Source organism: Giraffa tippelskirchi, chromosome 10 (genome assembly GCF_054371585.1).
Source record: "Giraffa tippelskirchi isolate mGirTip1 chromosome 10, T2T-mGirTip1v1.2.pri, whole genome shotgun sequence".
Classification (NCBI taxonomy): Eukaryota; Metazoa; Chordata; class Mammalia; order Artiodactyla; family Giraffidae; genus Giraffa; species Giraffa tippelskirchi.
The window spans coordinates 110,540,608-110,684,055 of record NC_137284.1 but is presented as its reverse complement, the minus strand read 5'-3'; the positions used below and the strand labels follow the sequence as shown (position 1 = coordinate 110,684,055).

General features: G+C 47.7%; 1 protein-coding gene across 6 annotated transcripts; it reads left to right on the top strand.

Moving 5' to 3' along the window:
- The first annotated feature begins 28,661 nt into the window (after positions 1 to 28,661).
- On the top strand, positions 28,662 to 90,893 carry ADCYAP1R1 (ADCYAP receptor type I). Of its 6 annotated transcripts, XM_081531747.1 has the most exons (17): positions 28,662 to 28,995; positions 39,980 to 40,118; positions 41,859 to 41,964; positions 57,900 to 58,007; positions 60,088 to 60,108; positions 61,323 to 61,364; positions 63,835 to 63,944; positions 64,584 to 64,681; positions 65,176 to 65,308; positions 66,189 to 66,342; positions 66,775 to 66,835; positions 67,406 to 67,475; positions 71,806 to 71,897; positions 79,263 to 79,346; positions 83,169 to 83,298; positions 84,709 to 84,750; positions 85,982 to 90,893. In XM_081531747.1, exons 2-17 carry the CDS (start codon positions 40,017 to 40,019, stop codon positions 86,168 to 86,170), a joined length of 1,542 nt encoding a protein of 513 aa, XP_081387873.1. In that variant the 5' UTR covers positions 28,662 to 28,995; positions 39,980 to 40,016; the 3' UTR covers positions 86,171 to 90,893. The 6 variants fall into 6 exon arrangements, with proteins under 6 accessions (XP_081387873.1, XP_081387875.1, XP_081387874.1 ...); XM_081531749.1 differs by lacking the exon at positions 79,263 to 79,346; XM_081531748.1 differs by lacking the exon at positions 60,088 to 60,108 and having other exon boundaries at positions 57,900 to 58,022.
- Positions 90,894 to 143,448: the final 52,555 nt, after the last annotated feature.

Below are 143,448 nucleotides of genomic sequence, written 5' to 3'. Positions count from 1 at the left end.
ATTTACAAGTACTGAGAATGCAGAGATGAGCTGGATTTTGGACTGGCTGACTGTCAAGTATCTGTGAGGCATCAACGTGGAGATGCCCAGTAGATAGCTGGATAGATAAGAGTGGGGCTCAAATGATGGATTTGTTCTCATTAGTAAATAGATGGGGATACAGGGTGGTGCTCAATGGAGTGGGCGTGGGTGTATGGTAGGAGTATCAGAGTCCATGGGGGACATCTCTACCCCCTCCCACAGAGACTGTGCTATGACTCCAGTTTAAGTGCTGCTGCAGAGTGAGAAGAGGGTGGGGACACAGCCCAGGGCCACCATCATTTAATGGGGGAGCAGAGGAGGAGTGGCAATGGGTGGGGTTAAGGAAGTTCAGGGTCATAGTCATAGGTGTCTGTGTTGCCAAAGGGAGTGCAGTGAGGTGTGGGTTACAGCATGGGTTCAGCTGACAGCAGAGCCCGTGTTCCAGAAGCCAAGTCACTCCTGCTGTGGCTGGCTCCCACTGGTTCTGCAAATTGTCCTGGAAGGAATGTGGGGTGCACCACTGTGGGCCCCCAAAGCCCCAGGGAGGCCCTCCATCTTGTGCTCATGGGAAGAAGCAGCTGACTAGCCAACATCTCTCCCTCTCCTAGCCCATTTGTCCCGGGTCTCGGCCACCTGTCTTCTCGGCCCTCCTAGTCCCTTTCCTCGCGGCCTCACACTTTCAGAGCCAGAAGAGTAGGCCACCCCGGGCCTGAGTGTGTTACCAGTTCCTGCGCCCCACTCTGGGGCCCCAGAGCTCCCCCTTTCCAGGGGGGCAGAATTACCACGCAGACTGAACCCAAATTTTATGCTGCAGTTCTGACCTCCTATGGCATGAACAAGCCATTCCTGATCTTGTGAGGGAGTGGATAGACTTTGGGGGGAGGCACAGGCTGGGACCAGTTCTGAGGTGACGAAGTGTGCTAGTAAGTTCGCCACCGGGACCCTGGCTGGGAGAGTGGATCGTCTCTGCCACCCACCGGATGGCTGAGGGAGGCAATCAGCACTGGGGGCGTTGGGCAGCTGAAGGCACAGTCCCTGAGGTCCACATAGGGGACGTTTGGCAGTCTGGGCAGCAGCTGAGTCCTCTCTGAAGCTGCTGTGGCTGGAACATCCAGTGCCCACTGGTGGACAGGAGCTTATCTGGGCCACCCGCTGCTGGCCTGTGTCTGACGTGATCTCCTGGAGGAGACTGTGTCCCTGGCACTTGGCTGCAGCACAGAGGCCTTGCAGAGATGGGCGGAGGGGGTGAGGAGGCCCCTGAAACCCGTGGTCCAGGACCAACACACAAGACTTGGGTCTTAGAGGCACAGGGTGAGTTCTTATCCAAAGAGATCCAAAGTCCCTTTGCTTCTATTTCAGCAACCCCTGCCAGATAGCTCCAAACTATAGCCCCTTCCCTAAGGGGCACTCATATCTCCGCCCTGGGCTCAACAAGATCAGAAATACCCAGCCATGCTCAGAATGGAGGCTTGCTGTGAGTAGGTGGTCTGGCAACATGGAGAGAGGTCAAGAGCTTTAAATATGGAAAGACTTGGAGAATGTCTTGCCTGGTGTGGGTTTTCAAACATTTTTTAGCAGCGGCTCAAGCACATGTAAGTAATCACAGTGACTGCACTGGGGGGTGAGGGGCTGGGGACCCTGTTGACCCTGCAGCAGCCCCTGGAGTGTCTGTGATTAACATCTGCAACTCCAGGTAGCACAGTCTGAAAAGCTGTACGTATCAACTTCAATCTCTGCATGATATATTCAGCCTCCCTGGTTTACAGATAGGCACACAGACTTGAGGAGGAGGAATGGTCTACACGAGGTTGTTTGTGGCAAAGCCGAGGACATGAACCCCGGTTCCTGCATCCCAGCCTGGGGCCTCCCAGCTGCCTGAGAGAACTCCATCTTCCTGACTGCTGATTGGATTCCAACAGCTCTGTTTTAAAGAATAATTTTATTGTCCTAATTATGCATCTCAATATTCTAACCCATCTTACATCTGCTTTGGAAGCAGGCAGAGTGAAGGCCGTCAATGCATATGTAAAATCATTATGCTCCTTTTTTTCCCCCGTGGGATGAAATAAAAGGATGAATCTGGTCTGCGCCCTTGATAAGCTCACAGTCGGGGTGGGGGGTTGGGGGAGAGAGGGTGGCAGACTCTGGGTCCACCCTCAGAAGCTGCAGACAGACTGGGGAGGGGGGCAGTACGGCAGACACCACAAGGGCATCATTCTGGCTAGCTGCAGAGCAGAGACATAGTCATAGTTCCTGTGTCTTTGGGCTGAATGCTATTAAGAATGTGGATTCTGCCACTCAATAGCTATGACCTCAGACAAGTTTGCTCATATCTTTGTGCCTCAGTTTCCTCATCTGAATGTAAAGATTATAAAAGCACAAACCTTAAAGAGCTATTATGAAATTTATCATGTATCGATTCATGCAAAACACGTAGCACTGCACTTGGCAGGTGGTAAATGCTGCCAACAGTCAGCCGATGATGGTGATATGACTGGGTTCCCGCAGGCTCAGGTGGGGCGTCTACCCTGAAGGAGGGGCTGTGGGGTAGGAGGGGCTGTGGGGTGAGCTGTCCCAGGAGCAGCACTTCTTGCCCGAGGTTTGGTCATTAGAACCTTGATTGAATATAGAGGAAAGTGTACTGGCCCCAGAAGCAAGAGGCTTGGAACTCACATCCTTACTCTGCCATTGGTGCAGGTCTGTTGCTTTCCTGAGCCTCAGTTTTTGCATCTGTAAGGTGGGGAGCATTATACCAAACACACCATGGTGCCATGAGTGTTAGATCAGATCAATGTGTGAAATGCTTATCACTTTACCTGGCATGCTGGAAGAGGCATTTGGAAAATATCAGTTCCCCTCCTAAAGAGAACAGATAGGAGAACACTGGGTAATGCATCACTCCTCTTTAGAGTTTGGGGAGAAGTTGGCAGTGGCAGCCCCAGGAGCTAATAGAGATGGGAGCAGGTGGAGAAATCTGGTGAGACATTGGAAACTTTCATTTTCATTCACTGAGCACTTGGACAAGAACTGTGTCTAGCCCCTGGGCTGGGTCCTGGGCAGATATAATCTCTGCCTCTGGGAGCTCCCGGGCTGGAGGAAGTTGGGTGAAGATGTCCCCTTAATTGAATACCATGTCAAGTGTAGCTATAATGGGGACTGAGGGCCCTTTAAGCCAGAGAGGGTGGGGGTTTTGTTTTGTTTTGGTTGGTTGGGGTTTGACAGACAGCTTTGATAGAAGACATTTTAGTAGGACAGGTAGGTTGAAGGGCATGCCAGGCGCAGGGAGCTCATGGGCAAGGGGAGGGGTGGGGAATCATGAAGGGTGTTTGGTAGACTGAATGAAGGTCTAAATTGCTAATTTTTCTTCTCCAAAAGGAGGCAAGCCTGAAATTCTGCTCCATTCCTACCAGTTGCTTAGATCGCCCTATTCAACCAGATCAGAATTCTTCCTAGAGGAATTTCTTAATATACAGACCAAAGCTGTAGGACTGCACAAGGGAATATAGACTGAAAGCTCATCACAGGGCTTGGGAGGGTCCAGAGAAGGCTGTGGTGAGCCTGAGTAGGGTCAGCTTAGGCCTGGAAGTCTCCTCGGAGGAGGTAATATATATGGAAACCTGCCCTTGTGTCAGGAGAAAGCCAAGCTAAATAGATGATCATTTACTTCGTACTGCATATCAGAGCTGAGAGTTTCCCTCAGATTACTTCTCACTAAGAAGACAGGCCTCTTTTCAGGCAAGGCAGTTCTGTTTTCCCCAGATGAGGATAATCAGCTTGTTTGGGAGTCAGGCTGACAGCTCAGGCAGCAGGCAGGGGCTGGGGGCGGGAGGCCCTGGGCTGCAGGCAGCTCTGAGGGAACCAAATGATGCTGCTGTCTGGGTGACAACCCAGGGCAGGAGGGGATTTCTGTTTGTGCCACGGAGGAGTAGGCTGCAGGGCAATGAGCTCAGTTATGAGAACCCCAGAGCCTGCCTGGCTGTTTTATGCCTGAGTCCTGCTACTCCTTCCTCCAAGAAAAGACACCCATCAAGATCTATGCTTGGAGCTACGCCAGGTCTTTTCAGACCTCCTGCAGAAAGGGACCTGATTGCCCCCTCTCCCTCCCCTTCTCTGAGAAGACATCCCTTGCCGACGGCCCCACCCATGTGCCCCTACAACCCTGAGAGGCCCAGCCTCAGACTCCAGCCCAGACAGGAATTTTCATGGACCCATGAACTGGGTGGTAAGGGGGGCACCTGCCAGCCTTGGGGTCTCCACGGGCAGGACACAGATGAGCCCCTCTTCTGCTCGAGGGTCGGCTCCAGGCCCTTGTCCTGCTTGGCACAGCTAAGCACTTGACTGGAGAGCTTGAGCACTGAACACAGCAGAGCCGAGGATGGCTATCTTAGAATCACCTTCAGCAAAACAACCATATGTACCCTGAGGATGGCGACCTCTCCCTGCAGGGTCTCTGCAGGTCTGTGGGAGGCCCCGTAGCTGCTTCACCAGCTTTAAGGAGGCAAACCTGGCCATACAGCCTTTCTCAGAGGCTTGCACTTTCCCCTCAACGCAACATATCCTTTGATTTCCTGCTGTGCGGAAGAAAGGGGGTGGACTTCACCAGCTCCAAGGTCCCGCTGCCCTCATCTCACCATCCCTTCTCTGGCTCCCCTTTTGGGGCCCAGCTTCCATCTCTCAGTGTTTGCTTATTCACTTCCAGGGCATCCAGAGCTGGGAGATGTCCTCAGAGTCTGTGGGTGCACATGCTGGTGGTCCCAGGGAGCAAGGTTTAGTGGGGACCTTTAACAAAGCCTGAGGTCTTTCCTGAGGATGCAGGTGGGAGACCTGGCTGTGGAGACCAGTACGCCCCCTGGCTGTGTGTTGCTGGGTTGTGGCCCCTGGAGGTCTGTAGAGTCCAAGGCTGAGGGGCGGGGCCCCTTGCTCTGTCCTGGTTCCCCCACCAGTGACCCTCAGTGTGTCAACCTGTCAGGTCCTCCACCATTGGTGCCTCAGTTTCCCCATCTGCCTCCTGCATGTGGAGGAGGGACTTGCACGGTGTCCCTGCGGCCGTGGCCCCCTGGAGAGGTACCTCTGGGACCAGCGGCCATTGGCCCTCGGTAGCCGTGTGAAGCAACTCTCCTTCTCCGTGGTCTCCAAGGCAACACCGAGCTGCCTGCCAAGCTCGCTGCCGAGGGCTGGCTCTCACACACATCTTTAGTGTCTCACTGAGATGGCTGATGGCAGGAGCCAGGGCGAGGCCCAGCCTCCCCAGCTGTCACAGGAGCAAAGCGGACAAAGGCTGAGCGGGGTCGAGAGGGGCGGCGCCGGGGCAGGGGGCCTGGGAAAGCGACTCAGAGGCTGGGCTGCCCTCCGCCTACCTCATCCTCCTAACATTGCCCTCTCTGTGACCCCTGCTTTCTAGAACACTCCGTTTGGAATCTCAGTTTCCCCATATATCAAAGAGGTGGGGGCCAATCTGTAGCCCTTCAGACACTAATGACCTGAGACAAGAGCCCAGTTGGGATGTCAGAGGCCTAGGGAATGGGCCCTTAACAGTCCCTGGACAGCTGCCCCAGCAGGACATCAGAAGGTGTATCTCTCCATGGCATTTATTAGACAAAGTCTCCAGGAGCATTTGCTTCAAGGTCCAGAAGCTACCCTCTGCTCCTCACTCAACACCCCTGGTGATGAGCCTTCTCCTAGCTGCCACTCCTAGGACTGGCAGGCTCTGGGGGCCAGATACTTGTTTCTTAGAGTCACTCCTGCATAAGGCCACAATCTCACTCCCATTCTGGGAGGTGTGGAAGTTTGAGCTGGCCCAGGGAGTTGGGACCAGAAGGGGATGGACAGGGAGGAGAGAGTCCTGCAGATGGTTGCCTTGGTACATGAATAGCTGGGGTGGCGGGAGTAGAGACCTCCCAGCATCTACAAGACAAGGACAGGGAAAGGAGGTGCCATCCCACCCCCAGCAGATTGCCAGGTTCAGAGCACAGAGGCAGGCATTCCCCACCCAGGCTGAGTTCCCTGGGTCCTGGGCCAGGCTTGGGGCACTAGAAGGGACCATTGCTGTTATGGAGAGTTCCACTGGGACTGGGCAGCTGACAGCATTAGGTCAAGATACTGCCAGCCCCTGTGGCCCTTTTGTGTGAATTAGAGAAAGACTCCTTCTCTCGGCAGACCTAGCCCTACAGTGCATGGATTTCTCCCTTTGCCATGTGCGCAGGTGGTCGTCGCTCAGGGCTGGACCTGAATTGCCATCCAGAGCAGCTGGCCAAGCAGCAATTGGAGAGGCAGTGACTCTTCGACCAGCCCCCTGAAGAGTCAAGGGTGGTTCCTAGCACAGCTGTGTAGGGAAGGGTTGGTGACTTGGAGCTGAGGCCTGGAGGCTGGGACAGAAAGGGCATTGGTTCCTTCAGTCCTAGCTGAGAGCACTTATTCTGCCTGGCTCCCCTCAGGATGCTGGGAGGACAGTGGTCATCAAGACAGACAAGGTCCCTGTGGTCCCGAAGCTTACATTTCAGAGTGAAGAAACAGACAACAGTAACCCAGGGAAACGTCAGGCAGCGTGCAAAGACTTACACTCCAGGGATGGGGAGTGAGTGAAGAGCAGTGGAGGCTTGGAGGTGGGTAGAGATATCTGACAGTCTCCATAGAGCCGTACACTGAGGCCTGAGTAACAAGAAGGAAGGTGGGAGTGGGGGGGGAGGGGTGTTTCTGGCCTCTAGGGAGTAGAGGTCAAGAAAGTAAGTGTAGTCTCTTAGTCATGTCCGACCCTGTGACCCCATGGACTGTAGCCTACCAGGCTCCTCTGTACGTGGGATTTCCCAGGCAAGAATACTGGAGTGGGTTGCCATTCCCTTCTCCAGGGGATCTTCCCCACCCAGGGATTGAACCCGTGTCTCCCGCATTCCAGGCAGATTCTTAATCAGTGGAGCCATTGGGGAAGCCCCAGTAGAGGTCAGGGATGCTTTTAAAAATCCCACAAGGCACAGGACAGTCCCCACAACCAAGAACTGTCTGCCCCAAAATTTCAATAGTGCTGAGGTTGTGCTCCCTAGGGCTGCTGTTCTTTTTGGATAATCCAGGGCCCCTGTACTCACATTTCCAGCACTTTCTATATATACTCTGGGTTCAAATTTTGTCTCCACCACTTGCCCAAAAAATATCAATGGTGCAGAGGCTGAAAAACTCTGCTGTAGAGGAATAGTGGAAGTCTTGAGAATACTTAGACCTGCACGGGCCTATGCAGCAGCCACTGGCCATATGGGGCTTTAGAGCATTGAAATGGGGTAGTCCCAGCTGAGATGTGCTGGGAGTGTAAAACACACATGGATTTAAGAAATAGTACCAAAAAATAATGTAAAATATTTATCTTTTAAAATTGATTATATGTTAAAATCATAATATTTTACATATAGTGGGTTGAATAAAACATTAAAACTAATTCCACTTCTTTTTATCTTTTATAATGTGGCTAGTAGAAAAGTTTAAATCATATGTACAACTTCTGTTTGTAGCTCAGGTTATTATGTTTCTATTGGGTGGTGCTGAGTTGGACAGCTTGTGTTTCTTCCAGCCTAGCGTTTCTCATGATGTACTCTGTATATAAGTTAAATAAACAGGGTGACAATATACAGCCTTGACATACTACTTTTCCTATTTGGAACCAGTCTGTTGTTCCATGTCCAGTTCTAACTGTTGCTTCCTGACCTGCATACAGGTTTCTCAAGAGACAGGTCAGATGGTCTGGTATTCCCATCTCTTTCAGAATTTTCCACAGTTTATTGTGATCCACACAGTCAAAGGCTTTGGCATAGTCAATAAAGCAGAAATAGATGTTTTCTGGAACTCTCTTGCTTTTTCGATGATCCAGTGGATGTTGGCAATTTGATCTCTGGTTCCTCTGCCTTTTCTAAAACCAACTTGAACATCTGGCTGGAAGAAACACAAGTTGGAATCAAGATTGCCGGGAGAAATACTAATCACCTCAGATATGCAGATGACACCACCCTTATGGCAGAAAGTGAAGAAGACCTAAACAGCCTCTTGATGAAAGTGAAAGAGAAGAGTGAAAAAGTTGGCTTAAAGCTCAACGTTCAGAAAACTAAGATCATGGCATCTGGTCCCATCACTTCATGGGAAATAGATGGGGAAGTGCAAACAGTGTCAGACTTTATTTTTTTGGGCTCTAAAATCACTGCTGATGGTGATTGCAGCCATGAAATTAAAAGACGCTTACTCCTTGGAAGGAAGGTTATGACCAACCTAGATAGCATATTTAAAAGCAAAGACATTACTTTGCCAACAGAGATCCATCTAGTCAAGGCTATGGTTTTTCCAGTGGTCATGTATGGATGTGAGAGTTGGGTGGTGAAGAAAGCTGAGTGCCAAAGAATTGATGCTTTTGAACTGTGGTGTTGGAGAAGACTCTTGAGAGTCCCTTGGACTGCAAGAAGATCCAACCAGTCCATCTTAAAGGAGATCAGTCCTAGGTGTTCATTGGAGGGACTGATGTTGAAGCTGAAACTCCAATACTTTGGCCACCTCATGCGAAGAGCTGACTCATTGGAAAAGACCCTGATGCTGGGAAGGATTGGGGGCAGGAGGAGAATGGGACAACAGAGGATGAGATGGTTGGATGGCATCACCGACTCAATGGACATGGGTTTGGGTAAACTCCGGGAGTTGGTGATGGACAGGGAGGCCTGGCGTGCTGCGATTCATGTGGTCACAAAGAGTCAGACATGACTGAGTGACTGAACCGAACTGAGTTGGACAGTGATGATATTAATTGCTTCCTATGTGCCAAGCACTATTCTTTTTTACATACACCATTTGACTTAATTTTCATAATGACTTCATCGGGGATATATTGCTATTATTTTCACTTTCCATGTGAGAAAGCTGTGGCTCAGATAGGTCAATTAACTTGCCCAAGGGCACACAGGGAGTAAGTGTAGGGCTGATTCACTGGGTTTGCTTTGAACATCAAGTAGTGGGTGATACTGGTCACTGAGTTGGGGAAGTTGAGGGAGGAAGCAGGCATGGAAGTGGACTCATGTGTTCTGAGTGGTCCTGCTAAGCTTGAGATGACTGTAGACATCCAACCAGAGGTATCAAGAAGGCAGGGGGTTACAGGGAGACATTTGGGGTAGAGAGACACAACTGGGGATCAGCAGTAGAAAAATGGAATTTAAAGCCATAGAGGGCAATGTGATCATGTAGAGAGGGTTTCTTAGGATGGAGCCTGAAGCACACCAACATTTGAGGGAGAGACATGGAAAAGGAGCCGCAACAGGAGGCTGAGAGAGAGAAGCAAGTGAGCAAGAGGAAAACTAGGCAGAAAAATAAGATGTCTCAAGAAAGAGTGTTATCAGGCTGACCTGGGAGCCTGGGAGCCTCTGGTCGGTTGGAGCAAGACAGGAGGAGAACTCACTGGACCAAGGTAGGACATCTGGGGAACTGGGCTCACCTGTGAGCTGGAGCTCTGCAGGCTGGCCAGACCCATGGTGAGTTCCAGAACTAGACATCCCTGGTTCCTGAAAAGATCAGGGAGGGGCCATGCCAAGTGCCCCCAGCTAAAGTGAGAGGCAGGCCCTGTGGTGCGGGAGTGGGACCTAGACAGCTCCTTTTGTTTGGCAACCAGGAAGTCCTCCCTTAATCTGACTGTAATTCTAGGGGCTTCAAAGTTAGCCTAAGAGTTCTTGGTAGTTAAGCTGAGCAGATGCCCTCATACACATCCTTTTTTTTTTTTTTTTAAATAAATTTATTCATTTTAGTTGGGGGCTAATTACTTTACAATATTGTAGTGGTTTTTGCCATACATTGACATGAATCAGCCATGGGTTTACATGTGTTCCCCTTCCTGGATCCCCCTCCCACCTCCCTCCCCATCCCATCCCTCTGGGTCATCCCATTGCCCCAGTCCTGAGCATTTGTCTATTGCATTGAACATGGAATGGTGTTCTGTTTCACATATGATAATATACATGTTTCAATGCTATTCTCCCAGAACGTCCCACCCTCACCTTCTCCCTCAGAGTCCATAAGACTGTTCTATGCATCTGTGTCTCTTATTCTGTCTGTCTCACATATAGGGTTATTGTTACCATCTTTCAAATTCCATATATATGCATTAGTATACTGTATTCGTGTTTTTCTTTCTGGCTTACTTCACTCTGTATAATGGGCTCCAGTTTCATCCATCTCAATAGAACCGATTCAAATGTATTTTTTTTAATGGCTGAGTAATATTCCATTGTGTATGTGTACCACAGCTTCCTTATCCATTCGTCTGCTGATGGACATCTAGGTTGCTTCCATGTCCTGGCTATTGTAAACAGTGCTGCGATGAACATTGGGGTACACGCGTCTCTTTCAATTCTGGTTTTCTCGGTGTGTATGCCTAGCAGTGGGATTGCTGGGTCATATGGCAGTTCTAGTCCCAGTATTTTAAGGAATCTCCACACTGTTCTCCATAGTGGCTGTATTAGTTTGCATTCCCACCAACAGTGTAAGAGGGTTCCCTTTTCTCCACACCCTCTCCAGCATTTATTGCTTGTAAACTTTTGGATAGCAGCCATTCTGACTGGTGTGAAATGGTACCTCATTGTGGTTTTGATTTGCATTTCTCTAATAGTGAGTGATGTTGAGCATCTTTTCATGTGTTTGTTAGCCATCTGTATGTCTTCTTTGGAGAAATGTCTGTTTAGTTCTTTGGCCCATTTTTTGATTGGGTCGTTTATTTTTCTGGAATTCAGCTGCAAGAGTTGCTTGTATATTTTTGAGATTAATTGTTTGTCTGTTGCTTCATTTGCTATTATTTTCTCCCATTCTGAAGGCTGTCTTTTCACTTTGCTTATAGCTTCCTTTGTTGTGCAAAAGCTTTTAATTTTAATTAGGTCCCATTTGTTTATTTTTGCTCTTATTTCCGATATTCTGGGAGGTGGGTCATGGAGGATCCTGCTGTGATTTATGTCGGAGAGTGTTTTGCCTATGTTTTCCTCTAGGAGTTTTATAGTTTCTGGTCTTACGTTTAGATCTTTAATCCATTTTGAGTTTATTTTTGTGTATGGTGTTAGGAAGTGTTCTATTTTCATTCTTTTACAAGTGGTTGACCAGTTTTCCCAGCACCCCTTGTTAAAGAGATTGTCTTTTCTCCATTGTATATTCTTGCCTCCTTTGTCGAAGATAAGGTGTCCATAGGTGCGTGGGTTTATCTCTGGACTCACACACATCCTTTTTATGGTTGGAGACAGAAGATGCTTCTTTCCCCCTCCACCTTCTCATAAATCCATCAGCCCTTCTCTCCCGGGCTACTCCTGCTTCTTTTGCTCCTCTTTGCAATAGCCCATTAATTCAGCTCAGAGCTCAGGGTTTGGAGTTCAGGACACATGGGGAGATATAGGTAGAAACTGATCTGAGCTTCCAATGTCCTGTCTCTTGTTCTAGAAGCTTCTGGCCCCCAGCCTTATTTCCCACTGTCTATTTCAGTTAATTTGAAAGTTCTCTGTGTCCAGGAATCCGTTCTCAAGAGCACTTGTTTCTGCTTTGGCAACCTCCTCGCTGGCATCTGGCTCCTGACCACAGCCCAATCTGGCTTCTGTTCTCAGTGCGCCTACCCTGGACATTTCGGGCAGCCCCCACCCGGAGCCCACGCCTAGTCTGGGCTCTTCTGTGGCTTCATCAGAGCCATCTCCCCAGTGCACTAGCTCCTGCATGTCCCCAGTCACTAATCTCTTCATCAGCAGCTTCTCTTCAACCGCATTGCCCACACAACGAAGTGCTTTGTCGATGAAAAACTCCTTTGGGGGCAAACACAGGAAATTAAAGACTCTGAGTGCAGTAAGAAAATCCATTCTTTTTCATAGATTTCTGCAGTCTGATTGCTTAGGCTTCTGCTGAGTGGCTAGGATCTCCTGGTTGGAGCTCACACCCATGGGGTCTGGCTAGAGGGGATGATATCGCCAGGAGAGCAGGGCTCTGTCTGAGATTCCACCATCCATGTCCGTGCCTCTGGGGCTGTAGGGCTGGCCACCTAGTCAGCAGGATGTCCTAGGCAGGAGGGAGCCTTCAGGGCACCATCATAGCTCACACCTAGAGTGGATCTACCCATGGCCAGCTGGGAAAGAACATGTCCTGCCAGAGGAGAGCTTTGTGACTCCGAGTGTAAAGTGTGAAGGGAACCGCCTTCTCCAGGGATGCAAGGGCACCACGGCCCTACCTCCTAGTCCCAGTGGGTTAGTGCTGCTCTGTGACTCCATGGCTCAGTCTGTAAAATGAGGGAGTTTGGATTGATGGTGTTTAAGGTCCTTCGGGTATATAATTGATGCAACAAATGCTAGTTGAGCTCTGTCCATGTGCCAGAACTTTCAGGAGCCTCAATCAACAGCTCCCAGGGCTTAAAGTCAACTAGGCAGTAGTGGCCTCCCCTCACCTCCTGAGTCTGGCCACCATCGAAACCAGACTAAACCTGCCACTCAGCTCACAAGCTCCCCGGTCCAGACCTTTGGAAGTGCCTGCAACACCAGGGGGCCTCAGGGACACTGGGCTCAGGTGGGTATTGGGTGTCTTCTCTGAGAACCCCCGAGATTCCACCAAGGCACTTCACTGTGGCTGGGCTCTGCACCCAGAGGAGGAGACTGGGTCACTGAGAAGGCAGGCTAGGTGTGGAGTGATGGAAGCAGGGGATGTCCTGCAGGGCAGAGGCAGAGGGCGAGGAGACACGACCTACATCTGGGACCCTAACTCACTGTCTCTGGGACAGAAAGAGAAGCAATGAATGGAGAGGGCGAGCAGGGCAGAATCTGGAGTAGGATGCAGGCAGCACTCCTTCAGGTCACTCAGGCCCTGCCACAGGCCTGAGTGTGGGGACTGGGGGCTGGGGTTGCAGCTGGCCCTGGGAGAGCCTCCCAACTCAGGGTTCCGGGGAGTGGCCCAGTCCAGGCACAGGGAGAGCAACTCCCACAGGGCAGGACAGGCCACCCCGGCCCCAGGGGTGCAGCAACGGTCAAAGATGGTGGCTGGACAACCTGTTAACATCAGGGTAGGGGCTCAGCATCAGCTCTCCAAGCCTGTCAGGTCTTCTAGTCCCAGCCAGACACGGGCTCCAGCATCCCATTCACTTGTCTACTGACTCATCCGGGGAACACTTCCTAGTTGCCCTGCTTTTGCCGCCACCACCCTCATCCCCACTGCCTCTTGCCCAAGGGGCTCCTCCCCGACTCACAGGCTGTGAATGCTATTCCCCGTGGACCTTCCCTTGTGTCAGGCAATATTCCCTGGTTGTGTGACTGACCTTTCACATTTTCTCTGGACACCCCAGGTAGAGTAACTGATTTCTCATCTTGGAGATTCATTTCAGGTGCTGGATCAATAAGTCCTCTTCTGCCAGCCCATAATATTGCCAGAAATCTCCTGGTTACAGGGAACTCATAGTCCTCAGACTTTACGTTTGTACCACACTGAATGGTTACTTGGTTAATATAAGGAAAAAGAGGAACAGATAGGCAGCTACTTTGGGTCAGGCCTTTTCCTGATTCACTCACAATTTCCTGACGTTTGTGTAATCCTATCAACAGCAAACATAGCTAATATTTACTATTGGCTACTGCAATGGTCTAAGCTTTATATGAGGTGATTTGTAGATGCAGAAGCATCTTCAGAAGGATAAGTGCTTTGTAACTTGCTCAGTGTCACATAATCAAAAGTTGGTAGCCCTGATATTCGAATGGGTCTGGTGACCCTTGCCACCTTCCACCTTGACCTCCCAGGACAGACATGGGTCACATGCTGTGAGGGACCCAGATGAGGGAAAAACATGTTTGATTTCAAGACAATGCTGCAGCTGGAACATCCTTCTGGGGGACTTCCTATCATGACCTCTGCCCTCCTTAACTGCAGGCTCCTCTTGACCAAACGCTATGGGCTTTTCCCCTTCATGGCTTTCACTGAAGTCAGGCGTGTTCTTTTGTAAGCATAGGGGTCCCCTTCCTCTCTTTGTCTCCCTCCCTCCCTCTGTCTTCCGCCAAACCTGGAGAGCAGCAGAGGTAGGGGGAGATAAAGGGTGTTCATAAATCCTTATAGTTTCATTACTGTCCACTTGGATACTCACCATAAAACTGACTGTCTTGGTAGGAGTGAGTAGAACTAGCCTATTTTGTAGAAGAGAAATCGGAGGCTCAGAAAAACAAAATGGCTGGAAAGAAAGGTCGCAGTAGATACCCTGACTGCTCCCTGTGTGTGAGCTCACAGCACGGGCAGTTGGGCCCTGCAGACAGGGAGCCCAGCTATGGGGACAGCCTTGGTGGAGTTCCCGGGGGCAGGGCCTCCACCCCAGCAGGGAAGGTAGAATTTCCTCCCTTGCAGCTTCTGGCCAGCTCAGCTGTGAGGACTGGAGCAGCTTCCTGAGTGGCGGCCAGGCAACCCCAAGAGAGGGCGGGAGGGAGGGAGAGAGGAGAATCCATTTTGTCACTCCAGAGCCTGGTGACATCTGAGAGGGCCACTGTGTCGCCTCTTTGCCTCTCCTTGCCTTGTGTCAGGTAAGAACTGTGATGGAGATGGCTGGGCAGTTGCTCTGTGCTGTCTCCTCTTTCGCCTCTTCCAGTGGGTCCAGGTGGTGAGAGAGGGCCAGAAATTGATGGGACTGGAAGATGGATTCTTTTGTCATTCTCTACTCCTTCCCTTGGCCATCTCATCCATTCCCACGGTTTCATTACCATCCACACTGCTGGTTCTCATCTCTGGCTGCACGTTAGGCCCAACTGAGGGGATTTTTAAAGATGCTGATGCCAAGCCCTGTCCCAGACTGGACAAATCAGAATCTCTGGGGTTGGGCCCGGGTATCTGAATTTGTTAAATGCCCTTGTGCGGTAAGGACTGAGAACCACAAATTCACTCTCTGATCATACTTTCTTCCAACTCCTATCTTCCTTCTAAGTTTCCCACCTGCTCCCTGGACATCTCCTTTGGTTTCCTTCCAGGAAACAACTTGCCCAAGTTACATTCACAATATGGACAAATCCCACCTCGTGCCACCTTGAAGCCTGTTTCTCCCCCAGGATCCCTGTCTTAGTGAGCTTGACCCGCACCATCCAGTGGTGTAAGCCAGTGACCGGACGGCAGCCCTGTCTCTCTTGTCCATATTCTTCATGTCCAACCTGTCGTTCTATGAAGATATGATTCAGCAGCTATAACAGAGAGACCCAAATAGCAGTGCCCAGACAAAGTAAAGCTTACATAAAAGGGTGGGTGGAAAATTCAGGGCTGGCATGTTCACTCCATAATCACCGGAGGCCCTGTCTCCCTCTCAATCGTGTCTCTGCTCTCCAGCATAAGCAGATTTCCTCTCTTTGTCCAAGATGGTTTCTTTAATTCCCACCGTCATGTCCCAATTCCAGCCATTGGGAAGGGGCAAGGGGGAAAGGGAGGTCACGGCCCTTTAGGGCACAAGTTGGATGTCATTCACATCACTTCTGCTCACATCCCATTGGCTTGAATCTAGACACAGGCCCACACCTGGCTGCAAGGAAAGGTGGGAAATGTATCTTATTGATTTCATTTGCTCAGATGGTCTCTGGCTCCTCCACTTCCTCTTCCTCCATCCCCTTAGTCCAACCCGTAATCTCCTACCTCATCTACTGCAAGGGCCTTCTAGTGGGTCTCCCCACATCCTCCAGCCTGGTTTTAAATGCAAATGAGTGATATGGTTTAAAAGCAAACAAGACCAGATCATCTGTTCAGCAGCTTCCCATTGCTCTCAGGATAAGTCCCAGAAGCCCTCATGATCTCACCTGGTCCTCTGGCCTCAGATCAAGCCTCTCTCCCTTGCTATCTGTCTTCCAGCCATACTGGTCTTAGTCCAGTGGGTTGAGAGCAGCTGGCTCCGTCTCTCTGTTCATGGTCCTGGTTCTTGTTGCTTTCTCTGCTGCAGTATTCTCTCCCCACCCTGACCCCCTACACCTCCCCCGACTCCCAGCCCTGTCAGACCTTGTCCTTTAGAACCAAGATAAGTGGACCGTTTCTCTGGAAAGCCTCTTGGATGGCGTGGATAAGATCAGGCCACCTGTTACTTAGGCTTACTGTACCCTTTTCTTTTATTTCAGTGTTACAGGTTGGATAATGTTACTTGTGTGATCATTGCTTAACTTTGGTGCCCCTCATCTGACCCAAAGCTCCAGGAGGGCAGGGACTGTTGTGACCTCTGTGCCTGGCATGCTACCTGGGCCACAGTGGTCCTCACTAAATGTTGGTTGCCTGGGTGAATTGTGAGGCATGGCAAAGTGTGAAGAATGACTCCCAGGTTTCTGGCTCACACTGAGATGCCAAATGTGCAGACAGGGCCTGGGGAGGTGGGTGCAGATTGGAGTAGGATCCTGTGTTCAGTGTTGGAAATGTTGGGCCAGGGATGTCAACTAGGCTGTTGGAAAGTGACCCTGGACTTCCAAGAAGATGTATAACTTGAATCAACTGACATTGCATTCTCCTTTTGGTTCAAGGTTATCATGGGTCAAGGCTGACACAAAGGCAGTCATTCGGGGGGGGGGGTGGTAAGAATAAGGGTTCTGGTCTTGTGTCCAACTTTAGATGAGAGAAATTGGGAAAGAGGTGCCAGAACTCCTTAATGCAATTTTCTCTACTGAATTCTATCCTCAAAATGGCTTGTTTGAGGCCTTAGATTGTCAGGGAAGCTGAGGGTCTAGGTAGCAAGCACAGTGAGCATGGAGGGGCTGGAATGGTGGTGACAGGGCACACTTCTCACCACGCTCTACACCCATGAGCAGGCTTGTTCAGCAAACACATACGGGATGTCTACTGAATGCCAGAGGCCTGGGGACCAATCATGATAGTGGCAGTGGCAGAATAGTATAGCTGTTATTTGTAGAGCCTCACTCACATCAGACATCACTCTATGCACTAGGCACAGAAACACATTTAATCCTTAAAACAACCCCACGTGCCATTATTCCCATTTTACAGCTGGGGAAACCATGCTCAGTCGCTCAGTCTCTTGGCGACCCCACGGATTGTAGCCCTCCAGGCTCCTCTGTCCATCAGATTTCCCAGGCCAGAATACAGGAGTGGGTTGCCATTTCCTTCTCCAGGGGATCTTCTTGACCCAAGGATCGAACCCACAGTCTCCTGGGTCTCCTGCATTGGCAGGAGGATTCTTTACCACTGAGCCACCTGGGAAGCCCAGGGGAAACCAAGGCAATAAAAAAAGTCAAAACAAGATCACAACTACTTGGTGGCAAAAAGAAGAACAACGATAGCCCCTTTGTTTAACAATGCTTAGAGACGTGGGGTTATCTTACATAGTGAGGCTAGCTAGTATCACTTCCCTTAGGTAGGTGGGGAAGGAGAGCTGGGGACTGACACTTTCTATCTGTACTAATTCCCTCCGCCTTTCTCTTGCCCTTGCCCTTTTGCACCCATTATGACTACTCAAGTTTTCTTTGGAACAGGAAAAAACTAGTTTTAAAAAGACAGCTGGTGGGCTGTCTGCATTTCAGTGAAAGGTGATGGGTGATCATGGCAAAGTTAACTTTCAGCAACCTGCTGGGATAACCTTTCACAGAGCTTGGCAGTTTAAAAGGTCCTTTATAGAACTCAATCCTGTGAGATAAATAGTATCGTCTACGAGGCATTTATGACTCCAAGAAGTTAGGTGACTTGCCAGGACCATGGGGCTGGTAAATTGTGGATCCATTAGAGATGTAAACTCTGTTCCTCAGACTTTCTGTCTAGAGCAGTCTGTTCTGTCTGCATCACTTTCTCCAGATGTCCAGCTTCATTCCCACTTGGGTCTTTCATTTTCCTAGTGGTACATTTTTCTTTTGCCTTTCCCTACCAGGTTTTCTTAAAACCTGCTTTTACTAAATGTCAACAGCTCCATGGATGAATTGGCTAATTCATACTAAAGTGTTAATGACTGATAATGACACTCAGCTATTCCCTCCCCAGAGTTTTATATTTTAAGACAATAATGATAACAAAAGCTCCTGTTATGGATCTTGCCTCTTGGAGTCTTCACAAACAATTCCTATTGATTTATCTTATTTTTTCTCTCAGCTCCACCCCTATCCTTTCACATCTATGTCCACTGTCGTAGTCCATTCAGCCCTTCATCATCTGTCCTCAGGATTACCTCAATAGGTTCTTAACTATTTCCCTGCCTCTCATGCATCCTCTATCCTGCTGTCCAAATGATTCTGTTTGGCATGCCTTGCTTTAAGCCCTTCCCTGGCTCTATATCCTTCATAAATAAAGTCAGTCTCTTGGTGTAATTCTTCCTACACATTGGGCTGGGACATGTCTCTGGGCAGTCAGCTGTCAGTCTCTGTGCCACCCAACTTCAGCAAAAACTGCCAAGCTCTCCAAGAGAGTCTGTTCAAGCTCCTTTCATGGGGCTGGGATGAGGGCAAGTGCTCTTTTCTGTGTGCCTTCCTTTGGGAGCTCCCATCACAAACACATCCTCAGTAGTTTTAACATGTCTTCCCCTTCTTCTCTCATATAGCTTGGAGGTGGTGGTGGGCTGATGTTGGTTAAATAGGTTTGAGGCGCTTCCCTTTGCAGTTACTGCATAGTAACTTTCTTTGAATAGTAGTAACTGCCTCTGAATAGTTCTCAAGGGGGAAGAGAGTGGGTAGTGGTGGGTATGCATGGGAGGGTTTTTAATGTCACAATGACTGGGCAATGCCGTTAGCATTTAGAACTGGGGACTTAACTAATGCTTAATGGTGTGCATTGCAAGGGAAAGTCTGGCAATAAAGAAGAAGTAGCCTAACCAGGATGCCCACCATGTGAGGTTATGTGGCAGAAGTTTGGGTTAGAAGCAGTACTGTGACCCAGATTAGAATACAAGGTCTCTCCTCATCAGACCAGAGCTCTTTGCACTGCATATTTCCTCTATCCTCCAGAAGAATATGAGTCTCAGTGGAGAGATTTTTGTGCAGCACTGAACAGGGAAGATTGCCCAGAAGATAGAGGGTTTTTCCTTGTGACCCTCATATCTTGTGGTCATCTGAGCCAAATGAGGCCAGACCTTAGTAGAGGAACTCTCACAGCCCCTGGAATATGGGTGACAGTGTCTCGCTTCTTCATCCAGGTGACTGCAGCTCCAAGAGTTTGGTGGGTCCATTTGTCCTTTCACTGCTTTATCTTCCTGGGAGTGAGCGGTGTGTGTGTGTCAGACATTTAAAGTGCCTAAGTAGGCGGGGTGGGGGGAGGTCTCCAGTTCTGCTGGGCATCATATTGATAGGAAGAAGGCAGCTGTCCCTCCATCTTGGAGATGCTAAAAGCAGAAGCAGGGAATACACAAAGACTCCAATTTGTTTGTTATTTGGGTTGTTACAGAGTTCCTCCTCCAAAAGCACCGGGCTCATTAAGGAAAAACAGTGACCTATTCCAAGACACTAAAACTAGGCCAATCAAAGCCAAGATGGTGAGTGGCAGAAGGGCAGAAAGGAGTGCAGTTGAGGGAAGAGCAGAGAGGTTGGGAGACCTGCATGAGGCATGTGTCTATCACCAGGCTTACAGATGTTCATTGATATCACCAACTCCATTTGTCAAGACCACACAGGCAAGCATCGCCACAGCTATCTCCACCTCCAATACCACCAGGGCCACCTCTGCCGACGCTCCTCTGGCTCTCATGCCGCAGTTTGCACCTCCATCCCCAGCAGTGTCTTGGCGGGGTCTGGTCCACCAACTTCCTTTCAGGTTCTCTTTCTCATGTTGGAAAGAGCTCAGGTTGGAGCAGGACTACATCTGGACTGAAGCCCTTCCCACAGCAGGGAAGGGAGAGTCCACTTGCTCTGGGCTTTGAGAGGGAGATTGGTCCGGGTCTTTGTAGCTGTTTCTAGAAGTCAGCATGCTTTAGAGGTGTGGGACTATTTTACAGTTTAAGGAATCCTCCTGGCCTTTGGATTCTTCAAGGTGAATTCTATTTTCAGAGATCTGTGGACTCATGAAACATTGTTTGGAGGAAAGCGTAGTTGGGATCGGGCTTCCCAGGTGGCACTAGTGGTGAAGAACCCGCCTGCCAATGCAGAAGACATAAGAGACGCAGGTTTGATCCCTGTGTTGGGAAGATCCCCTGGAAGAGGGCATGGCAACCCACTCCAGTATTCTTGCCTGGGGAAGAGGAGACTGGAGAACTACAGTCCATAGGGTTGCAAAGAATCGGACAAGACTGAAGCGATTTAGCATGCATGCACGTAGCTGGGATCAGGGCTCAACCTAGAGGTTAGTCTGTAGCTGGGATAGGGGCTTCCTATGGGAATGGGACTGGGGCCTAATTTGAGAGAAGTTTAGGGTTCAGTGCCTAGCCCAGGTCAAAGGGCTGGCTGGGGTTGAGTCAATATTCAGGGTAGAAGTAGTGTCAGGGGCCCATTAATTGAACCTCTGTTTAATATGCAGAATTTTTCATCAAGTACCACCATTCTACCCTAGGTCAATCCATTTTCTTGGGGGATTCCTCCATTCTCTGCCCCCTGGCCACCTCTCCCTTTTAGCCCCGAGTCTCCTCTCTCCTGGGACTCATAACCTAACCACACTCCTGCTCTAGGGTGTGGACTTCAGAACAGGATAGGGCACCTGTCTGAACCCCAAGCACTGTGCAGCCCGAGCCTGCCTTTGGAGGGGAGGGCAGAGCCAGACCTGGGGCCCAGCCGGCCCTGGCAGCTGGATGGCCAGCTGTAGTGGGATTAGGGCGGGCCATGCCCATGCCCGGCATGCTGCTCCAATCCCCTCCCTCCCTTTCTCCTCCTGCATCCTCATTAGGATGCAGTCTTAGGCTCCACCTACCCAGCCAGCCTCATTGTCTCAGCCAGTGCCAGCGCCTAGCAACCCTCACAGGGGAGCCCCTTCCTACTACTGTCCTGGCCCCTCTCCCTGCCCTTCAGCTCTGAACACCAGCACAACTTATGTTTGTTTTTACCACTGCAAAGAAGCCAACAACGCAGGGCCACTTGGTCTCACCACGTTCTCTCAGTGACCCGGTTCTGAGAGCCTCTTCTGAAATTCTGGGTGTCCTCTCCAAGATTCCTAGGTTCTATCAACAAATCTCAGATTACATTCTGAGCTTCCAGAGTTCCATTCTGGAGTTCTCCAAGGCCTGGAGTCCATTCCAGGAATCCATGAATTCTAGGCTTCCAGGATTTTATGACATAAGTTTCAGACCATTTCATCACAGGGTAGAATTTGGTTATTGTGGGACAGAGTCGCCTTGTGGTTCCAGAAGTGAAGTCTGTGGTCATGAATCAAGGTGACAGAGGTTAGAAGATGATGAGGGTATGGAAGTTGCATATTTATTCTCTTTGAGAATTTCTGAAGAGCATAGAGAGAAATGAAACCTCTGCCAGAGAAGAGAGAAGGTGGGATTCACTCACTGATTCAACAGGTGCTGGAATAAAGCAATGAGCAAAGAAAAGCCCTGCCCTCAAGCAGCTTCCGTCCTCTTGGGGGAGACAAATATTCAACAAATAGACAAATAACATGCAACATATTATTTGTTGCATAGCAGATAGTGATAAGTGCTATAAAGAAAAAGAACAAAGGAATTATTAACACTTTATTGTATTTATTCTGTGTTAGACTCTGTTCTAATGTTGTTCTTATTTATTTTTGGCCACATCGTGTGGCATGTGAGATCTTAGTTTCTTGACCAGTAGTCTAACCCAGGTCCCCTGAAATGGAAGCATGGAGTCTTAACCACTGGACCTCCAGGGAAGTCTAATGATTTACATATATTAACTTATTTACAGTCATAATAATGTGATGCTACTGTTTAGTCCCACTAGATAGACGAAGGAACTGAGGCACAGAAGGTTAATAATTTGTCCAAGTGGCAGAGCCAGGATGGGAACCCAGCAGTCTGGCTCCAAAATCTGGGCTTACCCACTGTGTTATAACTCGGGGTCAAGAGCTGGACAGTGATGAATACAGTGACATTTGACCGGAGCCTTACAGAAGGAGGGGCTTCTCCTGTGGCTCAGCTGATAAAGAATCCACCTGCAATGCGGGAGACCTGGGTTTGACACCTGGGTTGGGAAGATCCCCTGGAAAAGGGAAAGGCTACCCACTCCAGTATTCTGGCCTGGAGAATTCCAAGGACCATATAGTCCATGGGGTCACAAAGAGTCAGACACGACTGAGCAACTTTCACTTACAGAAGGAGAGGCAGTGTGATGTGTGAGGATCTCTGGGGAAGGACGCTCCCCTGTGGAGTAAGGCAGGTCCTGCCTCCCACGATGGACGACACGTGTTCTCTGTGCTCTGGATCTGGAAAAAAAAAGGCTCCCATGGGGATCTGGTGGGAGGGGTAGGCTTGGTGAGATACTTGTCTCTGTGGCCATGAATGACCTGATTGCCCAATCCCAGTCAGGTTCCCCTGCATCCTCTTCTCCCTGGTTATGCAGATGGGTCCCCTCCTTTCCAGAGAAGTGTCCCCAGAACACAAAGGAGAGAGCTAACAGAGACAGTCCCATGTGACAGGACTAATCAGCTTGCTAATTATGAGTAATTAGAAAGACCTTCCTGCCTTGTCAGGCTCTGGGTGGCCCAGTGTGAAACAGAGTGATGACTTAATCCCCATGGGAAGGAAGAGGGAGCAGTGGGCAGAGTCACGGGGGAAGGTGACCAAGCATCCCCAAGCATCTCCACACACATGGCCTCCTGATGCTGCTCTCAGTCTGACCCACCTACAGACACAGACAACTCAGCATGGGAAAGGGAGCCCCAGGGACATGGGGATCAAGCTGAGCGAGCTTGAGTCCTGATTTGTGATGGTGGCAGCAGCATCTTTGGAAAAATTACTTCGCCTCCCCGAGACTTGGTCTCTTCATCTGTAAACCCAGGGTATTCATCATCCCTAATCACACAGCTTTATGACAATTCAAGGAGCTGTTAAAATAACCAAACGTGATGTCTGGCACACAACAACTGCTCAATTAATGGCAGTACTTATTGTTGTTCTGTCTTTGCCATCGATTGCCTTGGATGACTTGAAAAAGTACTTCCCTTTCTCTAGTCTTGGCTTCCCCACCTGTACACTGGAGGTAGGATTTGGTGACTTACTTATTCAATTGAAAAATATTTCCTGAGCACTGATTTCATGCCAAACACTTGGATGGAACAAGACTGACACAGGTTGTGACCTCAGAGATCTTTGGTCAATAGGTTGTCCCCACCCCATCTCTCACATTCAGTCTCTAGATGACAGGGACCTCAGTAGACAGGATTGTAAGGTGCCCTGGGATACAAGCCCACACAAGGCCCTCCTCTCAGATGTGGACAGGATGGACGTAGAAACATAATGGATTTTACTTTCCTGGTTAGGCTGGTTACATGGCAACGGGGAAAGGATTTTGCAGAGGTTGTTGGGTTTCCCTGGTGGCTCAGATGGTAAAGAATCCACCTGCAATGCAGGAGACTTGGGCTTGATCCCTGGTTCAGGAAGATCCCCTGGAGAAGGGAATGGCTACCCACTGCAGTGTTCTTGCCTGGAGAATTTCCTGGACAGAGGAGCCTGGCAGGCTATAGTCCATGGGGTTGCAGAGAGTCAGACGCGATGGAGTGACTAAGCACACACACATTATGCTTTGACTTTAACTTTGTCAAAAGGGAGATTAGCCCAAGACAATTTGAGATAATCAGAAGAGCCCTTTAAGAGAGAGTCTAGACTTCAAAGATGGAGGCATCAGTCTCTCCTGTTGGCCTTTAAGAAGCAAACTGTCATGTTGTAGAGAGGACCAGATGGGGTCCCGGAAGCTGACTGCTCAGCCCCTCAACCATATGGAATAGATTCTATCGACAAGCTTAGAAGAAGACCCTGAGCCTCAGATGAGACCCCAGACCTGACTGACATTTTGATTGCAGTCTTATGACACCCTGAGCAGGGGACCCCACCTGTACTCCTGCCCTAGAGAAACCAGGACATAATCAATGTGCATTATTTTAAACTGCCAAGTTGGCGGGAACTTGTTACCCTGCAGTAGAAGCCTGATCTACATACCCCGCCCCTGAGTACCTGCAAGGTCTTGGATCAAGGTCATCCTGCCAGCTCTATCTTCCCAGCCCCAACTCAGGGCCCAGAGCTCTCAGCACCCCCAGTGAATTCCCAGCAGACAATGCTCCCATCAGCCATGGCAAGAATTGTTTCATCAGCTGCCAACCTGCTCCCAAAGTTGGTTGTCAAAGAACGTTCTATTTGCCCTACTTTTAATATAATTATTAGCATCGTTTGCACGACACCGAGTCAGGGCTCAGCCCGTCAGAGGCCCCCTATTATCCCGAGTTGCTTTTCTGGGAACGGCTGGATCCATGCCTCACGCTTGCTGCCTCCTCCCACATGAATTATCTGTAATTTCCACACCTCCGTGCTTGCTTGCTGGGGTCCCGCGTGAAAGCCAGGACTTGTGCTGGGCCGGGTGCACTGTTATTTTCCAGGCAGCCAAGTCAGGCTCTGAGGAACCTGGAACAAAAGCAAGCAGGACCAGGCTTTTTCTGTGGGACCTGCAAGGGGATGGGGAGGGCCAGCAAGGGGTGTGGGTGCCCACCCCAGCAGGAGCTGGAGTCAGACTGAGGGCAGTGAGCAAGCACCTAGCAGAGGGCAAGGCGTGAGCGACGTGGCTCTTGAACACCAGCAGTGAGGCCTGTTTGTAGAGTGCCCAGGAGGGGGTCTTTCTCGCAGTGGAAGACCTCACACCAACTCCAGAGTGTGCCAGTGAAGATGGGGAGGATGGAGGTGCAGGGAAGAAAAGTAAGTCCGGTGAATAGAGAATTGGAGATGGAGGGCAAATACGCATTCGCCTTCCACCAGAGTTCCCGCAGGGTATTCGGCTCTCATGGGTAAACAGCTGAGTCCCTGGGGAGGGGACTATGGAAGGTGAATGGGAAACTGCTTTACGAGGAGAACTGCCTGACAGTGATGAAGCTCTGCCTCTGCAGGATGGCCCACTGCCTGGCTCAATACTGCAAGAGAGAAAAGGCCTCTCTTGGTAGAGACGGTGTACTTTCGCCCGGCATTTAACAGAGGGCTTATGACAGTGGTTCTGAGCCTTGGCTGCACATTACAATCCACTGGGGAGCTTTTAAAAAAATCCTTTTGCCCAGGCCTAACCACAGACTGTCTACTGATCTTGGTGGTGAGGCCTAGGCATGGGTACATTTTCAAAGCTCCTCAAGGATTCTATAGCACCGGAGGATTGAGAAGCACTGGCTCAAGATAAGGTGAGCATTCCGCCAATGTCAGCTGTTTATTGTACAATAAAAACGCCTTGGTGTCCTTGAATGTGCTGTTGTCCCCGCCTGCGCAGCTGGACTGGTGGGGCTGGCGTGGGGTGGGAGAGGAGTTCAGGAGAGACGGTGCTCAGGAGAGACGAATGCTGGGTAGGGCAGCCTGGCATCCATCTCTCTCCGTCACATCTCAGAAAATTGAATTAAAATCCATCTTTTTCGGCTGCTGCCCGCCTGGCTGGCTGGCTTGTGGAAGGGAGCTGAGGCAATGAGCACCTCAGGGGAGGGAAAAACTGTTGAGACCCCAGCCTCCCACTCCAGGGGAGAGAAGGAAACTCCAGGGGTCCTCTGGGAGGAGCAGGTGGTCCCACGGGTGGTCCCTCAGCCTCCAGTCTCCCTGAATGAAGCCAGGCAGGCAGGGTGAGGAGGAAAAAGAAGGAAGTCTGGTCCTGTCCTTGGGGAGGCCCAGTCTGGGAGACCAGAATTGGCATAGCTCCTACTGAAGGAGAACCAGCCTTGTCTGGAGAGACCAGAGCTGTATGCCTGCACGGGCGAAGAAGAGTCTGGGGCATGAGAGGCCAGCCTGCTCCAGCATGATTGGGGCTGTTATCTAGGTCAAACAACACCAAACTGGGCACATGGATACACACTTTAGTCCCCAGTCTAAGTGCGTCCTCGGGCTAGTCATGTGGCCCCTCCAGGCTTGGGTGCTTCAATCATAGAGAAGGGGACTAGTCAGCCTTCCTGGATCCCAGCTCTGATGATGCTCATTCCTGTGGCTCATCTAAGCTGATGTTATTAGGTACAGCAGGGATTAGAGGCCATCTATAAGGACTGCAACACCTTGGAGAGAGTAGAGAGGTACCCTGTCCAGAACCAACTATAAGAAATGTCCCTTATGGTGGACTCTGTGTGCGTGGCTTAGTGGGCAGCAGGCAGAGCAGGAGCTGGATTTCTACCCCTACCTGTTCCATGCTGGGCATGGATGGCACAGTGGGACCCGGAGCCCTGGCTGACCCCTAGCTGTCGTCAGCTAGGAGCCTGCCCTCTGGCTAGGAGCCTGACAGCAAAGGGGGAAGAGGTGAAGGGAAGGGATGAGAGGAGGACTGCAGGTTAATTCCTGTCCACTGGCTGCCCAGGCAGAGGGGGGAAGGGATGCTCAACCTGCTAACTATCCACACCAAGCAAGACACACATCTGGGACACAAAACAGAGAGCAGGTGTTCCAGAGCCCAGAGGGGGACCTGGAGTATGGACAAGAGAGTAAACATGGAAATGAAGGCTGACTCTGAGCCAAGGGTCCTCATCTAGTGGCCTGACCATGGACATTTCCAGGGACAGCTGGCCTGCCGCAAGTGACCTTCCTCACACTTCTTGCCTCCAATGTCCTGAGTTCCATGCTTCCCTCCTGACTCTGAGACTGCTGTAGCCCCTCCTTTCTCCTCACAATGTTTCACAGTTTACAGAGCACTTTCACACACAGCATCTCCTTTGATCTTCAAACACCTGGGTTGGAGACCGATGAAAGGAAGCTGCCAGGGGTCAGGCAACAATCTAGAAAGGGGTCTACTCAGGTCTGGAGGGAAGTCCTGTCTATCTCGTCTGTCTGACTTGACCAAGGCACCGAACTCTCTTGTCTCCAGAGGGGTCTCACTCTTTATTGATACAGATAAGAACTAACATCCTCCTCTTCCAGGAAGCCTTCCTGGACTGAAAGAAATGTGATCCACGCAGACCAACAGTGTGGTGTACCAGAGAGGGCCAGGGTTCACTGTGTTGTAGAGAGAAACCATCAACTCATTGAGCAGACTTTCTGGACACTCAGATACTTCCTTTAAGTTTCCCTTATGGAGTTCTGCTCCACCCTCCAGTCCTCTCCTCCTCACTTGGGTAAGAATTCCCAAGGAAAGGCGCAAGTCTCTCTCTCCCTCCTCCTCCTTCTTGAAGCTTCCTCAACAAGGTGGAATACCCAAAACTCAAACCCACTTGGAAGGTGAACAATAACTTATTTGAATAAGGAAAGCCAGAGCCTGGTTGCAGAGCTTGGGTTGGGGTATGGAGGGAGCTCCTCAGATGCTGACACCTGGGGTAGGACCAAGAAACCATGAGCAGGAGGAGTGGGTTGGCTGGTGGGGGTGGGCAGAGGGTAAGTGCTTGGTATGGGAGTATGTAACTAACTGTTCTCAGTTGGGCTTTGGTTTTGCCACCAAGTGGCTACCTGACCTTGACCTGTTTGGGGCTTCCCAGGTTGCACTAGTGGTAAAGAACTCATCTCCAATGCAGGCGACACAAGAGACACAGGTTCTATCCCTGGGTTGGGAAGATTCCCTGGAGGAGGGCATGGCAACCTACTCCAGTATTCTTGCCTGGAGACTGCCATGGAGAGGAGCCTGGCAGGCTGTAGTCCTTAGGGTTGCAAAGAGTCGGTCAGTTCTTCTCACTAAGCATCAGCTTATCCATCTGTACCAGGAGGAGGTTGAGCAGTGCAGTAACAGTTGTTCAGGCTCTAAGTCATGTCCGACTCTTCGTGACCCCACAGACAGCAGCAAGCCAGGCTTTCCTGTCCCTCACTGTCTCCTGGATTTTGCTCAAACTCATGTCCATTGAGTTGGTGTAGCAATCGTAATTAATTCATTAGTGAGGAAATAAAATCAGTGAAAACCTACTTAGTCCCAGTCTTGTTTAATGCTGTTGACAAGAGGTGGGGGGTGGGGGGAGGTACTGTGATGCCCCTGTACAGGGAAGTAGCTGAGGCTCAGAGACACCCAGTCACCTGCCCCAGCTCACAGAGCTAACTCTGGCACAGCCGCGACTGGAGCCAGGCAATCTGACCCCAGAGCACTGTTGTTTTAACCTGCTGTAGGGCGCCCCTCTAAGGCACCCCACCTCCCTTTTCTGGCCATAGAGGGGGTCACATTTGAAGACATTCGGACAGGCTCCCGGAAGCTAGCTGACTTTCCCAGGCCAGGGCTGTGAGGGCAAAGAAAAATCCCAAGGGGAGTCTGGCACTTGCTCTGTAAGGAAGGCTTCCTGGAGGAGGAGGAACTGGTTCTGACAGGGAATCAGAAGGACGTGGGAGGGAGAAGACTGATAGTTTCTCGCTCTGGGTATTTCGGGAGGGTTGAAAGGAGGGAGGTGAGCCCCGGGGAGGCCCGGCACTTAGTCCCGGAAGCCGGGCGACAGAGGGGGATTGTCGCCTCCGCATCCTCGCCCCCAGATCTCCGCGCCAAAGCTCCTGCTCTGGTCTGCGGCGGGCGGGGTCCGGCTCCCCTAACCCCTCCCCCGGGCGCCCATTGGCCTGCACCCCCCCCCCCCGCCCCGCAGCCTGCGAAGCACTGGGGGAGGCGGTGGTCGGTCGCCTCCCTCCTGCCCCCGGCCTGACTTCGCGGTGGAGGCGGCGCCTCTCCGGCAGGGCAGACCGGGCTAGGCGGACGCGCGGCGCGGGGCGGGCTAGGGCAGGCCGGGGGCCCCGCGCTCGGGCCCCGGGCGGCGACTGACAGCGGCGGCGGCGGCGGCTCCAGGCGAGCGTGGTCCCCGCGTGCGCACAAGCTCACGTCGCCGCGCAGGGACCCACGGACACCGGCGCCCGGCGAACACACAGACGCGGAGATCCGGCTCTACGCGCGCTACTCAGCGCACGAGCTCCCCATCCCTGGGCGGAGCGGGGCGCGGACTCGCCGCGGTGCGCCCTCCCCCCGGAGTCTGCCCCGGGCAGACCCGCAGCCCCGCGGCCCCGCCGCGAGGCCCCTGGGTGAGCAGGTAAGCGCCGCCCCTGCCCCTCTACGCCCCGTCCGCCCTCCCCCGACTCCAGAACCTTCGCCTCTCCGGGGCCACGGAACCCCCTCCTCCAGCTCAGCTGTCTCCGCCAGCCGCGTCCTTCACCGACGGAGAGCTGGCCAGGGCCAGAGCGGGGCCAACCTCCCGAAACCGAGATGAAGCCCTCTCCCGCCGCTGCTTCCTTCCTGCGCGACACTCTGCCACCCTCCGTCCCGAACCGCCCCCGCCCCCCCCCCCCCCAAGTATCTGGGATCGCGTTCCGGAGAGACCGATCCCTGCAGCCCGCAGAGGGTGGGATCGGTTAGCTCCCGGGTGCCCCTCCTCATGCCAGAAGGGAGGACCCGGGGCAGGAAGGCACTGCGACCTGAGGGATCCAGAGGGACCTGTCTACCTACTCCCGAGGCAGACGGACGCGGCTACGCGGATCCGATTGGGAAGGCAACGCTGGAGGGTTCCCTGGGGGCTGGGTACCGCAGTCTTCATGGGGTTTGAGGGGTGGGCTTGGGACATGCTGTGTAGAGGGCGAAGTACAGGCCAGCGTATATAACGTTCCCGAGTAGTGACACCTTCGCAATGGTTCAAAAGAGCGTTGTCTCTGGGTTTCCCGCGGTGCAGAGGCAGGGGTCGGGATGCCTGGGTTTCTGCGGTTCCGCGAGGAAACGGCCCACGGGGGCCTGTGGGAGAAACGTGTCGGTCTCCCCTGGCTGAAGTGGGCCCGCCTGAGATGAGACCCCTGCCCGCTTCCTTAAAGGCACAGGCTCCCGCCGCAGCTATGGGAGGCAGGGGCTCGCAACCTGGGCAGGCAGGACCTTTGCAGGTTTGCAGGAGGGGGTTCGGGGGCCGGAAGCGGGGGTGGTGGGTCAGAAGCAGCCAGAGTGCCACTGGATGGAGCTAGACACTCAGGAGGGAGCCCAGCCAGAAACTGGTTGTATTTCATGTGGAGCTGGGAGTGGAAGCTCGCCCCTGGAAGGTGCTGAGACCCCTTTGAAAGCTGCTGGGGGAGGGAGGGTGGACCCCTGCCAATTCTCTAGAGGATTTCTATGCTTTTAGTACAGGGGCATCAGTCTCCTTTATCTCCTCCAGCACCCTCCTCCCCACTACCAAAAGAAAAGACATGGCATTTGGCTTTTCCAGTGAGCAGCCCTGTGGGGGGCAGGGGCAGCTGGGGAGTGAGAGGGGGCTACACAGTCAGAGGGGGGCAACTTTCCTTGGAGAGAGGCAGAAAAGCATTCTGAAGGTCAAGCTAGAGGCTTTTGAGTGGCTGTGGGCCTCTGAAGGGGTTAAAAAAACTATATGAGCCTTGGAGGGGTTGGGGGGAGTGGGGAGGAGCAGCACTCAGATTATCTCAGAAGGCCAGGTGCAGGTGGGGCTGGCAGAACTCCTAGTACCTACCCAGATGAATCTGGGGCTCCTGCTCCCTACTGACCTTGGGGAGGACAAGCAGAGGTGTCAGTCTGGACACCAGTCAAAATTTGAGTTTATACATTAGAAATAGAACACACTGGGGCAGGCCAGATCTTCCAAACAGTTCATCAACAAGTGTGTGTGGAGTGACCAGGGAGGCGAACCTGGTGCCTTCCCGCCCCTGCTGTGGGTCATTCGGCCATGATTCTGTGCCTGCGACAGGATGTATGACTCTGTTTGCCCCTGTTTGCAATGAGAGGGAATGTCTATGGGGAGATTCCTGAAGGACTCTTATCTACATTCTGGGAACTAATCAGGCTGAAAGGTCCATTAAGTCCTGTTTTATGTCAGGTTCAGGTGGGCAGGGAGTTGATTGGAGAAACACTGGAATCCACCCTTTTTATGCGGCTACCCTTCTCTGCCATGCCCCTACTTTGGGACACTCCCTTGATTCGTGTTGAATAATCCAAATAAAACAAAAAGAGGGTTTACAGATCGACATATACACCTAAAAGGCTAGGGAAGACAAGACCCAAGGCCGCAAAGTGGCTTTCTTCCTGAGGATGTGGCCTCAGATTATGTGTCCCAGGTATCCGGTCTCACAGATTTCCCTGACCAGGGCTGGCACTAAGTGGAGGACACCTTGCGCTGTCTGCTGGAGGGCAGAACTAAGGAGTGCCAAGCACAGAGCACAAGCTCAGCTCAGTGCCAGAGAGGCCTCACTTCCCCGAGAGCCACCCCAGCGTGGAGCCGGCACTTGGGGGTGACAGTGGGTTTCCTGTCTGGGGAGGTATCTGAGCAGAGATCCCATGCCCCAGACAGGTAGGCCTAGAGCCCCTGGAAGCCTCGATTACCCCTGAATAGAGGAATCTATGAGTCTGGGGTCTGAATGGGCTGGGACTAGTGGTCTGGCTGCCTGGCAACATGCAGTCTGGAAACTCATCAGCTGCAGCATGCTTGTACCGAGCCCTGGATGCCGTCAGAGGCACATGGTGACAGCCACCCCCACAGTGACACACAGAGAGGGAGTGACACACCGCCGGGGTGGCATCAAGGCTTCTCGTGACACCTGCCAGAAAGCCAGGGCAAACGTGCAAAGCAGAGAGCCACATACGTAGGGACATGGGGACATGCACACGGACATGGAGACACACTCTCTCACACAAATCTGGACACGCCTGGGGACTGAGGTGTCTGCTCCACAAAGATCACAAAGTCTTCCTTAATGAGTGTCCATGTGCACGACATTGACACTGAATGGAGAAAGTGTGTGTGTGTTGCGTGAGGCTGGAACGAGGGTTGGCAGGCTTTTTCTGCAAAGGGCCAGATAGTAAATATTTTAGGCTTTTGCTGGCTGTACACTCCGTTGCAACTGCTTCATTCTGCTGTCATAACGTAAAAGCAGCCATAGATGCTACTTATGCAAATGAGCGGAGCTGTGTTCTGATGAGTTTTATTTATGGCCACAAATTTGATTTTCACACAGTTTTCCTATGTCATGAAATATGAGCCTTTTGATTTTTTTTTCCTGACCATTTGAAAATGTAAAAACCATTTTTGGCTCCCTGACTATATAAAGATAGGTGACAGGCTGGATCCAACCTGCTGTAAGGGTTTGTGATCTCCTGGGTTATAGGTTTAAGAGGTGGAAGAAGGGAGGAGCTTTAGTCCTGGGGGCCCACATTGCTCTAGGGGGCCCTACATGCCTGCCTTCACCCTGCCTGGAGCTCAGGGTACCCGTCTATTTAATGCCTGACCTCAGCATCCTATCCTAGACAAGCTTTTGCTGGGTTCATGTTATACGTCTCCCATGCTAAGGACACCTGGAGACAGTGTTCATGCCTGAAAATGAAAGGATATCATGTCACTGGACTCACCAAACCGGTCCTGAGCCCCTCTCCCATTCACCCTGTTGGCCAAGGACATGCCCACCTCCACCAGGAGGAAAACCCGCAGGGAAACCTGGACATGCCCCTTGTCTTCAGACAAGACTTCAAACTCACAAAGACAAGAATGAGACCTGAAACAGCCCAGGCAGGGGTGAGGGGTTTCCTCATCTAAGGCTGGTAGTTGTCAGAGGAGGGTCAGGCCAATGGAGGTGGGTGCAGCCAGGCTGGGCTTCCCGGAGGTGGTGATAGGAGGTTGTATTGGCCTTGTGGATACCTGGACTCTCTCATCCCAGCTCCATGCATTGTCTTAGCTGTCACCTTTCCCCCATGACAAATGGGCACCACAGAGGGGTGGCTGGGGAATAAAACATAGAGTTCCTTGGCGGATACCTCTGAATGTTCCAGCTTCTGATTTAAGGCTGTGTGGTGGACTGGGTCCTGCTCAGTTTCTTCTTATCCCTCCTGTCCCCTTCTGACATTTCTTTCCTGCCATTTCCCCAGAGGAGAGGCCTGAGAGATCTTTCCCCACTTTCTCAAGTCTCTGGATTCTGTCCTCCACTTCCCATTCCAGCTGCCCTTCCCTGCCCAGACCCCCACGTCCTCTACCTGGATTCCAGGTTTTCTGCTTGTGTCTTCTCCTTCCACTCAGCTCACCAGCCTTCTGAGGAATATTGCCTAAATGAGAAGCTTAGCACTTCACTCCCCTGCCTGAAGCTCTTCAGTGCCCCAGCCCTCTCTCCTGTTACTAGGCTGATGCGTCCCTGGCATCCCAGACTGGCACCAACCTTCCACTGTCTCACCGCCCCCCCCACCTTGCTGGGTACCTCAACACTCTTCAGTCACCTTTCTAAACTCATCACCAGGCACCCCTCAGAGTTTTAGGGTCCCCACCAAGTGCCCTACTTGTGCCAGGTGCCAGTCAGAGCTGGCCCTCCCTTCCAGGGGTCAAAATCCCCTCCAGAGGGACGGTTGGTTAGCAAGAGGGTCAGTGCAGATGGCCATGCTCTCCATCCCACCTGCCCCAAGCCTCAGCCCCTGCCTGGGAGGTGCACAGTCACCCATCCGCAAACCAGGGCCTGCTTCCTGTTCCCCCTCCCCCACTGCTGCCCTCTCCTCCCCACCCCACACCTCCCACTGCCTTCCATCACTTCCCGCCCCTCCTCCTGCTTTCCCCTTTCTTTTATCTTCTCTTTCCTTATTTCCATTCTTCTCCCTTCTCCCTCTTCCAGGCCCTGGGGGGCTGTCCCTGACAGAGGATTCCTAGGACCCTTCAGGGATAGGAGATGCGCCTGGACTAGCTAGTGTGGAAGGGTTGGGCAGCATGACCTTGGGAAAGACTCTGGGTCACTTTGGGCCTCGAGCCCTCACCTATGAAATGGGACATTACTAACAATGGGTGAGCTTCCCTGGTGGCTCAGACAGTAGAGAATCCGCCTGCAGTGCAGGAAACCCAGGTTCAATCCCTGAGTTGGGAAGATCCCCTGGAGAAGGGAATGGCAACCTACTCCAGTATTCTTGCCTAGTGAATTCCATGGACAGAAGAGCCTGGCAGGCTACAATCCATGGGGTTGCAAAGAGTTGGATATGACTGAGTGATGAACACACACACACACACACACACACACACACACACGCTACCAGTGCCCGTGTGTGCCCAGCCTTTCCTGACACACACACACACACACACACTACCAGTGCCCGTGTGTGCCCAGCCTTTCCTGAGCCCTGGTTCCCTATGTGTAAGAATAGTAGGAGACCCTTTCAGGGACATGATTTCTATCTCCTGCTGTGCATAGGCCTCCGGGAACCAGACTTTGAAAGGGAAACATTTGAACATCAAAGAAGAACATTCGCATTAATGATTAATCTGTCCATTGCCAGAACACCCCTCACTGCAGCATTGGGCACTGACCTTTATCAGCTCTGACCTTATTGGTGAGAAAAGAGGTTCTTCTTTCCCAGAAACAAGTTAAGTTCCCTCTATTTGAGGAGTGAGGTGGAGGGGCAGTGTTTCATCTTTCAGCCTTCCCTCTCTGGTCCCCTGTACTAGGAGGGAGAGGAGGACGTGAGGGGTGGGTGCTGCTCAGGTTTCATGAGTAAGGGGAGCATGTGTAGAGTAAGGGAGGTGAATGGTCCACTTTCTCTGGGTCGTCTTTGATCTGGTGTCCAAGCTTGGCACTGCCCCGTGATGGGGACGGATGCTGAACGGCCAGAGGAGATGCCAATAGGAGATGCCCCAACTCCATGAGGACAGAAGAGGGACCCAGGGCTATGCGGCTCCACGGGGAGGAAGAGTGAGATGCTGCCCTCCTCCAGTGGGCACTCCCAGGAGACAGAGGAATCTGTGCTGCTCAGGGCTGGCCTGGAAGGGTGTGGTGGAAAGACATCAAAGCTTTCCCTGAGGGGCCTAGAGAGGGCCGAGCTCCCAGCCCAAGAACTGGACCGTCTCAGCAGGGAGGGCTACAGAGAGGGTCCCGCAGGGTGTGGGGCAGTGTGGGAGATGCTGCAGGGTCTCCAAGTCCCCTCCTACTCCATGTGGAGCCCAGTGAGTCACCGCTGGCTCCGGTGTGCTGACTGATGATGCCATCTTCCTGTGTGCCTGGCGCAGTGGCTCGCTGGAGGACACGGCTACTCTTTCTGTTCCTGCCCCAGTCCAGTCGCTGGGCTTGTGGGTCCTGAGGAGGGCAGGCCCTCCCAAGTCTGGAAGGGGGAGCCGACTCCCCTGTAGTCCGTGTATTTGTCACACATCCATTCCTGCCAGGCGAGGCTCCAGGACTCTTTTTTTGGGTGACCTTGGGAAGCGTCTCCCCCACTCTGGACTCAGTTTCCCCATTGAAGTCCATTTCAGGTCTGAAATGCTATGTCTTTCTGAAATGCTCTTCCTAAGGAGGGTGCTTCAGACATAGAAATGTGGGTAGAGGGGTAGCAGATGGCCTCACTAGTCCCAGGGGATGTGAGAGGGATTGCTATTAGGATACCAATGGCTTCTGAGCTGGTCTTCCTTTTAGCAGTAACGGAGAGTGGTGGGAGCATAGGGATGGAGCGCACAAGCTTTGAAGCCAGAATGTTTCGGTTCACTCCCCAGCTCTGCCACATGCTTGCTGTGTGACCTTGGGGAAGTCGTTTACCCTCTCTGTGCCTCAGTCTCCTCAGCTGTAGAATGAGGATAATGCTAGTAATGATGGCATAGGTTTGGGGCAGGTGAAATGAGTTAATGTATATTTATTGTTTGGAAGAGTGCCTGGCATATACTGAGTGTTTAATAAATGTTAGCCATTAGTGAATAAAAGTGCAGCAGACCTGATGTTCGCATTTTGAATATGACAGAGGGCTTCCCTGGTGGCTCAGATGGTAAAGAATCTGTCTGCAATGCAGGAGACCCAGGTTCAATCCCTGGGTCAGGAAGATCCCCTGGAGAAGGGAATGGCAACCCACTCCAGTATTCTTGCCTGGAGAATTCCATGGACAGAGGAACTTGGTGGGCTACAGTTCATGGGGTTGCAAAGAGTCGGACACAACTGAGAGAATAACACTTATAGGGGTAGAGATGACAGTAGGATGGTAAAAAAAAAAAAAACCTGAACACAAGGTGGTAAGATAATAATAGTTAACATACGGATAGCCCTTATTGGGAGCCAGGATATATGCTACTGTCTATGGTTTATTGTTGTTCAGCTTTTTCGGGACCCCATGGACTATAGCCCACCAGGCTCCTCTATGCATGGAATTTTCCAGGCAAGAATACTAGAGTGGGTTGCTGTTTCCTTCTCCATGGGATCTTCCCGACCCAGGGATTGAACCCGGGTCCCCAGTACAAGTAGATTCTTTGCCACTGAGCCACCAGGGAAGCCCTGTCTATAGTTAACTTACATGAATTGGTTGATGCCTCCCAGTAACGTCTATGAAGTAGGTACTATTATTCTCATTTCACATATGATTGAATTAAGGCACAGAAAAGTTAAGTGGCTTGCCTGAGGTCTTTAAGCTTAAAACTCTAGCAAAATCGTTCTCAAGTCCACCATACTAAATGCCAGTATGTAGTTTAATTGCCTTCAGATCAGTTGCAAAAGCCGGTTTATCTCAGCAGAGCCTGGACCCAAGAGACAGAGCCTGGGAATATTGGTGAGCTGGTCAACCTGAGCCACATGTGTGGTGGGGCTAAAAGAGCCCAGCATCCATCCTGAGGGAGGGGAGAGTCCAACCCCAGGCTGCAGTGGCCAGTGCTGACCGTGACCCTTATGAGGGTCATTGACAGCTTGGGGGAGTCCAGAAGAGGGAGGCAGCTGTGGCAGGGAGCAGAGGACAGGGCTAGGAGTGGCAGACCCAGGGGTTACATTTGGAAGGGCTTTCCTGGGACAGAGGAGCCCTGCATGTGGTCCAGATGTATATGAGGTTTGGGGCAGGTGGCCTCAGACTATAAGCTCTAAGCATTGTACAGTGGTCTTGGGGTGAGGGTCTGGAGAGAAGAGGCGGGCCTGGGATTACATCCTGAGACCAGGTTCCCAGCTGAGGTTGGGGAGGGGATGATCAAGGCCTGGGAGCCTGGAGGTTCCCTCTCTCCATGCCTTGGTAAGTGATGTCTGTGTCCTGTTGGGCAGAGGGTAGACTGTAGTTGGGGTAGGTGAACTAGAGAGGGCAAAAGTGGGAATCAGGAACCCAGCTCTAGTTCCAGAAGAGGCCCCGTATTGAGAGTATCCCCTCTACCATGCGGCACAGGGTAAGGGTGGGGTGGGGGTTACGCTGCTCTCTTGGTTCTCATCATCTGAGCAGCCTGGTGACAAAGCAGAGAGCTGGGGGATGGTTAGGCGGTTAGGCTGGGGCCTCTGCTCCAGCTTGTTTTTAATCCACTGCAGAGGTAAGCATCCTGCAATTCAGGGCATTGTGTGTGTGTGTGTGTGTGTGTGTGTGTGTGTGTGTGGATGTGTTTGTCTGTGTGTCTGTGTGTGCATGCTCGTATGCTCATATGTGTGTTTACCTGCAGCCCCATCTGAATCTAGATAAATCTGCTGCCTCTAAATATCTGAATGCTTTTGCAGAATGAGTGTGTGTATGGTTATATGCATTAATAATCCGGTAAACGTACCTGAAGATGTAAATCTCTGTGTGATGCATCTGCACATACCTTTGTTCTGTGCTCTGTGAGGGTGCCTTGGCATTTCTGTGAAGGTGTGTGGAGTTGTCTGTCAATCCCCGAAGGAGTCTCCACCTTCATTATTCCACACTTGGGTGTTTGTATTGATGCCTTCAGGTGGGTGCCCTGGGGTAAAGCCTCTCTGTGGAATTGATGTGTCCTTATGCTCTTCTCTGAAGACCTGTTTCTCTGTGTGTGTGTGTGTGTGTGTGTGTGTGTGTGTGTGTATGTGTGTGTGTGTGTCTGAGAGAGAGAGAAAGAGAGCACCAGTCCTCAAAAACAAACTCCTTCTGCTTGCCTGCTGCCACCCACTTGCCCCCTAGAACAACCACAACAGGGCCAGCCACTTGATCTTCCAGGATAACGCTCTTGGTTAAAGCGGAGGCTTTGTAATCCTGTCTCTACACGAGAATCTCCTGTAGAATTTAAACAACACTGGTACCTGGGCCCAGCCTGAGCGATTCTGACTCAGTTGGGCGGGGGTATTTTTAAATGCTCCTTAGCGATTCTGCTGGACAGCCCAAGTTGAGGACTGCCAGGGTGGTCGATGGAGGTGTGGGGGGCACCAGCCTTGTCCTGGGTGGAAGCCTCTCTGACCCCAGGCCCCATCAGCCTTTGTTCCAAATTGCAGCACGTGCAGGAGAATCAGCCCAGATATCGGAGGCTTCCTGCCTTAGTAGCTTTCCTGAGCCCTTAGTCTCCAGCATCTGCTGAGGCACTGTGGGCCCAGCATTCCTCTCTTCCAGCCAGGTGTGTAGGGAGCACCAGCTGTCTGAAGACACGGCCTTAGCCTCCCTAGGGTTAGTGGAGATGACGGATACCCCTGGGGACCACCAGTGCCAAGTTGTGCCAGAGGCAGCCTGTGGCCCCAGGAGTATGGAGGCTTCTGGGAGGGGGTACAGAGGCTGAAGCCTGTGCCTGGGGTGTCCAGGGGTGCTGGGGCCAGTGTTTCCCCAGCCTGCCCAATCCTTCTTGACCTGTAGGGGAGAGACTGGGCCAGCATCTCTGAGCCCCCCCTGGCCTTCTCAGAGCATCTCTTGGGGATACCCAGGCCCCCTTCAGTATTTCCAAGTGACCCCCAAAAGGCAGAACAGCAGGTAGGTAGAGAAGGTCCCCCCTTCCTTGAACCTTCTTAAAATTGGTTTCTTTCTCCTTTTTGGGTGCTTATTTGTCACCAGATTGAGCTTGAAGAAGTGAGGAGAGGAGGGAGGTATGAGGAGGCAGCAATTCCAGGGGCACAGAGGGCCCTGGAGTGATGGCTGCTCTGCCCATTGATGGGGGTGTGCAAGGACTCATGGTTGGGATGCAGCCCCTTGGGTGTCCCCATGGATGCAACCCCAGCACCTGTGGGTTAGTGGTGGCCCCGATATGGGCCTAGTCAATATTTTTAGTAATAGTTTAATAGTAATAATAACTTTTAATTACTGTTTTGTACTTCATTGTATGGCTATGCAGGGGTCTATTAACAGTGCCTGCCTGATGGATGATTGGCCGCCCCATTTTTTTTGCTGTTGGTGCTATTTTAAATGATGCTGCAGTGAACATTCTTGCATATGCTTCTTTTTGTACAAGTGCAGATATCTCCCTGGGATAGATACCCAGATGCCGAATTGCTGGCGTGTGAGGCATATCAATTACTGATTGATTTTAGAAGCAGAGCAAACTCTTCCTCTGGGCAGGTGCTGGGGCTCCCTCAGCCTCCTCACTTGACTCCCTTTGCCCTGTCTGGTCCCTGGGAGCTCCGAGGGGGAGATCCTTGAGGTCTGAGCACATCCTCCGCAGCATCACGTTTTGTCTGTTGCGTTGGTGATGGTTTTATCCTGGTGGCCGAGTGGGCTGAGGCAGGGTGAAAGGATGCTGTTTGCTGGGGACCAGGCTCAGCTGCTGGAACAAAGCAGCCCTGTATGAGCTAGTGAGTTGCAGCAGCCGGCAGCTAGGTGGGCCTTCAGGCTGGCAGGGAGACTCAGCGCCCTGGGGCCCACTCCATCATCCTGGCTGCCCCTGGTGAGTTGTTCCCCATCCCTCAGGTGTTAGTCTGATTGCTCCGTCCAAACTGGGTCTGGGGAGGGGAAAGAGCAGCAGGGGCAAGCACGTGCTGCCTTAGGGGTAGGTGGTATTTGAGGTGGCACGTGTCATGTCACCCACATTCCATAGGTGGGAAATTCATCACATGCTAGCACGTGAGAGCAGGAGGGACCCGGAAATGTCCTCTCCAGGTGGGCATGTATGTGCCAGCTAAAACTTTGCCTCTGTGAAGGGAGATGCAGGGACACAGTCATCTGCTGCGGAGGAGAAAGCCATCCAGACCACTCTCGTAGTCCGATGGGCACCCGGGCCAGCAGGTTTCCTGCTGTGGCCTCAGCGCCTGGTACCGAGCAGGTGCTGAACAGATGCTTGTGTGTTAGAAGAATAAAGAACCACACATACAAGGCCATGGACAGGGGTACCCTTGGAGGCTTTGTTGCACATAGGGGAGAGGGACTGTCCCTGCCCGTCCTGTGCCACCGAACCTGCGGGACTCATGCTTTTCCTTTCTTTCTAGCCTGTAGACACCTGGGGTTGAGCAGTGGCGGCTGTGAATGAGAGGCGGGTGGCACTGGCCTGAGCCGGCTTCCAGGCTGAGAAGCGTCATGGCCAGCATCGCGCAGGCCTCCCTGGCTGCTCTCCTCCTGCTGCCTATGGTAAGGATCCAGGACCCGCACCGCCCCCCGCGCCCGCCCTCCCTCCACCACCGCCATGACCAGCCAGAGCCCCAGGCTTACTCGAGCTCCCACCCCAGATAACCTGTGTGTTTTGTGTGCTCTCAGCCAAGCTCAATTCAAGTGGCTGGTATCTCTGCCTGTACCCCCACTGGACCATCCCGCACCACTGTGTGCATTAAAAGGGTGTTTCTTCCTCAAGACCTTGTACCGGTTTGACAAGAAATTGTTACATAATTTACAAATTGATTATGATAGTAATATATGTGGGCTTCCCTGGTGACTCAGACAGTAAAGAATCTGCCTGCAATGCAGAAGACCCAGGTTCAGGAAGATTCTCTGGAGAAGAGAATGGCTACCCACTCTAGTATTCTTGCCTGGAGAATTCCATGGACAGAGAAGCCTGGCAGGCTAATAGTCCATGGGGTCACAAAGAATCAGACATGACTGAGTGACTAACACACACACATATGTAGCAGCCTTTAGAGTTGTGCAGTATACAACCTGCTCAATTGTATTCAGGGACTCTCATTAGGGCTGCAGAAGGCAATTTTGATCCTGGTTCCCAGCCTACTAGTCTCAGGCAGGCTAGAGCTCAGAAGCCTCTCCCTGACCAAGAGGGATAGGGTGGAGGGTTCCCAGGCATTGGCCCCTGCTCCTCTACCTGGGAATTCTGACCAGTGTAGATGCAGCTCTCTTCAGAGCCCTGGATGCCAGCCCTGCCTCTGACCCGCCTTACTGTGTGACTACAGACAAACTCAGCCCTTTCCCTACACATCTGTGAACAGTCAGTGCTAGACTGGATCCCGGAGCCCTGCTCTTGGCAGCCTGTGATGCCTGGCACCTGCCTCCACACTTGCCAACATCCCCTTGGGAAACCATCCCTGCCCTGGAGTTTTAAGCAGAAGTGACAGCATAAGTACGTAGCTGTCGTGACAGCATTCATGGGCTTTGAAGTTATTTGACCCTACACTTAAATCCAGTATCTGCTACTAACCAGCAGGCAGTATGACCTTGAGCAGGAGTTGTTTTTAACTTCTTTGAGCCTCAGTTTCCTCTTTTGTAAAATGGGGCAGGAGTAAATGAGCATGGTTAGTAAGCGCCATGCAGTGCTATCACTGTCCTTCCCCTGCAGCTCCTGGGCCCCCAGAGGAGAGAAAGGATGAACTCTCTCAACCAACTCTCTCCTCTCTCTCACCCACTGCTTGCTCCCCTAAAATGCAGTCATAGCTTTGGGGTCTCTGGAGCTGGACTGCACGAGTTTGAATTCTGGCTGTTCAGTCTACTAAGCTATGTGACTCTGAGCAAGTTTTTTAACATCTCTGTGCTTAGGTTTAACATCTGTTGAATGGGAAATGGTAAAAATAGTGCCTACTTTGTAGTACTCTTGATATATATGTATGCATGGATAGGACAGCGTAATGCACGCACTTTAGTACGGTGCTATCTATGTATTTGCTAATGTTATGATAAAACGTGGAAACTGAGAGCCAGGGAGGGGGGTGGGATCTGCCCAGGTCCCACATTGAGCTGGTAAAGTGGAAGGGTCCTCATGGCATTTGTGACAAAGCAGAGGCACCGCTGCTTCTGAAATCTCTCAGTCACTGTCCTCTTCTTGCTTCTTTTGCTCCCCACCCCCACTGCCCCTGAGGCTTAAGTAGCCGGGCTTGCCAGTAAACCTCCCTGCTCCTCCCCACCATTTATCCGTTGTGTCCCCTGCAGGCCACCGCCATGCACTCCGACTGCATCTTCAAGAAGGAGCAAGCCGTGTGCCTGGAGAAGATCCAGAGGGTGAATGACCTGATGGGCTTGAATGACTCCTCCCCAGGTGAGGATGGTGGTGGGGAGGGCCACCACCCCCGGCACATCTAAGGTCAGCCTTAGAACTGATGTCCCCACCTCTGGCCACCTACAGAAAGTGGTGGAGGGTACAGGTCCCTGGGTCCTTCAGAAAGCCCTTTGGGGTGATGGAGCCCTGGATCTGCTCTGGGCAGTGGTGCTGGGGTTGCCCTCCTTGGGGATGGCCTGCCTAGATGCCTCCCTCTGAAAGGGGCTATTCCAGGTGACTGCACGTGGCTGCCTTCACTCCCATGGGGGCCGAGAATGAGTTGGTATCTGGGTTGAGCAGCCAATGGCTGTCAGAGAGCTCATTAGCAGGCAGCCTGGGTCTCGTAGCAGAAGGGACACAGCTGTTGCTGGTGGCCAAGCTAGAGAGCACCTGGTCAACTCAGAGCATGAGGTGTGGGATCTTGCCCATCTCCTCTGCTCACTCCATCAGAGGGCAGAGAACAGGGTGGCGGCAGGAAGCCCAGCCCTTTGTGTGTCTGGTGCTGCTGTTCTCCTGGGGCTGCTATGAGCATGGGGGGCAGGAGGCTGCTTCCTTAGGCTGGATGGTGCTACACATAGCAGGACATTTAGTGGCCCTAGCTCTCCCATTAGATGCCTGTAACACCCCCTAATCTCAGTGACAGCCCCCAAAGCCTCACATTACCAGATGTCCCAAGGGAGTGGCATGGCCCCTGGCTGCTAACCAGGCTGCTAACCCTGGTCCTGTGTACCGTTTCCTCCTATGAGATGCTTAGGCCCATAGAGCAAGGGCACCCTGACCCCAGCCGGGCCAGGAAGAGGGTCTACATGGGAAGCTGGGGACTTGAGGGTAGGGAGCATCACTGGAGAACTCGCCAGAATTTCCCATGCCTCAGTCACTGGAAGATGGGGCTCTCTGCCCCCTCTATAGGGATCCACTTTTCTCTTTGGTCCTCCCCATTCGAAAGGAGCTCTTCTGAGCACCATTTATTTAAATAGTTGATTAGCCTACAGACCAGTTAATTGTAATGGTCCCTCTGGACTGAACCTCCCTAGCCAGTCAGCTCAGCGAACATTAGCTAGTAATGGAGTCCCTCCCAGCCATGCTGGCCTTTCCCTCCAGCCAAGCTCTTGTTCAGCCCTACCTGAGGCCAAAAGTGGATCTGAGGCCCCACCAGCCAGGGAAACCAAGGCGGCAGCCCAGATGGGCACACAGTTGCAAGAGACTCAAAGAGTAGCCGATCCAGGCCTCTTGTCTAGAGGATGGGACCGTGGAGCCCAGAGGGCAGTGATTCTTTGGGACCATGGGAAGAGGGAGTGTCAGACTCAGGTGGGCCTGGAATCCAAGCACCCTGCCTCCCAGCATGAGGCCATTGTTCCTGAGAGAATCCATCCCGGGAGAGAGGCCATTGTCACCTGAATCACAGGTCTCAGATATACTTGGGACTGAGCGGTAGGAAGCATCAGGTAGGGACAGGTGGAGATGGGAGGTGGGGTGGGGATGGGGCCCACAGGTGTTCAAGTGAATTGCACCCATGGAGCCCTGGGCAGGAGGAGGACAAGAGGCCCCGCCTGCAAGTGTATCCTGGCAGAAGCGTGAATGTGGGCGAAGCAGGTGTAATGATGGGTGCCACCCAAGAGGGGCAGGTCAGAATGGCTGGGAGGGGCTCTCACCCCCAGGTGCACTCAGGAGAGGACAGATGAAAGGACTTCTCTGCGGGGAAAGATTTATGGAGAAGGTGGCCTTTAAACCAGATCCTTGGTCCTCACACCTGGCTGCGTGTGCCTCAGGCCAGGCAGCTTTTAGGAAAATGTAGCCAAGATCCAATCCAAACCAGTTCAACCAGAACCTCAGCCTGTCATAGTCGCCATGATTTTTAAAGGCTCCCCAGGTGATTCTGATGAGAATCTAGGCTGAGAACCCCTGAGTTAGGCCCTGGGGAGGGGTAGCTCTTGACGGTAGTTGAGAGCTGAGGGATGGATGATTGGGGAGAACATTCTAGGCTGAGGGAATCACAGCAGCAAGAGGCGGATGGGGAAGAGGAGTGAGTAGGTCCCTATATCTGGAACCCTGAACTGGAGTCGGTGGGGGTGGGCTAGAGGGAGGTATGGCTGAGGGCCAGGGAGCAGGTATCTGTGTGTTGTGTGTCCACTGCCACTGGAGCTGGAGGTAGGAGGGGGTGGCACTGGGGGCTTCTTCCCCCAAGCTGCTGTCTCTCCAGCTTTTCTCAGGACACCACCTGGACCTCCTTCCTCTAACCCTGCCTCAGGGACCCTGTGAGTCAGGTCACCCTCAAACCTGAACTTGAGCAAGGGATCTCAAGCCTATGGAATAATTCCACTGACCCACCCACCGGCTCATTCATTCACTCACTCACTCATCCCCTTACCCTCTCACTCATTCAACTCCCATGACAAGCTGGCATCTTGGGTCCTGCCTGGTGGAGTGCGGGCAAGGTCAGGGGAAGGATGGGGAGCCTGCCAAGAGAGAGGTTCACACACTGATAGCCCTACCTGTAGAGTTCTCCTGGGGAGTGTGGAGACATCTCTAGGGGATAGATCAGTGCAGTTCAGACCATCTGGGAAGGCTTTCTGGAAGAGCAGAGAGGGGTTAGGGGACCAGATTTGGGCTTTGAAGGGCAGATGGGGAAGTCAGGGAAGTTCCAGGTGGGGGCTGACCCCAGGAAAAGTAGGAAGGGGGCAGTGAGTATGGTCAGAGGGAATTGTGACAGCTGGCACTCAGATACCAGGGGCCAGTTTCTAAATCATTACACATTCACAATTGCATAGTGTAGCTCATTTAAACCTCGCCAACCTACAAGCCAGAGAAGGCAATGGCACCCCACTCCAGTACTCTTGCCTGGAAAATCCCACGGACAGAGGAGCCTGGTAGGCTACAGTCCATGGGGTTGCTAAGAGTCGGACACAACTGAGCGACTTCACTTTCACTTTTCACTTTTGTGCATTGGAGAAGGAAATGGCAACCCACTCCAATGTTCTTGCCTGGAGAATCCCAGGGATGGGGGAGCCTGATGGGCTTCCGTCTATGGGGTCGCACAGAGTCAGACACGACTGAAGCGACTTAGCAGCAGCAGCAGCAGCAACCTAAGAGCCAGGTAGCATTTTCCTCCCATTTTCTGGATGAGGCTGTATAGACTCACAGAGGTACTGCCTGTTACCTGGTAAGTTGCACAGCCTGGAAAGGTGGAGCCAGGACATGCCTTTGATCCTTCCAGAGTTCGTGCTCTCTGATCACTAGACTGCATTTCGGCTCAGAAAGGAGGAAGGAGACAGCCCCACCCCCGCACCCCCCTGGCTGCGGTGAAAGGTCACAGGGCAGAGGAAGTTGAAATGAGGCTGGAGAGAGGACTTGGGAGAGAGGAGAGCCTTACATCTGCACCCCCTGCGAAGGCCTGCAATTTTCTTGGCTACTAAAGGCCAGAGGGTGTTTGTGTTTCCAATGGCCGGGCTGGCTAGAGGCCTCAGCCTCTAGTGACCTGCTTGGCTAGGTCTCCCAGGCCCCAGCTTCAGCCTTGTGGAAGGAGAGGGGCAGGTAGAGGGGAGGCGTGAGTATCCAGCTCGGCTCACTTCAGGGGTCCTTCCTGCTGTCTGGGGTTGGAGGAGCCCCACCTTGAGGGTCCTTCAGAGCAGGGGGCCTCTGGACACTCCAGTGCAGATGTCCTGGGGCATATCAGCCATCCTGTCAGCTGCCAGGGCTTGGGCTTGACTCAAGACTCAGGCTGGGTCCTCGGGGCATCCTTGGCTTCAGGTTTCACATGCTTATGAACCATGGATAGCCATTCATCCCATGGTGCCTTGTAGAGCTTTTGGGAGCATTTAAAGATGCTGATGGTCAGGCCCTCCCCAAAGCAATGTGGGGAGCACTTGGGCAGGGTGCTTGTTGAGAGTGTGTGTTAAAAGCCTCTCAATGATTCCAGAGTGTATCCAAGTTTTAGAACCACTGGTTTGGTCAGAGAAGAGCATCCTCCAGGGTGCTCATGTCATCTCAGGCCAGAGAGCAGCACTCAGAGTCCAGGCAAACCCAGCTGGGAGCGAAGAGTCCAATCTGAGTAACCAAGAGTCAGCAGTTGTGCATTCTGGTATTGATACTGTGCTTGGGGTGAATGGAGAGAGACCAGCTCTCCTGCTACACCCCTTCTCAGCACCTCCCCTGACCCTTCTGTCCCAAGCGCATGCGCTGTGCGTGGAACATTGGTCAAGGGTCAGCCAATGTCACTGAAACACACCTGAACAGGGAAATCTGTCAGCCTTTTCCAGTGACTGTGAATGTGAATTCACGGCAACACTTATATATATTTTTCTGCTGATGGCTCAGCAGTAAAGAATCCGCCTGCAATGCAGGAGATGTGGGTTCAATCCTGGATCAGGAAGATCCGCTGGAGGAGGAAATGGCAACCCACTCCAGTATTCTTGCCTGGAGAATCCCATGTACAGAGCAGCCTGGTGGACTACAGTCCAAAGGGTCACAAAGTCGGACACGACTAAGCAACTGAGCATGAGCATGCATTAATTATACTACTTGTGGGCTTCCTTGGTAGCTCAGCTGGTAAAGAATCCACCTGCAGTGCAGGAGGCCCTGGTTCAATTCCTGGTTCAAAAAGATCTCCTGGAGAAGGGATTGGCTACCCTCTTCAGCATTCTTGGGCTTCCCTGGTGGCTCAGATGGTACAGAATCTGCCTGCAATTCAGGAGACCTAGGTTCGATCCCTAGGTTGGGAAGATCCCTTGGAGGAGGGCAAGGCAACCCACTTCAGTATTCCTGCCTGGAGAATCCCCATGGACAAAGGAGCCTGGTGGGCTGCAGTCCATGGGGTCTCAAAGAGTTGGACACGACTGAGCAACTAAGCACAGCATAGCGTATTACTTGTACGTCCCCGTGATCTTTTATATCCAGTAAAGTGAGTACATCGGAATGAGAACACTGATTTGTTAGAGACGAGATGTGTCTGTGACATGTGTGTGTAGCTGTGTAGCTGTAGGTGGGGGGCTCCCAGGAGGGCACCTGTGTCCACTTAAATCCTTATCCCTCACTAATCCTGAGATCCCCACCCCCCACCCCCAAAGAGAATATGGGATGGTAATGTATATAGTGGCTTTCAGGGTGGAAGCCGAAGGACAGTGATAGGCTGGGGAGGGACACTAGAGCTTGGCAGGGAGCTTATGTGAGTAGAAAATACAGGGAAGATCATGGAGAGTGAAAGCAAGTTTCTGACTGGGTGGTTTCATCTGCACCATCCTTGGCAGGTTTTAAGGATGTTCGTTGGGACTGTTGTTGAGGCAATATATTTAGTGGTTTTGTCCCTCATTCCAAACCTCTGCATGCGAACTAGATCTTGAGACAACACCAAGTCCAGCTTCATCGTTGTGACGCACAGAGAGGCCGAGGCCAGAAGTGGCCGTCACTGGCCAAGTCACACTGAGGGCTGGAGCCAGCTCTGGAACAGGCCCCAGGTCTGCTGTCCCAGCCAGGGAGCGCTAGGAAACAAGGAGACAAGAGACAAGGAGAAAGGACTCCTGTGCGTGGGAACTGGAGTCGCCTCTCTGAAGCGTCCCCAGGCCCACGCAGGGCACAGGCACCGCCCGCTGGGCTGACCGCTTTGTTCTCTCGGTTCAGCCCAGGCAGCCCTGCCAGCCCCGGTGAGTCCTGCCAGCACCTCTTCTTTGTGGGGCTGTGGGCTTGCGTCAGTCTGGAGGCCTTCCCTGCATCTAAGTGGGCTGGTCAGGTGTGGTCCTCCTTGGGGGTCCCCCTCCCCATACTCTGGAGGAGATGGAAGAGGGGGGCCAGCAGTGGCTTTGGCATGAGCAGGAGGAAAGCGGCTTGGAGGAGACGCAAGCAGCCTGCTCATTGCTATTCTGACCCAGCCTCTGAGGCCTGTCCAGGGTGCACAGTGCATATCCCAGCCCCCACCTCCACCCTCACCAGGAGAGCGGCCTGAAGGAGGGAGGGGGAACCTCTGCAAGGCTGGGCCCAGGCTCGCCATCCTTGGAGCAAGATCAGCTTCTTGTCTGCGCCTCCCAGCGTCTCTGAGAACGAACAGATCCCCAGCATGGGGGTCTGCAGGGACCCTGCCTCTGAGGAACTCACTTCCCAGATCTGACAAAGGGTTCAGATTCTGTCCAAACCTGTTTTCCTTTGGTCCTGTAGTTCTCAGACATAAGCCTACATCAGAACTTGCTGGAAGGCTTGTTAAAACCCAGATTGCTGGGCCCAGCCCCAGTTTCTGACCCAGTGGATCTGATGGGGCCCAAGTGTCCATACCTCTGGCAAGCTCCCAGTGGCTCTCCTGCTTGGGGGGTCCACATTTTGAGGACCCCTGACTCCCACAGAGAAAGGGCTGTGTCTTTAGTCCTCCCTCCACCCCCCTCTAGCACTGAATTCACAGCTGGTCCTCATTTTATGGATCAGAAGCATTGGCTATAAAGTAAATTTCAGTACGTTGAATCATTTTTCAGCCTTGAATTGCGTGCCAAGATGAGGAACTTGTTCTAACAATACCCAGGCACCCTCGGGCAGCTTCTCAAAAGAGGGGACTGCGCCTTTGTGTGAGTCCCCCTGGTCTCACGAGTGTTGAACACTGTGTGGAACTGGATGGAATCATTGCCATGACAACCCGAGATTAGCTCCTTATTTTGTTCCAGTTGGGGCTAATGGCTCTTGCATTCTCTCTCCATTCAACCTGCCCAAGTGGTCTTTCCCCCTCCTGCTGTCACAAGGCACTGCCTCTCCTTGGCTGCTGTGCATATCGGTGTCTCAGTGGGAGCAGCCCCAGAGAGTGTGCCCAGCATCACCTCCCGCCCCAGCAGAAATCCCCCTGGGCCTGAATTCCTCTCACCGAGTCCCCATCGAGGCTTTTAGTGGGATAGACTGAGCCAGGAAGGTATAGGCAGGCTTCATGGAGAATTGGGAGGCTTGGGGTGTCAGAGTGGAGAGTTCTCCCAGGGAACAACACTGGTTCTGACTTGCTCTGCACGGGGAAGAAGAGGAGAGGAACTCTCTTGACCCTGAAACCATGTCTGATGAACTTTACCATCTCCTCCTTGAAGCAGAGTCCCCTGCAGCTGTGTCAGTAGTATCTTCCAGTTTTCCTTGTGTATCTGGCCACCCCTCCAAGTCTCCCTTGCCAACTTCTCTTCTGAGTGGTGACCTTTCTTTGGTTGGGGCCAGGCCCTAGTCTCTTCTCTTTTTTTTTTTCCTCTCAAATCTACACCCTCTCACTGGACATATTATCTGGGCCCACGGCCCGACATAACTTCCTTGTACTGACTGTTTCTTGTTCTATTCCTCCAGTGGCAACTTCCCCTCTGAACACTAGAATTTTATCTAACTGCCTATTTGAAATCTAGTTCTGCTTGGCTCTTTACATCATCTCAAACTAAACACACCCCAAATGACACTCTTGAGTTCCAGCTTACTGATTCCCTCCACCACCTGCTTCTCATCCAGCCCTCCCCACTGTGGCCGGTGGCTCAGTCAGCTAGCCATCCAGACACTCAAACCCAGGTGCCATCCTCGATGCCTCTCTCCCCTTCACTGCATAAGTCAGGGTAGCCTAGACCATGGTGCAATAGCAAATGAACCTTAACATCTCAGAGACTTAGTACTGTAATGTTTGTTGCTTGCACATCACAGGCCAGTGTGGTGGGCAGAGTGGGAAGGTGGAGTTTGACTCCATTTGGTCCTTCAGAGATCCATCTCGGAACACTGCCACCCTGGATACGTGGCCTCCAGGGGTGCTGCAGAGAGAGGAGAGAGAGAAAGGCTGCGGAGTCTGCAAGGGGTGTTTTTGAGACCCATTTGTCATCCCCCGCCCCACTCACCATGAGTGAGCACTCAGTCACATGAGATGGATGAGCATGAATGGTCCCTGGCACACTCACCAGTTATGTCCAGCCAGTCTGTCACCAAGTCCTGCCTCCAGACCCTCCTACACAGCACTCCATTCTATCTCGGCCGCCATGGCTCTTCATCGAGCCCCACCACCCTCCTCCCAACTGCTGCCACATCCTGATAGACGTGTCTTCATGTTTGCTTTCCTGCTCTTGAAATGTATTACCTTCCCACACAGCCGAATCAGGCCACTTGCCTCCTTGTCTTAAAACCCCTCTGGGGGAGGCAGAATAATGCCCCCACCAAAGATGCCCACGTCCTCATCCCCCAAAGCCTGTGGACTGTGTTGCCTTAAAAGACAGAAAGGACTTGGCAGGTATAGTTACATTAAGATGGGTGAGTAGCCTGGATTATTCAGTATAATCACAAGCATCCTTATAAGTGACAGGAGGCGGAAGGAGGGTCAGAGGAGAGAGATTTGAAGATGCTATGCTACTGGCTTGAAAGATGGAGGAAGGGGCCACAGCGCAAGGAATGTGGGTGGGCTCCTGAATCTGGAAAGATAAGGAAACAGATTCTTCGCTAGGGCCTCCAGGAGAAATGCTGACATCTTGACTCTGGCCCCTTTCTGACTTCTGACCTCCAGGACTGTGAGATAAGAAATCGAGTCATTGTAAGCCACTAAGTTTTCTTTGTTACAGCAGCAATGGGAAAGTAATACACCATCCAAGGTCTTCTTCAGCATTTGGCATTAAATCCAAATTTATTCCCATGATCACAGACTATAAGCCCTGGGCAAGCCAAGACCAGGGGTGCTTATTCATCCCACTTTTGCTCTTCAGTGTCTGACTCTTAACAGACACTTAATATTTCTTGAATACATGAGTGAACAAGAGAAAGGGAAGGAGAAAATGAGAAGATGAAAAAAAGGCAAAAAGAGGAGAGGGAGGAGGAGAAAAGGCATCTTGAAATATTCCAGCCCCAACAGTACTAAGCTTTGTTGGGGCTGGAGTCTGCAACAGATGGGGAGAGAGAAGCTGGACGTATTGCGTGGGTGTGGAAGGAAGATGAGTCGCTGTCCTTAGTTAAAAAAAAAAACCCAAGGTGCTCTTGGGAGCCAAGACCCAGTTCTCATCTCCCTGGGAAGTGTTCTTGGGAGTACTCGGCTCTGAGGCTCCCGAGGCCAGACCCAACCCACCGAGAATGGGAGAGAAGACAGACCCCACCTCCCTTCTCATCCGGGTCCAGCTGAGAGGTGATAACTGTAGGAAAAATGTGCACGAGGCATCCTGGGAAGCTCCGAGGAGACCTGCATCTCCTTTGACCCCAGTGATGCCAGCCAGAGGGGTGGGTGGAGGGCTGAGAGCTCCCTATGGGATCGGGGACATTGTTCCATAAAGCAAAACTGTTTATCTATTCACAACATTTCCGACACCAAATGTGTGCGTTTTCCATACCAAGCAATTCTCCAGTTTTCTATGGACACCCACTGGATGTCCCTACAATTTAATTCAAATCTGACCCTAACTACCTAGAGTTAGCACAGACCCTACAGGTGAAGGGTCAGTTTCAGGAGACTGCTCCCCCATTTCAGATGCCAGTTGCACATCGTGAGTCCTCACACTTAAGGTAACCCACACTTCAGTCTGACTTGGCTACCAATCAGGGGTTCCCATGGCCTTCTTCTCACACTCAATAATTTGCTATAGTGACTTACAGAATACATTTACCAGTTTACTATAACGGATTTTATAAGTGAACAGCCAGATGAAGAGGTCCATAGGGTGAGGTCCAATAGAATCCCAAGTGCGGGAGCTTCAGTCTTTGTGGAATGTGCCACTCTCAGGCATGTGGATGTGTTCACCAACCCAGAAACTCTCCAGATCCCATTGTTTAGGGGTTTATGGATGTTCCATTATGTAGGCACAATGTGTTAAATCATTGGCCTTTGATGATTAACTCCATTTCTGGCCCCAAGGTGAGAGGTGGGGCTGGAAGTTCCAGTTCCTTAATCCCACAGTTGGTTGCCCTGTGGACCAGTCCCTATCCTCCAAGAGCCATGTCATGAGCATACACTCAGGTATGGCTGAAACAGGCTTACGAATAACAAAAGCATCTCCTCTGACACCATCATTCAGGTTGTTCCCAGGGTTTTAGGAGCTCTATGCCCGAGTGCCGAAGAATTGACGCTTTCGAACTGCAGTGCTGGAGAAGACTCTTGAGAGTCCCTTGGATGGCAAGGAGATCAAACTAGTCCATCCTAAAGGAAATCAACCCTGAATATTCATTGGAAGGACTAATGCTAAAGCTGAAACTCCAATACTTTGCCACTTGATGCAAATAACTGACTCATTGGAAAGGATCCTGATGCTGGGAAAGATTGAAGGTGAAAAGAGAAAGGGCCAGCAGAGAATGATATGATTAGATAGTGTCACTGACTCAATGGATATGAGTTTGAGCAAACTCCGGGAGATCGTGAAGGACAAAGGTGCCTGGTGTGCTACAGTACATGGCGTCGCAAAGAGTCAGACACAGCTTAGTGACTGAAGCACCAAACAGTCAGGAATCTGGAATGAAGACCAAGTCTGTAATCCTTATTATATCACAATATCGTAGTCTCACAATATCAGAATCATTGTGATTTATTATATCACGACATTGAATTTATTTTATCACACTATCATAGTCTCCTAAACCCAAACACTAGACTTGGGCCCTAAGATTTGGGTTCTACTTTTAGGCTTCCTACCTGCTCTGGTGCTACAGGAATTATCTCACTAGGATCTTTAGTCTATGGAGGGGAGGCAGGCCAGGAACCAGGAGGGCTTGTAGAGTGTGGTGGGCCATGGGACAGGTGAGGGGACCTTGGCAGATGCCCTGTTGAGGATGTCTGTCCTGGCAGTGGGGCCAGGGAAGGCAGCCCCAGCCTCCTGGCCATCCTTCCAGATCCCAGCAGGTCCTGAGTGACTCTCTTCCAGATCTGAGCTCTAATCACTCAAGGAGTTGGGAGACCACTCAAAGTCACCCAGCCCTTGATGTGCTCAATGTGAAACTGAGTCAGGATGGAGGGTGTGAAGACTTGCCAGAATCATGCTGTGAGCCCTTGGCAAAACTCAAGTCTGTGACACCCTGCTGATGTGGAGGGGGCACCCTGTCCTTTTCCCTTCCTCTGCCCTCAAATGTGAACTTCTCAAATTTGTTTTCTCCACCACTGTAGTCCTGGGCCTGATGGGCTCTGGCACATGCTAGCTGCTCAGTAAACAGTTGTTGGGAGGATGGATCCCTCCCTGCCTCCATGTCTCTGACCTTCAACCTGGGAACCCTCCCCCATTTTGCCACCTACACCCGAGCCCCTCGGCCCTTGTGACTATGTCCCCTCACTCATCTAACAAGTTCTGGGCCTCGGGAACATCAGCTGGCAGAAGCAGCTGGCTGTGCCAGGGCCTAATGTTCCACATTAAGGAACATCTGTTGGCAAGGGCTCCCAGGGCGTGGGCCAGACACAGCCACGCTCCATGGCCATTCTATGGTCAGCATGGGCCACATCGGCCAAAGAGGTACTGTTAGATCTCTTTCAAGGACATGTTGTCATGACTAGCCACGTGTAAGGGGGAGTCTTGCTGTAATGGGCGGACAAGAGTCATCAGTAACAGGCTTGGGACCCATCTCCCTTCATATGGTGCCCAGAATCCTCATCATTTTGGTTTGTCATCCTCAGAGCTTTCTGTGGTGCTTCTAGCTCCCAAATGCAGTCATTCTGGAAGCAGGATACTATGGGCTCATGTGACTGCATGTGAATTCTAAAGTTGTTGTTGTTCAGTCGCTAGGTCGTGTCCAACTCTTTGTGACCCTATGAACTGTAGCACGACAAGCTCCTCTATCCTCCACTGTCTCCCAGGGTTTGCTCAAACTCCTGTCCATTGAGTGAGGCTATCTAACCATTCTAAAGTAGCCAGGTCTGAATTCTAAGAGATAGGGTTTTTTTGCACATGGCAACTTTGGACGCTTTCTGATCTAAACATGACCCAAAACCGTGGGCCCCAACAGAGTGGCTGTGAGCTCAGGAGGCGCGCCCCAGGCCCCCACCCCTGCCCAATGCCTGCCGGGCATCCTCTGTGTCTGCCCAGTGGCCCTCCACCGGCCTTTCTCACCTGCTTGGGCTCTGTTTCATCTCTCTGCCTAGGTCTGTCTCAGAGGAATGATTCCCAGGGATACCTAAGTGAAATAATGAGATTAGTGGTAATAACAATGGCGACCAGGCGCTGAGTGAGTCTGCCTTTCTTCCGACAACTTTTCATGGATGAACTTACTAATCCTTCCCGCAGCCCTGGGGGTGGGACAGGCACAGGCTGTCTTGTACCTGGCAGAGGAGCCCTCCAAAGTCCTGGTTTAGAGCCTGCTCAGCCAGGTGAGGTCCCTTTCCTGGAAGTCTGCACTCTGCCATCGGACACGCCACATACTGCCTCCCATCTCTGCCTTTGCCCCCTGTCATGATTATATCACTATACGCACTTCCTCTGCCCACCGGGAACACGTGGAGTTCCCTGCTCCTCTCTTGTTGTGTCCTTTCCCTGGATGACCTCCACCCCGTGGCCTCACCCATGCCCCTTGTGCTGGAGTATAAAGCAAGGACCAGGCTTCAGGGACCATGTTAAGGAGCTGAGGTGATAGGGCCACTGGTTGGTGCTCACCCATAGTGGTGGCCGTGTGACCCGGTCACATCTTTCTTTGGAAGAGCTCGCGGTCACAGGTGTGTAGGGATGAGTGAGGAGACCAGTGGGGAAGCGGTAACCAGGGTCCTAGGGAAAAGTGGTCTGCTCTTGACCAGGTGGAGGTGCAAGGATAGAGAGTAGGATATGGATTCCACAAATATTTGACTGTCAGACCAGCAGGACTTGGTGACCAATTGGCTATGGAGCACGAAGGAGAAGGTGACAAAGTGAGAGTTATTCCAGGGCTCCAACTGGGACTGAGGCCGGAAATCAGGTTTTGTAGGATATGCTCAGTTGAGTCTTGGACAGGCTGGGTGTGGATTGTATTGGGCCTTTCAAGGTGGGGATATCCAGCAGGCACCTGGCTGTGAGAGGCAGCCCTCAGGTTGTGCAGGAGACAGGCTTGGGAGTTGTGTGTATAATTCTGTCAGGAAGCCCTTGAACCTTGTTCAGTTCAGTTCAGTTCACTGATTCAGGCATGTCTGACTCTTTGCAACCCCATGGACTGCAGCATGCCAGGCTTCCCTGTCCATCACCAACTCCTGGAGCTTGCTCAAACTCATGTCCGTAGAGCCAGTGATGCCATCCAACCATCTCATCCTTTGTTGTCCCCTTCTCCTCCTGCCTTCAATCTTCCCCAGCATCGGGTCTTTCTAATGAGTCAGTTCTTCCCATTAGGTGGCCAAAGTATTGGAGCTTCAGCTTCAGCATCAGTTCTTCCAGTGAATATTCAGGACTGATTTCCTTTAGGATGGACTGGTTGGATCTCCTTGCAGTCCAAGGGACTCTCAAGAGTCTTCTCCAAAACCACAGTTCAGAAGCATCAGTTCTTTGGCACTCAGCTGTCTTTATGGTCTCTCACATCCATATATGACAACTGGAAAAAACATAACTTTGACTATACAGACCTTTGTCGGTAACGTCTCAGCTTTTTAATATTCTGTCTAGGTTTGTCATAGCTTTTCTTCCAAGAAGCAAGTGTCTTTTAATTTTATGTGCTCCTTGGAAGAAAAGCTTTGAGTCTGTTGATCTCATCTAAGATGAGTGGAGCAAAGGGCCGAGGGCAGGGCAGATGCGAGCCCCTGCCTTCCGTCAGGTGGGGCCCAGTCAGTAAGGGTGATGAGGTCAGTAAGGTCAAGAGGCCTCTCAGTGGAGAGGAGGGATGAATTCAGAAGAGGGGTGAAGCATGAAGGGGAGGTGAGGACGGAGTGACAAGGAGTGCAGAGAACAACGCCAGAAGGCTGGTAGGGGCTGGAAGGAGAGTGGGCACAGGGGTGGAAGGATCTACTGAGCGCCCCAAATCTGAAAATCTAGTCTTCAGACTTGACTTCTTCCTCCTCCTGGCAGCTCATGTACCATGAGTCACTGTCTTAATGATTCCTAAATGGCTCTCAGTTTGAGAGCCTTACTCCTTACTCCTCTCCATCCCTCAGTATTCACCTGATCTGGGCATGTGTCCCCACCTTGGTGGCCTCTGAGGTGGTCCCTGCCTCCCGTCCCTTTGTGCTCCGAGTCCTTTCATAGTTCTGGGGCTTGGCTGTGTAGCTCTCTGCCTGGCTGACTCTGCCCTCCTCCCCACCCCCATCTGACCAGTTTGTGCTCCTCCTTCAGGTTCCTCCTTCATTTTCACTCCATCTCTCTGCTCTAGGCCTGTCCCGAAAGGCAGTGGGTGGCCGGGGCACAGGGTGGTGGTGGCCATGGAGCATCCTCAGGCCCGCCAGTTCCTGCCTCTCCTTCCACGCAGGAGGTCGATCTGACCCTGGACCTCACAGTGATGTGGAGCCTGGGGATGTGGAAGAGCTTGTGCAGGGTGCTGTGTGTGTGTGTGCTGTGTGTGTGCTGCATGTGTGTGCTCCATGTGTGCTCTGTGTGTGTGTGTGCTGTGTGTGTGTCTGTGCTCTGTGCTTGTGTGTACTATCTGTGTGTGTGCTCTGTGTGTGTGTGTCTGTGCTGTGTGTGCTCTGTGTGTGTTGTGTATGTGTGTGCTGTGTATGTCTGTGATCTATGTGTTTGTGTGTTGCGTATGTGTGTGCTGTGTGTGTGTCTGTGCTCTGTGTATATGTGCTGTGTGTGCTCTGTGTGTGTGTCTGTGCTGTGTGTGTCTATACTCTGTGTGTGTCTGTGCTCTGTGTGTGTGTGCTCTGTGTGTGTGCTCTGTATGTTCTCTGTGTGTGTCTGTGCTCTGTGTGTGCTGTGTGTTCTGTGTGTCTGTGCTCTGTGTGTGCTCTGTGTGTGTGTGCTGTGTGTGTGCGCGCTCTGTGTGTGTTTGCTCTGTGTGTGCTGTGTGTGTCCTGTATGTGCTCTTGTGTGTGTGTGCTCTGCATGTATGCTCTCTGTGTGCTCTGTGTGTGTGTGTGCTTTGTGTGTCTGTGGTGTGTGTGCTCTGTGTGTGCTCTGTGTGTGCTGTGTGTGTCCTGTATGTGCTCTTGTGTGTGTGTGCTCTGCATGTATGCTCTGTGTGTGCTCTGTGTGTGTGTGTGCTTTGTGTGTCTGTGGTGTGTGTGCTCTGTGTGTGCTCTGTGTGTGCTGTGTGTGCCCTGTATGTGCTCTCTGTGTGTGTGCGCTCTGTGTGTGTGCTCTGCGTGTATGCTGTGTGTGTGCTCTGCGTGTATGCTCTGTGTGTGCTCTGTGTGTGTGTGCTCTGTGTGTGTGCTGTGTGTGCTCTGTGTGTGTGTGCTCTGTGTGTGTGCTGTGTGTGCTCTGTGTGTGTGTGCTCTGTGTGTGCTCTGTGTATGTGTGCTGTGTGTGCTGTGTGTGCTCTGTGTGTGCCGTGTGTGTGTGTGCTGTGTGTGCTCTGTGTGTGTGTGCTCTGTGTGTGTGCTCTGTGTGTGCTCTGTGTGTGTGTGCTCTGTGTGTTCTGTGTGTGCTCTGTGTGTGTGTGCTCTGTGTGTGCTGTGTGTGCCCTGTATGTGCTCTGTGTGTGTGTGCGCTCTGTGTGTGTGCTCTGCGTGTGTGCTCTGTGTGTGTGTGCTCTGCGTGTATGCTCTGTGTGTGCTCTGTGTGTGTGTGCTCTGTGTGTGTGTGCTCTGTGTGTGTGTGTATGCTCTGTGTGTGTGTGCTCTGTGTGTGTGTGATCTTTGTGTGCTATGTGTGCTCTGTGTGTGTGCGCTCTGTGTGTGCTCTGTGTGCTCTGTGTGCGCTCTGTGTGCTCTGTGTGTGTGTGCTCTGTGTGTGTGCTCTGTGTGTGCTATGTATGCTCTGTGTGTGTGTGCTCTGTTTGTGTGTGGTCTGTGTATGCTCTGTGTGTGTGTGAGCTGTGTGTGTGTGTTCTGTGTGCGCTCTGTGTGCTCTGTGTGTGTGTGCTCTGTGTGTGTGCTCTGTGAGTGTGTGTGCTCTATGTGTGTGTGTGTTGGGGGACTACTGGATGCCCTCTCACCATGGTTTTCATCCCCACAGGCTGCCCTGGGATGTGGGACAACATCACGTGTTGGAAGCCCGCCCATGTGGGTGAGATGGTCCTTGTCAGTTGCCCTGAACTCTTCCGAATCTTCAACCCAGACCAAGGTGGGTTCCCCCAGGGCCTCTTCAGGCTACACTCAGTCCAGCTTTTTCCCCCAAGTCGGACCCCAGGCATTCCTGGAGACAAGCACCAAAGACCGGGGGCACCCTGCAGGGAGGTGGTTCCCATTTCGGAGCTCTGTGCTGATGAGATGAAATCAGGGACCCTTGTGCACAACGGGACACAGAAGCACCCCTCACACACGGCAAGGCCCTGTAGAGGTGCGTCATCGTGGTGGGGCAAGGCTAGGCTCTCGGATGTGGGCTCCATCACATAACCCAGCTGGGGACCTTGAGCAGGGCAGTCAACCCCCTGTTCCCCCACTTCCTAGTCTATCAGATGGGAATGTGGAATGGTGACTGGGGGAATTTAAGTGGAAGATGCTGGTAGAAGTCGCTTAGCAGGACTGTGTGCAGCTTGATGGTCAGCGGTAAGTGTGAGCTGATGTTATCACCATGATCACTCCTACAGGGAGGCCCAGACAACTGCTGTCCATGGGGAGGGGCCTTAGGGGAAAGGGTTCCCAGGGATCTCTCCTTTGGATGTGAGTCTGGTGGGCTCTCCAGGCCTATTTCTGCCTTGGCAGAGACTCATGGACCCCAAAAGAAGGTTGGTGTCTGCTTTTAGTGAACATTGACACTGGGAGGGGCCTGGAGCCAGACTGGCCCTCTGCCCCAACTCTGTGGGTGTCCCAGGAAGCAGGGTGGCAAGCTGGGGGTCGCTGAGTTAGGTTGGGGAGAGGGAGATGGAGGGACTGGGCTCCATGCAGGTGATGTACTGAGAACCACACATGGACCACCGAGTCCTGGGTTGGGGCCTTGGTTTGAGGAAGGAGGGTAGGGACCCCTGCAGGGACTAGAGGGTCTGAGACACTTGTGTAGCCATGCATGAGTCCCTTGAGACCTGGTCCTCAGCTTCCTCCCTCACCTGCCTAAGGCCTCGGCCAGCGTCCCTCTAGAAGTAGAGAGTCTCCAAGCTGCGCTTCGCTCCACTGTCCTCAAGCCCATGTGGCAGAGGCAGAGGCAAATTTTTTCACACCTGAAAGTCCAGCAACCTTGTCTCTGCCTGCAGGGGAATCTGCTTGGAGGAGATGGTGCAGGGAGGTGGAGGCAGTGTGTTGGGGATGCCAGGCCCCATCTCTGGCTCCCCGCCCAGGACTAGAGAAGGCAGGGTCTAGCTCTGCTGCCCCCACCTTGCCTCCCCAACTTTCTGTTTGGGCCTGTTAGCCATACTTCCCACCTCCAGAATCTCATTCTAGGCCAGTCCAGCAGTTAAACTCTCCCATCCTAACAGTGGCGTGAGGGCTGGATGCAACCCAGAGTAGAACGGAAAGTGCTGAAAGGAGAGGCACAGTGTGAATGGTGGGACGTCAAGTGGGGTGGCAGCCCAGTGATTCAGCCCCAATTTCTAATTCATTCCTATAGAAACCAACTTAATCACTTCCTCCATTCACGTACTCCTTTCATTCAGTCATTTATTTAAAGTTCACAGAACATCTACTCTGGGTCAGGTACCATGGCAGGACTACTTTTCCACCACGCACAGAAAAGGTAAAATGAATCAGCAGTAAAATAAAATTTTCTTAAGATATGCTTTCTTTGAGATTCTATGCCTCCCTCTGGCAGTTGCACAATGAATATGTTATTTACACCTGCCTCTTAATGGTTCATTAAGGCAGGGCCTTTTAGCATCTCCATTCACAAAGTTAGACTTGACTTAAATACTTAGAAAGCTGAGAACCACAGTTTTCCTTTTATTTCCTGGTTCCCAGGGCTGAATCTCATGCTCATTGTAAATATAATTGCTGCTTTGCAACTGTTGAAGATGCAGGAATGTGATTTCGCTCCTTCTTTGGAATGCCTCTCTTTCTCAGTAACTGTGCCCTGTTCTTGCAGGAATGGTAGAAGTCTCTAGTAGAACAGGAGAATCCCAGCTTGTAGTTCTCAGGCCTCTGGGGCCCCAGCGCAACCTCTCTTCAGAGTCTGGGAGTGGGAAGGAGGAGGGCACCATCAGCAGGGCTCGGAGAGCAGATTGACTTTAGCCAACCTTGCTCACCTCTGTGTTTTCTCTCTTGCTCTGTTTCAGTCTGGGAGACCGAAACCATCGGTAAGAGGAACCTTGGAGAGGACAGACTGCTGATCATCTGTCCATCTGTCCATCCAGCAGGAGCCCAGCTCTGACTGTTAGGAGTGGGTGGGGGTGGAATGAGAGGTTCATCGGGGGCTGGGCTCATCCCTCCTTTCCCTCCCCTCCCCCCTTGGCCATCTGGAGGCTGGGGAGACACAGGGAGATGGAAAGATGCAGCCCTTGGTCTCAGGGTCTCATGGGCTTGTTTGGGAAGATGGAACTTGCCTATAGGGGGGTCAGCAAGCAAGGACACCTGTGTGCTTTGGCACGAGCTTCTGTACACATACAGGCCTGGCTGTGTGTGTGAGCCCATGCCGATACTGACATCCCCAGGGCCATGGAGTTGGAATGTATGGCAGGCTCCAGAGCAGAAGAGACCTAACCAGGTGACATGCAGGCAAACTAATGATGGTGTCAGGGAAGGCTTCCTGGAGGAGGTGACATGTCAGTTGGACCTTGAAAACGTAATTTTGAAAAGTAGAGGGAAATGGGGATTCATTGCTAGCAGAGGATTCAGACTAAAAAAAGGTGGAGGTGGAAATAGAGAATTGGGAGAGAAAGAGAAAAATATGTCTGAAGAGAAAATCTTTGGAGTTCTGGGGTTCCTTTGATGGGAGCAGTTTGTGGGGTAAGATGGACTGTTGAATACCAAACAAAAAACCCAAGCGCAGGACCCATATTGCTATTCTTTGTCCTTTTTCCTGAAAAGAGCCGGTTAATGAGCTTGTTTATGAAACAGAAATAGACTCAGAGACAGAAAACAAACATGATTATCAAAGAGGATAGTGGAGGTGGAGGTAAAGGTAAATTAGGAGTTTTCCATGAACATATATGCACTATTTTATACAAGTTAGACAAACAACAAGGACACCCTCTTTCAGTCCTCTCTCACTCCAGAGGCCCTCCCCTCCTCCCAACAACATCTCATTTCCATGCCCTGTTGTCCAATGGGGAAAACTGAGTCATGAGCCACCATTAGCATCATAGAAATACAAAGCAAATGGGATGGCCCCGGAAGGTGCAGTGTGTATGTGGCTGCTGTGTGCGATGCTTCCTCTTGGCCAAGACCCCACCTTCCCCCAGCCCCCCTTCTCTAGACCAGGGGCAGCCTTGACCTTCCAGGGAGCAGAGTAAGCAGTGGATAGCGCTGGCAAGCTGATGGTCAGGTGTCTTGACTCACATCTGTTTTGCAGGAGAGTTCGGTTTTGCAGACAGTAAATCCTTGGATCTCTCAGGTAAGGGATGAGCTGAAATTGACCATGGGCTGGCTGGAGGGAGGACGTCTAACCTGTGAGGTCACAGGGAGCTAACCTGTGGGCTTGGGGACCCCCTTCCAGGCTGGGCTATGCCTCTCTGTGGCTCTGTCATCTTTCGTAGCTCACTTTCCTTCTCTGATGAAGTTGTGGATTTTCTCCATGGAAATTTGCATGCAAGTGCTCAGACAGAACACTGTGCATATAATTTCAGGGAAGGACAGATCTCAGTAACTAAGAGCTCCTGTGATGGAGTTTAAATGGCCCGTGATAGCTTGGAGCTCCCACAAGTAGAACAGTGGTTCTCATACTTTGTGATCACAGTCACCTGTGTGCTAAGTCACTTCAGTCATGTCTGACTCTTTGTGACCCTATGGACTGTAGCCCACCAGGCTCTTCTGTCCATGGAATTCTCCAGGCAAGAATATTGGAGTGGGTTGCCATTCCCTTCCCCAGCACAGTCACCTGGTGGGCTTGTTTAAACAGATTCCCGGACCTCACCCCCAGAGTCTCTGATAGAGCAGTCTGGGTAGGGCCTGAGAATGTGCATTTTGGCCAGTCTCCCTGGTGATGCTAATGGGCCCATCTAGAGAGGGCACCCACTTTGAGAACCTCTGCCCTAAGATTCTGTGCTTCTATGAAGTTGCTGGAGCAAAACAGCCTAGTGAAGTAGGCTCAGCCACTGCAGGGTGTTGGCAGTCTGGAGAGTACTCCATCTTCCGGAGATTTCTATCAGAACAATAGACTAGCAGATTCATGGAATAGTTCTAAACAAAAAGGTTTATACTTTTCTGAGCCCACACTATATTTTGAAAAGGGTAAGAAGGAAAATAAAAGAAAGGAAATGGCTTGTATCTCCAGGGTACTTTTTTTTAAAAAAATGTTTTTCAGCGCAGCTTCCCTTTCCTCTTCCCACCACCCTGATATGGGCAGAGCAGAGAGGAGACCAAGGCAAGGGAAGGGCTTGGCCACCGCCATGGTCCCCTAGGACGTACAGACTTTCTGAAAGAAATGTTCAGAGGGACTTGGAAGGAGGTTGCCAGTAGCAGCCTGAAACAGATTTGCTGGAAGAAAAAACCATTTGGCATCAAACTGTGGGACAGAAGTGACCTCGTCTCTCCTGGGCCTGCCAGATGTCCTCCTTGTCCTGGGTCACATACGACCCAGGATAAGCTGCAATAAGAGACCAGTCTCCCCGCTCTGGGCAGAGCTCTCTTTATGGCAAGATCACCCACCCTCTGCTGCTTCCCAAAGCCCCAGAAAGTGCATTTCTGACTCTTGGTTGAAAAGAACTGGCCTTGGATCTTCCAACTCAATCAGCAGGACACAAGATTGGAAAAGTGTTGGAGTCTCCTGTGTTGGCTGCTGCCCTTGGCCCTGTCCAAGCTCCCCTGAGATGGCGCTGGCCTCTGAGCAGGGGTTCTTCCAGCAGCATGGATGCTGGAGCCTCTTTTATGTAGATGTCTCTTGTTTATGATTTCCTGGCCCCTGAATCCTGTGAAAGGAAGAGCCACCCCTAGGTGTCCTAATACACCAGGTAAACTCCCAGGAAGCCAGTCAGGGAAGAGGGGTCAGCCTGGACCACACGCAGGGGCTGTGCTGGAGGCAGAAGGGGTGTTGCCTTTTCCCCTCCCCTAGACATCCTGGTTCACCCTTAGACAGTCAGGAGCAGAGAGGATAAAATGAGCAATCATTAAAGGCTAAAAGGCCCCAGGCAGGGTGAAAACCAGACTGGACTCCACTCTGCAGCCAGCAAATGACTCCTGCCTCCTCTGGTGTCCTACAAAATGGCCTTTAAAGTCAAGCTAAAGAAAATTAAAGTACATTAGTGATAGGAAACAGACCTCTAAACTTGAAAAGGCAGAAGTCTTTTTTTTTTTTTAACCTGAATATGTATCTTAATAAGATCTGATGCTAGGTTAATGGAGGTCTGGTCCTTGTTAATTAAGCAAGCCATGTGCCCCCTGGACACCGTCGAAGCTGCTGGAAGGCCCAGAACTCCTGGTGAAAGCCTTACCTGGAGCTTCTCCAAATATAACGAGAGCTCCTGCCACACCACTGCCCAAGGTGATTCCTGGGCCAGGAACTCTGGGCCTGGAATCTGCATTTGTGATCCCAGGTCATTCTTGTGCTATTCCAGGGCCTCCAGGAGAGGCTCAGGACTTTTCCTAGAGGGAAGGAGGCTGGATTCATCCTGGCTCAGTCCTCTCACTCCTTGTTTAAAGATCAGTTTTCATTGGGCCTCCCTGCACCCCATGTTCTTAGTATAAAGGCTAAGCAATTATTATTTTCCCTCGGACACTGGAAGATCTCATGAAACTGCAGCTGCCATGCTTCTCAGAAGGACATGTGGATTTCTAGGAATTTCTACTTAAGGAGTAATAGGCCATTAAGAATTTTAAACCCCTCTTATGTCATTTCTGTGCCTCACCTCATTTTTGTTCTGCTGCAGACATGAGGGTGGTGAGCCGGAATTGCACGGAGGATGGATGGTCAGAGCCATTCCCTCATTATTTCGATGCCTGTGGGTTTGAGGAATACGAATCTGAGACTGGGGACCAGGTGAGTACCTGCTGCCCTCCTGAAGGTGGAGGGATGGGGCCGAGGAGGCAGGTGGAAGCACATGTCCCCCAGGGGCCCTGACTCCTGGTGGAAGCAGAAACTCGAGTCCCCAGACAGCATTCACGAGTGCCTGCTGTGTAGCTAGATGCATGCAGGGCAGGACTTTCACTCACTCATTCTAGGCTGAGAAACGACTGTCTTGCTGCCTGAGCTCCTCTGGCCCCCACCACATGTCCGCCACCTCCCTGGTGGCTTTTCCAGGACACCTGCCTTTCTGTGGTCCAGCCATTGTAGGGTCAATGCAGGGCCCAGCAGGGGGCCCCCTGGATCCTTCTCCAGGCTAAAGGCTGGCTCCCTTCTGGCTGGTCAGTGCTTCTGCACTCTACCAGCATTTAGCTTCTGCCCAGTGCAGATGGACAGAAGCAGGAGGTGGCTCAGTGGGAATGGGCTTGGGAAGCTTGGGGTGGTGGAGGAACTGATGGGAGGGGAGGAGATGTGATCAACTAGAGGAGAGGGGAAGGAGGAGCTGGGTAGCATGCCCAGAGGTGGGCAGGCCTGGCTTGGGAGAGTTGGTGCCATCCCAAGGGGGCCAGGGGCAGGCCCCACATGGAGCCCTGCATGTCTTGTGCTCTGCTCCAGGATTACTACTACCTGTCGGTGAAGGCCCTGTACACAGTTGGCTACAGCACGTCCCTTGTCACCCTCACCACCGCCATGGTCATCCTTTGTCGTTTCCGGTGAGATTCCTGACAGCCTTGAAGTGATCGCGGCCCACCCCAGTACAGAGCCCTTGCTCTGTGCCTCCCACCCCCAACTCCTGCCCTGGATGTCAGCCCTGGAGGTCTCTTGGAAGAGACCTACGATAAGAGATAGGACCCCAGAGAGGACAACTGTTTTGTCCAGGGCCACACACAGCAAGGCAGACCACGGGCAGTAGACCTACACCCCTCACTTTATCTTCTTGGTCTAGCTGGAGAGCAGTCACAGGAGGGAGCAGTATGGCCTCCCTCCCTCACTGGAGGAAGCAGTGTGGCCCCCAGTAGTGGGGCCAGGTGGTGGGAGCCTGGAAGTGAGTGAGGGTTTAGAGAGCTGGGAAGAACGGGTGGTCTAGGTGGACGACCCCCTTGAGACAAAGCTGTGGAGTCAGCCCAAAGCGGACCCCAGGGTGGAGGGTGGAAGGCTGTGGGGTTCCTTACTTCAAGGCATCTGTCTTCCCCGCCCGTGGGTGTAGGAAGCTGCACTGCACCCGCAACTTCATCCACATGAACCTCTTCGTGTCGTTTATGCTGAGGGCCATCTCCGTTTTCATCAAAGACTGGATCCTCTTCGCTGAGCAGGACAGCAATCACTGCTTTGTCTCCACTGTGAGTGCACTGAGCTCTGCCACGATTGGTCCTCCCTGCAATGTCCAGGTGTTTTCCTGCAGGTTGAGGTGTTGGCCTCAGTGAACACAGAAACCCAGGAATGACCATGAGGTTACTAGCAGCCGGTGGGACCCTGACTTGACATCACTTCCTGTTCCTTGGCCTGTGGGTATACTTGGCAGAGAAGTTGAGGCAGGTCAGGTGGAGCTGTCAAGTCCCACTTGACTAAGGAGGGAACTTGGCTCAGAGAGAGGACTGGCCTGGTCATTGGTGCTTTAGCCCAAGACGGAGCCAAGGGGCTGATTGCCTGGGGTTCCCTCCATACCACCTACCCAGTTCTGATAGCTTTGGAAGTAAGCAGAAAAGACAGGCTCTGATGGGGGCAGGATGAGAGAACAGCCCAGAGCACAATGCCTTCACCTGAAAGGGCACACTTGGAGGTGGGTATCTATGAGACTTCTGGGGGGGCCAAGGGTATCCTGTTTACCTATGTGATATCTGAACCCTTTATTGTACCGAGGAGGCTCCTTCAGTATCCTCTTTATTCTCCTCTTCTATGGGGGATGGGGAAGGGGCAGAAGTGGGGGAGAATGAGCCTGGGGAAAAGAGAGGGTTCTGTGTATGACCCCTGACCCCACCCCATCCCCATCCTTTTCTTACATATGCAGAGCTGCCTCCATGGGCAACTTTGATTCAGACTCATAGGATGCTGCAATTTTAGACTCTGAATCCAGGAGTGTTGAGTCTTTCAGACCCATGGGGTGTTTAAGCTGGAGATGCCTAAGCTAAGGGCCCTCAGGATTCCCCCTGGTCCTGCTGGGCTGGATTTTCAAGGTTCGGTGGGGCTTGCGGTCCCTCCTCTTCCCCACTCACCCTGCAGGTGGAATGCAAGGCCGTGATGGTTTTCTTCCACTACTGCGTCGTATCCAACTACTTCTGGCTGTTCATCGAGGGCCTGTATCTCTTCACCCTGCTGGTGGAGACCTTCTTCCCTGAGAGGAGATATTTCTACTGGTACATCATCATTGGCTGGGGTAGGTCTCTGATTGTGGCCTGGGCAGGTTCAGGCCCCATGACCAGAATGTCCTTCGTCCCACCATCTGGGAGTATCAGTCAGAGGAGGGAGGCAGAGGGAGGTGCTGCCCTGCCTCACAGCTATGGCATACTGCTGGATCTTGGATACTTTCTTGCTCTTCTCCATGCAGAAAGCCTACCGGCTGAGGGAGGGGATATGCTCAGGGAGGCAAGGTAGCCCAGGGTCTGAGGGAGACATGGACCCCCAGAAGGCCTGGGTATGAAGGACTGTTAGGGTCACCAGGACACCAGGTCTGAGAGGGACATATGCCCCATGGATCAGAACCCCATGTCTGAGGGGGTCCATTGGCCCCCAGAAGCCCTAGGTCTGAGGGGGATACTGAGCCTATTAGTTTTCCTGTTATCATGGGGCTCCTTTTCTTTCTATCCAGGGACACCGACTGTGTGTGTGTCTGTGTGGGCTATGCTGAGGCTCTACTTCGATGACACAGGGTGAGTACATGCTCAAGAGCCAGGGCTGGAGCCCCAGATAGGCTGTCAGTTAACGCCCTGAACTTCATGTTGACTGTCTCAGACAAACCATCTAACGCCAGGCCTGGCTACACCACCAGCCCTGGGCTCTGACTAATACCTGAACCCACTGTGGGTAGACCCACCCTGCCACTTCTCAACTGGGACCCAGTGAGGGAGTGTACAAGGTTTCAGAGCCTACTCTGCCTCTGGGATCAGCTCTGAGTGACTGCTCTCCTTTCAGGGAGGAGAGGAGGAACATTGAGGCTGAGATAGCATCCCCAAGAACCTGAGGTTTCAAGGGGGAACGTGGCCCTTGCCCAGGAGCCCAGCAGTGCCCTGACTCCTGGGCTCCAATTGCTGCCTTGATAGTGGAGCAGAAGAGAGGACCAAAGCACTGGGACTGGGATTGGGCTTGGGGGTATAGTCCATCAGCCCTCCTTCCAGCCAGCCCCCCTTCAGAGCCACAGGGGAAGAAAGAAGTGCCACCCAATTGTCTTGCAGGCTCCCAGCTCCCAAGCATCATCTCTCTTCTTTCTGTCTGTCTTACAGCTGCTGGGATATGAATGACAACACGGCTCTGTGGTGGGTGATCAAAGGCCCTGTGGTTGGCTCCATAATGGTGAGTGTGCTTGGGACAAGAAGCAGGAGAGAGATAGAGGTCTGGGCTGAAAGGTCCGGGGGAGGATTAAAGTGGTCACCACACAAACCAGCCTCCTTTTTCATGGCTGCATTATATTCTGCAACATGGATGTACAAGTTATTTAGCTATTCCACTAGTGTTGGACATTTGTCTTTATTCCATTTTACCTCATTATGAAAGATGCTACTATGAACAGTTCTGTGCATAGTTGTGAGAATGTGTGAATATTTCTTTAGAATTAATCCCTAGAAGTAGAATTGCCAGGTCAAAAGGGTATCCCATATCATTGTCTGCACTTGTAATTTCAATCATTTAAATTTTTTCACAGCTTTGTGGGAGATAATGTAGCTCATTGTTTTAATTTCTCCACATTGCTTGTGCAGCAAAGCAATTTTTTAACACATTTATTGACAATTTGCTTTTTTTCTGGCTACTATCTGTTTATTTCTTTGCTCATTTTTTCTAGCCCAGTTATCTGTCTTACTGTTAGATAGTAACGCTTCATCTGTTACACATATTGTAAATATAATTCCAACATTGCATGGTTTTATACAATCAGACCATCAGGCCTTTTCATCATGGATTCTGAGGCTTATTTCTTATTTCTGGAAGTCTTTCCCAACCTGAGAATATAAAAGTATTCTTAATTGTTTTATAACGATTTTATAAATTGGATTATTACATGTGTGATGGGCTTCCCTGGTGGCTCAGATGGTACAAAATCTGCCTGCCAATGCTAGAGACCTAGGTTCGATTCCTAGGTTGGGAAGATCCCCTGGAGGGGGGCACAGCAACCCACTCCAGTATTCTTGCCTGGAGAATTCCATGGACAGAGTAGCCTGGTGGACTACAGTCCGTGAGGTCGCAAAGAATCAGACACAACTGAGTCACTAACACTTCCACTTTCATTACATGTATGTCTTTAATCCATCTGAAATTTTATTTCTCTGATCTGAAATGATATCTAATCTTATCAAGTTCTTTTTTTTCCCAATGGATAGACATCCCACCCTCTACATATTTTTATTGAATAGGTTATCCTTTCTCCATTATGTAGAAATGGAACTTTATTATAAACATTCAGTGTTCTCTGCTTGTGTTTAGCTCCAGACTTCCTATTCCATGTTACTAATCTATGTGGCTATTCTGTGGCGAGTACCCCATAGTGCTGGTTATCATAATCTGGCAGCATGTTTTGATATCTGCTGTGGCCAGTATTCCTTTCCTTATTTTTTCCCTTCAAAATTTTCTTGCACATTTACTTTTTCACATGGACTTGCACATTTGTCAAGTTGCAGAAAAAAGACTGGTTGAGATTTTTTATAGGAATGCCACTGAATTTATAAGCAAATTAGGAGGAGAAGTGGTTTTCTTAAAATACTGAGTCTTCCTTTCCAAGAATATGACATGATTCTCTATTTATTTAGTATCTCTCACAGAGTCATTTTGTATAGTGTTTTTTAAGTTGTCTTGGTAGATTTTCCTTTATGGTGTCTTTCAGTTTGTGCTCGTATGTAGGAATTATTCTTTTGTTGTATTTTCTAGTGGGTGTATTTGTGCTGGTGTTTAGGGAACCTATTAGTTTTTGTGTATTTTTTCCTTTCTTGGTTACCTTTGAAGCTCTTTTATTGGTTCTTATCCCTTTTCAGTTGGTTCTCATGGAAAATTATATAACCTATAAATGAAAATATTTTTCTCCTTCATTTCCAATATGTATACTGTTTATTCCTTGGTTTTGTTGAGGATGATGTTTGCTACAGTTTTGAGCAGCTACCCTTCACTGAATTAGGAAAGTTTCTATTTCTGACTTGTTTCAATGTGTATTTTTTTAAAATAAGGAATAGATGTCAATTTTTATCAAATGTGTTTTGGAGACATTAATTGCTCATTTCTTTAGTGATGAACATTGATAATATTCTAGTTTATCTTCATGATGAACAATGCTGCTGTGGATATATTTGTGCATACCCTTGAGTATGTATGAATGTGTCTTTAGGATATAGCTCCAGGAGTAGAATTTCTGGGACAAAGGATATATACATTTAATATTTTCATGGACATCAAATTTCCCTACACATGTGGAGTATAAAAGTGCTCATTTCTCATGTTTTCATTGGTGTTTTGATTACTGAACTGTTCACCAGTCTTATGGGGATAAAGATAGCTCATTGTTTTAATCTGTTACTGTAACAAATATTGGGCTTCCCTGGTGGCTAAGTGGTAAAGAATCTGCCTGCTGGTGCAGGAGATGCAGGTTCGATCCTTAAGTTGGGAAGATCCCCTGGTGAAGGAAATGGCCACCCACTTCAGTATTCTTGTCTGGAAAATTCCACAGACAGAGGGGCCTGGCAGGCTCCATTGGATGGCAAAGAGTCAGACATGACTTTGTGACTAAACAGCAACAACAAATGTTACTGGATTTTTTTTTTTTTCACTCTTGGCATAAAACCTTTGTGGGCCTGATCTGTTTGTCCTTTTAATGCACTGCTAAATTTTTTGTTTGTTAATATTCAGTTTATAGCTTTTGCATTGTTCTTTGTAAGTTCTCTGGTTTTAGACATATACCTGAGCATGTGTTTGAGCATGCTTTCAGTCCTTGTCTGGGTTTTGTAGCAGGGTTTTTTTTTTTTTTTAAATAAATTTATTTATTTTAGTTGGGGGCTAATTACTTTTCAATATTGTAGTAGTTTTTGCGATACATTGACATGAATCAGCCATGGGTTTACATGTGTTCCCCATCCTGAACCCTGTAGCAGGGTTTTGTACACCTCATAGGTAATTTGGGAGGTTTTCTTTTTATTTGCCTTTAAATAATGATGTAGCATGTAAATTTCATCTTCCCTAAAGGTCTTATGAAACTGGCTGGTCAAATGATCTGGGCTGGTGCCTTTTAATACATGCATCTTTGATTACTTCTTAAATTTTTCCTGAGGTCATTGTGCTGTTCTAATATTTACATCTTGATTTGACTTGATTAATTTATATTTTACCATGTTGTCTTATCTTTTTCCTTGTGATGATTCAAAATACTCTACACATCTGTTGTCTTGTCCTCTTTCTCATCCTTAAATTTGTTTAATTGAATTTTCGCCTTTTGGACGGACTAACCTATGCAGTTAACAGTATTGACTGTGCTGAATTCCAAGTACTGATTAGCACTGAGCATGTAGTAGAAGGCAAAACTGACAGAAGCTGCCCTCCAGGAAGGCCCTTTATCATTCTGCTTGATCTGTGAAAGCAAAACAAAACCCCCAAATTTTATATTTATTGATTATCTACTTTTTTTTCATATTTCTTTAATGAGTTTTTATCTTTAACTTCCTTCTTTAAAGGAAGTAGAAATTTAATTTGTGGTACTCTTTCCCTAAATTTTGATTTGAATGCTTAATTATTTTATTTTCAATATTTCTTATCTTTTCGTTAGTGTTAGTCTCTACCTTTTTTCCTTGAGCCCTGCTTCACTTCAGCCAGGCGTTGCTGTGTAGTCCCCAGTGTTATGTTTGTGTTAGTCACTCAGTCATGTCTGACTCTCTGCAATCCCTTGGACTACAGCCCCCCAGGCTCCTCTGTCCATGAGGATTTTCCAGGCAAGAATACTGGAGTGGGTTGCCATTTCTTTCTGCAGGGGATCTTCCCAACCCAGAGATCGAACCCAGGTCTCCCACATTCTTTACAGGTGGATTCTTTACCATCTGAGCCACCAGGGAAGCCCATTGTCTCTATTTATTTACTCCCCTCCTGCCTTGTCTTTATTTACTTACTCCCCTCCCTCCTGCTTTCTCACCATCCACACAGCTTCCTACTTTGTTTAGAGAGCTTTTGTCCCTGACCTTTGTCTGAAGGTAAACGCTATTGCTATTCAAAGGCAGTCCTTTAATTAATAATCCTTATTGTTCTCCATTCTGGTTCTCTGTATTCAATGACTCTGAACTTGGAGTTTCTCCAGAGGACAGCTCTCACCTCTGCAATAGCCTCTTCTCCTATTTTGCATTGTCGTTTTTCCATCATGCTGACACTGTTTGTTCCGTCTTTTCCAGAAATTTCTCGCTTTTCCGGCTCACTCATGACAGTTTTTGCTGTTTCTCAGTACTCTCATGGAATTCTTTTTCTCCCTCTCTTCTGTGGTTTCAGTGATATGGAGGGAGGCTGGGGAGGTGAATGAGTGTTCTCATGCTGCCACTATAAGTCTAGATGGGCTCTTGACTGATGGGAAGAGGGCCTTGTTGAGGGAATAACAGCCAGTATAGTGGCAGGGGTGTTGAAAGTCTTTGCTTAGAACCATTTTCACTGCTTTTTCTTTGCTTCTCAGGTTAACTTTGTGCTCTTCATCGGCATCATTGTCATCCTTGTGCAGAAACTTCAGTCTCCAGACATGGGAGGCAACGAGTCCAGCATCTACTTGTAAGTACCACTGGGTGAATGCCATGGTTAAATTCCAACAGCTGGTGGGCCCTGCACTCAGGACACAGGAGGAGAAGGCCTGGGCGTTGCTAACTGGGTACCCTAGCGTGGGCATTGGCAGGACTTCTTTTGGATTAAAGTGACTTGAAAATATAGTTGCCTATCTATCCTTCAGCCAAACCAGGAGCCCCTAATCCACATAGTGATAACATGGAAATGAGAGAGAAAAAGATGGACAGATCCTGTGTCTTGCTAGGAAAATCAAGATGGAAAAGGCAGATTCCTTAAGGTAGTTAGGGTGGGTCTTGGTGGATTAGAAATTGGAGTTCTTTTGGAGTTCTTGGTTCTCAGGGGAGCTCATGACTGCTGCTGGATACAGTGTTGCCTGAAGTCCCCATTCCCAGCCCAGTGGGTACAAGTTGCTCAGTCCCCACTAGTGAGTGAGTCAGGCAGACAGTCTACCTGGTCTGGGTACTGGAAGAGAAATTCTCTTTGCACCTTCTCTCGGGGCAGCTCTATTTCTAGGTCTGGTCTTCTTCCTGCAACTCCCTCCTCCCCGGGCAGAGGAACATCTGACATGTTTGGGACTGATGGTGTTCGGGGGCAACCTCTTACCACTGAGTGTAGGATTTCTCCACTTCCATGGCCATTCGGTTTGTTTCCTGCCGGTGTCTCTGCAGCCAGGTCCCTCACAGCTTATCCCTGCTAGCTCTGTCCCACCCCTCTCCCAGCCCTCCACCTATGCTGAATCTGACCAAGCATCTTCCATCTCACCCTTCTTGCCTTGTAATCATGACCAGATTGGTGTGTGGGCTGTGGGGGCACTTCTGATGCTGGGGAGGCAGTTTAGTCCCCTGTGGTTGGCTGGAGGGGCCAGAGAGGGACAGACTGAGAACAGTCTGTGAGGTAGAAGCACTCTGTGTTGCTTCCTCAGTTTGAGAAGAGAGCAGGCTGGAAGGAACTTCGTCAGAGACCCCAACCTGGGGTTCAGAACCTTGATGGCTGTCCAGAGGACAAGTGGGACAGCAGAGAGACTCCAACAAGGGGTCCCCCCACCCAGCCATTCTCCTGGAGAAGAGAGGCAGGAATGGTTGGGAACCAGCCCCGGCTCCTTCTCTCAGCCTCCTTGAGACTTCCCTGGGTCAGTGGAGCTTGTCCTTGGTCCCTGCAGTCAGTCTGGTACCTCTTCTGTGGCAGCCCTTCCCTGGGAGTGGGGATCAGCTCAGGGCCTGGCTCGGTCAGGCTTGTTTTCCCTGCATGTAGGATAATTACACTGACTGCTGCTTCCTCTCCTTTTACTGGCTATCCATTTATTGTCTTTTATTTTTTCATGTTTTTGTGAACATTTACCAATCTTTGCTCATATGTGTGTGTTACGTAGGAGAAAATTGCTCATCCACATAAAGTCCCCTGCACTGAGGGGCTGCAGGGGCCAGCTCTCTGCAGATAACTGACCTGCAAAGATCATTCCTGCCTTCGTCTCCTGGAGCCACAAAACAGGGCCCTGCTGCTCCCCCTACCTTCTTGTCCAGCGTCAGAGACCATGTCCTTGTGTCTGGCCTGTTTCTCCCACTTGAGGGTGGTTTTGCTCCTGCATTAGCAGTTTAGTTACCCCAAATGTCCTCTGAAGCTGGCAGGTAGCTAACTAAGTCACCAGTCATCTCTTCCTTTGAGCTCTAAGCAACCTTGGCTCCCCTCCCGCCTCCCCGCCACCTGGAATTCCTAGTAGGATCTGTTCCTTCTTCTGAGGTCCCTGGGACTTGTCCTCCTGGGGCTCCCCTAGCTTCCTCTCTGTCTGTGTGAGGACACACAGGGACTAAGCCGCAGCCTGAGTAAGGATACTCTTCTGACCCCAGAACATTCTTTACCAGCTTGGACATCTTGCCTCAGGCAGCAAGGAACCCAGAGTGCAGAGGGAGGGAAGTGTGGGGTCAGGGTTTTGAAGGTGTGTTGTAGACTGGGAGCTGTGGAGTCCTATAAGACTTTCCGAATGCATAGATCAGAACTGTCTATAATTAACACAGGGTTTATACATTTAAGTACAAATGCTTAAAGAACCAGCTGCAAGCATACCTCATTTTATTGTAACTCACTTTACTGTGCTTCACAGATACTGCCTTTATTACAGATTAAAGGCCTGTGGCAGCCCTGTGTTGAACAAGTCTGTCGGCCCCATCTTTCCAATAGCATTTTCTTACTTGGTGTCTCTGTGTTATATTTTGGTAATGCTCACAATGTTTCAAGCTTTTTTAAAAATTATATTTGTTGTGATGATCAGTGATCTTTGTTACTGCTATGACTCACGGAAGGTTCAGATCATAGTGTTTTTTTAGCAAAAACGTGTTTTTAAATTAAAGGATGTACATTTTCTTAGACATTTTGCTATTGCATACTTAACAGGCTACAGGATAATGTAAACACAATCTTTATATGAACTGGGAAGCCACAAAATTGATGTGACTTTATTGCAATATTCGCTTTATTGTGGTGGTCTGAACTGAACTCGCAATATCTCAGGGGTATGCCTGAGTTGGTTTGCTCTTATTGTGTCAAAAATCCCCTTGAAATCGAAGCAAATTCTTTTAAATTTGTTTGGAGAAATCTAAGCTTGAGCTCATCTCAAGCCCCAAAGATTAAACCTCAGGAGGATGTGGTCTGTAAACAAGGTGGGAGGGCTGACACAGGACAAGGGGGGATCAGTTTTAAGTGCAGCTACATGTTTGAGTGTTGCCAGGGTCAAGGAGACTCTGTTGGTGAATGTAAGAGGTAATCAAGCGGCCATGCTGCCAAGAACGGCGGAGCATTTAAAAACACTTGCCATTCATTTAATGCCCACAGACACCCAGCAAATCTGGATTAAATATAATCCCCATTTTACAGCTGAGGGAACTAGTCATCAATGAAGTGGGATGAATCCAGTGGGAAAGAATGAAGCCATAGCTACCGTGCAGGCAGGCAGGCCCTTGACTCTGAGCTTGCTTGCACCATCATTCCTCTCCTCAAGGAATTTACAGGCAAGATGATAATATTAAACAAGGCTTCCTGGAAGAAAAGGCCCCAGTGGGTTCCAGCCTTGTACAAAACTGCCCTACCTGGAGTGCTTTGAGCTGGGAGGTGTCTTCTGCAGGGTGGGGAGAGGAGGGGACAATGGGAGAATTCAAAAAGGGGCCGGATGTGATGGGAGAGGGAGATTTCAGAGCTGTGTCTGAATCCCCTTGGTCACCAGAGTTATGTCTTGGGCTGAGATCCTTTCAGATCTGCCCACAACAGTTTTCTGGTTTTTCCCTCTGTTCCCAGAACAAATTCAAGCCTGGGAGTCCCCAGGAGAGGCCGAGAGGACCTCCTGCCCGTGCCCACAGACCCACACTCACTCCTTTCCCTGTAGGTTTGTTCCAGCTACTCAGATGATGAGGTTTGCCCTCTCTGTAGATAAAGATGGTGCTCCAGATCAAACTCAGAGGACCTGTTGGGGGCTGGGGTTCCTGCAGGGGGCAGCAGCCCTGAGCCACCTCTACTCTCACTGGCTGCTGGGAGAAGGAGTGGCTGGGCTCAGAACTTGGGCAGTGGCCAGGCAGGGAGTGTGGGTCCGGGTCGGGGTTAAGCCTGTGCTTAGGCTCGATGCGGTTTGGGGCCAGGGGTTAGGGCTCAGCCCCATTCTGGGGTCAGAGTTAGCCTGCCTTTTCTTGGGACCAGAGTTTACCTCTGTGAGAAGCTGACTGGCTCAGAAAAAGGAGGGTAAGGTTTCTGTGCTGAGAGCATCTCAGGCCTGTCTCTGCGGGGAGCTGGCTTTATTCCCAGCGGTCTCCCCGTTGCAAGATGGGCATTGGAGCAGCCTCTTGAGTCTGGGTCAGGGAGGGAAACCTCATCTTTATTCCCCTCAGGGACCCCACAGAGCAGATCTCCATGGCTTCTTGGGGTAAAGGAAAGAGAACAGACACTGTGATGTAGTATATAGCTCAGCAGGGCTGTGACCTACCCAGTGTTGGAGGGACAACATTTGCCTCTGAACACAGACTCTTCCCTGTCTAGGCAGAAGTGCAGCCAGGAAGCTCTTAGTCCAGGAACTCAGCCCGCAGCCTGAGGCTCCCAGTTCACACGGGGCTCTGTCTTCTCCTTCCAAAACACCCTCTCCCAATCCTCTGTCTAGGAGTACCCTGTCCTAACAACTCCTGTTAGGGATTGTCAATAGGGAATGGTTGCCCCCATTTCGCAGGAGGAGAAACTGAGGTCCAGAGAAGGAAAGTGGCAACACCTATGATCAGCAAGTCAGTGGCCAAACAAAGCCTTGAACTCAGGTCCCCAAGCCACAGGTTAGGCACAAGGCACAGGGGCCTGGCAGGTCCTCAGTGGTGGCGGGGAAGGAGGGAGTGCAGGGAAACTCCAAGATCTGCTGAGCTGGGCTTCTGGTTGGAGTGGCAGTGTGGTGGGGAGTGCTTCTCTGGGGACTGGGCCAGGCTTTGAGGGGGCACAGCATCTTAGCAGCAGGAGGGACCCTATGGGGAATGTTCAATTCAGGTCACCACATTCTGTGGGCTTGCTGTGTGTCTAGCGTTATGCTGACCAGTAGGAACAGGGTGAGATAGACAAGGATCCTGCCTACAGAAGGTTCCCCTGCAAGGGTCTCTGTCTAATATCTGGGGGCTACAGTCCAGGCAGCCTTACACACAAAAGGCACTACAGCATGCATGGAGTTTATTTAGCTTGAGACCAAAGCAAGGTCAGAAGAAACCATGTGCTGCATCCCTCAGTTATAAATGGCAGTGCTTTGACCTTCCTGCAGACACCCAGCAAAGCTGTGGCAGAACCAGGCCTGGGAGCCAGGGCTCCCTGACTTCCAGATGTGGGTGTCAGCCTTTCACCCGCTGTAGGGGTCTGCTGCCTTCCGGTTTAGGCCGACAATGCTGCTCTCCATGCAGCCTCCACCCGGTATCCTTGTCAGAGTTGCTTATCCTCCCTTGGATCCAAATCATAACTGAGCTGATCAGCCCACCCAGGTTAATCTCTTCCTCTTGATTGAATTTCTTTTCTTTTCTTTTTCACTATTGTAGTGACTTTTCAGCGATGTGGACATTTTTCTCTTGCCTGTCTCTGGCTTTTCTGCCACCCTCTTTCCTTTCGGTTTCTTTTCATTGGATCCTTTTGAACAGTCACTGGAGGTTTGGGGGAAGGAGGGTGTTTGGGAAGAAGGTCCTTTAACTTCATCCCTTCTCCCAGGAGCCCTCCTAGGCATCAGGTGTCCCCTTTGATCCACGCTCCCTGCCTCACCTGTAGAGACACACATCTGTACTGGGGTGTGATTTCCCAGCTTACTTGTTGCTAAATGGCCTTTAGCAATATTTGAAGAAATCAGAAGGGCCTATATTTACTGTATCCAGGGCCCAGAAAGAATAGGGACAACTTGGAAACTCAAGGAGAAGTCTCGGAGGAGAAGAGCTGAAGCTTTAGAGTTCAGGGTGAGGGTTTAAGCCTGGTGTGTATGAAGTGACCTGTGAGGTTTGGGCTCTCAGGCTCCCTGACTCTGATTTTTGTGGCTCACCCAGACCAAGGTTGAGAGGTGAGGCCACTTGCCTCAGGAGAGAGTAGTTCATCTTTCAATCTGGGCAACATAGAGAATAAATTTGAAGACTAGAATGGCTTCCATTTCTGAATATCCAATTAAACTCTTTTAATAATTGAGAAAAACAAACTTATGTGTCCATCTGTCTCTTTGTACACGAAACAGACCTTTGATATTCATTGAGGCACCTGAAGAAACTTCCTCACAACAGTGTTCTGAAACTTTGATTTGCAGGCGGATCACCTAAGGATTTTGTTGAAATGCAGATTCTGAAGCAGTAGTTCTGAAATTCTGAATTTCTGCATTTCCTAGAAGTTCTCAGGTGGTACTGATGCTTGGTCTGGGTAGCAGAGCCTCATACCTCCCTCATCTGTAGAAGGATCTAGTAGCACCCACCTCAGAGTCTGGCATGAAGTGAAAGATGTTGTTAATTAAAGGAGAACCACACACCTGACTGAGGCAAGGATGCTGTGTGTACCTCAGCTTGCTCCATCTATGACGTGTGTGATTCAGATGTCCACCTCAGCTAAATGATATGTCACTACATGTCAGGGACCTTCAGACTTACTCTTACAGAGCTGGGATCACACATTCCAAATCCATGAATGCCAAAGGTCTGGGCTCTTTGGGTGTATCCATTCTCATTTGCATCAGACCCTCGCAGGTCTGTCAGTTCACCAGCAGCTACTAGGAGCTCTGCCTCATGGTGCCTGACAAGGGTGTGTGAAATGGGCCTCTCCTTTGCAGTCTGACAAGATGACACAGCTCTTACTCCATCTCTTACATGTTTGTCAGGGATGGGGAAAAAAAATGGGTTGTGCCAGCCCAAGGGTAAGCAGGACTGAGAGGGGCTAGAAGAGATGGAAGTTGAGCCTCTCTGGGGAAATGTCTCTGAGGAGTCAGAGCTCTATGTCTCCCCCAGGGACAGACAGAGCTGGACAAGCATCCTGAACTCACATGTGGATGGCTTCCTAAGGTGACTCGTTTCTGCAGTCAGTGGAGCAGAGCCCGAAGGGTGTCCCCTCAGCCCTCAGTCCCTGCCCGTTGAATTTTTATGAAGAAGTCTAGCCAGCAGTGTGCAGTAGAACCCTCAGCAGTGTTGGCAATGCCTCCAATCTGGGAACCACTACCTACCTGTGGCTGTTGGGCTGCTGCGGTGTGACTCAGGCCACTCAGAAAGTGGATTTTTCATTTCATTTCAACTTACATGGTGGATGTGTAGTGTTTATCACATGCATCTGCTCCATCCATCCTACCTCTTCTCCACTTAGGCCCATGCTGAGGTGCTCAGGGTTTGGTCAGAGGAAGGTGCGGGCACAGGAGGGAGAGGGTAAGGGATGACCAGTGGATGCTCCGGTTGGTTTTCACAAGCAAGCCCACAACTGGCCTGATTCCTGGGGTTTCCAGCTGCACCTCTTGCCGTGGGATCTCTGGCAAGACCATGCTCCGAGCCTGGAGCTAACTCTGGAGACAGCTCCTGGTCCCGTGTTGAGACCCAGCCAGGCCCCACTTCTAAACACACAAGTTCTCCTGTGAACCCCACCACCACCTTTCGGTTTCCCAGTGTGAGTGCTCACGTATGCCTGTGTGTCTGTGTGCACACGTGTATATGTAGGGGTGTGTGTATTTCTATGTCCAGAGCTGACCGCATCTCGGCCCTCAGCTTCCTCCCTGTGACACCCCCGCTCCGTCTCTACACCCCGAGCCGCTCTACCGTCCCCGTGAGCCATGTCACTCTAAGTTCCCACCTCAGTTTCTCGTGGCCCAATGCCCCCAGCTGACAGAAATGCTGATCTTGTCACACCCAGCAGCTGCGTGCAGAAATGCTACTGCAAGCCACAGCGGGCTCAGCAGCACTCTTGCAAGATGTCAGAACTGTCCACCATTACTCTGTAAGTGTGCGTGGCGTGGCTGTGGCCGGGTGTGCTGGATGGGAGGGGGACGCATGCTGCTGCTGCCTCCACCTTGAGCTCCCGTCTGCCCAGGCTGGAGGAGAGCGGGGAGTGAGCCTGTGCCTCCAGCCCTGAGCCCTTGCCCGGCTGTTGCATGTTGACATCTGTGCGTCTTGTGAGTTCTCTGCAACCCCGTGGCCTGGGGTATGAGGGGAGGTGGTGGGGATGGGGCTGCGGACGTCGTGGGAGCAGCCGGGGCACGGATGGTTCTGAGGAGGAAGCAGCTTGGAAGCCTCTGCCAATAATGCTTCGACATGTGGTCTTCCCCCAACCCCCCACTTCTCTGGGTTTCAGCCTTTGCAGCTGTCAGATTATTTCTAAGAGCCTTGAGCTTGAATTCACTTAGACTGTCTCCCTGCAGGGGGCGGGACCCTCACTCAGGCGCCTCACTCACACTTCACGTGCTGAGTGACTCCCCACATAAGCCTTTGAGATGGGTACTTGTATTATCCTCTGTTTACAGGTGAGGAAACTGAAGCCCAGAGAGGTGAAATGACTCACTCAAGGCCAGTAGTTGGCAGGGCGAGGAATTGAACCCAGGGAGTCCTAAGCACTAGACTCTGAGGCATCTCTAGCTGGAGCTTTAGCCCCTATTTGGAAAGCCCTTTAAGTGGGGGGTCCCACAGTCATTTGGGCGTCTCTGGCTGTAGAAAGCTCTCCCTTGTGTTTCTTTAGGCCCCTTCTGCCCATCGATGCCTCCTTGGGGCAGGAGGACAGAGGCTAAGGGCTTGTGTCACTGTCTCTCTGGCTTAATCAGATCATAGAGTGATTCTGTCACTCCCCAAGGAGGGGTTCTAAGGTTCAAACCTTATGTCCCCATTTCAAGGCCTCTGGTCGCCGCTCTGAGGGACAGAGGTCCTTGAACTCTGAGACCCAGTGCCTTTCTCATCCACCTCCACTGCTGCATCTATCAGAAGGAGTCATTGGGATGCCTGGGTCCCTGGCAGAAGTCCCTCATTCTTTCTGGGTCATCACAGGGCTGCGGGGGATGCACTCTGGGATGCTAGGGGCTGGGAAGCGCCTGAACGCTTGTGTTTCTCACATACTGAACCCGTCCCATCCACTGCCACCACAAATGCTGGAGAGGGTTAGCCTTTTGATTTCCAGGGCTTTCCTGGTGGCTCAAATGGTAAAGGATTTGCCTGCAGTACAGGAGACCTGGGTTCAGTTCCTGCATCAGCAAGTTCCCCTGGAGAACAGAAAGGCAACCCACTCCAGTATTCTTGCCTGGAGAATCCCATGGACAGAGGAGCCTGGTGGGCTACAGTCCATGGGGTCACAAGAGTCAGATATGACTGAGCAACTAACACTTTCACTTGTCAAACTGCACAGACAGATCCCTGGAAACAGACCCATTTGGGGAGAGGAGAAAGGGAGGCCTGGCTTCCTTCCCTCCTCAACTTCTTCAGTTAAGCTGCTCAGTAACCTCTTTAGTCAGGGTCACAGAGGGGCCCTCGAGATGTCCATGCTCCTGTGTTTCCAGACAACTTTGCTTTTCATTCTTCAGCCAACACTCCCTGCTGTCCTCTGGGGCGAGACTCTGGGTGCCTGGAGATGAGCGGGACCCAGGCTCCCAGGTCATGCCCAGTGTCCAGGGCTCTGAGGTGTATCATCCCAGGCCCGTGTGGTTGTACCTTCACGGACGCACACTTGCTGAGCACAGGCCCCATGCCTGGCAGGTGCTGGCCAGGGTTCGGTTCAGTTCAGTCACTCAGTCGTGTCCGACTCTTCACGACCCCATGAATTGCAGCATGCCAGGCCTCCCTGTCCATCACCAACTCCCAGAGTTTACCCAAACCCATGTTCATCGAGTCAGTGATGCCATCCAACCATCTCATCCTCTGTCGTCCCCTTCTCCTCCTGCCCCCAATCCTTCCCAGCATTAGGGTCTTTTCCAATGAGTCAACTCTTCGCATGAGGTGGCCAAAGTATTGGAGTTTCAGCTTCAACATCAGTCCTTCCAGTGAACACCCAGGATTGATCTCCTTTAGGATGGATTGATTGGATCTCCTTGCAGTCCAAGGGACTCTCAAGAGTCTTCCAGTGTCCAGGGCTCTGAAGTGTATCATCCCAGGCCCGTGTGGTTGTACCTTCACGGACACACACTTTCTGAGTGTGGGCCCCGTGCCTGGCAGGTGCTGGCCAGGGTAGATGACAGATAAGTGAGGTACCACACCTGCCATCAAGGAGCCACTCCTGAGAGAGGAAGCTGAGTCAGCCACCTCTGACTAACAGAGGAGAGGAGAGGTGAGAGGCTAGGGTACTCTGAGACCACAGCCAGGCTCTGAGTGGGATCCTGTTGGCCTCCACTCTGGTCCAGGCACCCCCAGGTCCTGCAGAACCGGCCACCTGTGAGCATGTGGAAAATTGGTGGGTGCTGGGCAGTCGAGGGGCTTTTTTCCAGGACTGAGCCATGATCCACTTGGAGGTCTCCCCAGGCTATTCCTTCCCCTTTCTTAGTGTACCTCCCCTCTACTTCTCTTTCTTCCCCTTCCCCATTCTTTCCTTCTGAGTAGGCATCACTCAGATTCTATGGACTCTGCTTCTCCTGAAAATCTGGAGCCCTCACATTCAGTGGAATAGTATCTCCCAGAAAGGCTGGGGCTGGGAAGAGGGAGGGGCACCTAGTGTAACTGCCCCAGATTTAAGGGCTGCCCCCATCTCCTGCTGCCCCCCTCATGGACTGAGCTCTGCCAGGAGAGGGTGAGGCTGAAGCTCAGAGGGCTCCAGGGGGCAGACAGCACCTGCAGGGTAGGGGACCGGCTCTTCCAGGAAGTCCAAAGAGAACCAGTCTGCTGGGGTGGGTGGAGATGGGGTCCCACTCTTGGAGACCCTCTGGGTGCCCCCCTGCCCTGACCAAGACCCACAAGAGCACACGTCACCATGCCTCCTCTTGATGTTTTCCCGTGGCTCCTGTGCCCCACCCTCTCAGACCACAGTCCCAACCCACTGGGCCTAGGAGCCAGATGCAGTCAGAGGAACCTCAGGAGAGCTGGCCACAGCAGGGTAGTGAAGTCCCTAGGGCCATTTCTCTCTTCCCTGTTCCGCTCCCACCCCTGCAGGCAGCCTTCTTCACAATCTCTGACTCAGTTTCCCAGGTGGCAGGTTCCTCCGGCTGGGTGGTGGTTGTATACGTTCAGAGTCAGTAAATCCTTCCTAGCATCCCTCCCATGAGTCTCCTTCTGTACTCTACCCTCTGGGCCCATCCTCTCCCAGTGGTCAGCACCTCCCCACCACTCTCCATGAGCATCCTTGGCTAGCCCCAGACTCAGAGAAACTGACTGACTCTGTGGTCCCCTAGGGCTGCTCTTTCCAGGAGCAGAGTGCTTCCTTTCAGAGCTGAAAAATGTTTGTTTTGCTTGAGGATACATCACGTTGTCCGTCCAAATCCCACCACAGGAATTTGCCCTGACTTCATTTTTCCAGAGGGCTTCATACCTCCCCAGAGAGGTTTCTGTCAATCACATACTCACCTGTGCATGTTCAGTGGTTCCACGGGACACGAGTGTGGCCTAGAGGGATGGGCACCGCGCAGACTGAGGGAGGTCTCCCCAGAACTTCCTAGGGAGTTCTGGAAGCTGGGGATCTGTTGACCATCTCCCCCAGGACCCACACCCTGGGAGAGAATCATGAGGACATCCATGGACAGGGGCTCCAGCACTGGGGGAGAGGAGGGGCTGAGACTGTGGTTCTCTGCCCTGCACGGCTCCGGCCCCAAACCCTGGCGGCCCCTGGAGCAGACGGCTTGCTCTCTCCTGACAGACGGCTCGCCAGGTCCACCCTGCTGCTCATCCCACTCTTTGGAATCCACTACACGGTCTTTGCTTTCTCCCCGGAGAACGTCAGCAAGAGGGAGAGACTCGTGTTTGAGCTGGGGCTGGGCTCCTTCCAGGTAGGCCTGGTGTGTATGTGTGTGTTTGGAGGGAAGACCTCGTGGGGAGCCAGGTCCCTGGCCTCTACCTTGTTGGTGGTCCTAAGTCATTAACCTAAACTCAGCTCTGAGTTTCCCCTTCTAGAATAACAGTGCTAGATTAGAAGAGACCGGGACGGCCCTTCATACTATCTGCCCTCTAGGCTTCCGCGAGAAGACATGCCAGTGCGTTCATGTTGCTGGTGCATCTGGGAGTCCCGAGCCAGGCTTCCCTTGGGCCATCAGAGACAGCAGACAGCAGCTCCCTCCCCCTCAGTGTTAGCCCTGGGGGTGGGCAGAGTGTCCTCAAGAGATCTCTCTGTCCACATCTGACTTCCCCCTCTGAGTGCTGGAGTTCTGAGTTACCCAGGTCGAGGTCCCCAGCACAGGATCTGGTCCCAGGGAGCTGAATGAGCTGAACAGAGGGATGAACAAAACAGTTACATAAATAAGTGATCCAGGGAATGAGAAAACTGGAGGACTAGTAAGTCCATTCTTGAAGGAATCAGCAGGCAGGGCTGTAAATGAGTGAATGAAGCAGAGTGAGTCAGTGCAAGGATGCTTAGTGAGTAAATGAACAGATGGGTGCATGAGTGGGTCAGTGAAGGCAAGGTTGGCTCCCTTGAATGTCCCTAGGATATAGCGCCTCTCCCAAGCCCAACTCTTTAGAGGAGTATTTGATCTCAATGGTGGAAAAGTTATTCTGTGTACCTGACTTGATTCTCTCCCTCCTCCCATTTTAACTCAGTTGTTTTACCTGATTGGGTTCTTAGCCTGACAAGGCTGAGGGGTTTATTGGCAAAGCCCCAGACTGGGAGTCCGAGCCTGGGTTCCTATCTCAGCACAGGAATTCTAAATGCACAAAATATAAATCAAGAATATATGTAGAAGAGCCAAACACCTACTAGGTACCAGGAACCACATGGTATTCTGTGCATTCCATGTACGAAGCTGTCTGGCCAACGGATTGGGGAGGTGGTGGTGTATAAAGACAGGGCTATTCTGTCCTGAGGGAGTGCTGCCCTCAGGGGGCCTGGAGGCTGACTTGGGAGCTTGGAGAACACTTCGGGGTATGTGGGGAAGGCCTCTTCTAAAAAGTGGTACAGAGCTGGCCCTTGGGAATGGGAAGGATTTGACCAAGGGAATGTGAGATCCAAAGCCAGGGCTGTGGGTGGGAGGGAATGCCACCACCAGCCACTTGGCTTCAGGGGGTGGCCATTCGGTGGAGCAGAACTTTGACTTTTACTGCAGGCTCCTGGGCAGGTGCTTGCATCTGGATCAGTTTATTTTTCTGCTTCCTGGTGTCGCTCCTCGCTCCTGCTGCCTCCCCCACACACCATGTGGGAGGTTCCTTGCTAGCATTCTCAGGTTCTGTTTGTTCTCTCTCCTTAGGGCTTTGTGGTGGCTGTTCTCTACTGTTTTCTGAATGGAGAGGTAAGTAAGATCCCGGCTTTCTTAGCGGTGGAGGTGCAGCTTGCTGGGGAGCAGACAGGGGTGTGACCAGCTGGCCACACAGGGTTGATCCTCCAGACCAGGGCTCTGCAGACTCCTGGCACCTACGGGAGGAGGATGACAGCCTTCCCCCAACCCTGGCACCTTTCCTGGCGCCAGATTCCCTCCCGCTTTGCTGAGGCCCAGCCTCAGGAGCAGAGATCCTCCCATAAAGGCGTCAACTTCTGAGTGCAAACCCGCCTGGGAGGGCTCACCATAAGACAAATCTTAGGAAAGGTGAACTGAAAGTGAGGAAGGACAAGACCACAGGAAACGGTACCTACAGTTCATGAGGCTGTTTTTGGGCAGGGGTGCTGAGCAGAGAGCCGTCCAATGCTCCACACTGCCCCAGCACACCAGCCTGCTTGCTCAGGCCTGTCCCCTGTGGAGTGGACTTGATTGATCCTGGGGAGAGGTCTGGAATCTTCTAGTAATGCTCCCTTGCCAGGCCTCCTGCTTTAGCCTGTGAGGATGATGTTTTGAGCAGAACCCAGAACAGAGATGCTGAGATGGGAGAGGTCGCTGAATGGGTGAGTGGGTTTGGAGAGTGGGCAGAAGTCATTGCACCAAGCGCTTGGGTCTTGGCTGCATGACTGTGGCAGGCTTCCCCTGATTTTGTATCTGAGAAATAAGAAGACTTTCTCAGACAACCTACAGAGGGGTCAGATAAGGATAAAGAGAGGCAGACAGGGCTCCGCAGGTAGCGGCTGCAAGAAACAAGAAGTAGAAGTCCAAGCAGCTTGTCAGGGCCAATGGTGGAAGTGGGAGCTGGAACTGGAGGCTGTGGGTACTGGTGCCGCACAAAGGTGCTGGGTGGAGGAGGTTGGCATGTGGACTCTGAAACTGGGCATGCCCCGCATGCACCATACTAAGAGCAATGTGTTGGGAGTTCACCCAGAAGGGTGCTTTATTTAGTGATCCTTAACCCTAACAGCATATTGGAATCCCCTAGAAAGCCTTAAAACATGTGGGAGCCCTACCCCAGAGCTCTGGGTGTCATGGTTCAGGGGAATGGTCTGGGCATCTGGGTTGTTAAAGCTCTCCAGGAGATCCTCATCCGCAGCCACTGTTAATGGGCGTGCCCTCCTGGGAGGGGCTCCAGGGTGCCCAGACGGGCGGGTGAGGTGTGAGAGGGTGTCCACCCGGAAGTGACCGCCTGAGTTGCCACCCGCAGGTGCAGGCGGAGATCAAGCGGAAGTGGCGGAGCTGGAAGGTGAACCGCTACTTCACCATGGACTTCAAGCACCGGCACCCGTCCCTGGCCAGCAGCGGGGTGAACGGGGGCACCCAGCTCTCCATCCTGAGCAAGAGCAGCTCCCAGATCCGCATGTCTGGCCTCCCGGCCGACAACCTGGCCACTTGAGCCCACCCTGCCCCCTCCTCTCCTCTGTACACAGGCTGGGGCTACGGTCGGGCGCCGGCCCACGCATGTTGTGCCTCTTCTCTCCCTTCGGGCAGGCCCTGGGCTGGGCGCCTGGCCCCCCGAGGTGGGAGAAGGATGCGGGGCACAGGCGGGTGTCTAGCCTTCTTGTTTTGGCTCTGGCCCCACCCACTGTGGGCCCCTGGGCCCTGACCCCAGACATGTAAATACTCCTTAATTTTGGGAAAATCATCCCGTCCCTCCCCCTCTCCCAAGGGTACCTGCTCACCTCAAGCAGGTCCCCAGATCCACCCCACCCCGTCCCCACCAGCCTCAGTGATCACCTGACCCTGTGTGGGAGGCGTCCCATGAGCTGAGGCTGCTGATCTGGCTTGGGGGGCCTTGGGGTGGGGCCTGCCTGACAGCTCCGCCCTGCAATGTCTGACTCTCAGTGTGGACTCTTTGAGTCTACTCGCCACCCTGTGGCCCTTTTCAGGCCTGGTCCAGTCCCCGAGGTTACCGGAAGTCCAGCTTGGATGGCCAGACAGCTTTTTGGTGCAAGCAGACCCATGCTCACCCAACATCTTGGTGTCCAGGTGCCCAGGTGCCCAGCTCTTGGGCATCAGACAGTGGGAAAGCGCCAGGGATCTACCATTCAGAGAATTCAGTTTGGATATAGGGCTAAGGCCAGAGAAAAGTTCTGGTGCTTTTCATTTGGCCCAAGAAAAAATTGCCAAGATCCAGAAAAGTGGATATGAGTGGAATTTAGATGCAAAGAGCTTGGAGGGATCCATGAAAGAAGACATTCCCCACCTTCATTACTTTACCCCTGACTCAAGGTAGGCAAGGGCTCTTCTGGAAGCTTCCCTCCTCCCCCTCCTGTCCCCAGGCATCACTTGCAGAAGTTTGAGAGATGGATGCCTCAGAGAAACTGCTCCCCAACCATACCTACCACACAGAGCCCCTACGCCCTCCCCCTTCCCATTTCCCTTGAAATCAAAGCCATTACTAGGATGAACCAGCCGCCTTCCTGTGAATCCTGAAGCACCTTACACCTCCATGTGCCCAAGTCCAGGGACCGGGGCTCCCCTTCATGCCCCCTCACCCTCATGGACCATGAGGAGCCCTAGTTAGCCTCTGGCTTGGGTTTAGCTACTGAAATCTGAGACCTCTGCAGAGACTTCCCTCTGGACGTTGAGTCAGCATGGACACCAGTGTGTCCTAGGGCTTGGGGGTGGGGGGAGTGGAAAACCCCACCCACCATGCCTGTTAGCAGAAGCTGCTGATGGGAGGCGTGACTGCACCCGGACTCCTGTCCTGACTGTCTAGCCGTGAGTTACCAGACCACGGCCTGAGAATTTAAAATGGGGCAGAGCCAGGTTCGGAAAAGGTGGAGGAAAGTGCTAGAGTGCCATGGCCTCTATGTGGGACCCACCCCATTTGTATCAGCTTGTGGTGTTGCTGTCCAAGTGTTTTGTGGGCTTGTTTTGTGGTTGCCTTCTGGAATGCTTGGCGAGTTCGGGAGGATGGGGAATGTTGCTTTGCTTGATGAAGAGCAAGGGGCCCGAGGGGCTTAGGGACCTGTTCCTCAATGCCTGTGAAGTGACTAGGGAAGGGCTTAGTGCTTGCTTTAGAGATGAGCCCCATGCAAAGAGGGTGAACCGGCCTGCTTGCTCTGCCTAGGCATACTTGGCAACTCAGGCTGGCCATGGGGTATGCGGTGGCCCTTCCATCCTGCACCTGCCTCGTGACACCCTTCCCTCTGTCTGGGTGCCTCGTGTATTACCTGAGGGGCTGTCCTCTGGTCACCTTGCATTTAGGGCCCTGTTGAGAGACCTGTTCCTGGAAGGTTGGAAGGATTCACAGGCTTCAATTCAGAGACACAGCATCTGTCCCAGTTGGGCTCAGACTGCTGACATGGTGGACATAGCGCTCCCTGTTCTGGGCCTCAGTTTATGCATTTGTGAGATGAGGTGGCTCCCAGGGCTTCTCCAGGCTGTGTGCTCCAGTAATTCCCCGGTTCAAAGCCAAGGCGGGTAGAAGGGCACTCATCATTGTTATGTGTATCGCCTATGGTTCTGAAGTGTCTGTGTTTGTGTACGTGTGGAGGGAGGGGAGTTCTGTATATTTTCTCTTTCTTAGAAAAGGGACATCTGTCCCTTCCATTTGGACCCCACAGTGGAAGCTGGCGGGCCAGAGGGAAGGCTCAGGCCAGGGACAGTTGGCCAGGTGCCTGCAGCACCATCTGCAGACTCCTCCATGTCCCAGCTGGGTCAGGGTGCCACGACTGGGTGGACAACAGCTACCCCCAGATCCTAGGAGCAGTCTCCTGAGTACGGACCCTATTTCTTCATCCTCACACCCACCAGCAGATCTGTTTCACCATGGAAGAGGAGGCTTTGATTTTATACATCTATCATCACAAAACAGCAAAAACAAAATCCACCCGGAATCCCCATGCCATGCTGCCACCTGAGCCCTGAGCCCACATCCTCGTAGAGGCTCCAGGTTCCTGTTGGTTGGTTTTTCTCTCTGAACAAATGATTGCCAGCCTTGTGAGCAGAGGCAGTTGATGTATTTTGAACGCTCCAGGAGGGTAGGCAGCTGTCCTTCAGGGTCACGGCGGTGGGGGGATAGTGTAAGGTCTGGGTATAACCCTTCCCTCTCTGACCTTTTCTTTTTTCAAATTTGTATAATTGGCCAAAAGACTAAATAGTTTGTGTAGCCCACTGGATCTCTGAAATTCTTGTCGAAACACCAGCTATCTACTGGGAATGGCCCCAGGCAAAGACTGCGGTGTTTGCCTGGGCCTGGAACAGGTAGGAATCATGCTGAAAGGTCTTGGGAAGGGCCAGGCTGGAGAGGAGCAGAGTTATCCGACTCCATGATTCTAGAAGGGGGCTGTTTTTGTTCTATGCAATCCTGAAGGACAGAACTCAACCAGGGGAGGCTGAGTTTTCCTTGGGATGAAGAAATCTCTCATCCTCAGTCCTGACTGTCCAATCAAGGAACAGGCAGTGTCAGGAGAGAGACTCTGGCCCTGGGGGAGATAGGTCACCAAGTAAAGGATGCCAAGCCTGTCAAGGAGCCTGTGAGGGGTTGGAGTGTGGGTATAGGGGTTCAGAGCCTCTCTGATGTTTCCCAGCATGACAGACTTCATGACTCCCCACCATGCCTGAGGCCAAGCCACCTTCTCTGTCTCCGTGGGCAGCTCTGTGACCCTACTCGACACACCCAGTGGCCCACAGTCATTCCATCTCTAACCCCTACCCCTCCCTGAACCGATTTCCTTGGAGGAAAGGACCAGAGAGCTGGAGCCAGGCTCCAGGCTTGAAATACTCCAGACCCCATCATCACCCACCAAGAGTGCTGACTCACCGCCTTCACCTGACACTCTCCCTTCCCAGGAAGAAAGCTTGAAGAGGCTTTCTTTGTAATTCTCTGAGTACTCTTGACCCACTCAAGGCCACCCTAGAGTCAAAGCAGGGAGTGCTTCATCATCATAAATTCCTGCTTGGGGCCCAGTGACCATGGATGCCTGCTGGAAGAGCTCTGAGGCGGGAATAGGGGACCTGGGCATCTTCTGGCTCTGCCATTGATCTGCTGTTTGGCCTGGACTCCTTCCTCATGTATCTCTGGAGAGATTCACAGAGCACCAGAGCTGGGAGGAAACTTGGTGATCTGCAGGTCAAGCCTCCCCCTTGGGCTGCTGAGAAAACACTGATAGGTGGGCTTAACATGGTGCCTGTGCCATGTTTGGACCCAGGATGCTTTACAAACCTGAGTAGGGAAACGGGCCTGCTGATGTGTGTGCCTGCCCTGCACGTGAGCCAGAACAAGACACCCAATAAAGCTTCCAACCAGGAAATATTCAGCCTTGCGCAGGAGAGTGGCTCTGGCTATGGAGGTTGTCAGGACTCCAGACTGCCGGGGGAGCGTGGAGTCAGTGTCATGACGGGAGACCTGTGTTCCAGCCTGGCTTCACCACCTGCTCTGTCCTCCAAGGCTGATCCTCTCTGGGCCTCTGCTTCTTGATCTGAGAAATGGGAGGACCTGATTTTCAGTCTGACTCACAGATCAGGAGTGAGATTCAAATGAGATGCCTTGGTGTGTAAAAGGGAAACTGCACAGATGTGAGCTGTTTCTGGGGTGAAGACCTCTGAAAGGGGGACCCCATGCTGTTTGTCAACTGCTTTGAGCCCTCCTGGATTAACCTTTGCCTCATTTGTAAAACCACCAGCACTTGGGGGGTGGGGTAGGGGAAGGCCAGTGGGCTCTGATGGACACAGAATTCCAGGTTTATTCCGATCAGCTGGTTGGTTGTGCTGGAGATAGAATGAGGAGACTCCCATATGGGTGACGTCAGTGTTTCCCTGCCACCCCCATGAGAATCCTTCAAGGATCTGGGACATCCTTCAAGTAGGCTGTGTGCCTGCCTTTCTCCTTCCCCTGAACTCGACGTCCTGGGGTGTGTCCATGCTTGGCCTTGTGTGTCTCGTCTTATGTCTGTCTTCTGTAGCTTTGCCCCTGTGAGAGCTGGAGTGGGGATGCCACTGGCACCCCAGACTTCAGGCTCGCTGTGGGAGTTGCACCCGCCTGGGTCTCGTCTCCCACAATAAAGATAAGCCCCACAGACCTCACTGCTACTGCTGTGCTCACAACCTTGTCCGGAATTTTAAGGATGTCAAACTGCTGTAGATGACTCAATAAACGTCTTATCATTTTTCCTGGTGGCTGTAATTGGCAAATGTGAAGGGCAGAGAGGAGGGGAGGTGGAAGGGGAGGAAGTCTGATCCCCTAGAGGAATCCAGTCTTCAGGGTCCTGTGGCCTTTTCCAGTGAGCTTACAATGGACTTGGAAAAGTAAAGTCCTGGCCTCGAAAGGACCTGCAAGGATCATGCAACCTGAGTGGAATCGAGGTCACTTGGATGTTTTAGGGGCTCCTGGAAATGGAAGCAGCTCACCTCATAGTCCTTCTTGCCTCGTGGCCTTTATATGTATGTTTTTTATGAGAATGGCCCCCGAATAGCCCCAAAGATTGCCTGCACTGAGCACTTCATTAGCGCTATAGGTAACCACAGGTTGCCAGAGTCCCAACCCCTAGTATTTCTGGGTGCTTCAAATCATCAGCCTCACCAGAACAGATAAGCAATTCTACGGAACCCCCATTTACTTGAGCTTCTGTTGATTTTCACAATTTCCAATGTCCATAGTTATATTAGACTTTTTAGTTTCTAACAACAGGAGATCATTTTGGCTGATAGATCAGAAAAAGAGTTTAGGAGAAAAAATATTGGGCATCTGATAGAATTCTTTTGAGGCTGGAGAAACCAGAAAAGGTGTCTCAAGCCTTACTGTCTTCTGGAACTGATGACGGAGCTGTTGACTGCTGCTGCTGCTCTCAACCCAGGGGTGGCTCTTCCGTGCGAGGGAGCCAACCTCCCGGTGACCATTTTTGGTAGCAGATAGCTTTGCTGTCACTGTCCCCAGCAAGTTCAATTCCCCATGCAGCCCCTTTGCCTCCAGTTGCTCACGTCTGAATCAAAGCCTCACATGAGTCCATCAGACCGGCTGCGTTCTCTCTACGGTGAGGCTGGAAATTTGACTTTTCTGGGTTCTACTTTGGGGAGGTCAGCCTCATGTATCTGGAGGATTTCTAGATTTAACAATAGTGTTTAAAAGTCCTGAAATAATAAATACCTACCACCACAGGCCTGAGATCTATGGCAGTTGCAGAGCCAGCTCCCTCCAGTGTTCAGGTGGGCCACTCTGAGGAAGTCAAGTCAATGGAAGGATGAATCCCAACCCACCTGCATGTGGTCCCTACAACCAGACAGACTACTGGCCAAAAGCTCCCAGGTCTCTGGTGGGGGTGTGCCCCAGCTCGGGGGGCAGGCTGGTTCTGCTGTTTGGGGTTACCCCTGCTCCTTCCTCTCCAGGTCCACACAGATGATTCTCCTAGAGCTGACAAAAATATTCTCACCAATGTGACCACGATACATCGAAACTCTACATGTTTCATTCTCAGAGAGAGGTCACACTCAAGAAGTAAAGATAAAGGCTTGAATTCCATCTTAGACTTGAATTTCTTGGCAACTGTGAAGATCACCCAAAGACTTAGTACAGATGAGCACTTATTAAATCCTGTTTCCTCTATCCATCCCCCCCAATTGATCAACTATTCCAGCTCTCTTTTCTCCCAGACCCTGTAAAATGTACTTTCAACCCTAGTTATTCCTGATGATGCTCTCTGCTCCTGGTAGTATGAGCAATTCCTTTTGGGAACTCAGTGTTCTCAAGTTTTAGCATGCATCAGAATCACCCAGGAGGTTAATAAAATACAGATTGCTGGGCCCACCTCCAGAATTTCTGATCCAAGTCTGAGGTAGGGTATGATAATTTGCAATTGTAAGAATTTCCAAGACATTCTACCTGTTATACCTGAGGACAGGAGCTGGGCATCTTAGCCCCTTTTAGGAAACCTTGGAGTTTGACAGTGATTAACTTCCCCCTATGGGGACGACAAGCAGGAACATCCACAACATGAACTTTAATTGACTTTTTCTTCCCAGGCCATTGTTTTAGTGACCAGAAGCAGAAAGCTCAAAGAGAAAAATCAGCCCATGGATGTCCATTTATTTTCTTTTTTTCCCATTTATTTTCAATTAAGTATAAAACCATCTCTGACTCAACCAGGATTGAGTTCAGTATGCTATAGAAGAAAAACTCCAATGAAAAGTGACTTCGAGAAGATAGAATTTAATTTTTCTCACATCAAAGAAGTCCAGAAGAGGCATTCCAGAATTGTATGGTGGCTGTGTGGTCTCTCCAAGGACTCAAACTTCTCTCTTTCTGCTCCTCCATCCATAGCTTATGACTTCCAGGTTCAAGGTCACCTCATGGTCCAAGAATGTCTCCTGGAGATCTGGATGTCTCCAGACTCGGGAGAGTGGAAGAAGGCAAAAGGTCCTTCCTTCTAGTTTCTTAAATTTTCTCTTTGGAAGAAGCTTCACGTCTGCTTACATCTCGTTGGCTTGCAGTTAATTAACCACATGGCCACATTTCAACACAGGTGATGGTATGTCCCCCTAGGAAAACTGGGAGAGAGAATGGATACTGGCTGGCAAACAGTAGTTTGTGCCATAGTCTCAAAACCCCAGGTCTTTCAGATTTTAGGTGGTGGTCACTGAGCTCCTCCACACTGTGAGAAACTGGAGGCTGATGACATTGATGTCCCACTGAGAACAAACTGGAGGAGGCAGTCCCCAGCCTGAACCAAAGAATACCTCGAGAGGGTCCCCAGTCAGAATTGAGGGAGCTGCTTACACTCACTCACAGGAACCTACTCTGGCGTGAAGTGTGAGGTATGAGGGCATGTTTTGCGTCACTTCCGGTTTCCTCCATTCTTCTTTCTCTCCCACGGCTGCATTTCCTGAGTGGATTCTGCTCCCTTGTGGCCTCTATGTTATTTCATCTCTTTTTAATTTGGAGGATCATCAGAGTGGTGATGTAGTTCAGGTTTGTTTTTTTTGTCTTTTAATTTTTGTCCGTTGTCCTCAAGTGAACCCAACTTAGCAACTTCTGAACTTCTCAACTATGTTAGACTGCCCCCTGGTGGATGGCTGTCATAACCATTCTTCTGATCAACGTCCCTTTCCTTCCTCCCCAGCCCAATCCTAGATACATGATTAAGAATTTGATGTGTGAAACTCAGTCATCAAGAGTTCTTCTGACTTTTAGGATGTGGTCTTGTAAATGCTCATATGAAGATAGTTTTTCTTGGCCTCTTGAAATTATTGTTTCCTAATGCCAACAAAGGTCCGTCTAGTCAAGGCTATGGTTTTTCCAAGTAGTCATGTATAGATGTGAGAGTTGGACGGTGAAGAAAGCTGAGCGCCAAAGAATTGATGCTTTTGAACTGTGGTGTTGGAGAAGACTCTTGAGAGTCCCTTGGACTGCAAGGAGGTCCAACCATTCCATCCTAAAGAGATCAGTCCTGGTTGTTCATTGGAAGGACTGATGTTGAAGCTGAAACTCCAATACTTTGGCCACCTGATGTGACGAGTTGACTCATTGGAAAAGACCCTAATGCTGGGAAGGATTGGGGGCAGGAGGAGAAGGGGATGACAGAGGATGAGATGGCTGGATGGCATCACCGACTCGATGGACATGGGTTTGGGTAAACTCTGGGAGTTGGTGATGGACAGGGAGGCCTGGCGTGCTGCGATTCATGGGGTCGCAAAGAGTTGGACACAACTGAGTGACTGAACTGAACTGAACTGAAACTTCTATAAAGCATAGGCTTGGGGTGTCAATATTTTTAGGAGGAGGATGGTGGCAGTAAGGCTTGTATCTTTCATTTATTCAACAAAAACCTGTTGAGCATCTAAACCTTTCATTTTAAACCTAGTTATTCCTTGACAATCTACTATGTGCCAGGAGCTGTTCTGTCATTGGTGAACATCACCAGTGAGATGAGGGCCCTGTTCTCAGGAACTTACATTCTAAGTAGAAAAGAAAAGAGACAGTTTCAGATAGAGGAAAATGTTATGAAGAAAATAAAGCAGCTAGGACCCACCCTAATCCAGTATAAGTGAAGCCGCTCAGTCATGTCTGACTCTTTGCAACCCCGTGGACTGTAGCCCACCCGTCTCCTCTATCCATGGGATTCTTCCAGGCAAGAATACTGGAGTGGGTTGCCATTTCCCTCTCCAGGGGACCTTCCCGACCCAGGGATTGAACCCAGGTCTCCCGCATTGCGGGCAGACGCTTTAACCTCTGAGCCACCGGGGAACCACATGTTAACTCATTACATCTTCAAAATCCCTATTTGCAAATAATGTCACATTGATAGGTACCTAGAGTTGGGACTTCAGTGTGTCTTTGGGGAGCTGGGGGTGGGGACACAGTTCAATGCCCAGGGAAGGGAAAGAGAGTCTGAAGCTTCACAAACTTCACAATGCTTTGACTGCGATGCTATGGAAGGGATGGGAGTTGATGATGGATATGTGGGTCAAGATAGGCTGACAGCCTTCTCTCACCCACGGTCACCTCCTGGCACCACCAATTGGTTTAAATAATAAAAAAAAAAAAAAAAGGAAAAACATGTATCAGCACTAACTCACTCTGGCCCTGATTTGGTCCCTTTTTGAGTGTTTCTCATGGAAATTGACTGGCTTCTAATATTCCATTGCCTGCTAGATCACAAGCCACACAGCAGCATCCAGATCCTTAGAGGGCTCAGTCTCAGCTGGTGAAGCTGGAAGAAGTTCATTCAAGCAGGCTGAACACTGACCTTCTCTCACTGTTTAAACAACCCTAACTGTCAAAGAAACTGAGCACCCATTTCCAAGCAGAAACAAAAGCAAACCAAAACAATGTTCTGATAGCCACATACACTCGTGTATGTCAGAAGACGTGTATAAAATCGTCATTTTCATCTTTTATTTTGACTCACATAAACTCTCATATGGATTGGGAGTGATGCCTCAGCCTTACTTGGCTTATCTCCCACAAACTCAGTGGGAAGTGTCTTTGTTTTGGAGCTCAGGGCTTTCTCCCAGGCCACCCCACTCAGTCACTCTCCTCTCTCTTTCCCTTACAGACAGCCCCTACCCAAGTCAATTATATTATCACTGTCTTTCTTCCCTCATCCCTGGTCCCTCCTCTCTGCACTTGATCTAGACTCAGGCATGGCTGGGTGGTTGATGTTTTCCTTGAGCTGCTATTTTTTGGAGCTCCTGTCTTTTGAGTTTCCTTGACACTTGGGAATTTTCTGTGGTTTGATTCTCAGCCTTATTCTCTTTAGACACTCTCTCCATGGGCAGAAGCATCCATTCCTATGCATTAACCTTGATCTCAGTTGGTAATCCTGATTCTTTATTTACCAGCACAATGTACTGGCACAGGCAGGGGCCTGTGCAGTTAGTACCATGGAGAGAGCCGAGTGAACTTGGCTCCAGCACCACAGACAGTTCCTGGACACTGTACCTACTTGAGAGCTGATTGTGGCTAATTTATCTTATGTGAACAAAGGCACATCTAAGTTTTATGGGGTCTGAAACATGTAATTTGGGGAGGTACTCTTTAATAAGAAATGTAGAATTTTATTCAAGATTAGGTGTAAAAATGAATTTTTTTAGAAAGAGAAAAGTTGACAGCTATCATAAATATTATGAAATCCAGAAAAATAACATAATATTTGTATTAATTATGATAGTTTTAACCTAGTTTTTGGCAGTATATTCTTTGACTCCATCCTTATTGGACAAAAGTTTTTATATTGTTTTCTAGACAGATAATTGAAATATAATTCAGTCATATGATTAATCAAAATATGTGTTTTATTATTCATAATTTTGACAGCACCAAGAACAGAATCCTCCACTTAAAATTTTACATATCTGATGACTGGAAAATTTTTCCATAGCCTTGCTCTATACATGTCAATATTTGTGTCCCTACCATTACTCAGAATGCCATACATTGTAGAACATTCCATGTTATGATATGACCTCTGACCTTCTGTCTTTGTATGTAATGTTAAGTGGAATATATGATATTAATAGTCTATATGACGAAGCAATAGTATACTACTTAACTGTAACCCAAACTAAAGTTTACCTCCAACATAACTTCCCCTTAGCAGATCTCCCAAGTGCTCATGGTCAGTTCAACACTACCGCACATGTGAGATGATGTTCAGTGTTCAGTCTCTTGTTGCATATTGTGTCTTGACTGTTAGAGCCATCTGATGCAGCTGCAGGAGGGGTTGGCAAGTAAACTTTTCTGTGAGACTTTGCTCTTAGGCTTGAGTATTAATGATGGGGGAAAAAAGAGAGAAAAGGAAAAAAAAATTAGAGGCAGAGAAATTATAGCAAAAACTTCTTCACTTTCTTCCGAACAGCTTTTCATGAGCTCAAATCTGGTTAAATGCCTCTCTGATGTTTTCCCATAAAATTCTGTACTGAAGCCATATTGAATTCTGAACATCTATATAAGAAATGTTAATGGGACATATACTAGGGTCTGTGTGTTTTAGATGCCTGGGACTAAAACTGTGAGTTAAAGGTAAGAATTTTTTTCTTACAAGGAATACATTCTAATCAAGAAAGCAGAAAATACATAGGCAAACAAATATGTCCCTTAACTGTTACTATGTATGCGACTTAGAACAGACGCAAAGGCTGACTGGGAGGAAGAGGGGTCTGTTAGGAAGCATCCCCGACCCCACGCTCCACAGGGCAGGTGGCAAGTGGTCTCTTCACATGAGAGCTCATCTCAGCCTCCCAGGGGTTTGTGACCTAAAAGTCACCTGATGGTGGCAGGACAGGCAACTGATCACTTTGCAGTCCTTATTGATGCCAGTTATTATGGGCAGTTTCCAGTACCTTTAGGAACCATGAGCCTCTCTCACCAAAATCCAGGACTTGTCCTAGCCTGCCCTCTTGTTAGAGAGCTGAGTCCACATAGCAGAAAGGGCTGGGCAGGAAGAATTGGCAGCTGGCTCAGAGAAGGGGCTCAGTTAAGAGTCTTGTCTTCCTCCAGGATGGGTTGGGTCAGGCCCAGTGTTGGTAGAAACCATGGAGAGTGCAGTCCGCATCCCTGCCTCTTGAAGGAAGGAGGGGAGACTGCCAGGTGGAGAACCAAGCTCTGGATGAACCAGTGGGGATGCTGGTGGAAAGGCCCTGCTGGCAAAAGGACTGGTCCTTTTTCAGTCCTTATTCTCTCCCAGGAAGGAACTTTGCTGGAAAGCAATTCTTTTGCTGGAGTGAAAGGGATGCAGGGTAACAGATGAGTTGAAGATTCAGTGGGTTTTGTCTTTAGGCAAATGCAAGGAAATGCTGCCTTATGTGGCCCACTCAAACAATCAGAACATTGGATCCTGCCCTGGCTCCAGAATGCCTGCCTCTTTAGCTTTGACCAGAACCCCAGGACCAGCCAGAGCCCCACCCTTGAGTGCAACCACACACCAAGGTTTCTGCTGTTAGGGCCTGTGTGATGCCCAGGCTGCACCAGGCCTCCCAGTGACCCAAGAGCTGAGGCTGGGCCCTGGTCCACAGGTAGGCAACGTGGAAGCACACAGAGGGGAGAAGATAGGCCTTGTGGGCTTTGCAGACAGCTGGTGGTCCTGTCTCGTCATTCATTTGCATCACAAGCACAAAAAAACTGAAAACAGGTCCTGACACAACCAGTCATTTAACCTAAATTAGGCGAGGCAGCAGCAAATATAAAAGGCCTGGGAACCAAGAGCCAATCCTTCCCCACACCAACCAAAATGTCTGCAGGCGAGATCTCCCATCTTGATTTGTCCTGGTAAAAAAATCTGTGCATAGGTCTGTGCTGCCCTCTGTCGGTCACTTGGTTATTGGCATGGGCAGCCTTGCCTTAACCTGGAAAAGGCAGGAACTCTTCCCAGCACTGAGTGTTCTGCTCACCAGGCTTGTTTCCATACAGTGACTCATAAATGAGATCCTGTGGGCAAGAGCAAGTTAAAATATTTACTATAATTAACATCGGATGGAAAAACTTATATCTTAAGTCTCCTGTGGAAAGAATGTGGCCTAGAGAGATTTCTGAAATGGTTTTAACCCTCTGCATTCCCTGTGGATGAAGCATGCTGCTGCTGCTTAGTTGCTTCAGCCGTGTCTGACTCTTTGCAACCCTGTGGACTGTAGCCCGCCAGGCTCCTCTGTCCATGGAATTCTCCAGGCAAGAATACTGGAGTGAGTTGCCATGCTCTCTTCCATGGGATCTTCCCAACCTGGGATCGAACTCGGGTCTCCTGTATTGCAGTCAGATTCTTTACCACTGAGCCACTAGGGAAGTAGATGAAGCATACCCTTACATTATTTTCCTGATCATACAGAAAATTTGTTATTTATTTCTGAAGGTCACATAGATATAAGAAACATATGTTTGGTGTCATTTGGGAAGTGAATATGTGTCTAAGAATTTTCACATTTCATTGTAAGCATGAGTGGCGGCATATATCCATTCATTCCTTCCTCAGATTTTCAATGAGATGTTTGATATGTCCTCCCTCCGATGCTCTGGGGAGCACAAAAGTGAAAAAGATAAAGATGCTGGTGTCAAGGAGCATGTTGTTTGCAGGGAAGTTAAGAAATATCTGAAAGAAGGCAAGCAGAGACATGTGTCCAGATGCTACTGGTGCCTGGCCGGGCTCCTGGCCAGTCCAGCTGCTGCAGGTGTGGGCTGCTAATGGCTCACATCTGTCCCCTCTCCAGATGTTCACTGAGGGATGCCTGAGGGGTAACACTAACTCTGCTCCGTACTTCCTATCCATGGTTGCCTGTGGCGGGAGACTGATTAATGTAGGGGTTCCACGGCCCAGGCCCCTGGGACAGTATACACTGCAGAGTCAGGAGGAGGCTGATGCTCCTGAAACAACATCCTTGCCTGCCTCCTTCCTCTACCCGTCCCTGCTTTCCTCACCCCTCTCTAGTTTCTCCCCAGGCAAGCCCCTCCATGAGTCACTTGCTCAAGAATCTATGTTTCAGGGAATCCAGATAAAAACATGTGCTATCAAAGAGGCCCAGGAAAGATGATGTCTAGTGTCAGGATCAGGGAAAACGTGCCTTGAAGATTAGTTGAGATTTGAGCACACTCGAGCTATTCATTCATTCCACAAACACATATTGACAAGTGCTTTCCATGATCTGGGCTCTCTTCCAGGCCTTGGGGACACGGCAGTAAAAATGACAGTCTTGTTATCACTGGCACTTACATTCTGATGGGGAAGGAAAGAAATAAGAACACAAATAATGGATGATTCGATGAATTTAGGGAAGTCCTGTAGTAAAAATAAAACATGATAACGTCTCCAGCTCTCTTTCCTACTATTCTGCACACACTTACTCGTGGGAACAGGTAATTCAACCTTTCTCTCAGCAATTCTAATTCTTTACATCCAGTGGTTCAGATTTCAGTCAATGTCTACTCCCACTGAGTTCCTGTTGTGGATGGTTATTTTAAACCTTAGCATTGACCCCAAACATTTTTTCAAACACTTCCAAAGCCTGAATTTGGGGTCTGGGAGCATTCTTTAGGCTTTCCACAATTGAAGCCTTGAAGAGTTTCATTTGGTCTGAATTCAGAGCAGAGAGTCCCTCTAGAGGACTGGGAATGCCGTAAACTATAGGAGGCAAGCCCCTGGTGTTGCTGGAGATGAATACATGTAACTGCCTGACAGATGGTTCTGGGGATGAGAAGTTGGCTTTCCCGGGAGCTCAGGCTTGACTTGTCCTGCATGACTCAGGTCGGTTCTCTGCTCCGTTTTTCCAGGACCACATTTGATCCAGTGTGCCTTCCCGAGGCCTGTAGCCTTAGGTGCTAATGTCTGTTTCTGGCCTGTGGGGTCTCCCCGGCAGAGAGTGTTTGATTCATCTTCCTGTGTCCCAAGGGCACAAACAAGGCCTGTTACACAGCTTAACCAGTGACATTTGGGGAAATACCTGAATCCCAGGCCCCTTGTAAATCCACGCCTTACTATCCATGGTCTCCTATAGCCGGGCCATCATCCTTTCTCCATTCGACAAGTCTCAAGCTCTTTCTAGCCACTGTGCCTTTGTGCAGCCTGCTCTCCTGCTCACTGGCTAACGGGGTCACTGAAAGAAACCTCTGGGCTTTTAGGGCAGCCAGGCCTGCACTGGAATCCCAAAGTGTGTGACTTAGAGTAGATGACTCCTGCAGACACCTTACACACAGGGTCCACTCCTGCCTGTACACAGTAGGCACTCAATGTATGTCTTTCTCCAGCTCTCCCATCTTCTACCCAGTCTGCTTTTGAAATGTCCTCTATTTTCATAACCAAACAGCATCTACCTTTCAAATCTCATCCCCTTCACAAAGCCTCCCGTGATTTCTGTGACATAGGCTGACCTTAGAACCAGTTATTTTTCTCTAATGTGCATGGGACAGGCTTTTCTCAATGCTGTGGCAAACACTCCTATGAAATTTAATATTCCTTTTACATAACGCCATGGGTGTTAGGCTTTCCTGAATGTCCTGATCTTCTGTTTCTGAGAACAGAGTTGGATGGCAACTCCAAAGTCCTTGAAGTCAGGCATAGGCATGTGACACACACTGGCCAGTGAACTGTAGCAGAAGGGAGCCGGGCCACTTTGCCACTGAAGTATCAAAGAGACCTGTAAGATTTGTCATCTTTGTGTTCCCTCTGCTGGAGCAAACAGTATGGACCTACAATTTGCATTGGAAATAAACTTGGGCTGTTTTAATCACAGGAATTAATCCAGACTTGCTCGTTTCTGCCATAGAATGTAGCTCATAATGACTGAAGCTCCCATTTTAGTCTCCTAAAATGAAATTAATAGTACACATGTGTGTCTATATATATATGTGCTGTATTGTGATTAGCTTCTCAGCTGTGTCCAACTCTTTGGGACACCATGGACTCTAGCCTGCCACGCTCCTCTGTCCATGGGATTGTACAGACAAGAATACTGGAGTGGGTTGCCATGCCCTCCACCAGGGGATCTTCCCAACCCAGGGATCAAACCCAGGTCTCCCACATTGCAGGCAGATTCTTTACCAGCTGAACCACGAGGGAATCACCTATGTGTATGTATATCCACAAGTCCCATAAGTGTTAATGGGTCAGTCATTAGAGACTCTTTGTGACCCCATGGACTGAAGCCCACCAGGCTCCTCTGTCCATGTTCTCCAAGCAAGACTACTGGAGTGGGTTGCCATTTCCTTCTCCAGGGAATCTTCCCAAACCAGGGATCAAACCTGGGTCTCCTGCATTGCAGGTGGTCTCTTTACTGACTGAGCTACCAGGGAAGCCCTATATACCTATGTACATATACATACACATATACATATAGTATGCATATATATTTATTTAATTTAAAGGAGTTATATAATGGTCTAACTGCAATATGAGGGTGAAATAAAGGGGCATTAAACTGTAATGATATATATTCAATAGTAAATGCTCTCAGCTGACACTAGCTGACAAGAAAGAGGGAAATGCTTGTCCTTATCCATTCTAGCACTAGGAATACAGCAGCTGCAAATGCATGATCTTAGAGCTATGCCAATGACTCAGACACCACTGGCAGTACTATTGTCACTGACATGATTATCTAAAAATAGGAACAAATCTCAGTAAAGTTTTTGATGAGACTTTAATCCTCCCTTGATTAACAAAGCAGTTGGCTTCCTGAGAAAATGCAATGTATTTTGAAATTACAGTCCAAATACTTTGTGTTTAAGTATAAACAGGAGTTGTGTTCCTGGTCCAGGTTTAAATGTAACCTACAGTCAGCCCAGGTTTTAAGTAAAAACCTACATGTTTTGCCTACATAACAGAAGGCAAAAGGTCTGTTAGGATGTTGGAAAGTTGTGCAGGATATGGGACAATTCATTTTTAGTGTGCACCTGCCCTGTGTATTACAGGATGTCTACTGTCCCTGGCCCCTGCCCAGTAAATGCCAGTTGCACCCCAACTCCAACTGCAATCATGATAAAAAATCCACCTCCCTTACCCACCTAAAATTTCCAAAGTAGCCCACAGATGCTGGTTTTTCCCTCCATGTTTCTGAAGAAGGAGTCTGTTTTATACTTTTTCAGAATCCCTATCACCCAGCATCGATTTATTAATAGTTAAAAGTAGCTTTCTTTTAAAAATCTGTTGAGCTGATTTTTAAAGCTGATTCTGTTAAGCTGATTTCTTTCTTAGCACCTGCTGCATGATTAACCTGACCCTAGCTCAGTTGGTAAAGAATCTACCTGCAATCAGGAGACCTGGGTTCGATCTCTGGGTTGGGAAGCTCCCTGGAGAAGGGAAAGGCTACCCACTCCAGTATTCTGGCCTGGAGAATTCCATGGACTGTGTAGGCCATGGGATTGCAAAGAGTCGGACATGACTGAGCGACTTTCACTTTCCATGATTCTGTCTCTGATGGCAGCACAAGGACCTGTGATTCAGGGCTGGATATGCAGACACCTTCAAATGCCATGGATGTTCTGAGTGTCTCTAACTTTTCCTCATTTGGTTGTTAGAGTTCATCATACAGGTCCTTTCCCATGATCATCTCTGCAGTTTCCACCCCATCTCAGTGCCATTAGACCTAGTTTCAGATGGTCAGACTTGGTTCAGGAGATGGTGGTCCTAGGGCTGGGCTGGCTCAGCTGAGACTAGTTGTCTGTGGTAAACAGGAGCACATTGTAGGTAGCTCATATTCTTCCATGCTTCTGGAAAGGATGGCGCTCCCAGACCCTTGTGGCCCTCTGTGCCTTCCTCTTCCCTGTGACCCACCCCACCATACCTGGCCAACCTCAAGCTTTGCCTAAGGGATCCCCTCCGGCCTTGTTTTCCGTGGCTGCATTTGAGAGCGAGATTCAGGAGGTACCTCCACCAGGTACTGCTACACTTCAGTCACTCACTTCTTGTTGGCATTGTTTTGGAAACCAGGGCCTGATCTTGAGGATAAGTATATCCTGACCCCCATTTTCTAGTGCTGGGATTCTCTAAAATGCTGATTGACAATCTGATTCCTGGAAGCTCTGTTCTCTGCTCTTCAGTTCCACAAATCATGCTGTATTGTGGCCTTTGGGGCTTCCCTGGTGGCTCAGATGGTAAAGAATCTGCTTGTGAATGCAGGAGACTGAGGTTCGACCCCCGGGTTGGGAAGATCCCCTGGAGAAAGCAATGGCTACCCAGTCCAGTATTTTTGCCTAGAGAATTCCATGGACAGAGGAGCCTACAGTCCAGGAAGTAGCAAAGGACTGGACATGACTGAGCGACTGAGCATACATACATAGTGTATATATGTCAGAATTACTCTCTCAGTTTGTCTCACCCTCTCCTTGTTAACTGAAACGGTGACTACTTTCTTGATCTCTGCTTCTGAAAGTTGTGTTTGGTGGGTGGAGTGTAGAACTTATCTGTTTCTTGTCTTCAGACACCAGTTCTGACTGGCACTCCACGATGGCAACAGGCATTATCTCTGGCAGACAGCAGGGGTGGGAAGGAACTGAGGGTATCATCTCCCCCAGTTTATTAAATTCCTCTCTGGCCAAAATATCCTCTGGCATGTTTTCACTTTGTGAAACATGATTCAACTATATTCTGCTTATAGGAGACACAGTTTAAGTTCTAAGAAATAAGCAGATTGAAAGTAAAAGAATGAAAAAAGATGTGCCATACAAATGCAACTACAAGAATTCTGGAGTGGCTCTACTGATATTACCTAAATAGACATATAAGGAGGGGTACAATCAGGAAAATATAACAAGGATAAATGTACGTGAATCTAAAACAGAATATCAAAGTTATGAAACAAAATTGAAAGAATTCAGGGAGAAATAGACAATTCAGTAATAATAGTTGGATATCACAATACTCTATTTTTTAAATTGAATTCAATTTAAATTGAATTTAATTTAAAAATTAAAAAATTAAAGTATAGTTGATATACAATATTATGTAAGTTACAGGGGTACAATATAGTGATTCACAAATTTTAAAGATTATGTTCCATTTATAGCTGTTATAAAAAATTGACCATATTCCCTGAACTGTACAATATATCATTGTAGCTTATTTTATACAAAACAGTTTGTACCTCTTAATCCCTTATCCCTATATTGACCCACCTCTCATCCCTCTCCCCATTGGTAACCATTAACTTGTTCTCTGAGTCTTTTTGTTATATTCTCTAATTTGTTTTATTTTAAGTGATATATCATACAGTACTTTTCTTTCTCTGATTTACTTCCCTTAGCATAATACTCTCTAAGTCCATTCCTGTTTTTGCAAATGGCATTTTTTTTAAATGGCTGAGTAGTATTTCATTGTACACATATACTACATCTTTATTCAGTCATCTGTTGATGGACGCTTAGGTTGCTTCCACACCTTGGCTATTGTCAATGTGCTGCTATGAACACTGGGGTGCATGCATCCTTTTGAGTTTTAGTTTTATTTTGAAGTCATTTTAATAGGTGTGTAGTAATATCCACTGAAGTTTTGATCTGTATTTCCCTAATGAATTATCCTGACAAACAACTTTTCACATGTTTATTTGCTATTCATCACTTTCCTTTGGTTAAATATCTGTTTGTATCTTTTTTCCCCTAAAATTGGGATGTTTTCTTATCATTGAGTTGTTAGAGTGGTAAAAAACACACATTTTTCAAACAAATCCTTCATCAGATACATGATTTAAAAATGCATTTCCCAGGCTGTGGCTTGTCCTTATTTTGCTAATAGCGTTTTTAGAAAAACAATCATTTAAAATTTTTATAAAGTTCAATTTATCAATCTTTAAATTTATTTTTACTAATATTATTTTCAGAGGGATTTCGTGCAGAAGGAAATGGCTTCTGAAGGATTTTGTGCAGGTGAGAAATATCTTAAAAGAGACATTAAAACAAAAATTGGTCTGATAGTAGACAATGATATAAATTGCAGTCCAAATAATTCTAGAGTAAGAAAAATCACCTGTTACAATAAATAAGGTATGAAGTAAAGAACAATTTAGGTAAGTGTAGGAACAACAGGAATTGTTGTTTATTAAAATTTTATCTCTCTGCTTAGCTAGAATGTACTAATGATTACATAGGGTTACTCCAGGCCAGGGTGGGGTGACTCCAGAGGGAAATCAGGAGTCCTCTGAGAGGCAGAATGAGGAGGGCCAACTTCCTTCAGTCCATCTGGTCCATCCCTCAAATGTCTTTTCTTAATGATTTCCTATTCAGCCAGGAAATGTAAATTTTCTAAGATGTAATTTAGCAATAATACTTATGAGTTAGCTACAACTGTATCACAAATCACTCCAAAAGAATTTTAAAACAATCAGCATTTGTTTAGCTCATGATTCTGAGGACTGGCAATTTGGGTTGAAATCAATTGGGTGATTCTTCTGGTTTCTACTGGGCTTCTCTGGTGGCTCAGATGGTGAAGAACTTGCCAACAATGCAGGAGACTTGGATTCAATCCCTGGATCTGGAAGACCCCCCTTGGAAAAGGAACGGCTTCCTACTCCAATATTCTTGCCTGTCCATGGAAAGAAGAGCCCGGCAGGCTACAGTCCACAGGGTTGCAAAGAGTTGGACACAACTGAGCAACTTCGCTTTCACTTTTTGGTTTCTACTGGGCCCTCCCATGGATTTGTGAATGACTTTGCTCATCGTAGGGCTCTCCCATGTGTCATGGTGTTCTGCTGGGATGATTGTCTCTGCTCTCTGTGTTCTTATAAGTTCCAACCAGGCTGCCTGCAGTTTGCTTGACAGTTGGTAGGGTTCCAAGAGATGAAGGTGAAGCACACAGGTCTTGTAAGATCCAGACTCAGAATTGGCTAGTGTTTTCCACTGAGTTTTGTGGGGACAAAACAAGTCAAAGCCAGCCGAGACTCAAGGAATGAATATAGGGAGAAGAATAATTGTGACCATTTTTGCAGACAACCTATTTCAGTGTTTATCTGATGTCCTTATATAAGGTCATTTTTGTGACATTTCTTGGGATGAAAAGCATCTTAGAGGTCCTTTTCCTGGGAGTTGATGGTGAAAGGATTATTTCTAAGACAGACTTTTATTAAGCTCATTATTGCAGGACCTGGGGCCCTTAAAAAGAACGAGAGTTAAGATTTAAATTGGAAATCCCAGCTCTTGTTATTTGCCTTCCACAAGGATAAGAAACAGCCACATTATTAAGTGCTGTACTTTGCTGCAAATATTAAATAACAACAATTGACCCTCTATGGGATTTTCCATTTAGTTATTTACTGGAAGCTCTTCCCTGTAATTTTCAACAGTGCTGTTATCTATGAGATTATCTTTCTTTTAGCTGTGCTGGGTTTCCAGTTGCATTAATACAGCTTAATATCTCTTCCTGTTGTTTCTCTAATTAAAAGCTTGTTGGATATCCAAACAAGAACTACTATATCCCGGCACTAGTAATAAAGACTGCTAATAATCAGGAAGAAAACATCAGAAAGGGACAACATCAATCAGACATGGGTAATCTTCTGATCAGGCAAAGATAAGGGTCCAGTGGTCTGGGGAGGATATAGGGCAATGAGAGGGCTTCCCTGGTAGTTCTTTATTGTCTGTATATGCAGACGGTAAAGAATCTGCCTGCAATGTAGGAGCCGTGGGTTCGATCCCTGGGTCGGGAAGATCCCCTGGAGAAGGGAATGGCTACCAAGTCCAGTATTCTTGCCTGGGAAATCTCATGGACAGAGAAGCCTGGCAGGCTACAGTCTTCGGGTGGCAAAGAGTCGGATGAGAGCGGCTGAGTGCTCATGCGATAGGGCAATAATATAGCTCTGAGAAGCCAGCCTCCCAACGGAGGGGCCGTGCAGGCGGGAGACACCCAATGGGCAGCCAGAATATAGTTCAGATGCCCTGTTCTGAGCTGGATGTATGAATCCTGGGTCCCGGAAGAATATCTCACGTCTGCCTTTCCAATCACTACCCATCTTCTCCGTTAATTCCCCAAACTCCCGCCTTCCTCCCCTCTGGCTGCCTTTGCCAGCTTTGGTCTTCACAGCAGGTATCAGTTCCACTAATTATAAGAATCAGCCACAAGATGGCACCAGCTGTTCAGATTAAAGTGCTATATCGGGCCCGCTCTGTGGGTCCTTCCTCTGAGGAAGAAGGCAGGATCTGAAGATAGCTTCCCCTCTCTGCCACCATCATTCTTTCTCCTACGTTTCCCTCCATCTTCCCACTGCATCCCAACCCCATTTAAAATATAGGTTTATTCCAGCAGCAATTTTTAAATGATTCTGAAGGCAGAAAAGAATGTGTGTGTGTGTGTGTGTGTGTGTGTGTGTGTGTGTATGTGTGTGTGTGTGTGTGTATGTGTGATGGAATGGGGTGGTGGGGAGGGAGAGAGAATTTGTGGGCCCTCTAAGGACATAGATAGAACTCTGGACAAGAAAGAAGATAAAACCGCAACTACTCACTACTCTCACTTCTCTTGAGCCCCTCCACTGGGCTGTTTCACAGGCACCTCTATTGTTTCAAAAACTTTACTGGTTATTTCCTTCTGCCTGCCTCTCCAACCTCAATCTTCTCTTTCTAGTTCCCTCCTGATTTATTACACTCACATAACCCAATCATTTCAGGAACCTCAAACTCATCGTATTTCCTTACACAGCTCTCACCCTCCTATGCAACTTGCTACCAATCACCCGTTCACTTCACATCTGCCTCATCAGTCCTCCCATTCTGTGCATTTGCACTGATTGATGCTGCTCTTTGTGTGATCACCTGTGTGTTAAATGTAGCAGTGGTGTTGACACTGGGGATTCAACAGTAACATCTAAACTGAAATCTTAAAGATGAGTTGAAGTTAGCCAGGCAAGTGTGGGTAAAAGCATTCTTAACAGAGCAGTGGATCCCAGCTGGGAACAAGGGGAGATTTTGCCGCATAGAAATCTTTTGGTAATGTCTATAGACATTTTTGGTTGTTACATCCTGGAGGGAGGAGGAGGTGGTACTGACATCTAGTGGGTAGAGGCAGGGATGCTGCTGACCATTCTACAATGCACAGGACAGTCCCCAAGACAAAGAATTATCAACCCTCAGAGGTCACTAGTGCTGAGGCTGAGAACCCTGTGAGAGAAGAAGCAGCAGAGGGGAGAGAGAACATGGCTTTTCTAGGCACTGGAAGGGTTTTATTATGATGGGAAGGAGTGCTGAGGAGAGGTGGCCAGAGACCCAAGTGTGCAGAGTTGCACTCAGGAGTTTAGACTGTCCCCATGTCTAATGGACAGTTCTCGAAGCCACTGGTGCCACTGCAGACTTTATTCTCAGGGTCACTGAGAGCCGATGGTGGGAACTTTGGAGCCTCAGAAATATTTAGTGAGTGAATATTCCCAATTTCAGCCACTGATTTGAACCAAGCCTTCCTGTCCAGGCCTTGTGTAGGAAAAATATTGATATGCTGTGATCCTTCCAAAATAAACTGGAAGTAATCATAGTTGTTCGTTTCCTTAAACAAATAAATAGATGAATTAAACTTACATACCAAAGCACTGTTCTAAGCTTTCCATAAGATTTTTACCTTTCATCTACCCAACAACCCCTATGTAATAGGATGTTTTTGTTTCATATCCTTGTTTTTTCAGATGAGGACACAGAACTTGAAAGAGTCATCTCCCAAATATCAGACAGCAGGGATTTAGGAAGGTGGTGTTATTTAGTCCCTAAGTCGTACCCAGCTCTTTGTGATCCCATGGACTGTAGCATGCTAGGCTTCTCTGTCCACGGGATTTCTCAGGCAAGAATACTGGAGTGGGTCCCCATGCCCTCCTCCAGGGGATCTTCCTGACCCAGGGATCGAATCTGCATTTCCTGCATTGCAGGCAGATTCTGTAACCACTGAGCCACCAGGGATGCCTCTAGTAAAGTATGTATATGTTAACTTTTAGGAAGGGGGAAAGGGAAAGGGAAGTCGCTCAGTCGTGTCCGACTCTTTGCGACCCCGTGGACTGTAGCCTACCAGGCTCCTCCATCCATGGGATTCTCCAGGCAAGAATACTGGAGTGGTTTGCCATTTCCTTCTCCAGGGGATCTTCCTGACCCAGGGATCGAACCCAGGTCTCCCACATTGGAGGCAGACGCTTTAACCTCTGAGCCACCAGGGAAGTCCCTTAACTTTTAGGAGATGCTGCCAAATACTTTTCCAAAGTGGCTGGCTGTACAACATAACACTCCCACCAGCAGTATATGCAATTTAAAATTGCTCACCAACACTTAGCATCAATCTTTAAAATTTTAGTAATTTTTGCAGATATATAATAGTATGTTTCAATATTCATTTCTCTGTATAGTAATGACACTGAGCATATTTTTATGTATTTCATTGGACAGTTTGGATATTATCTTTTTTCAAATGCTGGCTCAAATCTTATGTCTATTTTTCTGTTGAGTTGACAGCCTTTCTTGTACTGATTTGGAGGTGTTTCCAAAATATTTTCTGGATACAAATCTCTTGAGAATTATATATATTTGATAATATCTTCTCCAACTATGTGACTTCCAATTTTACTCTCTTAATAATATAATCTTTTGATGAATAGACCTTCCTAATGTCCATGTAGGCCATCTTACTAATCTTTTTCTCTTGTGTACTTTCTCTTGGGTACTATCAGGGTTCTGTTTAAGAAATCTTAGTCTATCTCATTTTCATGAATGTGTTCTCCTACATGTCTTTTTAATGTTCTTTTAAAAATCATTTACATTTAAGATTTTGATTCATCTCAATTTTACGCTTGATTATAATGTGAAGCCAAAGCCAATGTTCATTGTCTTTCCATGTGGCTATTCAGGTGACCCAGCAGCATGGCTAGGATTTTGACTGAAATTCCTTGGCATCTTTAGGTCCATTTGGAAGTGAGTAACTGACACCTTCAACAATATTGAGTCTCCCAAAACATAAACATGATAATATTAAGCCATTTCTTCTTTTTTAAAAAATATTTTTCAGTAAAATTATATAGTTTTCTGTGAAGAGATGACATCTTTTCTTTGATTTGTTTCTATTACTTAGTTTTTTGATACTTTTGAAGATGGCATAATATTTAAAAATTTTACTTTCTAACTTTTGTTACTAATTATCTGTAAATTTTAAAATATTCTACGTGCAATCAGGGCTTCCCAGGTGGTGCTAGTGATAAAGAACCCACCTGCCAATGCAGGAGATAAAAGAGACGTGGGCTGGATCCCTGGGCTGGGAAGATCCCCTGGAGGAGGGAATGGCTACACACTCCAATATTCTTGCCTGGAGAATCCCAAGGACAGAGGATCCTGGAGGGCTACAGTCCATGGGATCACAAGAGTCAGATGCTACTGAACACACACACACACATATACATATATATATGTACACATACATATATATTATATATTATAATTATATAATATATAAATATATAATAATATATAATATATATACACACATACATGTGTATATATAATATATATGTTGCTATTAACATAACTTTTGAGTTTTAAACTTTAGTTTTTAAATTAAAATTCTATTTTTTCTATTGTACAGTTTATAGCTCTCTAATTAAACCTACCATCTTGTCACCTAATTTCTTGAACACCAATAATCACTTATTTTAAAAACAGTGTCTGATAAAACCAATATTGAGTCACCTATGACTCAGTGTCTGTTACCTGTTTTTCTTTTTTTTTTCCCCTCATGATTTAAACCATCTGGCTTTATTCTCTGACGTAGCAACAAGTTTTTACTAAGTCCCTAGACTGAATATAAAAATATTTTGGAAATGGTCCGGAAAGGGTTTATTTTGCCCTGATAGACATCCAGGGTAGGATAGAATTATTTTAATCCAGTCAGGTAATGAATAAATTTGAAACTAGGCTTCAGTCTTTGTACTGCTACTGCTACTGCTAAGTCACCTCAGTCGTGTCTGACTCTGTGCGACCCCATAGATGGCAGCCCAGCAGACTCCACCATCCCTGGGATTCTCCAGGCAAGAACACTGGAGTGGGTTGCAGGGATGGACTATTTTCTGGGTTCATCTCTACTTTTACAACATAGACCCTTTAGGGCTCTCGACTGAAATTCTTGGGTGTTTATTAGGGCCCCTCCTCCACTTGTTTTGCCCCAAGTCTTATGGAAGTGTAGGAAATACTTGGTCAGTCTCTCTGTTCTTAGCCACCACTTGTAAATCATCAAATTCTTTGGTCAGAAAAGCAGTATGAAATTAATGCCAAGCTCACCTCATTGCAAACTCATTCTTTCCAAGATTTGTTTTTGCAAATCTTCACTGTTTTGTAGCTATTCAAGAACTTCCAAATACATATTTTAAAAGCATATTCCAAGTGTTGTTTTTGGTTGATTTTAGTGGGAAAGTTGGTTTGAAACCAGAAGCATTATCAGAAGCATAAACCTCTAATTACTAATATTTGAAGTATATATCACCTTCCTGGATGGAATTTTTAATAAGGTTTCCATGGAGGATAAGTATGAGTTCTGTATCAAGGTAGATTTTTCTTTATGATCCAGGATTTGGTATATGAATTCATTTTACTTTTATCTTTTTTCCTATGAACTGGATAGATATCTGTAAGGTTTTTCTCTTTACCTACTGTTATAAAGAAAATGTTTATGGTTTTCATGTTTATATTTCCTGTTCTTTTTACTTTACAAAGACTTATGGGGAGATGAAGGAAGAAATTCTAACTCTATAATGTTATCTTCAAATCAGAAGTCTGATCTCATTTTCATTTTAAATGAATCACACTGGCTTTTGTCTGGAACATTTTATTTCAAATAGTGAAAGATTGGAATAAACCTAAATGACATGAATACAGAATGGTTAAATAAATTATGATAAATTCACATAATAAAACATCATAGCCATTAAAAATAATTAGGTGGCTTTCTATGTAATGATATGGAACTATTCCAAGAAGTATTGAATGAAAATATCAAGGTGAGAATATGACATTACTGCTACAATTTGTGTTAAAAAAACATGTATATATACTTTTTATAAATGCATTAACTGTCGGGAATACATATAAAAACTAGTTAAAAGTTACTACTTTCTACGAAAGTTACTTCTAGGGAATGAGACAAGGTTATTGAGCGACAGATTCAAGGCAGACATTGAACACATCCTCCTGTATGTTTTGGATGTTGTACTATGGGTATGTATCACCTATTCAGAAATGTAAGTAAAATACTTTAAAAAATAAAACATGCATTTTCCTATTCTCTAGTAAAATCATTTTCATTTGTAGGCTTTACTGACCTGCTTATTTCCTTTCATTATTTGCTTTTCATCATATATATTTTATATAGTTGTAATCAGAATTTATTAAGAAATTTTTCATATTTTATAGTCTTCAAAATTATTTTAAAATTTTGCATAATATTTTGTTTAGCTCATGTACCATAAATTTGCTTATCCTTTCTCCAGTGTTGGTCATTTATATATTTACATCTTTCCTTATTATGTGTAACATAGTGATAAGTGTCTTTGTGAATGTATATTCATTTGGTCTCTATAATTAGCTCTGATACTTTGTGGTTATTTGGTAGGGCTGAATGAAAATAAGCACTACATGGAGTAGATAAAAGGTCAGAATTGATTATAGATGCTCCTCTAGATACCTAGGATAAGCATAGTGATTTTCATTCTTTTTAACATTTATCTATAAGGGTAAAACAAACAGAGTTGCTGCTCTTGAAGTATACATACAGTGAAAATTGAGCTCATAGGAAATAATGCACTTAAAGAATCGTTAATTATTACCTAATTACTTGCACCACTGTGGCATGGACAGAAAAGTGCTCTGCGATGATGAAGTTGTCAATTACAGTTGATAATTAAGGGGCCAGGTGCATGTTTAACTTAACAAGATAAATATCTGCCCAGATGTTGTTTGTCTGCTGCTTCATTACCAGGTAGGTTAGAAGATTTTCATAAACTAGAAAGACTATTAAATTCATAACCTTGCTACATTAAAAAATCTTTAACAAATCTGTTACTATAGCCAACACTCATTTAAATAGGCTTTCCATCAGACTTCCTGGAGCACTGAAGAAGTATGTGTATACAATACCATATTTGCAGATTCTCAGTGAAATGGCTATTTGAACATAAAATAGGGCTAAAATATGACAGTTTTGGAAACTAGAGAAGATGCTTTGCCATGCCAGAAACATAAAGGAATTTTATGCAAGATTTAAAATGGCAGATGGAAAGAAGACCGCAAAGAATCAGTCCATGTTTAGGCCATTCCAAAAAACCCAAAATCCTTGTAGGTAAGTGATGAAGCTTTTGGTAGAGTTACAGTGAGATATCCTCAATTGAAGGGGAAGGTGGGGAAGAAATGACTGCTAGCAGAAAACATGGAAGTCAGGGCATGTCACTCCTTGTGTTAGTTTGCTTGGGCTATCATAACAAAATACCACAGACTGGGTGGCTCAAGCAACAGAAATTTGTTTTCTCGGAGTTCTGGAGGCTGGAAGTCTAAGATATAGGTACTGGCAGGGCTAGTTTCTCTTGACACCTCTCACTGGCTTGCAGGTAGCTGCCTCTGCCTCTGCCATCACCTGCCTTTTCTCTGCGTGTGTGGGTCTCAGGTGTCTTCCTCTTCTTTTAAGGACACTAGTCATATCGGATTAGAGTCTCATCCTTATGATTTCATTTAATATTAATTACCTCTCTAAAGGATCCTATCTCCAAATACAGTCACATTTAGTGCTTCAAAATACAAATTTTGAGGGAACATAATTCAGTCTGTAACACTCCTCTCTTTAAAATCCTCCAAAGGCCTTAAAATGACCTGAAAGGGCCCCTGTAATCTGGTTCTATGTACAGAGGGTTTCTCCCAGGGACATGGCTTGGACCGTCTCAGTGGCTATAGCAGAGAAAGCCACTATGCACTTACTAGTCTGTGGCTTCTTCCTTGCACAAAGGGCAATGACATTTCCCCAGCCTCCTTTGCAGCTAGTCTGGGGCCGTGTTGTCAGTGAGCTTTACATGGAAGAGACACAAACCACATCTAGCTGGAAGTTCTTAAGAGTTCTCTTTTTTTCCTCTCCTCCCCTGCACAGTGACCCTGGAAGTGCTTTGTTAAGAAGCAAAGCTACAGGGATCCTTAAGGTACAAATTGTGAGAGGTTTCTCTTGAGTGCTATGGACTTGCTGGAAACTTTATCTGAGTGAGAAACAAATTTTGAGCTTTGTTACCATAGCATGCCCTTCCCTGATGACTCAGCTGGTAAAGAATCTGCCTGTAGTGCACGAGACACAGGAGATTTGGGTTCAATCCCTGGGTTGGGAAGATGTCCTGGAGGGGGAAATGGCAACCCACTACAGTATTCTCACCTGAAAAATCCCATGGACAGAGGAGCCTGGTGGACTATAGTCCACAGGGTAGCAAAGAGTCGGACACGACTGAGCAACTAAGCATGCATACATGCACGCACTATAGCATAACCTCATCTCATTGAAATGAGTCAAATACTATAGTGACTAGGATACACTCCCCAGAGCTAGAGCAAATCCGGGAGAATTCTGATGAATCCAGACTGGCTTTACCTGGATTAATCAGTGTGGACAGGAGGATAAATTAACAAGATGGGTTAATAATGTACAGAGTCCTCTGACCAGGGGTTGGGTCTGTTATAATCACATAAAATTAATAATCTTACATTAAGAACAATTACAGTAATCTCTGGGAAGCGTCTGGAGTTGCACAGATACAGCTACTATTGGGAGTCATGAAGATGTCCCAATCTGTGGCTAGTTAATTAAGGCAAACAAGAAAATGATAATAAACATGAATATAAAAATTAACATTCTTTATTGAAAATAAGCAAAACCAATAAACAAGCCCAACAGTTATTTCACTGAAAGAGAAAGTAAAACAATTAAGTCTTTGGCTGATTTTGTCAAGAAAAAAGAAAGCACAGAGACAGAGTTAGAAATTAGAAAAGGATATTGGTCATCGAATTCAAGGGGAGCTGATTAATAATCATATGTTTGAGAAGTGTCATGAAATATGTGCCTTTTTTGGAATGTGACAACATGATCTTGAAAAATCATATATAATAATAAATGGAAGGAAATTGCCAAGAAAGTTTTGGTAAAGAGAGACAAAGGGGAATGACTTTATTCATTACTAAAATATATAAAGTAGTAATGATTAAATTATACAGAAATTACTGGGCTTGTTCTTATTGTAAGATTATTAATTTTTTGATTTTAATATTTATGAGTAATAACCACATATATGATTATTAATTTTTAAATACTTGAGTAAATTTATTTATGATCATTTTATTTTTACTACATATCTTCTCTTTTAAAAACATCATTTATATTTCATTTTCTACCATGTTTATACTTTATAATTCACTAAACATTTGAAATTGTGTAATTTAAGGGTTCATGGCTAATCTACCTTTTCTACATCTTTGTTATTTTTAAGTTTTTTATTTAGTACATTTTTCACCATAGCACTTATCACTACTTCTGTGTGTGTATGCACACACACATATATATATATAAAATTTTTACCTAGTGCTTTGTTAACATTCCTCAATGTTCTTATGTGTAATAATATTTTATTCATTTTCATTACTATATGGTATTCCATTAAGTAAAGATGCTATAACTTATCCATGCTACATGGATAGACAATTGGTTATTTACAGTTATTGTGGCTATTGTGAATAGTGTTTCTATGAATGTCATCATGTATATATATATATATATATATATAGCACACATAAGCATACATTTCTGTAAGGTATAGGAATAGAATTAACACATAATAGTTTATAGGTAGTGGAAAAATGCAACCTTTTTCCCAAAGTGGTTGTACTTCATTTTAAAGCAATCTAGCAGATGCGTAGTGACATCTCATTGTGGTTTTAATTTGTCCTGCCCTGATTACTAATGAGGTTGAGCTCCTTTTTATGTGCTTATTAGCCACTTGAATTTCTTTCTTCCCAAAGTGCCATTTCAAGTCTTCCAGTCTTGGTCAATTGACATTTTCTTACTGACTTAGGAGTCCTTTACTTATTCTGGATGTAATAGTTATTGCAAAAAACTGCTTCTCTGTAGCTTACCTTTCATTCTCTTAGTGATCTCTTTTGATAAATATAGTTTGTTTCATTTTTGGTGTTCAAATCTTTTCTTTAATAGTGATGTTTATGTCTCTTTTAAGAAGTCTTCTTTTCTGGGACACAAGAGCCAATCAGATGGTGCTCCCAGTATCCAAAACAGTTTGAGCAACAAAATAAATAATGATCATATTGGATTATAACCCAGAGAATAAAATAAATAACTATTAACTCATACTGATACAAATAAATCAATGGCTCAATTGAAAAATGGGAAGATGAATAGCTTTTCCTTATATTGCAGAAGAACACTAATTTTAAAATGTAGCAGATGGGACTTTCCTGGTAGTCCAATGGATAAGACTCCATGCTCCCAATGCAAAGGGCCCAGGTTAGATCCCTGGTCAAGGAACTAAGATCCTATGTATTGCAACTAAGCCTGCATGCCATGAAGACTCAACTATGAAGACAAAATAAATAATAAATATTGAAAAATGTAGAAGACACAAGGCAATAGAAAGTTACCATTAGACAAACACCATAATATTTATTATAAGCAAAGTTTCCAATGGATGCTAAAAACAGTGGATGGAATTTCTAGGGGAAACAGGATATTTGCTTAGTCTCAAAGTATTTTCCCCAAGAAGTTTATTGATTACAAAGGGAAAAGAGAGTGACTTTGTAGTGACCCAGTAAACACCAACTTAATCAGGGAATCAGTTAACAAACAGGTAATAAGACATACTGACCCCTGGATAATCCTTGATATGATGCATTGAAAAGAGGACATTATCACTTCTAAGTGTTTTTATAAAAATGGATAATCTCAGTATAATCATGAGAAATTACCAGACAAACTCTAAGTGGTAAACTTCAGACAAAATAACTGACCAGTTCAAAATGGCCAAGATCATGAAAGACAAAGAAAGATTGAGGAATTATCACAAACTGATGGACAATAAATGGACATAAATCAATGGAGGATCCTGGAGTGGATCTCAGAACAGAGAAAGGAATTCTCCCCCCTCTTTGACTTCAATTCTATCTCTTTCTGACATGACATGTACTATGGGGACCTTACTAGCTAGTAAGCTTTAAAAGAGCAAGAAGTAGTTATGTTTAGTTTTCTTAAGTAGCTGCAGTGTCTATAGTACAGGATCTGACACAGAGTGCTGAGCAGTCAATCTTCATAGAATCAATAAATTAATAAGTGAATAAACTGAGTTTTAGCTGACAGGCCTTTTGTATGCATTATCTCATTTGGTTGTGTTAAAGTAAAATAAAGTTCATTTGAAAGGGGAAATATATGTACTGTTCCACTGCTGCATTCAAGTCATCCTACCAACTGTTTATACAAAGATTTAATAAGAGCAACGATATTAAGAGTTTAGGGTTTTTGTGTTCTCTGCAGAAGTGAAATGCCCTTCTTTTTCATATGTGAATGTGAATTTGTCTTCTGTCAACTCTGTTTTTACCATGTCATGTGGGCACTCTTCTGTCTTGCTTGATTGAAAGCCTCTTTATTCAGAATTCTCTTGCCAGTGATGTCTTCCCAGTTTCTGTGAGATGTACTCCCGCCAGTAGTCATCGTGTTGGCATTGTAGGAGGCACCTTAAAATCCAGTCCAGCTGGTTACTTACCTCAGCCTCCTTTCTCTTCCAGAATCAAAACTTTCTAGGGAGGAGGAGATGAAAACACCACCTGAATTCCCTTCTGTTTTCCGCTGAGATTCCCTGAGGTTGCACTCCGCGTTTCTCCCAGCTTTGTGTTTGTTCTCTGTGAAATTGTGTAAGAGGAGTCCGTGGGTTTGAGGTGCTTTGGTAACTTTTCCTCACAAGTGTTTACGCACAGACTGTAGGACAGTCGATTTCACTTCTTCAGGGTCTTCACGTTGGCCCCCTCCTGGGCTGCCCTTAGGCCTTCACCTGCCCCACGGAGGGTCGCACCTGCCCCACCCCGTGCTCCTCTCACTCAGCCACAATCACACAGAAGCAGCCTGACGTCAGACCTCCCGCTGGTTTGTAGTTTGACCTTGAAAAGTCGGTAGACCTTCTTTGACCACCTGGGAAATGGAACTTACTTCAGAAAGAGAATAGTGAACCAAGAGTTGTGGAAAAACTTAAAAAAAAAAACCCAGCAGCTAAATGAGTTAATTATGCTAGTGTTTCTCCACCCATTTTGTTGATGAAAGAGCTTCTAAAACATTACCTGTCAATCTGATCCTTCAGATCAAAGACTCTCCCTTTGAAAACCGTCATCATGTGAAAATCTGAGGGCCAGTATCAATATTTATTAGGGAATGCCCACCCCTCCTGTCCTGTCGTATCATGGGTTTACAGCACACCAGTTATCCTGAGCTCCCTAAGCTCTTTCAAGGATTGTGCTGAAATTAAACTTGTCGGCTCTTCCTTGGGAGAATCGCAAAGTTTCAGGCATTTGTGTAGCTGACTTGCCTGCAGAAGTATGGAAACAAGGTTTTGTTTCTTCTAATTTCTAAGTTAGCAAAATACTTCTCCTTTTATCTCTCCTGACTTTGTCGTTCCTGGTGATTAGTATCCAAAGGCCAAATTCCTCTGGGAATGGCTGCCATCTTCTGCCCTACATAGGCCAAAAGGGAGGATGAGATAAACACTGGCCATCAACTGATGGGAGAAATAGAAAGCTTGACAACTGGAAGAAATTAAACATAGAAAGGAATACGAAACAACTGTGAAGGAAGAAAACAAACTTTATTTTCTTAAAATTAATTTTAGAGAAAGATTAGGTCAATCAGGAAAGTTAAAAAAGCTCAGTGCCCAAAGCGAGGAGCAGCAAATGAAATGATGGTCCACATGAGCTGAAATTAATGCCAAGACAGATTTAGAGAGAACTAGGAGAGCTTGTCCCTAGAGGGAGTGCATAGATACACAAATAGTCAAGTGTGTTGGGCTGTATTAGATACAATATCCATTTTTAGAACTCCAAGAATTTCTTAGGGACAGAAATAATAAGTGCAAGTGGATGGATGAAGTGAACAGAACAAGGATGTTGATGTTCCTTCTCTGACCTGGCCAGATTGCACCTGGAATGTTGTGCTCAAATCGTAGGACCACTAAGACGGTGGTGGTCTAGAAATTGTGTTAATGAAGAATTTTGAAGAAATAGGAAAGTTAGACTTCAAGAGGGATACTTAAGGCCGTGGAGGTACCTCATAGCTACTTCTGAATCTTTAAAACCTTAGTGAATTAAATAAAAATCTGAGCAACAGCTCACAGCCCATCCTGTGGATGGAGCCTGACATGGGTAGATGAATATGGACATGTGCTGCTTTCTGGACACTTCTCACGCGGGAAGGAAAATGAGACTGCTTCTGCATGCTTCTAAAGAGCAAACTGGGATGAGATTGGTGGCTCAAAGACAGGAAGATTTCAGTTTAATAAAAGGAAAATGGCCTTTATAAACACACCTATCCCAAGATGGAAAGAGACAGCAAGTCTTCTTGTTGTGTGACCTCATGGTAGGGTAGCTTGGGGCCTCATGGCAGGGTAGCATGACCAGGTATCTTAGTTGTCCTAGGGGAAACACTGGGTAGACAGGACGACCCCATGTTTGGGCTGTCCTTTGACTGGAGTCCCCATTCCCTTCCGTTTCTCATAAATCTGTGTTTCCAAATCTTAAGATTTAGGAGAAGAAAGAGAATAGAGTAGCCAAGTAATAAAGGAAGCATAGTTTGAGTTCATTAAATCATATATAATAATTGCAAACTTTTATTGAGAGCTTGGCAGGGATGGGCAGTACCTATCCTGTGAGGCATTGCTAGCTTATCTTCTTTTCACAGCTGAGGGAACAGCCAAAGTAACTCGCCCAAGGGGCCACAGCAGGTCAACTAGCCTGGGAACCAGACTCACGCATTAGCCTCTGGGCGGTGCCGCCCCATTTACTCACATCTAGTGTTGTTTCCTCACTCAGACCTGCACTTGTATGCCTGTGGGAACGATCCCAGCAAGGATTCTAGAAATGTGTTTAATTTTGTTGCAACTTGTATAACCTTACAGGAATGCACACCAACATATGGAACTATGAAAATATGAAGAACTGGGGAAAATTATTTGCAGCAAGAGTTTTTTACATGGAATCCGTGTGTGTGTGTGTGTGTGTGTGTGCGCGCACGCACATACCACTCTATGAAGAGATCTGAAGAGTCCTGAGATTTAGGTTCTCAGAAGGGTGACGCATTACCTCACAGAAGTTTATCAAATACTCCTTTAAGACCTCCTCCAACTTCTGTGCAGAAAAGAAAGCTGGAACAGATAGAAACATTCATTCACAAACAGGAACCAGCTAGTTTAAGAAAGAAAAACAAAACAAAGCGAAACAAAAATGCTCTGAACAATTAAAGTTATTAAACCAATTCATTCTGATTGTAGGAAGCATCTAGATCTAATCTTTGGGGATTCACTTTACTAGGTGTTTCAGACTCTGTGAGGAGGCACTTAGCGGATGTTTCCTTTTCCCTAAAGGAACTTGAGAAGATAGGAAGAACACAGCAACTGACTGGGATGGAGGTCCTTACCGGCTTTTCTTAAGCACCTCTCCCCTAGAGTTTTGCAATATTCAACAGAGAAGTCTCTGAACGATCATTTTGTTTTCACAAAGCTTCATTTCTCTCGCCTTCGATCCCGGCCTAACACCATCAAGTACTACACAGCCGCAGAAACAGGCGACAAAATGGAAACCACAGAGATCAAAAGCAGTCACATTTCCAAGCACAAAAACTCATCTCTGTTTCTGAGCATCCAAAGCCACTCTCTCTGTTCCTGCTGAATGCTTTTGATGTCAGCTAACTGCCGGAGTGAGCCTTGCATAGTAACTGCATACTTCTTGGTGCTATCTGTTGTGACTGTTTTTTGGCAGAAAACTTCTGAAAAGCTATTGGGAAAAGGGAGGGTTTGGTTTTATTAACTAGTCTCACATTAAGCATTTAATGATTACATTTCCATATTTCTGTTAACACTACATAAAATACCAGTACCATCTTGCTGTTTTATTAACAGTCCATTCTCTTGCAGGAAACGACCCAGAAAAAAGAAATAAAATCAACACTTTCTACTAATGAAAAAAATGACTTCTATTCTGACTCAGCTTTTTTTCCCCCTTGCTTAATTCTCAAATCTGCTTTGGAAGGACAGTCTCTTTGCCTAAGTGTCCAATATCACTCTACATTAACTTGCTGTAATCTCCTTATGTAACTTGCTTGGGCTTCCCAGTGTGGCTTTCCCAAATTGAGGTTTCTTAGTTGTTATCAGCAAAGGTTTGTTAGCTGTGAACCTGTAGATTAGTGTATACTGGTTCTGTTGATTACCCTAAGATGCTAATAAGGAAGCAGTAATGTTAAAGAATACACCTGCCAATGCAGGAGATCTGGGTTTGACCCCTAGGTTGGGAAGATCCCCTGGAGGAGGAAATGGCAACCCACTCCAGTATTCTTGCCTGGAAAATCCCATGGACAGAGGTACCTGATGAGCTATAGTCCATGGGGTCCCAAAGAATCGGACATGTCTGGGCACATACACACACAGTTTAACTGATCTATGAATAGTTTATCACAGTTTATAAACTGCTTTCACATTCAGGTCTCCCCTAATCCTAATGAAACATGTGATTGTCTTTGCAAAAATGTGCAATATATCTCTCTCTCTCTTATCACTCCTCTCTGGAATTACATTTCCTTCCTACTAGTGAGTGAAGTATCTGGGACCTCTTTTCCACTGAGAGGAGACTCACCTCATACACTCACTGTATGGTTGAGGGGCTTCCTAGTCCTGATCCTGCCCTACATTCTAAGAGCCAGAGGGTCAATTTGTTTCCTCAGCACCTATTTCTTGACTTTTTTGGTTGTATCAGCTTTATAGACTAGTGACCATGTTCATTACCTATGGGCTGAACTGGCTGGATGAGGGGTGAGGAGAGGGTAGCCTATGTTTATGGGCCAACAACGCTAATAATAATGGAAAGCACATAGCCGTTGTTCTTACTGTATTGGCATCAATTTAAGAAAGTCAATTTATTTTTTAATAAACTTTATTTTTTAGAACAGTGTTAGATTTATGGGAAAACTAACAACATAGTACATAGTTCCCGTACACTGTACACCAGTTTCCCATTAGTAACATTTTACATCAATACTATGTATTTGTTATATGTAAATATATTTGACATATTAATTAGTGAACAAATATTTGTATGTTAGTATTAACTAAAATCCATAGTTTACTCAGATTTCCTTGTGTTGTTGATGTTGTTCAGACTCTAAGTCATGTCTGACCCTTTGCAACCTCATGGACTGCAACACTCCAGGCTCCTCTGTCCTCCACTATCTCCCAGGGTTTGTTCAAATTCATGTCCATTGAGTCCATGATGCTATCTAACCATCTCATCTTCTGCTGTCCCCTTCTCTTTTCGCCTCCAATCTTTACCAGCATCAGGGGCTTTCTCAATGAGTCAACTCTTCTCATTCGGTGCCCAAAGTATTGGAGCTTCAGCTTCAGCAGCAGTTCTTCCAATGAATACTCAGGGTTGATTTCCTTTAGGATTGACTGGTTTGGTCTCCTTGCAGATTTCCTTAGTTTTTACCTAATGTCCTTTTTCTGTTCCAGGATCCTATCCAGAATACCATATTACATTTAGGTATCATGTTTCTGTTGGCTTCTCTTTGCTGTGACCATTTCTCAGACTTTCCCTGTTATTGATGACCTCGAATGTTTTGAGAAACAGTTGCCAGATGTTTGGGCATTAGTCTGATGCTTTCTTTGTGATTAGACTGGGATTATATGCTTTGGGAGGAAGATCATAGAGGTAAAGTGTCATTTTAATTACATCATTACCAACATACAGTCTATCAATGTGATTTATGACTGTTGACACTGACCTTGGTAACTAGATGATTCAGTGTTTGTCAGATTTTAGCACTGTCAAGTTATAATTTTCCAAACCCGCTATGCGTGGACCACAGCTAAGGAGTAGGGAGTTGTGCTTCTCCTCCCTGAGGGCCAGGTATCTACATCACTGACTTGGAATTCTTTTGTATGGGAAATTTGTCTCTTCCCCCACAGAAATCACTTTTCAAAAACTATTAAAGCAATAGTATAAAGGCTTTTAAAAGAAAGATATGGTATCCTTTGTCCACTGTTACTAATCTGTCCATCTGAGGCATATATTGTGAATCCATAAACCTAAACCTAAACTCTATAAACCCAAACATAAACCTGAACTCCATAAACCTATCCATAACTCCATAAACCTAAAATTCAGTTACGGCTACAGATGCGCCAGGCATTGTGTGAAAAAGCTAAAGGGTAAAGAATATATGTGGTTCTCAATTAGTGGAGAAATGTTAGATGAATCCCTGGGAAAATTCCTAACTGGGCTCTGAAACCTCTGGGGGCAGCCCAGAATAGGCAGGTAGAGGTAGAAACAGATAATCACATACAGTATGGTGAGTACTGGTGATATCAATGCAAAGACGGTATACAGAGTGTATGCTGGGGGCCCTAAGAAGAGAGTAACTTCCCCTAGGAACATTTGAGGAGGCCCCAAGCGGGCAAAGGTGGAGATACAGCCAGTGGTTGACCAGAAGTGTTTTTAGAAAGATCAGGAAGAGGAGGAGGACAGGAGGGAGATAACTGGGATGGTGATGCCAGTAAAGTGAATGAGTTTGTGACAAATGACCTACCCTCTCATTCTGCCCTTTGTTTCCTAGCTTTGTTACCTCTTGTTGCAAGGATGTGAGGTAAGGGCCACAAGTGAACAGAACTGAGTTCATCAGACCCCACAGTTCATGGCAATGAACGTCATTGGTCCATGTGAGGCATCTCTTTGGTTTGGTTTTAGTAATATTCTACCCCCCATTCATCGTTTTCTTCTTACTGCATATGTACCCATATGTGTGTATATTCAGGCTACATCCTTTCAGTATACTTTCCTAATATTCTTTAAAAATAGGTCCTGTTGTTTTGAGTTTGTCATTTTAAAATTTACTTAGTAGTATTTCATGCTATAAATCTTACTATTTCTTGCTTTAAATAACTTTTTCTTATTTTATTTTCACTCAATAATGTTTTTAAAATCTATCCAAAGTACATACATAATTTAGTCCATTATTCTCACTGCTATATTGTATTTCTCCCTGCTTAAACCCCTATTTTATTTATCCATTTTCCTGTTGTTATTGCCAATTCCTTGTTCCCCCTAAATGTTGTCACAGTGAGAATCCTAATAAAAGTCCCCATGTGACAATGAGGGAACTTCTCTGGGTTACACACTATTAATATAAGTGAAATTGCTTGACTTTCTGTGTGTGTGTGTGTGTGTGTGTGTGTAAATAAATACTTACTTTGATTAAATATAACCAAATTGCTATCAGGATCACCAAAGAACATTTGTCAGAATGATTTTCCCCTTTCTTCACTGGCCACATATTCCCATTCTCCCTTGCCTTTTGCTGACCTGTAATTGGAGGCCCTGTTTATTTAACTTATATGCAGAGTACATCATGCAAAGTGCCCGACTGGATGAAGCACAAGCTGGAATCAAGATTGCCGGGTGAAATATCAATAACCTCAGAAATGCAGATGACACCACCTTTATGGCAGAAAGCGAAGAACTAAAGAGCCTTTTGATGAAAGTGAAAGAGGAGAGTGAAAAAGTTGGCTTAAAACTCAACATTCAGAAAAGTAAGATCATGGCATCTGGTCCCATAACTTCATGGCAAATAGATGAGGAAACAATGGAAACAGTGAGAGATTTTATTTTCTTGGGCTCCAAAATCAGTGCAGATGGTGACTGCAGCCATGAAATTAAAAGATGCTTCCTCCTTGGAAGAAAAGCTATGACCAACCTAGACAGCATATTAAAAAGCAGAGACATTACTTTACCAACAAAGGTCCGTCTAGTCAAGGCTATGATTTTTCCTGTAGTCGTGTGTGAGAGCTTTTCTCTCATAATGAAAGCTGAGCACCGAAGAATTGATGCTTTTGAACTGTGGTGTTGGAGAAGACTCCTGAGAGTCCCTTGGACTGCAAGGAGATCCAACCAGTCCATCCTAAAGGAGATCAGTCCTGAATATTCATTGGAAGGACTGATGCTGAAGCTGAAACTCCAATACTTTGGCCACCTGATGTGAAGAACTGACTCACTGGAAAAGACCCTGATGCTGGGAAAGATTGAAGGCGAGAGGAGACAGGGATGACAGAGGATGAGATGGTTGGATGGCATCACCGACGCAATGGACATGAACTTGAGTAGGCTCTGGGAGTTGGTGACGGACAGGGAAGCCTGGTGTGCTGCAGGCCATGGGGTCGCAAAGAGTCGGACACTACTGAGCAACTGAACTGAAGTGAGATGGGAGCAGCCCTGGAAATCTGCTCTGGGAGACTAGGAGCCTTCTTTTCACTATTTGTATGCAGGATTGTGGGTGTGCTCGTGCATTTCCCTGGCTGTTAATACCATATCCATGTTAGTGCCTTCAAATACATAAGCACAGCCCTGACCTTTACTCCAAACTCCAGACTCACAGCTAACTGTTAACTCAGTGTTTCCATTTGAATATCAGCCTGACTTTCCCATGACAGGTCCAGGGATGGTTAAGGCTTGGACCTGGAAACACATGCTAATAACCATCTTGTTTATCTCATTTTGAATTTGAGTGGAGTCTTCTCTCCTTGGGATAGATGATTGGTTTTAGAAACTCAGAATCACTCCTTTCTCTTGGATGCTTTGAGCACTCATGAACCCTACTCATCTTAAGCACTGACCCAGCCAAAGCACTTTTTCAATGCAGACTGGGACTTCTTACAATAAACAGACCACCATTTAACAGAAGCGCTTCTACCTGGGCAGGTCACTAATGGGAAACCGAGTCCCTTAACCTCCGTCCCCCAACTCTGGGCCTAGGCATTTAGACTTGTCTTTCTCAGAAGGTGGCGCAGCAAATTCTCTTGGATATTCATCTGGATTCTTCCTCCCTTCAGACACCTCTACGTTCAAATATTGGCTCCTCAAAGAAGCTGTCCCTGATCATCTGAACAAAAATAGGCTCCACCCACACCATCACTCTGCCCACTTAGCCAGCTTTACATTTCATTATGTAACTGACATGATGGTGTACATTTTCTGTCTTTCTCACAGGAATGCCTACACCATGATACCCAGACTTTGTTGTTTTTTGTCACAGTATTCCCTACACTTGGCACACTGAGATCAGTGAATAAATGCTATTATTTGGCAGCTTCTATGCATGACCATCACGAGGGAATATCCACAGTCTTTTTATATTCCACTTCTGTTTTTAGCTCATTTTTCTTCTGGGGTCACTGTGGGAACCAGGATGGCTTGGCGAGGCCAGAAAAAATCCAGACAGAAGGGCGGGGAGGCCCCCATTGTGACTGTGGGACTATTTCAGCTTGAAATGCTATTCTGACGGAAAGTTTGACCCTGAGTCCTCCGACGCATACCGAGCACGTGGCTGTATAAAGTGCCAGAGTTCAAGCTCTTGGGAGTAGATGTCTTTGAAGCTAGGAGGAAAATTTATAGAATTCGGATCATATGCTGTTTTTCAGCTTCAGTTACAAATGAGTTAGCAAAACAAAGTTTAAAGTTCCCAACTGAGCATTTAAAATAAAAATAGAATTTTTCAGGGAGCATAACAAGAAGGGATAAGGAATTAATGAGCCTTTTCTGAAAAAATGGCATGACAGAACAATCCAAGCTGGTTGCCCAAGGTAAGTGGAAATTTGTGTGGAAAATGAGAAAACTGGCTACTGATAATCTCCTTCCTCTTGCAATAATATGAAGTGAGATGGTCAGGATATGTGCTTTATATTTTATATTCAGATCTCCCCTAATCCTAATGAAATGCTTTTACTTGACCACAAATATTTCTTCTCTCCTGATGCATCTAAGGGCTGACTGGAAGGGACTTTAACAGTGGCTATTTTAACTCCACCAGGGCTTCCCTGGTGGCTCCGTGTTAAAGAACCCGCCTGCCAATGCAGGAGACATGGGTTCAGTTCCTGGGTCAGGAAGATCCCGTGGAGAAGGAAATGGCAACCCACTCCAGTATTCCTGCCTGGGAAATCCCATGGACAGAGGAGCCTGGTGGGCTACAGTCCATGGGGTCGCAAAGAGTTGGACATGACTTAGTGACTAAACAACAACAAATTTTAGCTCCATACCTTAAAAGTTTATTTTCTTGTACTTTTGTAAGTTAAAGGGAGGATTTATAATATATTGCTCATTCCATTACTGGCCCATAAACGAGCAATTATAAGAGTTGGCATGAACCAAATAATTCTTATGAGTAACCTAAAGCATATTTTTGGGAGGGACAACAATCAGAGCTACAAGTCATCTGATAAGGAATGTTGTGAAGCTATAGCGATAGGCTGAAGATGCTATTCCTTCTGTTTCCAAGCTTGTTGCATCCTTGTGTCCTGGGAAGGATATTTTGCCCAACCTGGTGAACTAATCTCGTATGAGGTTTACTCAGATGTCACTTTTTTTGTGCAGCCTTCCTAACCATTGCTTTTTCCCCAGATAGAGTTAGCTGCTTTCTTCTCTAAGTTGGCACAGAATGTTTTTTTCATGCCTCTATTGTGGCTCCTACCATATATTGTAAACAAGAGTTTATATTGTTTTGCTAGATCATTGTCACCAAAGAAAGTGGCCTAAGTTTTCTTCTTTCTTGTGTCTGGTATTTAACACAGTGGCTAGCCCAGAAAGTGAATGAATGAGTGAGATTAGTCATCTATTATGTATATTGACCAACCACCACTCCAATTTTATGACCACATTCTCCCAAGGCACAATGTACTAATTTCTGATGCTGTCCCCTTTACCCATGAATGGGGTCATTGTAGTGAAAGTCCTCTGCAAGTCTTGGGGGTGAAATTGCACGGAGCAGCCAACTTGCAGAACCACACTGACTCCTACTGGTATGACTGATCACTGCTATTAGTACACTGCTGTGTGTTTCCTTCCCATTTTATTGTTTTCCCAGCAGATCCCAAAGGCTAACTATTCAACCTGCCCCGGATGTAGAATTGTAGTTTGACAGGAAGCCTGGATCCATTTCTTGGTGCTCTCTGTCTGTCTTTGATGGTACTCACATTCTGCTGAGATTGACCATCATTAGCAGAGCACTGCTCATCCTGCTCTGTTGAATTAATTTTCCCTGCTGTTTGGAGTCTCTGCCTTCTCAAGAGAGTGATCAGATGTCTCTGAGAGCCTCTGGCAGGCTTGTCATCTGAAGACGTTGCCATCTCTCCCAGTGTACCTCCATCAAGATGTCAGGCCAAGCGGCTGGAGCAGGCTCTACTGCCTGTTCTGAGTACAGGGAATTTTCTAACACCATCTGAGTCCTCAGATGTCTGTCTTGGGCGTAGTAAATCTGTACTTGTTAATTTATCAATGAGCCTTTAAAATAAATTCACATTCCTTGCTAAGATCATCTTGTCATAGGGTGGAGACATAACTATGTCAGGTTTATTCTCTTAGAATCACGTGTTTACCAAGTAGGGATAGATTATATCTATGATGGGCTGGTGTTGTGCCTGGAATGAAAGGGTTAAGACGTGCTTCTCAGAATAATACCAATTAAAATGTTCGTCCCTGTTAAAATTGGAGAGTGGACAGTTATAAAGTCCATTTATTTACCAACCAAGTCAGCAGACTATTACCTTGGCAGTTAAGCTGATTTTTGGTTTCTTATTTGAAAGCTATGAGAAATTACTAGTTCACTGGAGGAGTTATTAAGTGTGTTTCTATTGCTCCTAAGATGTTGTGTTTTAGAAACCTCAAGGCCCAGTGGCATACACACTGCACGAAACAGGGCAACAGGGGCCCTGACTTCTAGCCCTGCCTCTGCCAACATCTAGCTCTGTGACTTTGAACGTGTCCCTCACCCTTCTGGGCTTCACACTCAACTTACAGAGGGTGGGAGTTCCTTCCACGTTTAATAAATCAAGGGTGGAGAGATTACTGGAGCATCGGGGATTCGATTTTCAGCCTGCATACGAAGGTTCTTCCTCTCAAAGCCACTATAATCTCTCCTTCTTAGGTGGTTTGTCTGTTTTGTCCAGATCTGTCAAAGCGGCACCAGGAAGCACCATTTTCTAAACTAGAATCCAAGGGCGCCCTGGGAATTGTGAGGCAAAAAAATGTGTCCAAGTCTGCTTTTTTTTTTTTCTTGAAAAGACAGGTCTACTTTCCATTTCATAGCTGAAATTGAATAGATAATGGTGCGTAAATCACAAGGCAAAGCATAATTTTTTAAAAAGACATCTGAGTATACTCTACAGTAAAGAATGTGCACCCATAACTACATCGAATGTAATAGTGAGTATGTCTTTATTCCCCCAGCAGCAGCAATTGAAAGGAACTATTCTTTCTAAATACCCTTCCAAGTTCAGAGCGATCTTTGATGGTTTCCTATCTAATCTGCTATTTGATCCTTACCTGTTCTTACTCTCTTCATTTCTGCTCTCAGTCTCTATTTTCTCTCTCATTCCTTTGTTCAAGCCTTCTCCATCTCTTGTTTGACAGCTACAATATCTTTTGGTTTCTCTGTTTCCTGTCTCTTTTCTCTCTAAGTCTCCTCATGTGCTACTGCCAGACGAGTCTCTAAGTAAGTCCAGCCCCAACCCCACGGTGGCCCCACGCTGCATGCCAGCGGTGGTTGAGACTGTGGGCTATCTAGTCAGATTCTTTGGTTTGAATCTTGGCTCCTCAACTTGCTGACTCTGTGCACTTGCATAAATCACATCCCTTCTGCAAGTTTCACTTTTTTCTTCTGGGAGATGGAATTAATTATTGATCTAACGCAAAAGAGTGTTAGGGAAACTATACGCTTGGCACATAGAAATTGTCAAAAATTGTTAGCTGCTCTTTTAATGATAGGTGTTCATGGCTCTTCCTAATCAGTTCTTCCTAATTGCTTGAAACAGGGCAGCAGGGGCCCTGACATCTAGCCCTGCCTCTGCCAACATCTAGCTCTGTGACTTTGGAAGTGTCACCCCAGCCTTCTGGGGTGGGCTTCACACTCAACTTATAGGGGGTGAGAGTTCCTGCCATGTCTAATAAATCAAGCATGGAGGGATTATTGGGCAGATTTTCTGCCCAAATCTGTGTGTCACTGCCCTTCTTTATGTAATCTGTGTTAGTCTACATTGCTCACTGTTCCTTCCAGCAGCCTGGATGTTCCTACTTACACCCATGCATGTTCTTTCACTTGGATTTTTATCCATGGTTAGATCAGTCATTCATAAAAATACTATGGAAATTTTATATGAATATTGTTGACCCTTGAACAGCTCAGGTGTTTGAGGTATTTGACCTCATGCAGTGGAAAATCTGAGTCTGACTTTACAGCTGGCCTTCTGTATCTGAGGTTCCTCTGTATTGTCAGTCTTGCATCCATGGATTCAACCAAACACGATCATTAGTACCATAGAATGCATTTATTGAAAAAATCCATGTATAAGTGCACCTAAGCAGTTCCCATATTTTTCAAAGGCCAACTGCATACACTAAATAGAAGAGTAAAATGAACTTTCATGAACCTGTCACCCAGCTTCAAAAATAACCAGCCAGTCTTGTTTCAACTTTACCCTTAATAGATTATTTTATTTTTTTGAAATTTACTATATTGAAGTATAGTTTATCTGCAATATTGTGTTAATTATTACTGTACAGCAGAGTGACTCAGTTATATTTATATACATTCTTTTTCATATTCTTTTCTTTTATGGTTTATCACTGGATATTGAATAAAGCTCCCTGTGCTAGACAGTAGGACCTTGTTGTTTACCTGTTCTCTATATAATAGTTTGCATATTATAATCCCAAACTCCCAATCCATCCCTCCCCCCACCTTGGCAACTACAAGTCTGTTCTCTACATCTGTGGATCTGTTTCTGTTTTTTAGATAAGTTCATTTGGGTCATATTTTAGATTTCACCTACAAGTGATATCATATGGTATTTGGTATCATACGGAATTTGCCTTTCTCTTTCTGACTTACTTCACTTAGTATAATAAGTATAATAATCTCTAGGTCCATCCATGTTGCTGCAAATGGCATTCTAAGAGAATTTTTAAGCATATCCCAAACACCATACTGTTTCATCCATAAGTCCTTCAGTAAGTATCTCTCTAAAATAAGGACTCTTATAAAACATAATTACAATACTATGACCACATCTAACAAATGAAGTCATTTTTTAATATCAAGTATGTATTGTTGATGTTTAAATTTCTCCAACTGTCTTATAAATGTTTAAATATTATTTTATACTTGCTTATTCAAATCAAGATTCCAACAGTCCAACATTCTTTGAGTGTATAGATTAAAAGAGATTTCAGAAACATCTCAACCAAATTCAATGGGCAGACTTTTTGGAATCTTGATTTGAATATCAACTGGATCATTTGTCCTGAATCATTTGTCCTATAGAATTTGTTACATTCTGCTTTTTGCTGATTGCGTGCTTAACATGTTCTGCTGTCTTTGATATTACCCATAAATTGGTGGTTAGTTCTATAGACTTGATCAGACTCAGGCTTGACATTTTGGGTCAGAATCCTTCATAGTCAATGTCAAGAACCATATTTTGGGCACTGAGCCCTGACACGGTTCCTGGTGTACAGGGGCATGAGACACATTTCCCTCATCAGGATGCATAATCTTCCAAGGTCCACCTCACTGATGTGTGTGTGCTTAGTTGCTCAGTTGTGTCCAGTTCTTTGCGACCCCACGGATGGTAGCCCACCAGGCTCCTCTGCCCATGGGATTCTCTAGGCAAGAATATTGGAGTGGGCTGCCGTTTCCTACTCCAGGGGATCTTCCTGACTCAGGGATCAAACCCAGGTCTCCTGCATTGCATGCAGATTCTTTACTGTCTGAACCATTAGGGAAATTTTTAGTTCACTGATATTTTCTTATAAATAATTTTTTGCCTGGTATTTCAGCTTTTTATGTAGTGATCCATGAATCAAGGCAAATTGGAAGTGGTCAAACAGGAGATGGCAAGAGTGAACATCAACATTCTAGGAATCAGCGAACTAAAATGGACTGGAATGGGTGAATTTAACTCAGATGACCATTATATCTACTACTGTGGGCAAGAATCCCTTAGAAGAAATGGAGTAGCCATCATAGTCAACAAAAGAGTCCAGCATGCAGTACTTAGATGCAATCTCAAAGATGACAGAATGATCTCTGTTCGTTTCCAAGGTAAACCATTCAATATCACAGTAATCCAAGTCTATGCCCTGACTAGTAATGCTGAAGAAGCTGGAATTGAACAGCTCTATGAAGACCTATAAGACCTTCTAGAACTAACACCCCAAAAAGATGCCCTTTTCATTATAGAGGACTGGAATGCAAAAGTAGGAAGTCAAGAAATACCTGGAGTAACAAGCAAATTTGGCCTTGGAGTACAGAATGAGGTAGGACAAAGGCTAATAGAGTTTTGCCAAGAGAACGCACTGGTCATAGCAAACACCCTCTTCCAACAACACAAGAGAAGACTCTACACATGGACATCACCAGATGGTCAAATCAGATTTATTACATTCTTTGCAGCCAAAGATGGAGAAGTTCTATATAGTCAGCACAAATAAGACCAGGAGCTGACTGTGGCGCAGATCATGAACTCCTTATTGCCAAATTCAGACTTAAATTGAAGAAAGTAGGGAAAACCACTAGTCCATTCAGGTATGACCTAAATCAAATCCCTTACAATTATACAGTGGAAGTGACAAATAGATTCAAGGGATTAGATCTGATAAGACAGAGTGCCTGAAGAACTATGGATGGAGGTTCATGACATTGTACAGGAGGCAGGGATCAAGACCATCCTCAAGAAAAAGAAATGCAAAAAGGCAAAATGGTTGTCTGAGGAGGCCTTAAAAATAGCTGTAAATAGAAGAGAAACAAAAGGCAAAGAAGAAAGGAGAAGATATACCCAACTGAATGCAGAGTTCCAAAGAATAGCAAGGAGAGAAAAGAAAGCCTTCCACAGTGATCACTACAAAGAAATAGAGGAAAACAATAGAATGGGAAAGACTAGAGATCTCTTCAAGAAAATTAGAGATACCAAGGGAATTTTTCATGCAAAGATGGGTACAATAAAGGACAGAATGGTATGGACCTAGCAGAAGCAGAAGATATTAAGAAGAGGTGGCAAGAATACACAGAAGAACTGTACAAAAAAGATCTTCATGACCCAGATAATCACAATGGTGTGATTCACTCACCTAGAGCCAGACATCCTGGAATGCAAAGTCAAATGGCCTTAGGAAGCATCACTATGAACACAGCTAGTGGAGGTGATGGAATTCCAGTTGAGCTATTTCAAATCCTGAAAGATGATGCTGTGAAAGTGCTGCACTCAATATGCCAGCAAATTTGGAAAACTCAGCAGTGGCCATGGGACTGGAAAAGATCAGTTTTCATTCCAATCCCAAAGAAAGGCAATGCCAAAGAATGTTCCAACTGCTACACAATTGCACTCATCTCACACGCTAGCTAAGTAATGCTCAAAATTCTCCAAGTCAGGCTTCAACAGTACATGAACCGTGAACTTCCAGATGTTCAAGCTGGTTTTAGAAAAGGCAGAGGAACCAGAGATCAAATTGCCAGCATCTGCTGGATCATTGAAAAAGTAAGAGAGTTCCAGAAAAACATCTATTTCTGCTTTATTGACTATGCCAAAGCCTTTGACTGTGTGGATCACAACAAACTTTGGAAAATTCTGAAAGAGATGGGAATACCAGACCACCTGATCTGCCTCTTGAGAAATATGTATGCAGGTCAGAAAGCAACAGTTAGTACTGGACATGGAACAACAGACTGGTTCCAAATCGGGAAAGGAGTACATCAAGGCTGTATATTGTTGCCCTGCTTGTTTAACTTATATGCAGAGTACATCATGAGGAACGCTGGGCTGGATGAAGCACAAGCTGGAATCAAGATTGCTGGGAGAAATATCAATAACCTCAGAAATGCAGATGACACCACCCTTATGGCAGAAAGTAAAGAAGAACTAAAGAGCCTCTTTATGAAAGTGAAAGAGGAGAGTGAAAAAGTTGGCTTAAAATGCAACATTCAGAAAAGTAAGATCATGGCAGCTGGTCCCATCACATCTTGGCAAATAGATGGGGAAACAGTGGAAACAGTGAGAGACTATTTTTTGGGGCTCCAAAATCAGTGCAGATGGTGACTGCAGCCCTGAAATTAAAAGATGCTTGCTCCTTGGAAGAAAAGCTATGACCAACCTAGACAGCATATTAAAAAGCAGAGATATTACTTTGCCAACAAAGGTCCATCTAGTCAAAGCTATGGTTTTTTCAGAAGTCACGTATGGATGTGAGAGTTGGACTATAAAGAAAGCTGAGTGCCGAAGAACTGATGCTTTTGAACTGTGGTTTTGGAGAAGACTCTTGAGAGTCCCTTGGAATGTAAGGAGATCCAACCAGTCCATCCTAAAGGAAATCAATCCTGAGTATTCACTGGAAGGACTGATGCTGAAGCTGGAACTCCAATACTTTGGCCACCTGATGGGAAGAACTGACTCATTTGAAAAGACCCTGTTGCTGGCAAAGATTGAAGGCAGGAGAAGGGGATGACAGAGGATGAGATGGTTGGATGGCATCACTGGCTCAATGGATATGAGTTTGAGTAAATGCCGGGAGTTGGCGATGGATAGGGAGGCCTGGCGTGCTGCAGTCCATGGGGTCTCAAAGATTAGACACGACTGAGTGACTGAACTGAACTGAACTGAACCTTATGAGCAAGGTGTTTTAGTATTATCATTCTAGAGATGAGGAAACTGAGGGGGAGTTTCAGAATTTCCTCCAAAGAAGCTTTTAGGTGGTGCCCCAAATAAGTGGGATCAGTTTCTAGTGTCGAGTCCTTTCCTATGGCAGTGAGCCATCCCGGTAGGTAATCCCACTTCTTTTCATCCTCTGTGAGAGAATTTGACTTGACTTTTTCTTTTGAACCTGGAGTGCTAGCCTACTTAAGTGTCAATAAAATTTGCTATTTGCTGAAGTTGTTGACTGTGTAAATTCAGGTTTGAAAGATGCCTTGAGAGCTGCAGTTTAGAAGGGATTGCAGTATAGCAGTTAGGGAAGGCAGCTATGGAGTGGAATCCTAACAGCACCTTGCTAGCTGTATGACCTTGGATAAGTCACTTAACCTCTCTCTGCCTTCCTTACTTCATAATACAGTGCATGCTAAATGAGAGCAATGAGAACAGTGCCTAGCATATGTAAGCCCTCAGTAAGTGTTCCCTGCTACTGTTTTTTAATTATTGTCATCATTATCCTAAGTATTTGAATAATAACCAGGAAGACACAAATAAAAAGCTTGAAGGTAATTTATTTTGTATCTCCTGTTGTGAAAAGGCCAACCCCCTTTCCCTTTAACTAGTCATTTCTTTTTCATGGAGGATCAGAAGTACAGAGGTCTCTCTCCACCCTCCTCCCGCCACCACACACATTTTAATTAAGGTATCTTTTGAGAAGGAATACTTTAATCCAAAGTGATCACTTTGATACTCAAAGAGACACATTTGGAGGCTACTTGGCGAGGGGGAATTAAAGACGGGGAAGCTGAATAAATAGCAAGCAAAATGTTAATGTTTTGGCTTTGTGGTGTCTGCATCTGAGAGCACTCGTTGCAGATTTGTTGGCCGGCTCCAGCTGGAAGCTTCCGCGGCTCCTTTTGTGTGCGCGGGAGCCCTGGATGTGGATTGCCGCGCTGCCCCTAGGGGTCAGTCTGATCCAGGGATTGTCCGGATCCGTGCCGCTCTGGGCGTGAGAGGAGCCGGGTGCCAGGTTCAAGCGTCTTCCCAGAACCTGCGGGGCCAGGAGCAAGTCTCTGTGCATCCCCAGCCGCACAGGGAGGAGGCATCCCGGTGACCCCCTCCGCTGCGCGCCGCCGCCCTGCCTTAGTCCCTTCGGCGGTTCTCCTCTTGAAGATGCGTTTTTCTGAAGGCAGAAGCCGTCAAAATTTTCTTCAGCATCCTGAGTGGCTGGGGTTAGCTTCAGTTCTTAATGGCAAAAAGCCAAAAAAAAAAAAAAAAAAAAAGGCTATAGATGATTTAGTAATATTTTCTAATAAACTCTAATTTTTGCCTGTGCTACATTCACCCTATTGCATCCAAGAGTCATAATATGTTAGAGCTGTGAGAAACCTCATATACATTTTATCTCAACCCTTTATCTACAAAGAAACTGAGGCCCAAAGGAGAAAAGAAAAAAAAAACAGCCCTAGTTATCACACTTGACATCTCAACTGAAGGTTATTTCCACTGTATGTGAACTTGTTAATTAAAAAAAAAAAACTTTATAAATGATTATTCATTTTAAAGAAATGACTGAAAAAGTTAGGTGGCAAACAAGCATAGAAATTAAGCTAGTTGCAGATTAAATTAATCAGTTGCAGATTATCTGTGTTCCAATGGGGATTGGGTTATGGAGGCAAAGTGTTACCACTAATAATTTGCGAGGTCCTAAGTCCTTAACCTCTCTGTGCCACAGTTAACTTGTCTGTAAAATGATGACAAATTGAGAGAATTCACTTTTTAAAAAGTTTATACAAGATAATTCTGTAAATATTCAGTGAATGTTGGCTGACATTATTTAATACCAGTGAAAGCACTGGTATTGCATTTTCAGGAAGAGATGGGACTTCCCTGGTTCATCTTGGGAGCAGTTTTACTCCTTCCAGTCTGTCCCCTACATGACCCCCAGAGTGATCTTCTTTAAATACATGTTGTGAGTCGCTTCCCCCATCCCTGTATGAAAACGCAGTGTTCAACTAAAGCAGAAGGGATGTCCCTTGGAAATTTGCTGAAGGAGCCAAGAGTAGAGTGATAACAAGCAGGGTGGCAGGTGTTAGAAAGAAAAAGTCTGTCCCTGGATACATTTTCAAGGAAGTATTCTCAAGATTTAGTAACCCTTTAAAGTTCAAATCCCAAAGGAACAGGACATTCATAGGGACTTTGGATATTTTATTTCTTGCTCTGTGGTTCAGTTAGCTGTATATTGTTCATACTTAGGTCATTCTAGAGGACAGAGATTCTCTCCCCACCCTCCACCTTGACTTCATATGCAAGGGATGCTTATGAAAATGCTTGCTATGGTGTGAATTGCTGGACAAGATGCTTACTGCAGTCTTCTCCTTGTGAACTATCTTGGGTACCATTCTTTCTCTGCAAACACCGTATATAAGTAGCCAGAAAATTAATATAATAGACAACTGCCTTTAGGCTTTTCTGTCTTCTTTTTCCATTGATTTTGCTACATTTATGGTATTTGAAGATATTGCCATGTACATTTTCCTCCCATTAGTACTTAGTTTGCCTTTGGAGAGGGGCTAGCATCTAACCATTTCTTGCAGTTCTGGGGATATTCAAAAACAGTTACCAAGGCTCCTGGATTCTCAGATCTCCATCCATTCTTTACGGAGCATGATTCAGAGTCATCATTATCTTGGTCATCATTACTTCTAGATCTCCAATTTGTAAGCATCTCTGATCACTTTGTTACCCAGAATGAACCTGGAACTGTGGATTAGATCAGATTTTCCCAGAGTGCTAGTTTATCCCTTGCTTTATTCTAAATACTACACTGTCTTTAGCACATTCTAGGAATACATAAGTGTCTCTCAGAGCAACATTTTGCTCTTGAATCGTGGAGCTTATGGCAAAATAAACTCCCAATTTTTTTCACATCAAGATCATTGAGCCAAATTATTCACCACTCCCTATCCAGTACTTGTTTGACTGATTGTTTTGAGTCCAGAAACTGGATTCTGTTCTTGTTTCATCAATACCAACTTGTTCATTTTGCACACTATTAGACCCTTTGGCTATATTATGATTTCCTTGAGGTCAGATACTTTGTCTCAATTCTGTGTTTCTAGTGAAACACCCATCAGTGCATTTCATTTCATAAACGCTTAATAAATGCTTGTGGAATAAAAGAGTGAACCTATTGAAAGTCTTTGAATCTTTAGTTTCTTATTCATAATTTTTACAATATTATTTGTAGCATATAAATATGTTACATATAAATATACTAAACTGTTCTTCTATGTTTTCATCCCAAGTCTAATATTTTGAATAAGACAGAGCTATATAAAACCTAACTAGACATCATCTTTCATAAAGTTTAGTAAGAATTGTAATGATAGTAAACACCTCTTGCCAGGGTTAATAAATGTACCATATATTTGTTTCATTTTGCTAATAGCCAGCTAAAATGTTCAGATGCTGAGCACAAGGACTTCAGGAAAGTTTTGCTGAAGACTATGTTAAAATCAAGATATAAAGATATATCCATGGCAATCCTTATATCCAAATGTAACAACCAAGCATTGGAAATGAAGTCTGTGTATCCTAACTTGAATTTTAGTGATTTGCTGTTTCCTTAGGCAAATAGCTTACCATCTCACTGTTACTACCGCCTCCTGTGAGAAGTGTGGATAAAATAGTGCTATATTATTAGGCTGTTGTGTAGATAACACAGTGATCCACATGAAGCATTTAGCATAATTCCTGGCACATAGTGTCATACTTAAAAATGCTAACTACTCTTATTATTGCTTTTATATGGCCAGCTATGAACCCACTCAATTGGATTAGTATCCAATAAATTGTGCATTCATGCAGTCAAGTCTGTTTTGATTTTTTAAATTAGTTAGCTAGTTTAATGTCCTCTAGCCAGAAACCATGGTTGGCTCAGTTTTTATCATATCAACCTTTTTTGTTTACTTGTTTGTTTTGTTTCTTTGCCTGAAAGAGACAAAGACCTGAGTGTGTTTCTTATGAGCAGATGCACGTGTTTGTTTAAGCTGGTGGCACAGGGTTGGGAAGAGAACGAGGTAGTATGGCCAACAGAGAACCTTGTAAATACAGGTCAGGCCAATGCAAAGAAAGTGTGCTGGCTAAATCATTTGTGTCTCAGTGATTTGTGAAAACAAAATGCAGGGAGTTTTCTCTATCTATCTGCAAGATAGTTTACACATATGGCAAAATGTCCAGCATTTTTAATGCAGTTGTATAAATTAATAAAATATAAAATCCAACATCAACCAAGGTGTGGTTACCTGTGTAGTTTGACCTTTTGAGTTTTATAGTGTGAGTCTTTCTGTTGCTTTAGTTGAATGCAGGTCTTGATATCCTCATCTGTCACAGGGGATAGTTTCAGGTAATTGTTAAAATGTACTGGTCCTGACCATGTCATTGTTCTAGATTTTTCCAAATTGTCTTTATGGTCTTGATATTATTTAATTCTCAAGTAAGTACATATGTTAGACATTATTAACTCAACTTTCCAAAGAGGTTGACAAATTTGTCCAAGGCCACACAGCTAGTAAGTGACAAAGCAAGGTCTGTTGGACCCCAACAGTGTTTTTTTTGTTTGTTTGTTTTCTGTTTTCCCCTTTTGCTCTGCTAGCCTCTCCATGATATAATTCTGTATTTTAGGAGATCTCAATGGCCTCTTCATCTCATTCAGTGAGCTTTGAGAATGCTTTATGAAAGTAGGAGTAGTTTATCTATTATTAAAAAGAACAAAAAGGTCATATAACTTCTTGTTTTAATCTCTGGGACAAGTAGAACCAAAGAAGTTGGCTATCAATTATTCATAAACAGCCATTAATTACCTTTTGGCTTTTGAGGTTTGATCTTCAGTTACTCAATTCAGAATTGATTTATTAATAATTTAATTAATTCAACAAATATTAATGAGGCACTTATCACTTTCCTGTCATTGTCCAAAGTGCTGAGGAACTACTCTGATTAAAAAGCTTTCTAAAGAGTTGGATATTGGTCTAAACTAAATACTTTAAAATCATCATTGCAACTTAAGTTCTCACTTGATTGAAATATTCTTTATCCATCTAGCATAATTTACATATATGTACGCTGCTGCTGCTGCTAAGTTGCTTCAGTCGTGTCCGACTCTGTGTGACCCCAAAGACGGCAGCCCACCAGGCTCCCCTGTCCCTGGGATTCTCCAGACAAGAACACTGGAGTGGGTTGCCATTTCCTTCTCCAATGCATGAAAGTGGAAAGTGGAAGTGAAATCGCTCAGTCGTGTCCGACTCGTAGCAACCCCATGGACTGCAGCCCACCAGGCTCCTCTGTCTATGGGATTCTCCAGGCAAGAGTACCAGAGTGGGGTGCCATTGCCTTCTCCATGTATACCTACCCCTGAACCACAGTCAGTCTTCACCTCTTGTATCCACTTTGCCAAATCCTGCTCCTTCTTTATGGAACCAGAGCCACCTTCCCCTTGAAACCTTTCCTGACCACAAGGCTAGAGGTTACAAGTTCTTCCTCCTCCTCTAAAACTCTATTTGGCGTCGAGAATACCTTCTTGTCCCTAAGAACACGACTGTTGAATTTTCGTATTTCAAGGGTTCTTAAACTGGGGTGAGCCCAGAGTCATCTAAGGAATTTTAATAAAAATTCATGTGCTTAGACTTTATCTCACTGATGTTTGCTGATTCAATATTTCTGGCATTGGAGCTTGATTATGTTATCATTTGAAATAGCTCTCTGAGTGATTCTGAAGCCTGAAACAGGCTAAGAAATCATAGTCTTGTATTGATGTCAAGAGTTATTAGGGAACCCCTAAATTTTATATGCAATATTATATAAATTAAATTTATATGAAATATTATAATATTAGCTCTTCCACTAGATTTAAGAACCTGGAAACACTGTGATTTTAATTCTTTGCATTTTCCTAATTCCTAGCACAATGCTGAAGGAATACTCAATAATCACTGACTGAATCATCAGTTAATGGGACTGACCCTGTTTCTTCTTCCCTAATGCACTCAGAAAATTTCAGGAGTGAAGCAGGCAGTCTGACACCCAAGTCTCACGTCTTTAGAGACAAACTCCCTGACTCCGGCCTGTGTGATAGACACAAGGGTGATTTGCTTGCTTCTGCTTTTCTGCCTTCTGATCATGGTAGAACAGTAGTTCTCACACTCTTGAAATTATTTGCATGATCACATGACTCGTTTTCTTCCAAGACTCATGAGTAGAGGTTATGTGTGTCTCTCCCAGGCCAGAGCACTGAACTGCTGTTGCAGTTCCTGCTTTGGTTCCCTCCTCTTGCCTGGGCGACCAGTAATGCTCCAGGTACAGAGGCTCCAGGACATGACATGGGGTCCTTGAGTGAGGGGGTGTGGAACAGACCTTCCACTTACCCATTTGGGATGTGTAGCATGAGCAAGAAATGCAGCCTTGTGGTGACAAACGACACACATTTGTGGAGGTTTTGTTACTGTATGTTAACCTTTTTTGACTTAACCAGTATGGGCCAAATCCATATGAATTATTTGTTGTATATATTATATAAGGCTTTTCAATTAAAAAAAAAGTGTATAAACTTTAACTATTCCTGGGAAGGAATAATAGAAACAAAGCCAAAAGCTAAGGCTTACTATAAAAAGTTAAGGAATGTGGGACTAAACTAATGTTTTTGTCCTACATGTTCTTATCAAAAAATCAGTATTCTTTTCACTTGGTTACATAATGAGAAATTGTTTGGTAAGAGGGATAAATACCATCTTCAGTCCTCTGATGTGGAGCACTGAGGATGGAACAAAAGGCAGTCATCCTATGAGAGTAAGTACCTTGGTCACATTCTTAATTAGTCATTTGGGATAAATCCACTAAGAGAGATGGCTAGGTTGACAGGTATGTCACTTCTCAGGATTTTGATATTTGCTATAAAGTACCAGGAAGACAGTTCCATTTTACATGAGCACCATTGACTTAGGCTATGTTTCTTTAAACTCTCTCTCATATTGGATATTACCTTTTTCTCAGCACTTAGTAGTTTGATAGATCAAAAAAAAAAAAAAAAGGTGTGTGTGTGTGTGCTCAGTTGCATCTGATTCTTTGCAACCCCATGGATTGTAGCCTGCCAGGCTCCTCCATCCATGGAATTTTCCAGGCAAGAATACTGGAGTGGGTTGCCATTTTCTCCTCCAGAGAATTTTCCTGACCCAGGGATCAAAACTGCATCCTGCATTGACAGGCAGATTCTCTACCACTGTGCTAGCTGGGAAGCCCAAAGAAAAATGATGTCTTAATTTGATTTTTTTGTTGGCAGTGAGGTCATCCAATATTACACGTGCTATTGAAACTTTATTTCTTTTTTTGTGAATTGCTTCATCAGGCCTTTGACAGGGACATACCTAAGGAGGTGGAAGTCTCTCTCCAAGTCAGGACACAAAGTCTCTCAGCTCCTCTGCTTACCTTGGGGCTTTGTGTCTGTCTCCAGATATCCCTGCCAGCATTTCAGCATGTGGGCTGGCAGAAGGGCGGGGATGCCACCAGTACAGGAATCCCTGTTGCCTAGCCCTGACTTCTGAATGTCCCTCTCTTGTCCACTCACTGAGCTCCAGCTTTGGATCAGGCTTCTGGAATGCCAAGGAAGGTTAGAGAGGGTGTGAGAATCAGTCTTAACTCAGGATGTTGGGAGAACCTTGAGTCTTTCACTTTTAAGAACTGATCTCTCTTTTCTCTTCTTTTCCTATTTTGAACCTCTCTCTCTCCCTCTTTTTCAATTTCCCTTGTATAGGGAGTTGGGTGGGCTGCAGG

Coding starts and splice junctions, on each gene's coding strand:
- ADCYAP1R1 (XM_081531747.1), top strand. CDS start 40,017: ATGAGAGGCGGGTGGCACTGGCCTGAGCCGGCTTCCAGGCTGAGAAGC. Junction 64,682..65,175: donor GTCATCCTTTGTCGTTTCCG/GTGAGATTCCTG, acceptor CCGTGGGTGTAG/GAAGCTGCACTGCACCCGCA. Junction 66,343..66,774: donor GTACATCATCATTGGCTGGG/GTAGGTCTCTGA, acceptor CTTTCTATCCAG/GGACACCGACTGTGTGTGTG.